The sequence below is a fragment of the Triticum urartu genome, chromosome 5A, assembly GCF_056163025.1.
Source record: "Triticum urartu cultivar PI428250 chromosome 5A, HENAU_Tu73, whole genome shotgun sequence".
Lineage (NCBI taxonomy): Eukaryota > Viridiplantae > Streptophyta > Magnoliopsida > Poales > Poaceae > Triticum > Triticum urartu.
Window position 1 is genome coordinate 457,367,794 of NC_141877.1, and position 144,179 is coordinate 457,511,972.

Consider the following 144,179-nt stretch of genomic DNA (forward strand, 5'->3'; position numbering starts at 1 on the left):
GAAAGCATCCCCGATGCCGGTCCTCGTCCATAGCACCTCGGCGCCGCCGCGCCCCGTTTTCGACCCGATCTGGCCGAGATGGGTCCGGCCTGCGTTAGATCCCGGCGTCCCCAGCTTACCAGCTGCGCCGCCAAGCCCTCCCGCCGGCCTCCCATGTTTCTGTGTGCGGGGACGACGACCAGAGACAAGCCCCTCGTCCCGCCTCTGCTCGCGTTGACCGCGCCAAGTTCCATGACCGACCGCACGCACCTGGGCTGCCTCACCTTCGCCTGTTGACCGCGTCGAACGAGCTCGATCCACCAGCGCCCGCGCCTGGGCCACCTCTGCTCCGGCCCAGAGGCTCCCCTCCGTCACGCGAGGCCCGGCGCCAGATCGCAACACGGCCTGTCAGCGCCCAGGCCCACTCCCCCCGGCCTACCTCTCCAGCCGCAGCGCCTAAGGCCCGACCTGCTCCCTTCCAGATCCAGCACGGCCCATGGGTGAGCCGCCCCCTCTCCTGTGCACCTTGGGCCCAGAAATTTTGGCCTGCTTCTGTTTTTTTCCTTTCAGCGTTTTTCTTTTTTTCCAGAGGAGAGCAGTTTTGCAGAAAACCCCCTGTTGTTCATGCATTTAATAACTCTCAAACCATGCATCCAAATTAAACAAACTTAATATGAAACTTGCTTAGAATTTCATCTAGTTTAATAATATGCAACTTTCATCCATGTTAAAAATGTTTAAACTGCTGTTTGTGTAATTTTGCCCCTATGCCATGCTAAAATGCTTTATTTCATAACTAAATAACCGTAACTCGGAATTTAATAATCTTTATATGTAAATGGGGTGGAAAAATGCCTAGTTTAACATGGTGGCCTTACTTTGCATGTTTAACAACTCTAAAATTATGTTTAGGGAAGAACAGTACCAAACCTAATATATGCATATGGGGATTTACCGAAATTGTTGTTCGTTGCTTCCGGCCTCATTTAAACTTGACTAGATAGGTAGTTTTATTTTGCTTCACCCTCTTGCCATGTTAATCAACATTTAATATTGTTGGGTACATAAACAAGATCGAACTAAATACGTTATGTGGTGTTTTGGCAATATGCACCCCGATGCATATTGAGCTCCACTTAATTTGTAGGATTGTTTGTGCATGTTGCCATGCCATGCTTCATTAAACCGGACATGCATCATACTTGATTGTGCATCATGCCATGTTCATGTGGTGGTTGTTTACTATGTTGTTTGCTCCTTTTCCGGTGTTGCTTCTTCGGGTTGGTTCCGATAACGTCGTGTTGTGAGGATCCGTTCATCTACGTCCGTTTATCTTCTTCGTGGACTCATTCTTCTTCCTTGCGGGATATCAGGCAAGATGATCATACCCTCGAAATCACTTCTATCTTTGCTTGCTTAGATGCTCGCTCTTTTGCTATGCCTATGCTGCGATACCTACCACTTGCTTATCATGCCTCCTATATTGTTGAACCAAGCCTCTAACCCACCTTGTCCTAGCAAACTGTTGTTTGGCTATGTTACCGCTTTGCTCAGCCCCTCTTATAGCGTTGTTAGTTGCAGGTGAAGATTGAAGTTTGTTCCTTGTTGGAACATGGAGATGTTGTTCCTTGTTGGAACATGTTTTACTTGTTGGGATATCACAATATATCTTGTTTAATTAATGCATCTATATACTTGGTAAAGGGTGGAAGGCTCGGCCTTATGCCTGGTGTTTTGTTCCACTCTTGCCGCCCTAGTTTCCGTCATATCGGTGTTATGTTCCCGGATTTTGCGTTCCTTACGTGGTTGGGTTATAATGGGAACCCCTTGACAGTTCGCTTTGAATAAAACTCCTCCAGCAATGCCCAACATTGGTTTTACCATTTGCCACCTAGCCTCTTTTTCCCTTGGGAGTCGCGCTCCTGAGGGTCATCATTATTTTAACCCCCCCGGGCCAGTGCTCCTCTAAGTGTTGGTCCAAACTAGAGCCCCTTGCAGCGCCACCTCGGGGAAACTCGAGGGCTGGTTTTAGTTGTACGGACTGCTCATCTGAGTGTGCCCTGAGAACGAGATATGTGCAGCTCCTATCGGGATTTGTCGGCACATTCGGGCGGTGTTGTTGGACTTGTTTTACCATTGTCGAGGATGTCTTGTAGAACCGGGATACCAATTCTGATCGGAATGTCTCGGGAGGAAGTCCATTCCTTCGTTGACCGTGAGAGCTTGTCATGGGCTAAGTTGGGACACCCCTGTAGGGATTTGAACTTTCGAAAGCCGTGCCCGCGGTTATGGGCAGATAGGAATTTGTTAATGTCCGATTGTAGAAAACCTGAAGTTGACCTTAATTAAAATACATCAACCGCGTGTGTAACCATGATGGTCTCTTCTCGGCGGAGTCCGGGAAGTGAACACGGTGTTGGAGTTATGTTTGACGTAGGTTGTTCTAGGATCACTTCTTGATCATAGTTTATCGACCGTGCCATGCCTCCTCTTCTCGCTCTCATTTGCGTATGTTAGCCACCTTATATGCTAGTCACTTGCTGCAGCTCCACCTCATACCTTTACCTTACCCATAAGCTTAAATAGTCTTGATCGCGAGGGTGTGAGATTGCTGAGTCCCCGTGACTCACAGATACTTCCAAAACCAGCTCACAGGTGCCGATGAGACCGTGCAGATGACGCAACCAAGCTCAGGAGGAGCTCGATGAAGATCTTGTCCTTTGTGTTGTTTCATTCTAGTTGATCAGTAGTGGAGCCCAGTTGGGGTCAATCGGGGACCTTGTCGTATTTGGGGTTCTTCTTTCATTTTGGTTCCGTAGTCGGACCTTGACTGTATTTGGATGATGTAATGCTTTATTCATGTATTTGTGTGAAGTGGCGATTGTAAGCCAACTATGTATATTTTCCCTTATTGTATTACATGGGTTGTTTGCGAAGATTACCTCACTTGCGACATTGCTTTCAATGCGTTTATGCCTCTAAGTCATGCTTCGACACGTGGGAGATATAGCCGCATCGAGGGCGTTACACGAGGCCCATGTATCCCTCTCCCACTTACCCCTTCATGGACCTAGACTATATATACTCCTCCACCTCCTCCTAGTTAGGGTTAGCATTGTGTTAGCTCATTTGTGAGATAGAGCTTCGCTCATCCATATCGGATCTACTCCTTAAGAGAGACCGCGGCCCCTCTTCGGAGAAGATCCACCTTGGATTCAAGACCTCCTTGCGGAGAAGATCCCCCCCCCCCCCCCCCCGTGGATTCAAGACCTCCTCACGGAGAAGAACCGGTTACCTCTTGTATCGTCCGTTGTTGACTTTGGATCTTGTATCTCCCTTTGTGTTCATGGATCTAGCACATGTGTGATCGTACTTGTTGGTTTGAGTGTTCTCTTGTGTTCCCCTCGTGATTTTCCCCTCGTTTCCCTCCTCGTGTTCTTCGCGTTCTTCGCGGGATCCGCCCATTTCGTGAAAGATCGGGCCACTAGGGTTCTACCCTACATCATCTTGGTATCATGAGCCACGTTGATCACGATTTCGGAGCCTCCCCCACCGTTTTCTAGCCTTCTTTTGCTTGATTTCGTCCTAAATTCGAAAATCCCCACCAAAAATAGCCCCAAAACTTTTTGTGATTTGTTGGTTTGATGATGTTTTGTTGATTTTGATCCATGGATTTGCTTGGTTTCGAGTGGATCTAGCATTTCCCCAAGTTTCCCCATCTTTCATCCATGAAATCCCATCAATTTTGACCCCAAAATCCTCAAATTCCGCCCAAAATCGCGTCCCGAATCTCGGATCTCGAGTTGACCCCGATACACCGGACGACCGGCCCTTTACCGGACGTCCGGAGACCCAGGAAGCACCGGACTTCCGACCTTACCGGACGACCGGAACCCCTAACCCGAGCTGCAATTAGCGGATTTCCGACCCCGACCGAACGTCCGGCGACCGGACATCCGCTACCTGTAGATATCAACTTCGGCGGATTTTTGTTTCGACCATAACTAATTCATCCGGAGTCCGATTTTCGCGTTCTTTAGCTCGTTTTGAAGCTCTTGACATCCCCATTCCCACAAAAATACAACCAACATCTTTTGACTACATCAAATTTTGACAATTTTGGCATCTTTGCCTAGGGCTTCCACCACATCATCCGCTACACCACCACTGACTTCCGCAACCTAACCAATTTTGTTCGCCATCGCATTAGTGGTTGCTTGAGGAGTGATTTGAGTATCCTAAGGTGTCTAGGCTACTTAGGGATGGTTTCTTCTTCTTCAACCACCACCACCATTCCGCATAGGCTTGACCACTATACACTTCCGCCACCCCAACTTAACCCAATTTTGTTTGTGTTGTGAGTTGTGTCTCCTAAGGTGTTTCGGCTACTTAGGGACCGTGCTTTCAACTCCGACACCGTGTATAGTCCACCACCATAACCTCCACTTCCGCATTGCCTAGTGCAACCACCACCGCATCCCGCTACCACCATTTGCATTTGAGATTTTGAGTTCGCGGTTTTTCCGTTTTCTAAGGTGTTTCGGCTACTTAGGGACGAGTCTCCATCATCTTGGTATCTTCATCAAGATCACCGCCACTCATCATCGACACGGACGGTAACCTCCATATCATCTCGGTATCGTGGTATCCCTCCATTGTATATTCCCTTGCCATTGCATTGTTAACCCCTAGCCCATTTTGCATTCCTTGCCTATCGAGACTAGCCATTTGAGTATTGCCGGCAACGTTACTTGTGCACATTAGTGATCTACACCATACATTGCATACATACCATATCATATTGATATCATATCATCTCGTGTGCCTCAAGTTTGTTCCCGCATATATACAATTGCTGCCTTGGTTTGTGCATTTCGCAAAGTGGCCTTACAGAAAAAAGAATAAGCTTTTAAGCAAAAGAGAAAGAGCAAAGAAGCTTGCAAGCAATAGCCATAGCATCCACCACATTGCATAAGATTGTCATATGCGATCATCTTGGATCAAACACCGGGAACCATACATACATAGCATACTTGGGATAGAAAAGTTATCCATTTTGCATCTTATAGGTTGTGCACAAGTGTCGTATCCGCCTAGTGAGCAATCGTGCTAGCGTCTCTCTTGAGTTGTGCAACACGAGCGTTTTCCGTGGATCCACATTTTGTGCTCATCCTTGGTTGCACGACCCCATTTATCTATCCGAGTGTGTGTTTCCATGTGCCACATATTGCTATTGGTCTACTTGTTACACTTGCGAATTTGTGAATCTCTTTCAACATTATTGACTCTTGCTAACATTTTACATCAAATTTTTGTGCCACTATCCTCACCGAGCTCCACCATAAGCCTTATTTGTGTAGGTGTGAGAAACCAACAAGAATTGGTACCAATTGTGCTATTTCCTTGTCCACATTGGAGTGATCCTTGATCCACTTTCAACTTCGGTCAAGGTACATTTGGTATTCGTTCTTCTCCTTCTCCACTCATATTGGCTCGAATCTTGTGATGGATAGGCAAGGCATTTCATCTCCGGTCTTCCACAACAACGACGGCGTGAACAACTACATCAACAACAAGCTTAACGCACAAAAGAAGGAGCAAGATGCAAGGATGGAGGAGATTCGGACCTTGTTGATCAACCGTTCTTCCCCTTCATCATCCTCAAGGCGGCGACGTTCAAGTCACAAGTCTTCGGAGCGCAAAAATGATGCAAGGGCAAGTCGTCCTCGTCCACATCTCCATGGCGACCACCATCACGTTTGTGATCCACCTCGTCATGAAGGGCAAGTCACCTCCAAGCAACATGTGCACGACGATGACGAACGACATCTACATCAAGCTCAAGCACGACAACGACAACATCATCATGATGATGCTCCACAAGCGCCTACCTACAAGTCGCAACAAGCCCTACTTCATGCCAAGTCCAAACTTCATGACCACGAGAGAAGACCGCGAGACAAGCACCACCAAGACGGAGCTACGGCTACACCAACCACTTTGGCATCTTCGCCAAGCGACTTCAAGGCATCTTCCCCTACGAATATATGGCATCTTCGCCAACAAGCACCTCAAGACTACGCTAAAGAGAATCTCCCCAAGCTCAAGTCCGTGACTTCCACGCGCTACTATGACCTCGACATCGACCACACGATTCCTTTCTATGGGACTCAAGAACCCGAGGAGTATCTCGAGTGGGAGCGTTTGATGGACGACTACCTCAAGCTACATCAAGTCCCTCCCAAAGATCAAGTGAAGTGTGCCACAAGTAACTTCCACGACTACGCGTCCACATGGTGGCTTCACACACCTTCGGAGAGCTACGACATGAGTTGGCCCAAGACGAAGAGAGCTTTGCGGCGAGAGTTTGTGCCTCCAACCTACACGGAACAACTTCAACGCCAATTGGAGAACACCATCCAAGGATCCAAGTCCATCGACGAGTACTTCAAGGAGATGAAGATTGCCTTGCGACGAGCCGGCATGGACGACCCCATTTCAATGAAGTTCCACTTCATGATGGGATTGCACAACGAGATATCCAAGACGATCTTCTTCGAGAACTACAATTCCCTCAATGACAACTACATTGGTGCTCTCAAGGCGGAACAAGGACTCATGAAGGCCAAAGTTTCTCCACCCCAAGCTCACTTCGCGACGACCAAGCTCCATGAGAACGAGCATGAGGATAGTACCACCAAGATGTCCAAGCCCGACGAGCTCCAAGACGATACTCCCAAGTCCGACGCCATCCCTCTTTGTGGCATTGACGATGCCGAGTCCTCCATGACTCTTTTTCAAGACGGTACGACGATGAGTACGACTACGGAGACCCTCAAGGACCAAGCTTTGGAGGCGAGCGACACGGTGGCGAGCAAGGATGATGCTTCCATCTTAGGAGGCGAGTGTGATGATGTGCCATCTTCGGCCTTCATCCACGGCGAGAGTGATGGTGTGCCATCTTCGGCCTTCATACACGGTGACGACAACGAGATGGTTGAGCATGGGATTTTCCCTTCGACCATGGCGACATGTGATGACTTGAGTGACTTTTGCCACCATATTGAGAGTGAGAGTGATTTCACCACTAGCCCCATATATGATGTGTTTCCACTATTCCCATGTGAGGAGAGCCACAACCCCCACCACTTGAGTGAGATGAGTGACTCCACCATACGTGAGATTGAGTGCACCTATTTTGAGGGAGTGTGTGAACCACCACATAGAGAGAGTGAGATAGTTGATAGGTCATGTGAGGCCACTTTTAACACTAATGACTTGACCTCTACCTCTATTGTGTCTTCTCATTTGGTGCTAGGTCCCTTATATGATGACGCGCCGATTCTCGACGACTTCGTCCTACCTTTGGACAAGACGATGGCCATGGTGGAATATGATGCACCCCCCACATGGTTCCATCACAATGATGATCTTGACCACCATTCGGTCTTACCCACCTCACCTGCACCACATGAGTGGAATGAAAACGGTAACATAGGTGAAGGTGATGCTCTAGTCCCACTAGTGGACTATCATGACATTGATTGCTTGCATGATGTTGATCAACCTATTTCCATGCTTCATGCTAGTGTGACTTCCCCTTGGGATGATTTACCCATTTATGATGAGTATGATGATTGCCATGTGGAGTCTATTAGTTGTGATGACATGTTACATAGGATTTCTTGTGCTAATTCTCTCGGTCACATCATGTTTGCCAATCCGCTTGACTTGTCATATGCTATGCATGAGATCGACCACATGTCATATTTGCAATCTCTTCATAGTGACTATGCATATGCCATTAAGATTAACCCAATTTGCACTTATGGCATATATGACAAGCCTATGGTTATTGGCATTTGTTTCTCTTGTGATGATATTGACATGCTAACTTTGCATCATTTATCTCATATGCCATGCCATAACCACCTAGCTTCGGATATGCATTGTTTTGGATGTTGTCCATTTTCTCCATATGATGTTTCCAACATTGCTCATGAGGAGACCCCCATAGTTTACTCATCCATTTTAGGAGATTTTGATCACTCCCATCCATTTCATGATCCTCATACTTATGTGCACAATATGCTTCCCATGAATAAACATGCTATTGATGTGCCATATACTTGTATGCTCAATTTGCATCCCCATCATGTTATACACAATAACTATTCTTTCATGATGGATGACATGTTCTTATACCATGCTTAAAATTTCTTTGAGTGATGCTTATCTTGTGCTAACTCTCACGTGCACATACACATCATGATGGATGATGTGCACATTTACCACACACATAATTTCTTCCATTTGTGTCTCTTTTGTGTAGGTACCCATGAATTCTTGTCAACCTCGCAATCCCACGAGTTGACAAAACGAGCTCTAGAGAGCAATGATGACTTGGGATCCCATGGAGTGTCTTTCCCACCGCTCTCTTCACGCAAATACTTCGCGCATTTCTTCTACATGGCCCTCACTTGGCTATGGGTTGTTGTCCATTATATATCCTTTGCCCATCTTGCCATGTTCACTTTGCATGATTTGCTCATTCATATGCTTTTGCCATGCATTCGTGACCCATGCTTTGCATTACACATGATGATTGATTCTCATACTTGTATGTGTATTTGCAAGATTGGTGGAGATATTGCTTGTTATTGCCATGTTTGCTTTGTGACCCATGCCTATGATTATACTATGATCTTTCTTTGTGTTCGTGCTTGCGATATGTCATGTGCATTGCCTATTCCTATTATTTACTCACATGACATCATTGCCATGATTTCCTCTAGTGTGTTGCATCTTCGCTCCACTAGTTTGCACGACATGATTGTTATTGCTTCTTGTCATATCTCTCCATATGTTGCCTCTCTCATGCTAGATGATTTGCCATGTATTGAGTGCAATTATGCATTTAGTATTGATAATGAGTTTGCCCCCATAGCATTCTCACATATATTTGGAGATTTTGACATATTCCTTATGAAGCATGCTTGTCTTACCTCTTTGCACCATATACCTAGTGCCATGAATATTGCCATTTTTGCATCATATTCTTCACGCACTTGTGCTTCTAATGGTTATGTGCAAGAGAAGAGAACCATCATGATGGATGATGTGTTTATCTACCATGCACATACATTCTTTCTTTTGTTGTGTGCATGTGTAGGATACTTGGACTTCATGTCAACTTCCACGTCACTGAGTTGACAATCCGAGCTCTTGAGAGCGAACCACCTTCTACCACGACGATTCTACATCGCACTTGCTTGTACTTCGGCATTGTGAAGGACGCACAAGAACATGCTTTCACGGTGATATCCTTCTCTTTTGAGAACCCCCAAACCATGAGCATGCATATTGTGGATCATACTACTTGTGTTGCTTGCACCATGCGACTTATTTTTCATCTTGGACCCCTTTCATGCGCACATGTTAGAGATCTTGCTTCCACTTGTCATTTTCACAATTCCATGCATCATGATATATATTCCTTGTGTGTTGCATCCAATTCTTGGATTCCTTGCTCCTATCACATGTTTGGTTGCAACAATGTCATCACTTCACATATGCCATGTCCCATTGACTGCTACATGCTTGCCTTGATTGCCTCACACATGATGAACAATTGCTCTTTCCATTGTGTTGGGTGCCACACGATATTCACTACACCCAATGCACATTATGCTTGGATTGTCTTGCACCTGACCCATGTGTTTAGACACTTCATTTTATTTGGTGTTGTGAATGATTCCTATGCCTACCATAGACCTTTCATTGAGAAATTTGCCCATGCTTGCTATGATCTTGAGGTAGATGCTTATTCTCTTGTTACACATATTTGCATCACTACCTCACATTTACATGCTTGTCCCCATGATATCCTTGATTATGCTCAATTTATGTGCTTACATGCCATGTCACAATCCATTGTCACACCATATGCTATGCTTGATGACAACACTTGTTGGGTGAATCACCTCTTGAATGCTTGGTTTTGCACTAACGCTAACCGCATTTGTTTTTCCAAGTGTTTGTTCTCCTTGCTCCTTTTGAAGGACTCACAAGACGGTGCGACATTGGAGAGTGCCCATTTCGAGCTTCAAGATGACGAGAACTTGGTGATCGACCACTCCTACATGGCGACGCCATCTCTTTCCCATGGTGATTTGGATTTTGATCCATGGTCGGATCTTCCCCAAGGGAGGGGAGATGATGCGGAGCATCCTACGGACATCACCATGTCAAGAGTCCATTTGGCAAGTGACACGTTCGACATCCACTTCACATACACAAAGGTGAATCATCTCCTTTACGCGTGTTCACTTGACCCCTTCGAGGATGGTATACTACTTGACACTCCACTCGTGTGCATGCATAGGTATTGTCGGAACGCTATGGACGACGAGGAGGAGTGCGAGCGCAAGTATACAACTACACCATCCGCGACGGAAGCTTGGAAACGAAGACACAAGAAGAAGAGTTGCCAAAGAAGCTCCAGCGAGCGGACGTCCGGACGACACCGGACGACCCCCCCCCCCTCTCAGCGTGCGGACGTCCGCCCCCCACCAGACGACCGGCACATCTACACCCGAGCCAAATCAGCGGAAGACCGGCGACACCAGACGACCGGCGACCGGACGACCGCCAGCTACCGGACGTCCGGTGCCACCTCAACCGAGCCAAAGTGAGCAGAAGTCCGGCGACTACCAGACGTCCGGAAGCCCACGAGCCACCGGACGACCAGTCCCCAGCGGACGTTCGGTACCTGTCTGCGTACAGAGATCGGGCCCGAGGCCCATGTATCCCTCTCCCACTTACCCCTTCGTGGACCTAGACTATATATACTCCTCCACCTCCTCCTAGTTAGGGTTAGCGTTGTGTTAGCTCATTTGTGAGATAGAGCTTCGCTCATCCATATCGGATCTACTCCTTAAGAGAGACAGTGGCCCCTCTTTGGAGAAGATCCACCTTGGATTCAAGACCTCCTTGCGGAGAAGATCCCCCCGTGGATTCAAGACCTCCTCACGGAGAAGAACCGGTTACCTCTTGTATCGTCCGTTGTTGACTTTGGATCTTGTATCTCCCTTTGTGTTCATGGATCTAGCACATGTGTGATCGTACTTGTTGGTTTGAGTGTTCTCTTGTGTTCCCCTCGTGATTTTCCCCTCGTTTCCCTCCTCGTGTTCTTCACGTTCTTCGCGGGATCCGCTCCTTTCGTGAAAGATCGGGCCACTAGGGTTCTACCCTACATCATAGTACCACTTTCTTGTGGCACTGCCGCTTAGGTCATATTGGCGTAAGATGCATGAAGAAACTCCATGTCGATGGATGTTTGGAGTCACTTGATTTTGAATTGCTTGACACATGCGAGCCATGCCTCATGGGCAGGATGACTAAGACCCCGTTTTCAGGTACAATGAAGCGGGCAAGTGACTTGTTGGAAATCATACATGCTGATGCGTGTGATCCAATGAGAATTGAAGTGTGCGGTGGATATCGCTATTTTCTCATCTTCACTGACGATTTGAGTAGATATAGGTATATTTACTTAATGAAGCACAAGTATGAAACGTTTGAAAAGTTCAAGCGATTTCAGAGTGAAGTTAAGAATCATCATAACAATAAGATCATGTTCCTACGATCTGATCGAAAGGGGATTTTCTGAGTTATGAGTTTGGCAAATCACTTAAGACATTGTGGAATTGTTTCACAGTTGAAGCCACCTGGAACACCACAGTTGTAATGGTGTGTCCGGATGTCGTAATCGAACCTTATGAGATATGGTGCGATCTATGATGTCTCTTACCGATCTACCGTTTTCATTTTGAGGTTATGCATTAGAGACAGCTGCATTCACTTTAGATAGGACACCATCTAAGTCCGTTGAGACGATGTTGTATGAACATGGGTTTGGCAAGAAACCAAAGTTTTCGTTTCTTAATGTTTGGGGCTGCGATGCTTAAGGCTTCAGCCAGAGAAGCTCGAACCCAAAGCGGACAAACACATCTTCATAGGATACCCAAAGGTGACAGTAGGGTATACCTTCTATCTCAGATCCGAGGGCAAATTGTTTGTCGCTAAGAACGGGTCCTTTCTCGAGAAGAAGTTTCTCTTGAAATAATTGAGTGGGAGGAAGATAGAACTTGATGAGGTTGTCGAACCTTTATTTCAACCAGAGAATGATGCAACACAGAAAGATGTTTTCTGTGGCACCTACGTCTGTTGAATAGGAAGTTAATGATCATGAAGCTTCGGATCAAGTTGCTATCGAACCTCGTAGGTCGACAAGGATATGTACTACTCCTAAGTGGTACGGTAATCCAGTCTTAGATATCATGATGTTAGACAACAATGAACCTACGAGCTATGGAGAAGCAATGGTGGGCCCATATTCCGACAAATGGTTAGAAGCCATGAAATCCGAGATAGGATCCATATATCAGAACAAAGTATGGACTTTGGTGGACTTGCCCGATGATCGGCAAGCCATTGAGATAAATGGATCTTTAAGAAGAAGACGGACGTGGGCGGTAATGTTACCGTCTATGAAGCTCGACTTGTGGGAAAGAGTCTTTTCACAAGTTCAAGGAGTTGACTACGATGAGAATTTCTCACCCATAGCGATGCTTAAGTCCGTCGGAATCATGTTAGCGTTAGCTGTATTTTTCGATTATGAAATCTAACAGATGGATGTCAAAGCAAGTTTTCTTACCAGTTTTCGTAAGAAAAAGTTGTATGTGATACAATAAAAGGTTTTGTTGATCCTAAGGATGCTAAAAGGTATGCTGGCTCCAGCGATCCTTCTATGGACTAGAGCAAGCATCTCGGAATCGGAATATATGCTTTGATGGAGTGATCAAAGCTTTTAGGTTTATACAATGTTTGCTAGAAACTTGTATTTACAAGAAAGTGAGTGGGAGCACTACAACATTTCTGATAAGTATATGTGGATGACATATTGTTGATCAGAAATAATGTAGAATTTCTGGAAAGTATAAATGGTTGTTTGAAGAGTATTTTTCAAAGGAAGACCTGGATAAAGCTTCTTACATACTGGGCATCAAGATCTATAGAGATAGATCAAGACGCCTGATGATACTTTCAAAGAACGCACACCTTGACATGTTTTTGAAGGAGTTCAAAATAGATCAGTCAAAGAAGGGGTTCTTACCTGAGTTGTAAGGTGTGAAGTTGAGTAAGACTCAAAGATTGACCACGACAGAAGAAAGAGGAAGGACGAAGGTCGTCCCCTATGCTTTTGTCATAGGCTCTATACGGTATGCCATGCTGAGTACCGCACCTGATGTGTGCCTTGCCACATGTCTGGCAAGAGGGTACAAAGGTGATCTAGGACTGGATCACCAGATAGCGGTCAATATTGTCCTTAGAGGAATAATGAAATGTTTCTCGGTTATGGAGGTGATAAAGAGTTCGACGTAAAGAGTTACGTCGATGCAAGCTTAACACCTATCCGGATAGCTCTGAGCAGAGATACCGGATACGTATAATGGAGCAATAATTTGGAATAGCTCCAAGTGGAACATGGTAGCAGCATCTACGATATGACATAAAGTTTTGCGAAATACATAGGGATCTGAATATGGCAAGACCCGTTGACTACAACCTCTCTCACACGCATAACATGATCAAATCCAGAACTCTTTGAGTGTTTATCACATAGTGATGTGAACTAGATCATTGAGTCTAGTAGACTCTTGGATGTTGGTCACATGGCGATGTGACCTGTGAGTGTTAATCACATGGTGATGTGAACTAGATTTTTGACTCTAGTGCAAGTGGGAGACTATTGGAAATATGCCCTAGAGGCAATAATAAATTAGTTATTATTATTATATTTCATTGTTCATGATGATCGTTTATTATCCATGCTAGAATTGTATTGATAGGAAACTCAGATACATGTTTGGATACATAGACAACACCATGTCGCTAGTAAGCCTCTAGTTGACTAGCTCGTTGATCAATAGATGGTTACGGTTTCCTAACCATGGACATTGGATGTCGTTGATAACGGGATCACATCATTAGGAGAATGATGTGATGGACAAGACCCAATCCTAAGCCTAGCACAAGATCATATAGTTCGTTTGCTAAAGCTTTTCTAATGTCAAGTATCATTTCCTTAGACCATGAGATTGTGCAACTCCCGGATACCGTAGGAGTGCTTTGGGTGTGCCAAACGTCACAACGTAACTGGGTGGCTATAAAGGTACACTACAGGTATCTCTGAAAGTGTCTGTTGGGTTGGCACGAATCGAGGCTGGGATTTGTCACTCCGTGTAAACGGAGAGGTATCTCTGGGCCCACTCGGTAGGACATCATCATAATGTGCACAATGTGATCAAGGAATTGATCACGGGATGATGTGTTATGGAACGAGTAAAGAGACTTGCCGGTAACGAGATTGAACAAGGTATCGGGATACCGACGATCGAATCTCGGGCAAGTATCGTACCGCTAGACAAAGGGAATTGTATACGGGATTGATTAAGTCCTTGACATCGTGGTTCATCCAATGAGATCATCGTGGAGCATGTGGGAGCCAACATGGGTATCCAGATCCCGCTGTTGGTTATTGACCGGAGAGTTGTCTCGGCCATGTCTGCATGACTCCCGAACCCGTAGCGTCTACACACTTAAGGTTCGATGACGCTAGGGTTATAGGGAAAGTATGTACGCGGTTACCGAATGTTGTTCGGAGTCCCGGATGAGATCCCGGACGTCACGAGGAGTTCCGGAATGGTCCGGAGGTAAAGATTTATATATAGGAAGTATGGTTTTGGCCACCGGAAGTGTTCCGAGCATCACCGGTAGTGTACCGGGACCACCGGAGGGGTCCGGGGGTCCACCAGGTGGGGCCACCAGCCCCGGAGGCCTACATGGGCCAATAGTGGGAAGGGACCAGCCCCTAGGTGGGCTGGGGCGCCTCCCACCAAGGCCCAAGGCGCCTCCAAGAGGGGAAGGGGGCAAACCCTAGGGCAGATGGGCCCTAAGGCCCACCCTAGGTGCACCTCCCCCTCTCCCCCTTGTGGCCGCCACCCTAGATGGGATCTAGGGCTGCCGCACCCCTTGGGGTGGGAACCCTAGGTGGGGGCGCAGCCCTCCCTCTCCCCCTATATATACTGGAGGCAAAGGGGCAGCCCAACACACGATTCAATCTCCCTGTTGGCGCAGCCCTACCCCTCTTCCTCCTCGTCTCTCGTAGTGCTTGGCAAAGCCCTGCTGGAGTCCCGCGCTCCTCCACCACCACCATGCCGTCATGCTGCTGCTGGATGGAGTCTTCCCCAACCTCTCCTTCTCCCCTTGCTGGATCAAGGCGTAGGAGACGTCACCGGGTTGTACGTGTGTTGAACGCGGAGGTGCCGTCCGTTCGGCACTAGGATCATCGGTGATTTGGATCACGACGAGTACGACTCCATCAACCCCGTTCACTTGAACGCTTCCGCTTAGCGATCTACAAGGGTATGTAGATGCACTCTCCTTCCCTCGTTGCTAGACTTCTCCATAGATTGATCTTGGTGATGCGTAGAAAATTTTGAATTTCTGCTACGTTCCCCAACAAAACGGTTGTTTGAAGAGTGTTTTTCAAAGGAAGACCTGGATAAAGCTGCTTACATATTGGGCATCGAGATCTATATAGATAGATCAAGACGCCTGATGATACTTTCGAAGAACGCACACCTTGACATGATTTTGAAGGAGTTCAAAATAGATCAGTCAAAGAAGGGATTCTTACCTGAGTTGTAAGGTGTGAAGTTGAGTAAGACTCAAAGCTTGACCGTGGCAGAAGAAAGAGGAAGGACGAAGGTCGTCCCCTATGCTTTTGTCATAGGCTCTATACGGTATGCCATGTTGAGTACCGCACCTGATGTGTGCCTTGCCACATGTCTGGCAAGAGGGTGCAAAGGTGATCTAGGAGTGGATCACCAGATAGCGGACAAAATTATCCTTAGAGGAATAAGGAAATGTTTCTCGGTTATGGAGGTGATAAAGAGTTCGATGTAAAGAGTTACGTCGATGCAAGCTTGACACCTATCCGGATAGCTCTGAGTAGAGATACCGGATACGTATAATGGAGCAACAATTTGGAATAGCTCCAAGTGGAACGTGGTAGCAGCATCTACGATATGACATAAAGTTTTGTGAAATACATAGGGATCTGAATATTGCAGACCCGTTGACTACAACCTCTCTCACAAGCATAACATGATCAAACCCAGAACTCATTGAGTGTTAATCACATAGTGATGTGAACTAGATTATTGAGTCTAGTAAACTCTTTGGATGTTGGTCACATGGTGATGTGACCTGTGAGTGTTAATCACATGGCGATGTGAACTAGATTATTGACTCTAGTGCAAGTGGGAGACTGTTGGAAATATGCCCTAGAGGCAATAATAAATTGGTTGTTATTATATTTCCTTGTTCATGATAATCGTTTATTATCCATGCTAGAATTGTATTGATAGGAAACTCAGATACATGTGTGGATACATAGACAACACCATGTCCCTAGTAAGCCTCTAGTTGACTAGCTCGTTGATCAATAGATGGTTACGGTTTCCTGACCATGGACATTGGATGTCGTTGATAACGGGATCACATCATTAGGATAATGATGTGATGGACAAGACCCAATCCTAAGCCTAGCACAAGATCGTGTAGTTCGTATGCTAAAGCTTTTCTAATGTCAAGTATCATTTCCTTAGACCATGAGATTGTGCAACTCCCGGATACCGTAGGAGTGCTTTGGGTGTGCCAAACGTCACAACGTAACTGGGTGGCTATAAAGGTGCACTACGGGTATCTCCGAAAGTGTCTGTTGGGTTGGCACGAATCGAGACTGGGATTTGTCACTCGGTGTAACGGAGAGGTATCTCTGAGCCCACTCGGTAGGACATCATCATAATGTGCACAATGTGACCAAGGAGTTGATCATGGGATGATGTGTTGCGGAACGAGTAAAGAGATTTGCCGGTAACGAGATTGAACAAGGTATCGGGATACCGACGATCGAATCTCGGGCAAGTATCATACCGATAGACAAAGGGAATTGTATACGGGATTGATTGAATCCTTGACATCGTGGTTCATCCGATGAGATCATCGTGGAGCATGTGGGAGCCAACATGGGTATCTAGATCCCGCTGTTGGTTATTGACCAGAGAGTTGTCTCGGCCATGTCTGCATGACTCCCGAGCCCGTAGGGTCTACACACTTAAGGTTCGATGACGCTAGGGTTATAGGGAATAGATGTACGTGGTTACCGAATGTTGTTCGGAGTCCCAGATGAGATCCCGGACGTCACGAGGAGTTCCGGAATGGTCCGGAGGTAAAGATTTATATATGGTAAGTCATCATACGTTCACCGGAATAATTCGGGGGTTACCGGTATTGTAACGGGATCACCAAAGGGGTTCCGGGGGTCCACCGGGAGGGTCCATCTGCCCCGGAGGGCCCTATGGGCTGTGTGTGGAGAGGGACCAGCCCCTTAGTGGGCTGGGCGCCTCCACCCCTAGGGCCCATGCGCCTAGGGTTTAGGGGGAATCCTAAAGGGGGGCGCCCCCTTGCCTTGGGGGGCAAGGCAACCCCCCTGGCCGCCGCCCCCTCCTCAGATTGGATCTGAGGGGGCCGGCCCCCCTCTCCCTTGCCCCTATATATATGTGGGGGTGGGAGGGCAGCCGCACCCAAGTTCTGGTGCAGCCCTTCCCCTCTCCCAAGTCCTCCTCCTCCTCTCCCGCGGTACTTGGCCAAGCCCTGCAGGATTGCAACGCTCCTCCTTCACCACCACGCCGTCGTGCTGCTGCTGGATGGAGTCTTCCCCAACCTCTCCTTCTCCCCTTGCTGGATCAAGGCGTGGGAGACGTCACCGGGCTGCACGTGTGTCGAACGTGGAGGCGCCGTTGTTAGGCGCTTAGATCGGAATCAACCGCGATCTGAATCGCTGCGAGTACGACTCCTTCATTCGTGTTCTTGCAACGCTTCCGCTTAGCGATCTACAAGGGTATGTAGATGCACTCCCCTTCCCTTCGTTGCTAGATTACTCCATAGATTGATCTTGGTGATGCGTAGAAAATTTTAAATTTCTGCTACGATCCCCAACATCAAGATCTATAGAGATATATTAAGATGCTTAATTGGACTTTCACAAAGCACATACCTTGATAAAGTTTTGAAGAAGTTCAAAATGGATCAAGCAAAGAAAGGGTTCTTGCCTGTGTTATAAGGTTTGAAGTTGAGTCAAACTCAATGCCTAACCACTGCAGAAGGTAGAGAGAAAATGAAAGTCATTCCCTATGCTTCGGCCATAGGTTCTATCATGTATGCAATGTTGGGTACCAGACCTGATGTGTGCCTTGCTATTAGTTTAGCAGGGAGGTACCAAAGTAATCCAGGAGTGGATCATTGAACAGCGGTCAAGAACATCCTGAAATACCTGAAAAGGATTAAGGATATGTTTCTCGTTTATGGAGGTGACAAAGAGCTCGTCGTAAACGGTTACGTCGATGCAAGCTTTGACACTGATCCGGATGACTCTAAGTCACAAACCGGATACATAATTTTATTAAATGGTGGAGCTGTCAGTTGGTGCAGTTCCAAGCAGAGCATCGTGGCGGGATCTACATGTGAAGCGGAGTACATAGCTACTTCGAAAGCAGCAAATGAAGGAGTCTGGATGAAGGAGTTCAAATCTGATCTAGGTGTCATACCTAGTGCATCGGGTCCAATGGAAATCTTTTGTGAAAATATTGATGCAATTGCCTCGGCAAAGGAATCCAGATTTCACAAGAGAATCAAGCACATCAAGAGACGCTTCAATTCCATTCGCGATCAAGTCAAGGAGGGAGACATAGAGATTTGCAAGATAGATACGGATCTGAATGTTGTAGACCCGTTGACTAAGCCTCTCTCATGAGCAAAACATGATCAGTGATAACCCACAAGTATAGGGGATCGCAACAGCTTTCGAGGGTAGAGTATTCAACCCAAATTTATTGATTCGACACAAGGGGAGCCAAAGAATATTCTCAAGTATTAGCAGCTGAGTTGTCAATTCAACCACACCTGGAAACTTAGTATCTGCAGCAAAGTGTTTAGTAGCAAAGTAATATGATAGTGGCGGTAGCGGCAACAAAAGTAAAGACAGCAAAAGTAATATTTTTGGTATTTTGTAGTGATTGTAACAGTAGCAGCGGGAAAGTAAATAAGCGTAAACCAGTATATGGAAAACTCGTAGGCACCGGATCAGTGATGGATAATTATGCCGGATGCGGTTCATCATGTAAAAGTCATAACATAGGGTGACACAGAACTAGCTCCAATTCATCAATGTAATGTAGGCATGTATTCCGTATATAGTCATACGTGCTTATGGAAAAGAACTTGCATGACATCTTTTGTCCTACCCTCCCGTGGCAGCGGGGTCCTATTGGAAACTAAGGGATATTAAGGCCTCCTTTTAATAGAGAACCGGAACAAAGCATTAGCACATAGTGAATACATGAACTCCTCAAACTATGGTCATCACCGGGAGTTGTCCCGATTATTGTCACTTCGGGGTTGCCGGATTATAACACATAGTAGGTGACTATAGACTTGCAAGATAGGATCAAGAAATCACATATATTCATGAAAACATAATAGGTTCAGATCTGAAATCATGGCACTCGGGCCCTAGTGACAAGCATTAAGCATAGCAAAGTCATAGCAACATCAATCTCAGAACATAATGGATACTAGGGATCAAACCCTAACAAAACTAAATCGATTACATGATAAATCTCATCCAACCCATCACCGTCCAGCAAGCCTACGATGCAATTACTCACGCACGGCGGTGAGCATCATGAAATTGGTGATGGAGGATGGTTGATGATGACGACGGTGACGAATCCCCCTCTCCGGAGCCCCAAACGGACTCCAGATCAGCCCTCTCGAGAGGTTTTAGGGCTTGGCGACGGCTCCGTATCGTAAAACGCGATGCTTTCTTCTCTCCTATTTTTTTCTCTCCGAAAGCAAATATATAGAGTTGGAGTTGGCGTCGGAGGGTTTCCAGGGGGCCCACAAGGTAGGGGGGCGCGCCCTAGGAGGGGCGCCCCCCACCCTCGTGAGAAGGGTGTGGGCCCCCTGGTCTTCATCTTTGGTGAGGATTTTTTATTGTTTTTTCTAAGATGTTCCGTGAAGTTTTAGGTCATTCCGAGAATATTTGTTTTCTGCACATAAAACAACACCATGGCAATTCTGCTGAAAACAACGTCAGTAGGGGTTAGTTCCATTCAAATCATACAAGTTAGAGTCCAAAACAAGGGCAAAAGTGTTTGGAAAAGTAGATACGACGGAGACGTATCAATCAGCACCAAGACTCCATGGGTATTAGAATCATTACAATGTAATCTAGATTATTGACTCTAGTGCAAGTGGGAGACTGAAGGAAATATGCCCTAGAGGCAATAATAAAGTTGTTATTTTTATTTCCTTGTATCATGATAAATGTTTATTATTCATGCTAGAATTGTATTAATCGGAAACTTAGTATATGTGTGAATACATAGACAAACAGAGTGTCACTAGTATGCCTCTACTTGACTAGCTCGTTGGTCAAAGATGGTTAAGTTTCCTAGCCATGGACAAAGAGTTTTCATTTGATAAACGGGATCACATCATTAGAGAATGATGTGATTAACTTGACCCATCCATTAGCTTAGCATGATGATCGTTTATTTTACTGCTATTACTTTCTCCATAACTTATACATGTTCCTATGACTATGAGATTATGCAACTCCCGAATTCCGGAGGAACACTTAGTGTGCTATCAAACATCACAACGTAATTGGGTGACTATAAAGATGCTCTACATGTGTCTCCGATGGTGTTTGTTGAGTTGGCATAGATCGAGATTAGGATTTGTCACTCCGTGTATCGGAGAGGTATCTCTGGGCCCTCTCGGTAATGCACATCACTATAAGCCTTGCAAGCAATGTGACTAATGAGTTAGTTACGGGATGTAGCATTACAGAACGAGTAAGAGACTTACCGTTAACGAGATTGAACTAGGTATGATGATACCGACGATCGAATCTCGGGCAAGTAACATACCGATGACAAAGGGAACAACGTATGTTGTTATGCGGTTTGACCGATAAAGATCTTCATAGAATATGTACGAACCAATATGAGCATCCAGGTTTCACTATTGGTTATTGACCAAAGATGAGTCTCGGTCATGTCTACATAGTTCTCGAACCCGTAGTGTCCGCACGCTTAACGTTCGGTGACGATCAGTATTATGAGTTTATGTGTTTTGATGTACCGAAGGTTGTTCGGATTCCCGGATGTGATCATGGGCATGACGAGGAGTCTCGAAATGGTCGAGACGTAAAGATCAATGTATTGGATGACTATGTTTGGACATCGGAATGGTTCCGGGTGAGTTCGGGCATTTACCGGAGTACCGGGAGGTTACCGGAACCCCCCCCCCCCCGGAAGTATATGGGCCATAGTGGGAGAGAGGAGAAGGAAGCCTAGGAGGGGGCGCCCCCCCCCCTTCCTTCCTCCTTCCTTCCTCCTTCCTTCCCCTTCCTTCCTCTCCTAGTCCAACTAGGGAAAGGGGGAATCCTACTCCCGGTGAGAGTAGGACTCCTCCCGGGCGCGCCATAGAGGGCCGACCCTCCCCCGTCCTCCACTCCTTTATATACAGGGGAGGGGGCACCCCATAGACACACAAGTTGAAAATTGTCTTAGCCGTGTGCGGTGCCCCCCTCCACCATAATCCACCTCGGTCATATGGTAGCAGTGCTTAGGCGAAGCCCTGTTCCGGTAGCTTCATCATCACCGTCATCACGCCGTCGTGCTGACAAAACTCTCCCTCGACACTCAGCTGGATCTAGAGTTCATGGGCCGTCACCGAGCTGAATGTGTGCAGGTCGCGGAGGTGTTGTACCTTCGGTGCTAGGATCGTTCGGATTGTGAAGACGTTCGACTACATCAACTGCATTGTCATAACGCTTCCGCTTACGGTCTACGAGGGTACGTGGACAACACTCTTCCCCTCTCGTTGCTATGCATCACCATGATAGATCTTGCGTGTGCATATGAATTTTTTTGAAATTACTGCGTTCCCCAACAAGAACTTCTTCAAAATCTTGTCAAGGTATGTGCTTTTGTGAAAGTCCTATTTAGCGTCTCAATCTATCCCTATAAATCTTGATGCCCAATATATAAGTAGCTTCACCGAGATCTTTCATTGAAAAAACTCTTATTCAAGTATCCTTTTATGTTATTTAGAAATTCTATATCATTCCCGATCAACAATATGTCATCCACATATAATATTAGAAATGCTACAGAGCTCCCAGACACTTTTGTAAATATAGGCTTCACCATAAGTCTGTATAAACCCATATGCTTTGATCACCTCATCAAAGTGTATATTCCAACTCCGAGATGCTTGCACCAGTCCATAGATGGATCGCTGGAGTTTGCACACTTTGTTAGCACATTTAGGATCGACAAAAACCTTTTGGTTGCATCATATACAACTCTTCTTTAAGAAATCCATTAAGGAATGCAGTTTTGACATCCATTTGCCAGATTTCATAAAATGTGGCAATTGCTAACATGATTTAGATAGACTTAAGCATCGCTATGGGTGAGAAGGTCTCATCGTTGTCAACTCCTTGAAATTGTCAAAAAACATTACCATCAGCGTCGGTCTTATTCTTGAAGATCCATTTATTCTCTATGGCTTGTCGATCATCGGACAAGTCAACCAAAGTCCATACTTTGTTCTCATACATGGATCCTATCTCAGATTTCATGGCCTCAAGCCATTTTGCATAATCTTGGCTCATCATCGCTTCCTCGTAGTTCGTAGGTTCGTCATGGTCAAGTAACATGACCTCCGGAACAGGAGTACCGTACTACTCTGGTGCGGAACGTGCTCTGGTTGACCTACGAGGTTTGGTAGTAACTTGATCCGAAGTTTCCTGATCATTATCATTAGCTTCCTCTCTAGTTGGTGTAGGCATCGATGGGACTAATATCTGTGATGAGCTACTTTCCAATTCAAGAGAAGGTACAATTACCTCATCAGGTTCTACTTTCCTCCCACTCACTTCTTTCGAAAGAAACTCCTTCTCTAGAAAGAATCCATTCTTAGCAACAAAGATCTTGCATTCCGATCTGTGATAGAAGGTGTACCCAACAGTTTCTTCTGGGTATCCTATGAAGACGCACTTCTACAATTTCGGTTCGATCTTATCAGACTGAAGCTTTTTCACATAAGCATCGTAACCCCAAATTTTAATAAATGACGGCTTAGGTTTCTTGCCAAACCATAGTTCATACGATGTTGTCTCAACGGATTTAGATGGTGCCCTATTTAAAGTGAATGCAGTTGTCTCTAATGCATAACCCCAAAATGATAGTGGTAAATCGGTAAGAGACATCAGAGATCGCACCATATCTAATAAAGTACGGTTATCATGTTCGGACACACCATTTCGCTGTGGTGTTCCAGGTGGCGTGAGTTGTGAAACTATTCCACATTGTTTTAAATGAAGGCCAAACTCGTAACTCAAATATTCGCCTCCGCGATCAGACCATAGAAACTTTATTTTGTTGTTACGATGATTCTCCACTTCACTCCGAAGTTCTTTGAACTTTTCAATGTTTCAGACTTGTGTTTCATTAAGTAGTTGTAACCATATCTGCTCAAATCATCTGTGAAGATTAGAAAATAACGATACCCGCTGCGAGCCTCAACACTCTTCGGACTACATACATCGGTATGTATTATTTCCGATAAGTCATTGGCTCGCTCCATAGTTCCGGAGAATGAAGTTTTAGTCATCTTGCTCATGAGGCATGGTTCGCAACTATCAAATGATTCCTAATCAAGTGATTCCAAAAGCCCATCTGCTTGGAGTTTCTTCATGCGCTTTACACCAATATGACCTAAACGGCAGTGCCACAAATATGTTGCACTATCATTATCAACTTTGCATCTTTTGGCATCAACATTATGAATATGTGTATCACTATGATCGAGATTCAATAAACCATTTACATTGGGTGTATGACCATAGAAGGTTTCATTCATGTAAACAGAACAACAATTATTCTCTGACTTAAATGAATAACCGTATTGCAATAAACATGATCCAATCATATTTATGCTCAACGCAAACACCAAATAACATTTATTTAGGTCCAACACTAATCCCGAAGGTAGAGGTAGTGTGCGATGGTGATCTTATCAACCTTGGGATCACTTCCAACACACATCGTCACCTCGCCCTTAACTAGTCTTTGTTTATTTCGTGACTTCTGTTTGGAGTTACTAATCTTTGCAACTGAACCGGTATCAAATACCCTGGGGTTACTATAAACACTAGTAAAATACACATCAATAACATGTATATATCAAATATACCTTTGTTCACTTTGCTATCCTTCTTATCCTCCAAGTATTTGGGGTAGTTTCGCTTCAGTGACCATTCCCTTTGCAGTAGAAGCACTCAGTTTCAGGCTTGGGTCTAGCTTTGGGCTTCTTCACGGGAGTGGCAACTTGCTTGTCATTCTTCTTGAAGTTCCCTTTCGTTTCCTTTGCCCTTTTTCTTGAAACTAGTGGTGTTGTCAAGCATCAACACTTGATGCTTTTTCTTGATTTCTATCTTCGCCGACTTCAGCATCGCGAAGAGCTCTGGAATTGTTTTCGTCATCCCTTCATATTATAGTTTATCACGAAGTTCTAGTAGCTTGGTGATAGTGACTAGAGAACTCTGCCAATCACTATCTTATCTAGAAGATTAACTCCCACTTGATTCAAGCGATTGTACTGCCCAAACATTCTGAGTGCATGCTCACTGGCTGAGCCATTCTCCTCCATCTTGTAGGCAAAGTACTTATCAGAGGTATCATACATCTCGACATGGGCATGGGTTTGAAATACCAATTTCAACTCTTGGAACATCTTATATGCTCCATAGCGTTCAAAACATTTTTGAAGTCCCGGTTCTAAGCCGTAAAGCATGGTGCACTAAACTATCAAGTAGTCATCATACCGAGCTTGTCAAACGTTCATAACATCTGCATCTACTCCTGCAATAGGTATGTCACCTAGCGGTGCATCAAGGACATAATTCTTCTGTGCAGCAACGAGGGTAGTTCTCAGATCGCGGACCTAGTCCGCATCATTGCTTCTATCATCTATCAACTTAGTTTTCTCTAGGAACATATCAAAAACATAGGGGAGCTACAGCGCGAGGTATTGATCTACAACATAGATATGCAAATACTATCAGGACTAAGTTCATGGTAAATTAAGTTCAATTAATCAAATTACTTAAGAACTCCCACTTAGATAGACATCCCTTGAGTTATCTAAATGATTATGTGATCCAAATCAACTAAACCATGTCTGATCATCACGTGAGATGGATTAGTCTTCAATGGTGAACATCTCCATGTTGATCATATCTACTATATGATTCATGTTCGACCTTTCGGTCTCCAGTGTTCTGAGGCCATGTCTATAGATGCTAGGCTTGTCAAGTTTAACCCGAGTATTCCGCATGTGCAAAACTGTCTTGCACCCGTTGTATGTGAACGTAGAGCCTATCACACCCAATCATCACATGGTGTCTCAGCTCGACGAACTGTCGCAACAGTGCATACTCAGGGAGAACACTTATACCTTGAAATTTTAGTAAGGGGTCATCTTATAATGCTACCGCCGTACTAAGCAAAATAAGATGCATAAAAGAGAAACATCACATGCAATCAAAATATATGACATGATATGGCCATCATCATCTTGTGCCTTTGATCTCCATCTCCAAAGCACCGTCATGATCTTCATCGTCACCGGCTTGACACCTTGATCTTCATCATAACGTCGTGGTCGTCTCGCCAACTATTGCTTCCACAACTATCGCTAATGCATAGTGATAAAGTAAAGCAATTACATGGCGTTTGTATTTCATACAATAAAGCGACAACCGGCTCCTGCCAGTTGCCGATAACTTTTAGAAAACATGATCATCTCATATAATAACCTATATCACATCATGTCTTGACCATATCACATCACAACATGCCCTACAAAAACAAGTTTGACATCCTCTACTTTGTTGTTGCAAGTTTTACGTGGCTGCTACGGGCTTCTAGCAAGAACCATTCTTACGTACGAATCAAAACCACAACGGTGATTTATCAAGTTTGCTGTTTTAACCTTCAACAAGGACCGGCCACAGTCAAATTCGATTCAACTAAAGTTGGACAAACAGACACCTGCCAGCCACCTTTATGCAAAACTAGTTGCATGTCTGTCGGTGGAACCGGTCTCATGAACATGGTCATGTAAGGTTGGTCTGGGCCGCTTCATCCAACAATACCGATGAATCAAAATAAGACATTGGTGGTAAGCAGTATGACGATCACCGCCCACAACTCATTGTGTTCTACTCGTGCATATCATTTATGCATAGACCTGGCTCGGATGCCACTGTTGGGGAACGTTGAAGGAAATATGCCCTAGAGGCAATAATAAAGTTATTATTTATTTCCTTATATCATGATAAAAGTTTATTATTCATGCTAGAATTGTATTAACCGGAAACATAATACATGTGTGAATACATAGACAAACAGAGTGTCACTAATATGCCTCTACTTGACTAGCTCGTTAATCAAAGATGGTTATGTTTCCTAACCATGGACAAAGAGTTGTTATTTGATTAACGGGATCACATCATTAGTTGAATGATCTGATTGACATGACCCATTCCATTAGCTTAGCACCCGGTCGTTTAGTATGTTGCTATTGCTTTCTTCATGACTTATACATGTTCCTATGACTATGAGATTATGCAACTCCCGTTTGCCAGAGGAACACTTTGTGTGCTACCAAACGTCACAACGTAACTGGGTGATTATAAAGGAGCTCTACAGGTGTCTCCAAAGGTACATGTTGGGTTGGCATATTTCGAGATTAGGATTTGTCACTCCAATTGTCGGAGAGGTATCTCTGGGCCCTCTCGGTAATGCACATCACTTAAGCCTTGCAAGCATTGCAACTAATGAGTTAGTTGCGGGATGATGTATTACAGAACGAGTAAAGAGACTTGCCGGTAACGAGATTGAACTAGGTATGGGATACCGACGATCGAATCTCGGGCAAGTAACATACCGATGACAAAGGGAACAACGTATGTTGTTATGCGGTCTGACCGATAAAAGATCTTCGTAGAATATGTAGGAGCCAATATGAGCATACAGGTTCCGCTATTGGTTATTGACCGGAGACGTGTCTCGGTCATGTCTACATTGTTCTCAAACCCGTAGGGTCCGCACGCTTAAGGTTACGATGACAGTTATATTATGAGTTTATGCATTTTGATGTACCGAAGGTTGTTCGGAGTCCCGGATGTGATCACGGACATGACGAGGAGTCTTGAAATGGTTGAGACATAAAGATTGATATATTGGAAGCCTATGTTTGGATATCGGAAGTGTTCCGGGTGAAATCGGGATTTTACCGGAGTACCGGGAGGTTACTGGAACCCCCCGGGAGGTATATGGGCCTTAGTGGGCCTTAGTGGAAGAGAGGAGAGGTGGCCAGAGATGGGCCGCGCGCCCCTCCCCCCCTTGGTCCGAATTGGACAAGGAGAGGGGGCCGGCCCCCCTTCCTCCTCTCTCTCCTCTCCCCCCCCCCCCCCTCCATGAATCCTATTCCAACTAGAAAAGGGGGGAGTCCTACTCCCAGAGGGAGTAGGACTCCTCCTGGCGCGCCTCTCCTGGTCGGCCGGCCCCCTCCCTTGAACCTTTATATATGGAGGTAGGGGCACCCCTAGAGACATAAGTTGGTCCACGTGATCATATTCTTAGCCGTGTGCGGTGCCCCCTTCCACCATAGTCCTCGATAATATTGTAGCGGTGCTTAGGCGAAGCCCTGCGACAGTAGTACATCAAGATCGTCACCACGCCGTCGTGCTGACGAAACTCTTCCCCAACACTTTGCTGGATCGGAGTCCGGGGATCGTCATCGAGCTGAACGTGTGCTAGAACTCGGAGGTGCCGTAGTTTCGGTGCTTGATCGGTCGGGCCGTGAAGACGTACGACTACATCAACCAAGTTAACGCTTCCGTTGTCAATCTACAAGGGTACGTAGATCACACTCTCCCCCTCTCGTTGCTATGCATCACCATGATCTTGCGTGTGCGTAGGAAATATTTTGAAATTACTACGAAACCCAACAGTGGTATCAGAGCCTAGGTTTTATATGTTGATGTTATATGCACGAGTAGAACACAGGTGAGTTGTGGGCGATATAAGTCATACTGCTTACCAGCATGTCATACTTTGGTTCGGCGGTATTGTTGGACGAAGCGGCCCGGACCGACATTACGCGTACGCTTACGCGAGACCGGTTCTCCCGACGTGCTTTGCACATAGGTGGCTTGCGGGTGACAGTTTCTCCAACTTTAGTTGAACCAAGTGTGGCTACGCCCAGTCCTTGTGAAGGTTAAAACAGCACCAACTTGACAAACTATCGTTGTGGTTTTAATGCGTAGGTAAGATTGGTTCTTGCTTAAGCCCGTAGCAGCCACGTAAAACATGCAACAACAAAGTAGAGGACGTCTAACTTGTTTTTGCAGGGCATGTTGTGATGTGATATGGTCAAGACATGATGCTAAATTTTATTGTATGAGATGATCATGTTTTGTAACCGAGTTATCGGCAACTGGCAGGAGCCATATGGTTGTCGCTTTATTGTATGCAATGCAATCGCGTTGTAATGCTTTACTTTATCACTAAGCGGTAGCGATAGTCGTGGAAGCATAAGATTGGCGAGATGACAACGATGCTACGATGGAGATCAAGGTGTCGCGCCGGTGACGATAGTGATCATGACGGTGCTTCGGAGATGGAGATCACAAGCACAAGATGATGATGGCCATACCATATCACTTATATTGATTGCATGTGATGTTTATCTTTTATGCATCTTATCTTGCTTTGATTGACGGTAGCATTATAAGATGATCTCTCACTAAATTGTCAAGAAGTGTTCTCCCTGAGTATGCACCGTTGCGAAAGTTCTTCGTGCTGAGACACCACGTGATGATCGGGTGTGATAGGCTCTACGTTCAAATACAACGGGTGCAAAACAGTTGCACACGCAGAATACTCAGGTTATACTTGACGAGCCAAGCATATACATATATGGCCTCGGAACACGGAGACCGAAAGGTCGAGCGTGAATCATATAGTAGATATGATCAACACAGTGATGTTCACCAATGAAACTACTCCATCTCATGTGATGATCGGACATGGTTTAGTTGATTTGGATCACGTAATCACTTAGAGGATTAGAGGGATGTCTATCTAACTGGGAGTTCTTTAAGTAATATGATTAATTGAACCTAAATTTATCATGAACTTAGTACCTGATAGTATCTTGCTTGTTTATGTATGATTGTAGATAAATGGCCCGTGCTGTTGTTCCGTTGAATTTTAATGCGTTCCTTGAGAAAGCAAAGTTGAAAGATGATGGTAGCAATTACACGGACTGGGTCCGTAACTTGAGGATTATCCTCATTGCTGCAAAGAAGAATTACGTCCTGGAAGCACCGCTGGGTGCCAGGCCTGCTGCTGGAGCAACACCAGATGTTGTGAACGTCTGGCAGAGCAAAGCTGATGACTACTCGATAGTTCAGTGTGCCATGCTTTATGGCTTAGAACCGGGACTTCAACGATGTTTTGAACGTCATGGAGCATATGAGATGTTCCAGGAGTTGAAGTTAATATTTCAAGCAAATGCCCGGATTGAGAGATATGAAGTCTCCAATAAGTTCTATAGCTGCAAGATGGAGGAGAACAGTTCTGTCAGTGAGCATATACTCAAAATGTCTGGGTATAATAATCACTTGATTCAAATGGGAGTTAATCTTCCAGATGATTGCGTCATTGACAGAATTCTCCAATCACTGCCACCAAGCTACAAGAGCTTCGTGATGAACTATAATATGCAAGGGATGAATAAGACTATTCCCGAGCTCTTCGCAATGCTGAAAGCTGCGGAGGTAGAAATCAAAAAGGAGCATCAAGTGTTGATGGTCAACAAGACCACTAGTTTCAAGAAAAAGGGCAAAGGGAAGAAGAAAGGGAACTTCAAGAAGAACATCAAGCAAGTTGCTGCTCAAGAGAAGAAACCCAAGTCTGGACCTAAGCCTAAAACTGAGTGCTTCTACTGCAAGCAGACTGGTCACTGGAAGCGAAACTGCCCCAAGTATTTGGCGGATAAGAAGGATGGCAAGGTGAACAAAGGTATATGTGATATACATGTTATTGATGTGTACCTTACTAATGCTCGCAGTAGCACCTGGGTATTTGATACTGGTTCTGTTGCTAATATTTGCAACTCGAAACAGGGACTATGGATTAAGCGAAGATTAGCTAAGGACGAGGTGACGATGCGCGTGGGAAACGGTTCCAAAGTCGATGTGATCGCAGTCGGCACGCTACCTCTACATCTACCTTCGGGATTAATATTAGACCTAAATAATTGTTATTTGGTGCCAGCGTTAAGCATGAACATTATATCTGGATCTTGTTTGATGCGAGACGGTTATTCATTTAAATCAGAGAATAATGGTTGTTCTATTTATATGAGTAATATCTTTTATGGTCATGCACCCTTGAAGAGTGGTCTATTCTTATTGAATCTCGATAGTAGTAACACACATATTCATAATGTTGAAGCCAAAAGATGCAGAGTTGATAATGATAGTGCAACCTATTTTTGGCACTGCCGTTTAGGTCATATCGGTGTAAAGCGCATGAAGAAACTCCATACTGATGGACTTTTGGAACCACTTGATTATGAATCACTTGGTACTTGCGAACCGTGCCTCATGGGCAAGATGACTAAAACGCCGTTCTCCGGTACTATGGAGAGAGCAACAGATTTGTTGGAAATCATACATACAGATGTATGTGGTCCGATGAATATTGAGGCTCGTGGCGGATATCGTTATTTTCTCACCTTCACAGATGACTTAAGCAGATATGGGTATATCTACTTAATGAAACATAAGTCTGAAACGTTTGAAAAGTTCAAAGAATTTCAGAGTGAAGTTGAAAATCATCGTAACAAGAAAATAAAGTTTCTACGATCTGATCGTGGAGGAGAATATTTGAGTTACGAGTTTGGTGTACATTTGAAACAATGTGGAATAGTTTCGCAACTCACGCCACCCGGAACACCACAGCGTAATGGTGTGTCCGAACGTCGTAATCGTACTTCACTAGATATGGTGCGATCTATGATGTCTCTTACTGATTTACCGCTATCATTTTGGGGTTATGCTTTGGAGACGGCCGCATTCACGTTAAATAGGGCACCATCAAAATCCGTTGAGACGACGCCTTATGAACTATGGTTTGGCAAGAAACCAAAGTTGTCGTTTCTGAAAGTTTGGGGCTGCGATGCTTATGTGAAAAAGCTTCAACCTGATAAGCCCGAACCCAAATCGGAGAAATGTGTCTTCATAGGATATCCAAAGGAGACTATTGGATACACCTTCTATCACAGATCCGAAGGCAAGACTTTTGTTGCTAAGTTCGGAAACATTCTAGAGAAGGAGTTTCTCTCGAAAGAAGTGAGTGGGAGGAAAGTAGAACTTGACGAGGTAACTGTACCTGCTCCCTTATTAGAAAGTGGTGCATCACAGAAAACTGTTTCTCTGGCACCTACACCAATTAGTGAGGAAGCTAATGATAATGATCATGAAACTTCAGAACAAGATACTACTGAACCTCGTAGATCAACCAGAGTGAGATCCGCACCAGAGTGGTACGGTAATCCTGTTCTGGAAGTCATGCTACTAGATCATGATGAACCTACGAACTATGAAGAAGCGATGGTGAGCCCAGATTCCGCAAAATGGCTTGAAGCCATGAAATCTGAGATGGGATCCATGTATGAGAACAAAGTATGGACTTTGGTTGACTTGCCTAATGATCGGCAAGCAATTGAGAATAAATGGATCTTTAAGAAGAAGACTGACGCCGACGGTAATATTACTGTCTACAAAGCTTGACTTGTCGCAAAAGGTTTTCGGCAAGTTCAAGGGATTGACTACGATGAGACCTTCTCACCCGTAGCGATGCTTAAGTATGTCCGAATCATGTTAGCAATTGCCGCATTTTATGATTATGAAATTTGGCAGATGGATGTCAAAACTGCATTCCTGAATGGATTTCTGGAAGAAGAGTTGTATATGATGCAACCGGAAGGTTTTGTCGATCCAAAGGGAGCTAACAAAGTGTGCAAGCTCCAGCGATCCATTTATGGACTGGTGCAAGCCTCTTGGAGTTGGAATAAACGCTTTGATAGTGTGATCAAAGCATTTGGTTTTATACAGACTTTTGGAGAAGCCTGTATTTACAAGAAAGTGAGTGGGAGCTCTATAGTATTTCTGATATTATATGTGGATGACATATTACTGATTGGAAATGATATAGAATTTCTGGATAGCATAAAGGGATACTTGAATAAGAGTTTTTCAATAAAAGACCTCGGTGAAGCTACTTACATATTAGGCATAAAGATCTATAGAGATAGATCAAGACGTTTAATTGGACTTTCACAAAGCACATACCTTGACAAGATTTTGAAGAAGTTCAAAATGGATCAAGCAAAGAAAGGGTTCTTGCCTGTGTTACAAGGTGTGAAGTTGAGTCAGACTCAATGCTCGACCACTGCAGAAGATAGAGAGAAAATGAAAGATGTTCCCTATGCTTCAGCCATAGGCTCTATCATGTATGCAATGCTGTGTACCAGACCTGATGTGTGCCTTGCTATAAGTCTAGCAGGGAGGTACCAAAGTAATCCAGGAGTGGATCACTGGACAGCGGTCAAGAACATCCTGAATTACCTGAAAAGGACTAAGGATATGTTTCTCGTATATGGAGGTGACAAAGAGCTAATCGTAAACGGTTACGTTGATGCAAGCTTTGACACTGATCCGGACGATTCTAAATCGCAAACCGGATACGTGTTTACATTAAACGGTGGAGCTGTCAGTTGGTGCAGTTCTAAACAGAGCGTCGTGGCGGGATCTACATGTGAAGCGGAATACATAGCTGCTTCGGAAGCAGCGAATGAAGGAGTCTGGATGAAGGAGTTCATATCCGATCTAGGTGTCATACCTAGTGCATCGGGTCCAATGAAAATCTTTTGTGACAATACTGGTGCAATTGCCTTGGCGAAGGAATCCAGATTTCACAAAAGAACCAAGCACATCAAGAGACGCTTCAATTCCATCCGGGATCTAGTCCAGGTGGGAGACATAGAGATTTGCAAGATACATACGGATCTGAATGTTGCAGACCCGTTGACTAAGCCCCTTTCACGAGCAAAACATGATCAGCAGCAAGGCTCCATGGGTGTTAGAATCATTACTGTGTAATCTAGATTATTGACTCTAGTGCAAGTGGGAGACTGAAGGAAATATTCCCTAGAGGCAATAATAAAGTTATTATTTATTTCCTTATATCATGATAAAAGTTTATTATTCATGCTAGAATTGTATTAACCGGAAACATAATACATGTGTGAATACATAGACAAACAGAGTGTCACTAGTATGCCTCTACTTGACTAGCTCGTTAATCGAAGATGGTTATGTTTCCTAACCATAAACAAAAGGGTTGTTATTCGATTAACGGGATCACATCACTAGTTGAATGATGTGATTGACATGACCCATTCCATTAGCTTAGCACCCGATCGTTTAGTATGCTGCTATTGCTTTCTTCATGACTTATACATGTTCCTATGACTATGAGATTATGCAACTCCCGTTTGCCGGAGGAACACTTTGTGTGCTACCAAACGTCACAACGTAACTGGGTGATTATAAAGGAGCTCTATAGGTGTCTCCAAAGGTACATGTTGGGTTAGCATATTTCGAGATTAGGATTTGTCACTCCGATTGTCGGAGAGGTATCTCTGGGCCCTCTCGGTAATGCACATCACTGAAGCCTTGCAAGCATTGCAACTAATGAGTTAGTTGTGGGATGATGTATTACGGAACGAGTAAAGAGACTTGCCAGTAACGAGATTGAACTAGGTATTGGATACCGATGATCGAATCTCGGGCAAGTAACATACCGATGACAAAGGGAACAACGTATGTTGTTATGCGGTCTGACCGATAAAGATCTTCGTAGAATATGTAGGAGCCAATATGGGCATCCAGGTCCCGCTATTGGTTATTGACCGGAGACGTGTCTCGGTCATGTCTACATTGTTCTCGAACCGTAGGGTCCGCACGCTTAAGGTTTCGATGACAGTTATATTATGAGTTTATGAGTTTTGATGTACCGAAGGAGTGCGGAGTCCCGGATGAGATCGGGGACATGACGAGGAGTCTCGAAATGGTTGAGACGTAAAGATCGATATATTGGACGACTATATTCGGACATCGGAAAGGTTCCGAGTGATTCGGGTATTTTTCGGAGTACCGGAGAGTTACGGGAATTCGCCGGGGAGTATATGGGCCTTATTGGGCCATACGGGAATAGAGGAGAGAGGCCAAAAGGAAGGAGGCCTGCGCCCCCCCTCTGGTCCGAATTAGACAAGGGGTGCAGCCCCCTTTTCCTTCTTCCTCTCCCCCTCTTTCCCCTTCTCCTACTCCAACAAGGAAGGAAGGAGTCCTACTCCCGGTGGGAGTAGGACTCCCCTTGGCGCGCCCCCTCCTAGGCCGGCCGCCCCCTCCCCCTTGCTCCTTTATATACGGGGGCAGGGGGGCACCTCTAGACACACAAGTTGATCTTCGTGATCGTTCCTTAGCCGTGTGCGGTGCCCCCCTCCACCATATTCCACCTCGGTCATATTGTAGCGGTGCTTAGGTGAAGCCCTGCGACGGTAGAACATCAAGATCGTCACCACGTCGTCGTGCTGACGGAACTCCTCCCCGACGCTTTGTTGGATCGGAGCACGGGGATCGTCATCGAGCTGAACGTGTGCCAAGAACTCGGAGGTGCCGGAGTAACGGTGCTTGGATCGGTCGGATCATGAAGACGTACGACTACATCAACCGCGTTGTCACAATGCTTCCGCTGTCGGTCTACAAGGGTACGTAGATCACACTCTCCCCTCTCGTTGCTATGCATCACCATGATCTTGCGTGTGCGTAGGAAATTTTTTGAAATTACTACGAAACCCAACAGTGGCATCCGAGCCTAGGTTTTATATGTTGATGTTATATGCACGAGTAGAACACAAGTGAGTTGTGGGCGATATAAGTCATACTGCTTACCAGCATGTCATACTTTGGTTCGGCGGTATTGTTGGACGAAGCGGCCCGGACCGACATTACGCGTACGCTTACGCGAGACCGGTTCTCCCGACGTGCTTTGCACATAGGTGGCTTGAGGGTGACAGTTTCTCCAACTTTAGTTGAACCGAGTGTGGCTACGCCCGGTCCTTGTGAAGGTTAAAACAGCACCAACTTGACAAACTATCGATGTGGTTTTGATGCGTAGGTAAGATTGGTTCTTGCTTAAGCCCGTAGAAGCCACGTAAAACATGCAACAACAAAGTAGAGGACGTCTAACTTGTTTTTACAGGGCATGTTGTGATGTGATATGGTCAAGACATGATGCTAAATTTTATTGCATGAGATGATCATGTTTTGTAACCGAGTTATCGGCAACTGGCAGGAGCCATATGGTTGTCGCTTTATTGTATGCAATGCAATCGCGCTGTAATGCTTTACTTTATCACTAAGCGGTAGCGATAGTCGTGGAAGCATAAGATTGGCGAGACGACAACGATGCTACGATGGAGATCAAGGTGTCGCGCCGGTGACGATAGTGATCATGACGGTGCTTCGGAGATGGAGATCACAAGCACAAGATGATGATGGCCATATCATATCACTTATATTGATTGCATGTGATGTTTATCTTTTATGCATCTTATCTTGCTTTGATTGACGGTAGCATTATGAGATGTTCTCTCACTAATTATCAAGAAGTGTTCTCCCTGAGTATGCACCGTTGCGAAAGTTCTTCGTGCTGAGACACCACGTGATGATCGGGTGTGATAGGCTCTACGTTCAAATACAACGGGTGCAAAACAGTTGCACACGCAAAATACTCAGGTTATACTTGACGAGCCAAGCATATACAGATATGGCCTCGGAACACGGAGACCGAAAGGTCGAGCGTGAATCATATAGTAGATATGATCAACATAGTGATGTTCACCAATGAAACTACTCCATCTCACGTGATGATCGGACATGGTTTAGTTGATTTGGATCACGTAATCACTTAGAGGATTAGAGGGATGTCTATCTAAGTGGGAGTTCTTAAGTAATATGATTAATTGAACTTAAATTTATCATGAACTTAGTCCTGGTAGTATTTTGCAAATTATGTTGTAGATCAATAGCTCGCGTTGTTGCTTCCCTGTGTTTATTTTGATATGTTCCTAGAGAAAATTGTGTTGAAAGATGTTAGTAGCAATGATGCGGATTGGATCCGTGATCTGAGGTTTATCCTCATTGCTGCACGGAAGAATTATGTCCTTGATGCACCGCTAGGTGACGGACCTATTGCAGGAGCAGATGCAGACGTTATGAACGTTTGGCTAGCTCAATATGATGACTACTTGATAGTTTAGTGCACCATGCTTAATGGCTTAGAATCGGGACTTCAAAGACGTTTTGAACGTCATGGAGCATATGAGATGTTCCAAGAGTTAAAGTTAATATTTCAAGCAAATACCCGAGTTGAGAGATATGAAGTCTCCAACAAGTTCTATAGCTAAAAGATGGAGGAGAATTGGTCAACTAGTGAGCATGTGCCCAGATTGTCTGAGTACTACAATCGCTTGAATCAAGTGGGAGTTAATCTTCCAGATAAGATAGTGATTGACAGAATTCTCTAGTCACCATCACCAAGTTAGTAGAACTTCGTGATGAACTATGATATGCAAGGGATAATGGAAACGATTCCCAAGCTCTTCGTAATGCGGAAATTGACGAAGGTAGAAATCGAGAAAAACATCAAGTGTTGATGGTAGACAAGACCACTAGTTTCAAGAAAAGGGCAGAGGGAAGAAGGGGAACTTCAAGAAGAACAGCAAGCAAGTTGCTGCTCAAGTGAAGAAGCCCAAGTCTGGTCCTAAGCCTGAGACTAAGTGCTTCTACTGCAAAGGGACTGGTCACTGGAAGCGGAACTACCCCAAGTGATTGGCGGATAAGAAGGATGGCAAAGTGAACATAAGTATATTTGATATACATGTTATTGATGTGTACTTTACTAGTGTTTATAGCAACCCCTCAGTATTTGATACTAGTTCAGTTGCTAAGATTAGTAACTCGAAATGGGAGTTGCAGAATAAACAGAGACTAGTTAAGGGTGAAGTGACGATGTGTGTTGAAAGTGGTTCCAAGATTGATATGATCATCATCGCACACTCCCTATACTTTCGGGATTAGTGTTGAACCTGAATAAGTGTTATTTGGTGTTTGCGTTGAGCATGAATATGATTTGATCATGTTTATTGTAATACGGTTATTCATTTAAGTGAGAGAATAAATTGTTGTTCTGTTTACATGAATAAAACCTTATATGGTTACAGACCCAATGAAAATAGTTCGTTGGATCTCGATCGTAGTGATACACATAATCATAAATTTGAAACCAAAAGATGCAAAGTTAATAATGATAGTGCAACTTATTTGTAGCACTGCCGTTTAGGTCATATTGGTGTAAAGCGCATGAAGAAACTCCATGCTGATGAGATTTTGGAATCACTTGATTATGAATCACTTGATGCTTGGGAACCATGCCTCATGGGCAAGATGATTAAGACTCCGTTCTCCGGAGCGAGCAACTGACTTATTGGAAATAATACATACTGATGTATGCGGTCCAATGAGTGTTAAGGCTCACGGCAAGTATCGTTATTTTCTGAACTTCACAGATGATTTGAGCAGATATGGGTATATCTACTTGATGAAACATAAGTCTGAAACATTTGAAAAGTTCAAAGAATTTCAGAGTGAAGTTGAAAATCATCGTAACAAGAAAATAAAGTTTCTACGATCTGATCGTGGAGGAGAATATTTGAGTTACGAGTTTGGTGTACATTTGAAACAATGCAGAATAGTTTCGCAACTCATGCCACCCGGAACACCACAGCGTAATGGTGTGTCCGAACGTCGTAATCGTACTTTACTAGATATGGTGCGATCTATGATGTCTCTTACTGATTTACCGCTATCGTTTTGGGGTTATGCTTTGGAGACGGCCGCATTCACGTTAAATAGGGCACCATCAAAATCCGTTGAGACGACGCCTTATGAACTATGGTTTGGCAAGAAACCAAAGTTGTCATTTCTGAAAGTTTTGGGCTGCGATGCTTATGTGAAAAAGCTTCAACCTGATAAGCTCGAACCCAAATCGGAGAAATGTGTCTTCATAGGATATCCAAAGGAGACTATTGGATACACCTTCTATCACAGATCCGAAGGCAAGACTTTTGTTGCTAAGTTCGGAAACTTTCTGGAGAAGGAGTTTCTCTCGAAAGAAGTGAGTGGGAGGAAAGTAGAACTTGATGAGGTAACTGTACCTGCTCCCTTATTGGAAAGTAGTTCATCACAGAAATCCGTTCCTGTGACTACTACACCAATTAGTGAGGAAGCTAATGATGATGATCATGTAACTTCAGATCAAGTTACTACCGAATCTCGTAGGTAAACCAGAGTGAGATCCGCACCAGAGTGGTACAGCAATCCTATTCTGGAAGTCATGTTACTAGACTATGACAAACATGCGAACTATGAGGAAGCGATGATGAGCCCAGATTCCGCGAAATGGTTTGAGGCCATAAAATCTGAGATATGATCCATGTATGAGAACAAAGTATGGACTTTGATGGATTTGCCCGATGATCGGCAAGCCATAGAAAATAAATGGATCTTCAAGAGGAAGACGGACGCTGATAGTAGTGTTACTATCTACAAAGCTAGAATTGTCGCAAAAGGTTTTCGACAAGTTCAAGGGGTTGACTACAATGAGACCTTCTCACCCGTAGCGATGCTTAAGTCTGTCCGAATCATGTTAGCAATTGCCGCATTTTATGATTATGAAATTTGGCAAATGGATGTCAAAACTGCATTCCTGAATGGATTTCTGGAAGAAGAGTTGTATATGATGCAACCGGAAGGTTTTGTCGATCCAAAGGGAGCTAACAAAGTGTGCAAGCTCCAGCGATCCATTTATGGACTGGTGCAAGCCTCTCGGAGTTGGAATAAACGCTTTGATAGTGTGATCAAAGCATTTGGTTTTATACAGACTTTTGGAGAAGCCTGTATTTACAAGAAAGTGAGTGGGAGCTCTATAGCATTTCTGATATTATATGTGGATGACATATTACTGATTGGAAATGATATAGAATTTCTGGATAGCATAAAGGGATACTTGAATAAGAGTTTTTCAATGAAAGACCTCGGTGAAGCTGCTTACATATTAGGCATAAAGATCTATAGAGATAGATCAAGACGTTTAATTGGACTTCACAAAGCACATACCTTGACAAGATTTTGAAGAAGTTCAAAATGGATCAAGCAAAGAAAGGGTTCTTGCCTGTGTTACAAGGTGTGAAGTTGAGTCAGACTCAATGCCCGACCACTGCAGAAGATAGAGAGAAAATGAAAGATGTTCCCTATGCTTCAGCCATAGGCTCTATAATGTATGCAATGCTGTGTACCAGACCTGATGTGTGCCTTACTATAAGTCTAGCAGGGAGGTACCAAAGTAATCTAAGAGTAGATCACTGGACAGCGGTCAAAATTATCCTTAGTGGAATAAGGAAATATTTCTCAATTATGGAGGTGACAAAAAGGTTCGTCGTAAAAAGTTACGTCGATGCAAGTTTTGACACAGATCTGGATGACTCTAAGTCTCGATCTAGATACATATTGAAAGTGGGAGCAATAAGCTAGAGTAGCTTCGTGCAGAGCATTGTTGACATAGAAATTCGCAAAATACTTACGGATCTGAATGTGACAGACCCGTTGACTAAAATTATCTCACAAGCAAAACATGATCACACCTTAGTACTCTTTGGGTGTTAATCACATAGCGATGTGAACTAGATTACTGACTCTAGTAAACCCTTTGGGTGTTGATCATATATCGATGTGAACTATGGGTGTTAATCACATGGTGATGTGAACTATTGCTGTTAAATCACATGGCGATGTGAACTAGATTATTGACTCTAGTGCAAGTGGGAGACTGAAGGAAATATGCCCTAGAGGCAATAATAAAGTTATTATTTATTTCCTTATATCATGATAAATGTTTATTATTCATGCTAGAATTGTATTAACCGGAAACATAATACTTGTGTGAATACATAGACAAACAAAGTGTCACTAGTATGCCTCTACTTGACTAGCTCGTTAATCGAAGATGGTTATGTTTCCTAACCATAAACAAAAGGGTTGTTATTCGATTAACGGGATCACATCATTAGGAGAATGATGTGATTGACATGACCCATTCCATTAGCTTAGCACCCGATCATTTAGTATGTTGCTATTGCTTTCTTCATGACTTATACATGTTCCTATGACTATGAGATTATGCAACTCCTGTTTGCCGGAGGAACACTTTGTGTGCTACCAAATGTCACAACATAACTAGGTGATTATAAAGGAGCTCTACAGGTGTCTTCAAAGGTACATGTTGGGTTGGCGTATTTCGAGATTAGGATTTGTCACTCCGATTGTCGGAGAGGTATCTCTGGGCCCTCTCGGTAATGCACATCACTGAAGCCTTGCAAGCATTGCAACTAATGAGTTAGTTGCGGGATGATGTATTGCGGAACGAGTAAAGAGACTTGCTGGTAACGAGATTGAACTAGGTATTGGATACCGACGATCGAATCTTGGGCAAGTAACATACCGATGACAAAGGGAACAACGTATGTTGTTATGCGGTCTGACCGATAAAGATCTTCGTAGAATATGTAGGAGCCAATATGGGCATCCAGGTCCCGCTATTGGTTATTGACCGGAGACGTGTCTCGGTCATGTCTACATTGTTCTCGAACCGTAGGGTCCGCACGCTTAAGGTTTCGATGATAGTTATATTATGAGTTTATGAGTTTTGATGTACCGAAGGAGTTCGGAGTCCCGGATGAGATCGGGGACATGACGAGGAGTCTCGAAATGGTCAAGATGTAAAGATCGATTTATTGGACGACTATATTCGGACATCGGAAAGGTTCCGAGTGATTCGGGTATTTTTCGGAGTACCGGAGAGTTACGGGAATTCGCCGGGGAGTATATGGGCCTTATTGGGCCATACGGGAATAGAGGAGAGAGGCCAAAAGGAAGGAGGCCTGCGCCCCCCCTCTGGTCCGAATTGGACAAGGGGCGCAGCCCCCTTTTCCTTCTTCCTCTCCCCCTCTTTTCCCTTCTCCTACTCCAACAAGGAAGGAAGGAGTCCTACTCCCGGTGGGAGTAGGACTCCCCTTGGCGCGCCCCCTCCTAGGCCGGCCGCCCCCTCCCCCTTGCTCCTTTATATACGGGGGCAGGGGGCACCTCTAGACACACAAGTTAATCTTCGTGATCGTTCCTTAGCCGTGTGCGGTGCCCCCCTCCACCATATTCCACCTCGGTCATATTGTAGCGGTGCTTAGGCGAAGCCCTGCGACGGTAGAACATCAAGATCGTCACCACGCCGTCGTGCTGACGGAACTCCTCCCCGACGCTTTGCTGGATCGGAGCCCGGGGATCGTCATCGAGCTGAACGTGTGCCAAGAACTCGGAGGTGCTGGAGTAACGGTGCTTGGATCGGTCGGATCGTGAAGACGTACGACTACATCAACCGCGTTGTCACAATGCTTCCGCTGTCGGTCTACAAGGGTACGTAGATCACACTCTCCCCTCTCGTTGCTATGCATCACCATGATCTTGCGTGTGCGTAGGAATTTTTTTGAAATTACTACGAAACCCAACAGTTTGGATATCGGAAGTGTTCCGGGTGAAATCGGGATTTTACCGGTGTACCGGGAGGTTACCGGAACCCCCCGGGAGGTATATGGGCCTTAGTGGGCCTTAGTGGAAGAGAGGAGAGGTGGCCAAAGATGGGCCGCGCGCCCCTCCCCCCCCCTTGGTCCGAATTGGACAAGGAGAGGGGGCTGGCCCCCCTTCCTCCTCTCTCTCCTCTTCCCCCCCCCCCCTCCACGAATCCTATTCCAACTAGTAAAGGGGGGAGTCCTACTCCCAGAGGGAGTAGGACTCCTCCTGGTGCGCCTCTCCTGGTCGGCCGGCCCCCCTCCCTTGAACCTTTATATATGGAGGTAGGGGCACCCCTAGAGACATAAGTTGGTCCACGTGATCATATTCTTAGCCGTGTGCGGTGCCCCCTTCCACCATAGTCCTCGATAATATTGTAGCGGTGCTTAGGCGAAGCCCTGCGACAGTAGTACATCAAGATCGTCACCACGCCGTCGTGCTGATGAAACTCTTCCCCAACACTTTGCCGGATCGGAGTCCGGGGATCGTCATCGAGCTGAATGTGTGCTAGAACTCGGAGGTGCCGTAGTTTCGGTGCTTGATCGGTCGGGCCGTGAAGACGTACGACTACATCAACCAAGTTAACGCTTCCGTTGTCAATCTACAAGGGTACGTAGATCACACTCTCCCCCTCTCATTGCTATGCATCACCATGATCTTGCGTGTGCGTAGGAAATTTTTTGAAATTACTACGAAACCCAACAAACGTAGCATGCAATTTCAAAAAAATTCCTACGCTCACGCAAGATCTATCTAGGAGATGCATAGCAACGAGAGGGGGAGAGTGTGTCCATGTACCCTCATACACCGTAAGCGGAAGCGTTTGACAACGTGGTTGATGTAGTCGAACTTCTTCTCGTTCCAACCGATCAAGAACCGAATGTACGACACCTCTGAGTTCTGCACACGTTCTGCTCGATGATGTCCATCGAACTCTTGATCCAACAAAGTGTCAAGGGAGAGTTTCTTCAGCATGACGGCGTGGTGACGGTGATGGTGAAGTGATCCGCGCAGGGCTTCGCCTAAGCACTATGTGAATATGACTGGAGGCGTAAACAATGGAGGGGGCGCCGCACACGGCTAACAGATGTTTGTGTGTCCTCTAGGCGCCCCCCTCCCCACATATATATAGGTTGGAGGGGGGAAGAGGCAGCCAGGGGGTGCCCAAGTAGGCCAAGTCCTACTTGGGCTCCCACCCCAATTCGCCCCCTTCCTTGTTTTCCGGTGGAAGAAGGACAAAGGAGGGGGAGAGAAGGAAGGGGGAGGCCGAATCCCTCCCCTTCCTTTCTCTCTTCCCCCTTTTCCTTCCTCTTCCTGTTCGGCCTACATGGGGGGCACAGCAGCCCATGCTGGCTGCTGCGTTACCCCTCTTGGCCCAATAGGCCCAAATCTTTGTCGGGGGGCGGGGTGCCCGGAACCCCTTCCAATGACCCAATATGTACCCGGTATCCTCGAAACACTTCCGGTGTCCGAATATCATCGTCCTATATATGAATCTTTACCTCTCGACCATTTTGAGACTCCTCGTCATGTCCGAGATCTCATCCGGGACTCCGAACAACATTCAGTCACCAAATCACATAACTGATATAATACAAAATCATCATCGAACGTTAAGCGTGCGGACCCTACGGGTTCGAGAACTATGTAGACATGATCAAGACACCTCTCAGGTCAATAACCAACAGCGGAACCTGGATGCTCATATTGGTTCCCACATATTCTATGAAGATCTTTATCGATCGTACCGTAATGACAACATACGTTATTCCCTTTGTCATAGGTATGTTACTTGCCCGAGATTCGATCGTCGGTATCTTCATACCTAGTTCAATCTCGTTACCGGCAAGTCTCTTTACTCATTCTGTAATGCATCATTCCGCAACTAACTCATTAGTCACATTGCTTGCAAGGCTTATCATGATGTGCATTACCGAGAGGGCCCAGAGAAACCTCTCCGATACTCGGAGTGACAAATCCTAATCTCGATCTATGCCAACCCAACAATCACCTTCGGAGATACCTGTAGAGCATCTTTATAATCACCCAGTTATGTTGTGATGTTTGATAGCACACAAGGTATTCCTCCGGTATTCGGGAGTTGTATAATCTCATAGTCGCAGGAATATGTATTTGACATGAAGAAAGCAATATCAATAAAACTTAATAATCATTGTGCTAAGCTAACAGATGGGTCTTGTCCATCACATCATTTTCCTAATAATGTGATCCCGTTCATCAAATGACAACACATGTCTATGGTTAGGAAACTTAACCATCTTTGATCAACGAGCTAGTCTAGTAGAGGCTTACTAAGGACATTGTGTTTTGTCTATGTATCCACACATGTATCAAGTTCCCGGTTAATACAATTCTAGCATGAATAATAAACATTTATCATGATATAAGGAAATATAAATAACAACTTTATTATTGCCTCTAAGGCATATTTCCTTCTGTTTCCTGGGTTTGAGGCGCAGCACATTATCACAGAAGAGTTGGATCACCAGGCTCTTGTCATTCGCGTCTCGTCGGCACTGGCCACAAACGAGCAACGAGTACACAGACCTTTCCAATTTGAGGCTGCATGGACTAAGCATGAACAATACGAGGAAATGGTCACTATTGCATGGGAAAAGGTATATGAAGTGAATCAACAGGGGACGGGCCTTGGTGCGGCATGCCACAAGTTAGCTCAGATGTCTAGAGCCATGCAAGTATGGAGCGGAATAGTTTTTGGATCAATAAAGAAGTAAATTGCTCACCCCAAGAGCAAATTTAGGGATGTAAAGGAAAGAGCGGCCTGCACCGGTTATAGGCAGGAAATAAAGGACAATGAGGACCAGTTGCACGAGGTATATGAAAGAGAAGAGGTGTAGCAAAAACAGAGGTCCCGTGTAGACTGGCTTCTCGAAGGGGATCATAATACCAAGTATTTCCGAAATAGAGCATCTCATCAAAAGCGTAAGAACACTGTCAAGGTTTTGCAGCGTGAGGATGGATCAAATGCACTGATGATGATGGTATGCGGAAGATGGTGGCAGAGTTTTATGAAAAATTATTCATGTTAGAAGGACCCCAAGAGGGGGGAGATTATGAAGCTCTTTGATCAAGTGGTTACACAAGAGATGAACGACAAGTTAACAGAGGCAATAACTAATGAGGAAATTGAGAAAGCATTATTCCAGATGGGGCCAACGAAGTCGCCGGGGCTGGATGGTTGTCCGGCGCTATTTTACCAATGACAATGGTCGTTGGTTAAGGAAGATGTTTGGATGGCAGTAAAAGATTTTCTCAGAGGGAAGGAGGCGCCAAGTGATTTTAATGATACCATCATTGTCATGATTCTGAAAGTTAAATCACCGGAGTTAGTTTCAAAGTTCTGGCCTATAAGCCTATGCAACGTCTTGTACAAGATTGTGGCAAAGGTGTTGGCCAATAGAACAAAGGTGGTTCTGCCTTTTCTGATTTCTGAAGAACAAAGCGCTTTCGTACCCGGGAGGCTGTTAACTGATAATGTGTTGGTGGCGTATGAGTGTGTTCATGCTATTAGGAGAAGGAAACGTAAAAAATCCATTGTGCGTTGTGAAGCTTGATATTATGAAGGTGTACGACTGAGTGGAATGGGTATTCCTAAAACAAATGTTGGAGAGGATTGGTTTCGCAGCACAGTGGGTTCGGATGGTCATGCGGTGTGTTACTTCAACTAGATTGCAGGTTAAGCTGAATGGTGGACTATCACACCGCTTTGTGTCATCTAGAGGACTCCGGCAAGGTGATCCATTATCGCCATATCTATTACTGTTCTGCGTAGAAGAATTTTCTACTCTACTGAGGCATGCGCGGGAAGAAAAGAATATCAAAGGTGTTTCGTTCGGGAGCATTGGCCCCGTTGTAACTCACCTTATTTTTGCGACGATAGTGTGGTATTTTTGGAGGGCTCCAAAGAGAGTTTTGATGTGCTCCGGGCTATCTTACAGGACTATGAGGTTGCTTTTGGCCAGAAAGTGAACTTGCAAAAATCGGCTATCTTCTTTGGTAAGGGGACATCTGATGAGGACAAAGCATTGCTAAAACAAATGGTGGGTATTTCTTCAAAAGCATTGGGCGAGAGGTATTTGGGGCTGCCCACGGTGGTAGGCAAGTATAAAGAGGGGACGTTTAAGTACGTTAGAGAGAGCACGGGCAAGAAAGTTGTAGGATGGAAGGGTCGAGGTCTCTCTAAGAAAGCAAGGTAAGTGCTAGTGAAGTTTGGTCTTCAGTCCACCCCAACATGCACCATGAGATGTTTTCAACTCACAAAGAAAATATGCCGGAACCTGTCATAGATCTCTTCTAACTTCTAGTGGGGCACAGTTAATGGTGTAACGAAGGTGCACTGGATTGCCTGGGATAAGATGTGCATTAGGAAGCATGAAGGAGGACTTGGGTTTAGAGATCTAGAGGCTTTCAACCAAGCTATGCTCGCGAAACAGGCCTGGCGCATGTCACAGAACCCCATGTCATTGTGTGCGAGGGTGCTAAAAGCAAGGTACTTCTTAGAAGGCTCTATTATTAATGCTACTTGCCCTGGAGGCGGTTCTTATACATTCAGAAGTATTATTCATGGCCGAAACCTATTGCTGGACGGACTCATATGGAGGATAGGAGATGGAAGTAAGATTAGAATCCACCACGATAATTGGGTTCCCCGAAAGGGTAGTTTGACGCCACTGGGCCAGAACTATATTCATGGGGTAAACCGGGTTAGTGACTTGCTGAATGCGCATGGCACAACCTGGGGTCCTCTTAAGGTACAGGAGATGTTTCCCGCGGATGAAGCACAAGAAATAATGCAAATACAGATAGAGGGACCAGGTGTGGAGGATTACCTAGCTTGGAATTCCACAAAGAACGGGGTGTTCACGGTCAGGTCAGCATATCATCTTAGGATGGCGCAGAAAAAACTCAAATCCGAACGGCCGGAGAACTTGTCGACGGTGGCCAATCACAAAGCCTAAGTCTTTGGGATACTGTAGCTCCTCAAAAGGTTTATATACATGTATGGTGGCTGATAAGGAATGGACTTGTTGTAGGTTCTGAACTTCAGAGACGGAAAATCAAAGCGGGGGTATTCTGTGTGGGCTGAGGACGCGAACTGACGAATTATCACAGGTTCTGGGGTTGTTTTCATTCAGCAAAGTTTTGGAAGGTGTTACACTGGGAATTGGGAGTTCCGGTGGCGATCCCACTAGTCACAGCTTGCTCCCAGGGTGACCTCTCGAACTAGATCTTGTCCTGGATCGCAGATGCTTCAGATGATGAGAAGGCGAGCATGGTACAGGGGCTGTACGGGCTTTGGCTCGCTAGAAATAATGCAAGGGAAGGGAAGAAGATAGAAGAAGCGGCAGATATAGCTCGCTCAGTCATTCGGGCCATGGAAGTATCGCAGGCTGTAAATGGGAGAGTCGGTAAGGCCGCGAATGTTACACCTGTGCAGAAGTGGGAAACACCAGAAGTGAACTGGGTGAAAGCGAATGTTGACGGTGCAACGTCCAAGATGGGAGATAGAGGGCGAGGAGGCATTGTCCTTAGGAACCATGAAGGAGCGTTTCTTGCTCGTGCCTGTCAATATATGCCTCACTGTACTGATCCAGCAACGATGGAGCTACAAGCCTGTCGAAGGGCAGTGCTGGTTGCGGACGAGCTGAATGTAAATAATCTGCACATTGAAATGGATTGCAAAGAAGTGGTGAGTAAGATTCAGAGCAAGGAGAAAAATCTAACAGTGTTGGGGCCTGTGATTGAAGAGGTTAAGATGCTTCTGGAGGCGCGTCAGCAATGAAGGATTAGCTGGTTTCGACGCTTGGCGAATGGTGTGTCGCATGCATTAGCTAAGCTAGGCGTTTCATAGAACTTATGTAAAGTCTGGTTGCATGAGCCTTCGGAAATCCTAAAATAAATTCAGGAATAATGCGAGTACTTGAACCCTGGTGGGTCGGGGATACCACAATCCCTCGAACCATCTAACCATAGAAATGACTTTTGAGGATAGACTAAAAACATGGTTTTTCTCTCAAGTAAAAAAACATGCATTCCATTTATAAAGAAAAAACATGGATGGGGTTGCAGCGCAAGGGGCGAAAAAGCATAACAAAAAGGTACCTTGGCCGTGACGACAAGGAGCCGATGGAGGGACGCCCAAGATTGGCGGCATGTGCCATGGGCGATGCGGACGCAGCCAAGTGGGGCCACGTTGATAAGCACGTATCCGTAATCCATGTGACCCGCCCCCGCCCGCATAAACAATCCGCTGCCGTTGCCGTGCCTTTCAGCGCCTTGTCTCCCCTGCCTAATTGCTCCGGGGATACCCGCAACGCCACCCCCCAAAAACAATCGATCACTCAACCAACAACCCCACTGGTTTTATACTCCTGATTAGTGCAGATTCCCTCGCCGTTTGTTTGGAGCCTCGGAGAATTTACCCGAATTGTAGTGCTGGTTTCTTCATCTGGTTTATTTAACTCTAGAAATTACCCGATTGAATAGTAGTGGTTTCTTGATCCGGATTAATAAACACCAGTAGCGATTGCTTTTTAGTGGTTTCTTCATCTGGTTTAATGAACACTTTGTAAAAATTGGTAGTAGTACTAGTTGTTTCTTGATCTGATTTGATAAACGCCACCAGAAAGTACCCGAATAGCACCGGCTTATTGATCATTGATCAGGTTTAATAACTATCGTGTTTTAATAATTGGTGGATTCTTGCTCCGATTTCAGAAACACTTGTTGAGATTAGCTAGTACAACGGCATACATGGAAAGAGTAAAATAAGAAAAAAAAAATAGTAACTTTCTCCACAAATATCTGGAGAGAGAAGCTAGGGGCATCCAAGAGGCAAGCAAGAACACCGGCCCTCTGGTGTTCATAAGACACACAATCCTTGTTCCATCAATTTTCCGTTTCTCGTAAAAAAAGCCGAGGGCCGTACACAGATTTCTCATCACACAAAGCGCTACACCCGGTGGGAGCGCTCTCTGCTGAAAAATATTTACACGGTACAGCGATGGCACGAGGCGTACAGAAAACGAAACCAAAAGGCAAATGCGAAAGGCGAGGGGCATAAGAGCCCTCTGCTAGGATCCATCTAAATTCCTACGCGCACACGGAGAGGCCACACACGGAGCTAGCACATAGCCGGGGGCGACGCGACGGGGCGAATCTCTCTCTTCTCTTCCCTCCACTCGTCCCTAAATCCAGGCCGTCAGGGTGGGGGCCGGCGGCGACCACGACTCGTCGGCGGCGGTGGTGGCGGCCGGGAGGAGCCGGGAGCGGCAGAGCGGGCAGGTGGCGTGGTCGTAGTCCAGCCAGGTCTCGAGGCAGGCGCGGTGGAAGAGGTGGCCACAGGGCAGGCGGTTCACCACGGCGTCCGCCTCGAAGCGAACAAGGCAGACGCGGCAGTCGGGCGTCGCCGAGGCCGCCGCGCCCCGCCTCCGGCCGAACCGCGCGGGGCGGAACCTGCTCCTGAACCTCTCGGCCAGGCTGGGGCCCGCCGGGGTGGCGGCCGTGAGCTGGTCGGCGCCGTCGGCGTCCTCCCCGGCCAGCAGCGAGGGCGGCGCGGGCAGGCCGAGGAAGACGAGCGCGGCGCGGAGGAGGCCCGCCAGGGCGGCGATCGAGACGACGGCGTGGTAGAGCAGGTAGATCAGGAGGCTCTCCTTGGGCGCCGGCATGCTGGAGATGCCCATCGCGGCGGCCTGGAGGAGGAATGGGGATCGATCCGGGGACCCGTCTGCAATTTGCGCCTTCTTTCGGGGTGGTCTGGGCGAGGGAGCGGTGCGGTGTGGGTGTGGTGGGATGGATACAGTGAGGGAGGGAGGGGGAGTCGGGGTGGGCGCATTTATAGCCGGCCCGGGGGCTGCTGGTGTCACCTCCCTATCCATCCCATCTCGTTCGGGTGGTGCACCGCGACCCGTGTTCGGCAGCCCGCCGCCGTCGGATCCGCGCGACGGACGCCCGATCTCATCCCAGAGGGGGAGGAGGGGGGGACACCCCACATGCGGTGCGGTGCGGTTCGATCGTGGGCGCCCAATAATTCCCCGCTCTGGTTCGGTTCGTGGCGCCCAATAATGCGTGCATGGTTCCTGAGGCCAATTATTTGGGCCGGCCGATCCAAGACCCGGTGGACGCATTTGTAGTAGTACGTGCAGTGCACCGCACCGGCGACGAGACGGTACAACGTCGAGCGACCGATCTCACTGTCACGGGACAGTGCGCCCTCCCGGAAGAAAATCGTCGGGCGCGATTGGCGAGGCCGATTGGCTCCGACAGATCCATATCAGAAAGGTGAGGGCGAAAGGGAATTCAATTCGGCCTACCGAACGTAAGCGGCTCAGCACGATTCCTGCCATTTATCCGCTCCGAACCGTGACGTGCTTGACTCGGAAGACATTATCGCAGCCTCATTTCAGTTGAAAAGACACGGGATTTTTTCCCCCGAATCTTTTCTTTTGGAAGCAGGACTAGTATTTCCTTCCGATTCTGCAGGAATGGTTCGGATCAGCTCGCCGATCGGGTTGCCGTGCCTGCACGACTGCGGCCGGCCGGTCGAACCGACGCCCGGCCGGTCACGGTCAGCCCGTGCACCGAGCGGGAATCGATCTCCTGGTACGTACGCCACTGCACTAGCACCACGTCCCCTCCCCTTCGACGCAGTTACGGGCGCGACCAGTCTTGGACGCGCGAGACAGAGACGCGAGAGACGGCGACCGGCGCGGCCACGGGCGCTGCGGCTCGGCCGTTCAGGCTCGGCGGACAGACGCGCGGCCGCCAGGTCCAGTGCCCCGCCCTCCAGGGTGCCTCCGGCGACCCGTGTACTGCCCGTGGGTGCCGGCCGGCCGCGATGGACGCGGAGGTTCTTGTCTTGACCACTAGGCACACCAGTGGGCAGCGGCTGCTTTGCGTAATTGCTTGCCATGGGGAAAAGTCTCGGTGGAACGCACCTAATCATTTTTCGTTGGGGTGCCGCCGGTCCGTCGATGAAAGTTGCCTGGCAAGCTACCGACTACAGTACTGTACTGGGAGTACTTGTTTGTGTTACGTGCCCGTCGACAGTAATCCATCCATCGGACTAATCAACGGAGCTCGGCGTTTCTCTCGCAAAAATTAAAAACTGAAGACGGTCCGGTTGGGCTAGCTTGACTGCTACTAGTAGTAGTACGTAGTACGTGCAGCTCAAGTTTTTTCTTTTTTTTTTGACGGGTACGTGCAGCTCAAGTATTTGTGTTGCGTCTGAACTTGACCACGAACGGCCTGTTGACCTGCGCGGCTAACTAGCTAAGCCGTTGGAGTTTTCAAATGGCGCGTTGCTCTGTCGGTTCATATACAAAGGCTTCACCGAAAGTTTAATGGGGAATTCTGTTCACACGCGCACCGTCCTCGCCCAAACTGAGATCGACCGATATCTTCATTTACTACTCCACCGATGGCGACACCCAAGCACAGCCATTAGCGACAGGCACGCATGTCAGAGAAAATCGAATTTTTCGGATCCTTAGCGAGGTTTTCTATTGCCGAAAACAATTTAAAAAATCTGCTCACACGCGCACCGTCCAGAGACCACGGCACGGAAGCACAACCAAAACGTGTGGGGTGCATGTTTACGTAGCGAATTGACGACTACAATGCATGATCATGCCTCGTAACAGTAACATTTCGCTCGACCGGCGACAGCGAAGGGCAGGAGGATTCCTGTGGCCGGGGCGCGCCCCCTACGGCGAGAGGCGTGCCGCGTAGCATCGCACTCGCACTCGCACTCGCACGGCACGGCTCGATCCACGGCCTAAACAATGCGGCTGCTTGCGTTAAGCGTCCGGTCTGGCATCGTCCCTACTGCGCCGGCACATGCAGCTGCAGTGGCCACCAATGGACGGACGGACGGACACGCGTGGCCTCAGGAGGGGAGGGGAGAGGAGCGGAGGTCGATCGAGCCAAGCAAACGAGAGGTGAGTAGTAGTAGTAGTAGTTTATCTAGCGCATTAGGATAGTGTTTCGGCGCTTCTGGCTACTTAATGACTGGGACGAGCGGGATTTCGCGGCAGATTTGGCGCGCGTGGACTAGTCAGGACGGGGGGGAGGAGTAGTATACGGCGGGGGTGATGTGGGCGCCGGTGATCCACATCTGGAATCCGGTGGACGGCTCCGCCCTTTCCGCCAACCTGCCGGTGCGGTCGATTACTCTATTCAGGCCAGGAGTAAAAGATTCCACGGTGGGTTTTTTAAGTAAATTCCGTGGTGACGGTGCGCTTCAGATAACTTGCGTGGCTTAGCTTAGGCTTAGGCTTAGGCTAAGGCTTAGCCCGCGATGGCGTGGCTTAACCGCGAGGCCGGCCGGCGAGCAGGCGCGGGCGTGCGTCCACAGGAAGCAAGCGAGGAAGGAAGGAAGGAAGCAGAGGAAAGCGCGTGGGCGGGGTGCTGGGTAGTACCGACGAGGCGAGACCACCGGGGTCGCCGCTGACGTCCGTCGTTGCTTTCCGGCGCCGTCCGAGCGCTGCGGTGCGCCCAGCGCGGCACGCGGGGGCGCGTCCCCATCCCGCGCGCCCGGGTCACGTGGCCGCCGCGTGGCCCGCGCTCGGGGCGACAGCGAGGCGCGCGGAAAGCAACGTGGCGGTGTCTCGAACCGGCGAGGGGGGAGGGAGGCGTGGCGGGGCCGCGCGCCCACGCCGCGCCGCTAGCCGCCGTGCGCCCGCCCGTCCGAGCTGTCGACGGGGCGCCCTCGCCCTCGTCACGCGCCGCGATCGCGATCGCGCGCCCGGGTGGTGCGTGCGTGCGCGCGTGCGCGCGGCTTGACCGCTTGTCCTGTCACCCATACGTGCTGCGTTGGACCGTGGTGACAAGTGTCTGCCACCATGTTGACAACTAGTCCCGTCGTGAGTGAGACCCGTACGTGTGTCTGAGAGATCGAGAAGCGTGATCGGATTTCTCTCTCTCTCTCGTTCGCCCCATCGCCGGCGTGTGCTGCTTGGAATTCCAAGCATCTTTGTGCGCTGCTGCTGCTGGTATGTCTCTCGTCGTTGTGTCCTGTGTGTGCGTGTGTTTGGTGTCATGTCAGGCGAGGATCTTCGTCCGGCGACCCCTGGAACCGTCTAGAAGCAAGCACGTACGCCACAGGGTTACTGTATTTGTTTTTCTGATAAGACCCCACTCACATTGGATGTATTTGAAATTGACGCGCCGCTTTTACGGTACCAAAATGACTCACAGGCAGCAGTAACTAACTCCATCAGTGAAATGATAAAGCACAACAACTAGAAAACAAACTCGGATATATTGAAGCGGATAACTAGCTTGATTCATAAGGACGCAATCCAGACCATGAACTTGCGAACCTAGATAGAATCACAAGACGAAACCACAAGGGTCCTTATGGATTAAGGGCAAGCCCTTCAATCCACACACGGGTTAACACTCAAAGAACTAGTGCTCACAACACAACACCTACAACGCCACGACCATCTTAACTTTTTTGGCTTCTTCATATCTAGGAATTGCTCGCCCTTCATTGTCTTATCCATTATAGGCTTCAAGACATGGTTCACTCCATAATGCATGAAAGAATACTTGTTAGACCTCACATGGTGAGTAGCATTGTGATCAAACTGGCACAACCTTCTCAAAAGGAGATGACAAGCTTGCATCACCACCTTGTTCACATGACTTCCCACTGAAAATTGCACCCTAGCATGATGTGTAATCTCCAGCTTACCAAAACCATTCAACTACTTCACACAATAAAGAAACACTAAGGATCTGTGTAGAAATGGTACACATGTTGTCTTTGCTTTGATCTTTTTGTAATATGGGCATGCTTTTGATTTTTTTCTTGTTTTTTGATAGAATTAATACTCCATGTGTTTCTAAATATAAGTCCTTTTAGAGATTTCCCTAAGGACTACATATACTAAAATCTCTAAAAGGACTTATATTTAGGAACGGAGGGAATACAATTTAATGGAGGACATGCTGGATTTTGTCTTACAAGGCACGACATCCTCACTTTGTCCGATCGGGCTCAATGGATTTAGTAATTATAGGAGAAAAAAACACTAAGGATGAATAAGAGAAAGTGGACAGAAATGACTAGCGACGACGATGATAACCAATAAAACTCCTTGAAATCAATGGATTGGTTGCTTAACAACGGTGTTAGCCACGAGCACAACAATCAATAGGTGGTGCCAACAAGTTGGGTCGACGCCACCAAGGTGGTTAGAATCATGATCCTACCTTCCAATTGTACGAATTTACACGATGGCTGGACTAGTTACACAATTCTAGCTAGTACAATCTATGATTTCTAGACTTTGCTAGATATATTCCTTCGATTTGCATTGTTATCATCCGCATTGATTATGGAATTGTGTTTTCCAACAAACTTGGGCACAGTTGGTATTGAATATTGATTGCAGACTTGTCGTGATGGTAATGGCCACAAATGGAAATTTCTAGGAACCAATAGAGGAAGAGACGAAATTCTGATGACTATGTCATTAGGTGGCGATGGTGAAACATCGGGGGAGAGGAGAGTAGAACTGTACGAGCATGATACTGGGATGCACCTGACAAAGTGATGAAACTTTTTTTAACATTTGTATTACTCTCGTAGCAAAACTACCATAATTCTAACAAAGTCTGATGGCGTCTTCAGGGCCAGATCCGAGCCACACAACAGTGCACCCAGAGGTTCTACCATAATTTGCCATAAAATGGCTTACATCATTCTGAGTGCGAAGAATATGAGTAATACAAGATTTTCATTGTTCCATATAAGCAAACTAATCTCACAAACAATAAAGTATTAACGAGATCTGGCCAAATTCCTTTTCTTCAGCATATTCACAACTTGTAGGCAATAATGTTCCAATGGCCATTGGGAGCTGACTCCATTGAAGATCAAGCGTCGAACCTTCCATAATCACTAGAAATTCAGCCTCGAGGGGGTCACTGCAATTCAGCAATTACATGCATGCAGAGAAAACTATGGAGCCCGGCTGACCTTAGACCATGCCGCTCCCCGCAGCGACAATATCTTCAGCAGATGACCCATTCAGTGTTGAAACTTGATCGTATAGTCGTCCGAAAATTGCCGCGAGTTAGTCCCAAATGAAAATCAGTCAACATCATCATTAGTAACCCCTTTGTAAATTAATATAAGATCTTTTAGATCACTACTTTAGTTTACAGAGGGGGTATCAGTGTACCATTTAAGCTGCACCAACCCAAATAATGCCGAACCATTTGCTTAAAAAGTACATATTCAACATCAAATATTGCAAGTGTACATGTTGCCCCCACGACGGATATGAGTAATACAAGGTTTTCATTGTTCCATGAGCAAACTAATATCACGAACAATAACGCAGTAACGAGATCTGTCCAAGTTTCTTCTCTTCTGCATATTCACAGCTTGAAGGCAATATGTTTCAATGGCCATTGGGAGCTGACTCCATTGAAGATCAAGCATCAAATCTTCCTTAATCACTAGAAGTTGAGCCTCGAGGGGGTCACTGCAATTCAGCAAGTAGCCCGACTGACCTCGGAGGACCATGCCGCTCACAGCAGCGCCAATATCTTCAGCAAATAACCCATTCAGGGTTGAAACTTGATCATATGGTTGTGCGGAAATAGCCACGAGTTAGTCCCAAATGAAAATTAGTCATTGATATTATTACTCGCTTTGATTAACGTCATCATTAGTAGGAGTACCATTTAAGCTACACCAACCCGAATAATGCCGAACCATTTGCTAGAAAATAGATATTCAGCATCAAATACTGCAAGTGTGCATGTTGCCCCCACGACGTATATGCTTATTGAAAGTTTCGAAAGATTTTTCAGATCTCCTGATGAATAGATTATCGCTCGCACAGAGTGTGGACGCTTTGTACTTTTGTAGGGAGCCATGCTATTGTACGAGTACGGTATACTGTCCACCGTTTGAATACTCGGGCCTTCGCTGCTTGCTGGGCCTATGCCCTTGATATTTTTCTGTTTTTGGATTCTACGGGCGGTTGAAGAAGCCGTCACGCAATCAGAGAGAGGATAACGGTAACGCTGGACTCCTGGAGACTTGGTGGAGTGCGATGCTTGCGTCCACGAAGGCTAGTTACTGCCAGAGAGGAGGCCGATAAGTAGTAGCACTCTCCGAGGATAACGGTGGGCTTAAGCCTGTGGCCGCGGGCTTCTTCTTCTTCTTCTTCTTCTTCGCCTGGGGAAGATAGATCCCGCCGGGAGTTGGAGAGAAGATTCCGCTGTAAGTTTTCTTCAGATTCCTGCAGTCTTTTGCCTAGTGTCGGATTCGGCCGCCATGTCAGCTAGGTAGTTTTCAAGTCGAGGATCGATGAACTGGAATCTGGAATGAACTTGGTCTAGAACCTTGTAGAACGTGTGAGTGATGGGTTCGTATCCATACGTACGCGTGTTAGTGGCTTTGTTGGATGCGCCCTGAAGGCGTGCTGCTGTTCCAGTTCATGGTCCTTTGTTGCTGCTGCAGCTACTAGAAAAAGTTAGCCATGCACTCGTTTCATTTGCAGCCTTGCAGTGCAGGGCTATTCTGACCAATTCAAGTTGAAAATCAGAGCTAGTAGATGCTAGACTAGTGACTGATAATAGCAGAGTGCCTTCTTTTCCGAGGGCACGACCAAAGCAAAGCCGGTTCTCTTGGAAGGAATTTTGTTCTAGAAGCACATATTATGTTGAACACAAACAAATACACTGAAAACTTAGTCAGCATAACCAAATACTTCTACTACTTGTTTGGCAGAATATGAATACTCCCTCCGTGCGAGAATAGATGACTCAACTTTATATTAACTTTGGGTCAGATAAGCCGTTCCCATAGAAAAATGGCTGTTTCTGTCAAAAGTTCCAAATGATCGCATGATCCTAGAACTGAATCGATCTTGATAGATTATAGATATACTAGCACCTCCATTTCTGAAAGCAACGCACCATATGTATGTTCCTAAGCTTCCAATTTTATGGCATATTACAGGACTTGTCAGGCACAACTTTCTTAGGGGAAAAGGTGCTTGGAAATGGCCAGTGACATAAACGACGCAGAGCACGAGCAGGCAACCGAAAATCAGTTGGCAAGCATCAGCCGCCTCACACCAGACGTCCTGCACGAGATACTTCTCCGGCTTCCGGTGAGCACTCTGCAGAGGCTCCGCGGGACGTGCCACCAATGGCGCGGCGTGATCAGCGACCCCTGCTTCATCATGGACCATGCCAACCGTGCACCGGAGCACCTCCTCCTCTTCCTGCCCAGGCTGGAGGCCTCGGTGAGCCTCAAGACCGCCATGCCTGGCCGCATGAAGCTCTTCGATGAGAAATGGTCCGTGTCAACGTGGGCGGCGGCGTCCATGGACCCGGACGACCACCTCTTCGCGTCCTGCAATGGCCTGCTCTGCTTCTACAGGAAGTACACGCTGAAGATCGTCAACCCCGCGACCGGCCAGCGGCTGCACCTCTCGAAGCCCGACGGGAGATCGCTCCGCGACCTGTACTATCTCTACAGCTTCGGGTTCCACCCGGCGACGGGGGAGTACAAGCTCGTCTACTTCCTCCGCGAGCCCCGGCACGGCCGGCCGTCGGGGCAGCCGTTCCGCTTCGACGCCGTCCAGGTGCACACCCTCGGCGGGGACGGGTGGCGGGACGTCAGGGCGCCGAGGGAGAGCTGCCTGGTGAACCTCGGCGTCGTCAACGTGGACGGCGCCATGTACTGGCTCGCGGAGGAGGAAGGGGCGTGCTGCGGCGTGGCGGTCATGGCGTTTGATCTGAAGGAAGAGACCTTTGTGACGTTGAGGCCTCCGCCGCTGAGAGCGTGCGGCGGGGCGACGGACGGGCGGCCCTGCGGCGCTCCCGCGCTGTCCTACTACGTGACGGAGGTGGGGAAGAAGACGTGCCTGGTGACCGCCCCTTTCAGCAGCAGCGCCCCCCGGTGGCGCCGCTACAACGCCGAGGTCTCCGGGAGGATGGACGTCTGGACGCTGGAGAGCCGGGGCGAGGACCGGTGGTCGCTCAAGTACAGCGTCGACCTGTCGCCGTCGGCGCCGCGGTGCGTCCCGCAGCCGTGCTTCGTCCGCGGGGGGAAGGTCCTGCTGCACGGCCGCGACGGCGACGCGTTCTGCCGGGACCTGCGGGGCGACGAGGACGACGGCGGGGAGGTGAGGCTGCTGAACTTCCGGCCTTACAGGTACTACGAGACGCAGGCGTACCTGTACAGGGCGACGCTCGTCCCGTTGGACGTGTACGCGGGGGCGGCCATTGCTCGCGCGCCGCACTGGCCTCTCCCGCAACCAGGTTCCTGAATTTCTGATTACGACTCTGCGTTGGCCTTCTGTGGTCATGGTCCGGTATAGGTGTAGGTAACAGAGATGTATTTTGTACAAACTTTCGAACATGTTTACTTGTGAAACATGAATGAATTATGGTGTAATTCTCGGCGGAGATTTAAGCTACTGGTTATTGTAACATATTGTAAGCTAATAAGGATTTTGTGCCCCCGCGAAAAAGTAAGTATTTTGTGCAGTAAGCTTTTCTGTTATTTTTTTTGAGGGGATAAGCTTTTCTGTTCACTCGTGTAGAATAGCGCAAATTCTACCCATGATATATCAAAATGGAAAACGGCAAAGCTTTCGTCCAGAAAACAGGACAGCCTCGAATTTTTAGATCCACCAAAGTTCCTTTTTTTCTGTGAAAAAAAAAGGTTCTGAACACAGAATTTTACCCGAGTCCAGTGGAGAATGGACAGTGTTGGGCTAATTGGGCCGAACCTGGCCTGCGCAGCATAAAACACTCGTTCCTCTTCCGCCACGCTAAAAAAAATAGAACTTGTTCCTCTTGGGCGAAGCCCCGGAGCCGGCACAAAGGGGTCGAAGAGCCAGCCGACGAGGGGGAAGCGGCGGGAAATCATTTCGCCGTCAAGCGGAGAGCTCTCCCATCCCAATCCCATGGCGGCGACCGCGGAGCTCGTCTGATCCTAATCGTGCTTGTGAGTCCTCGATACCTTCTTTTGCTTGCGGAATGCATTCTCCCCCGATTTCCTTCTTGTCCGCGCTCCTCCATCTGTAACGGCGGCTAGGGTTTGTAGTTACTTGCCGTGGTTGAGGTGCTGGCTACTTGCTGTAATGGCGCCCGAGGGCGTCTAGGGTTTGTAGTTACTTGCTGTAGTTGAGGGATTGAGGCACCGAGGGACGGCGCGCACGAGTGTTCGCTGGATTTGACAGTAATCTGCACTTTTGGTGCATGAGAGATTTTTTTTTTTTTGACCGTGGGTTCACTTTGGGTAACTAGAGATTGTTACTTTTTTTAGCCTGGAGTGGTCAAAATTTCGGAGCAGAAATTTGGAGATGCTATCAGTATCTTCCTGCACATTGGTTGGTAAATTACCTTGAAAGCGAGATAAAAAAAATTAAAAATGCATGAATGTTACCTTCTTTCTTTGCCCATGAAATTACTTAAATGTCAGTTTCTATGTAGCTATCATTAATTGAAATGTGTGTTCGCAGAAGGGTTTGGTATTTCAGCTGCTTCGGCATTGGGTGCTCACTATGGTCACTGAAGAAACCAAATCAATGAAGCAAATAAATGAGGAATGCATCATAAACCACCTCCCAGGGGACCTCATTGAGCGGGTCTTTTTGAGGCTTCCAGTGAGCACTCTGTTGACGTGCGTCGGAGTCTGCAAGCATTGGCACAACATCATCCGGGATCCACAGTTTGTTGCATTGCACCTCCAGTGTGCGCCAAGTTATGCCCTTGTGTTCTTCCCGCCAGGTTTGGTTTCAGGGAAGCACTACCCTAGCGATGCTGTCCTAATTGATGAAGCCTGGTCGCCATCGACATATACAGTGCCAGTGATTGGGCCTGGTGATTTCCTTTTTGGTTCATGCAATGGCCTTCTTGGCTTATACACAAAGACATCAATGATCAAGATAGCTAACCTTGCAACTGGTGAATGTCTACATCTTGGGAAACCTGTGAAGAATCTGAAAGGTGATCATTTCTGTTTCTATAGCTTTGGATTTCACCCCGTGACAAAAGAATACAAGATTACACACTTCCTTGGTGATTGCATTAATGGTCGTCCCCATAATAAAGACAAGTTCAACATCATTCAAGTTTACACGCTTGGTGATGAGAAATGGAAAGATATCCAAACTCCAGAAGCTCTTAGCTTGATCAGTGTGAGAAACTCTGGAGTTGTCAATGTTGATGGGAAAATGTATTGGTTAACTGAAGACATGTCAGCTAGCTGGCAGCATGCAGTTATGTCCTTTGATATCAGGGAAGAAAGTTTTGCAATGATACAACTGCCAGCAGCACGCGAAGATCATGATTACTATGGTTCTCGTAAGTTCTTGATCAGAGATATAGATGGGAAAATATGTATAGTGACTGCTCAAACTAGTCGTTATGATGCCCGAACTCTTGTCGGTGAGCTGCAGATCTGGGCACTTGACAACATGGTAGAGCAAAGGTGGAGCCAGAAGTACAACATTAAGTACCCACCAGATTACATTCTGGGTCCACGTTTTGTTCACAGGGATAGAATCCTCACACAACGTGGCCACAATAATGTATGTTCGTACGAGTTGCTTGGTGAGAACTTCGAGATTGATTCAAGTAAGATGGTGAAGCTGTTAGATTTCAGTCCCTGCAGGCACAACTTGCAATCTCACAACTGTGTGAAGTCACTTGTACGTTTAGATGTATACAAGAATGCTAAGATTGTGTGTAGGCCAAAACAGCGGGAAGGCTGGGAATTGAACAAGTGGGAGGCGTGGGAGCGTGGGCTCTCTGAGAATGAAAAATTGCGGAGTGTCATTCACCAAGTTGAGCTTAATGGAATTGTATGTCGACTGCATTCAAATTGAGTTTAGCAGACATTCATTATTCTGGAAATTTTAACAATAGCTGAGTTGCAGAAATTTAACGGAAATTCATTATTTGACAGGCATGTGCACAACAAAATGGCATATGGTTCAATGATATACTGCAACATATATTGGATGATGCGATTCGACGGGAAATAGGCATGAAAATCGATCAAATATTTCCAAACTTTCCAGACCAGGTAATTCTTTACCTAAATGGACGTCAGCATACCTTTATTTTTCACATTTAAATTTGAATAGGCATTAATCATTTGAAAAGCAGAAGGCATATGAATGTTTGAGTGCACCCTTATCGTTGTTGTAACACATGCCTTGCATGAGACTCCAGCAGACAAGACCCCTCCGGCATCTTAATTGTGTGGCACAGAAGCTGGATCAGGACAATTTAATTGCTCGTATTAATAATAGTGAGACTATTATAAAGGTATAGTGTTTTAAATTTACAAGCCAGATCATTGACGACTTTTCGTTGAAACATGTCAAATGAATAAAGTTAAACTTGTCTACAGGCTATGATTCAGACAACAAATAGTATCTTTGACATGATTGATAGTGCTGTAGATGACCAGGTAAAAGTTTACATTTGATCTAATTTTTTCATGTTTTCCCTTTCTGCTATAGCTCGCTAGTTCTTGTCTCCAATATCTGTTTTAATCTCTTCCGGAATAAAAGAAATAGTTTCTTATGAAATATAAGCAAAGTAATTGGATTATCTCATGTCATACAAATGAATGACCCCCTTGTAATAATGCAATTATTTTCCATCCCATATTTTAATTTATGCATACACCTGTACTTTAGTTCTTTTTGCTAAGTGTGCAAGTTGTCTAGTTGTCGTGTTCATTGATTTGTTAGGTAGGTAGCCCGTACCCCACAATCAACAAATTTTGCATCAGTAAGAAATATTTTTTTCATCAAGGTTTGTGTAAGTGCCCTAAATTTGGGAACTGGGTTGGTTGCAAAACACTTTACATGTTGATTCCTTTCTTAACTTGTATTTTCAGACTTACAGACATAGATATAGGTTCTGCCAAGTTTTATCGTCTTTTAATGGCATGGTATTGCTTTCAGTCCCATTCTTATACATTTGCTGGCAGACTTAGTGAATAATGGTTAATTGAGCATAGCTGTGCAGCTGTGTTTGGAACTAAAAGTTACTTTGGTTGCTGTCAAGTAATGTAAGAGGTACTTAAAGTTGTTCTACATCGTACAGCTTTATATAGCAGACAAATTAACATATAAGACTTGAGGAACATTCAGAGTAGGAAGCATGGATTGATTGGTAAATGTTAAATTTTCATTTCCCGTTTTCTCGTTTGAGCTTCAAGTTCAAAATCTGGCGACATGATTATTATGCTGTCTGTGCACCTTTTCTTTTTAAAGGAACTGAAAACATTTTGTTATCTTTCCTGTAATGGGAATTCTAGACTTTTGCCTGATGTGTGATGAAAGTACCATTGTCTTGTGTTTGAACCTTACTCATGTTTCAGATTGGTGCTTCGAGTACAAATGCTGGCATTTCTTCTCAGAATCACAGCGAGGGCGATGACGCGAAGACTTGATACTTGAGAGCTTATCGTCATTCTTCTCAGCCTACTAAGGCTGTTATTCAACTCTTGCTTCTTTTTACCGTCGAGGGACTTGTTAGCTCTTTCGCCTGTAGAGCAGTTATTTCTGCAGTACCACCGTTATGTTTTCTCCATTTCAATTTGTTGCACTTGGACCTGATTAAAAATATTGGTCTGTTTGAGACACTGAAGAATTTGCGTACTGAAAGACCTTTGATCAGAAGATCCAAACCAGGTTCCTGACACGCCCTATATTCTGAATCTCTGTTACAATTCTGCGTTTGCCTTTTGGGGTCATGGTCCAGTAGAGTAGCAAGGTATCTTACGTATCTTTAGAACATGATCATGCCGGAAATATGAATTGTGGTGTGATTCCGGTCAGAGTTGTAAGCAAGTGGCTAAATATGTAAATTTTCATTACTGTTTTGCGCAGTTAGCGTTGTTTGTTAATTTGTGAACTGCAACGCCTCCAATTTGCACGCCCTGAACACAGCGACCATGATCTTGATCCCGAAACACGAGGGCGCTACGCAGCTCACTGACTTGAGGCCTGTTAGCCTGATCCACAGCGTCGCCAAATGACGTTGTGCTCTTCATCAGCCCATCCCGGACTGAGATGCATGCCGATGCCGTTGTCACTCTTGTGGAGTTGTTCCACTCCATCTCGGGGCTGCGGACCAACTGGAGCAAGAAGAGTGCAGCAACTCCGATCAAATGCTGCCACGACCACGAGACGGCCCTGTTGGCTGCCGTTGTCTGATGCAAGGCTAAGAAGAGAAGATCTACAACCAATCCTTGACGCACTGGCCAAGAGACTCCCTGGCTGGACATGTAAGCTCATTGCACTACCAGCAAGAATCCCATTTGCTCTCTCTGCCACCCACACCGACCCCGAGACGGCGTTACATCTCATCGCTGGCTACCCCTTCTCCCGGCAAGTTTGGGCACAAACGGCCTTCTACTTAGGGAGGCCTTTCTCTGACCTGGACATGTCCATGGCAGGCAGCCTACGCTCTCGGTTCGGACGGCCGATCTCCAGAGCCACCGCGAAGGCTGCCTGCCCCTGCCTGCTTGTTTCTTGCTGCCTTTGGAAGGAACGAAACGACAGGATCTTCAACGCTAAATTCAGCTCTGTTGCACACGTTCATCATTGACGATAGGCAGTCTGATGGATGTAGACCTGGCCATGGGCAGCCCGGCCCGAAAATCCTGGGCCGGGCTGAGCCCGTGTGTGCCATCGGGCCTGGCTTGGGCCTGGGAAATGAGCCTGACAGGTAAATCAGGCCGGGCTCAGGCCTGCAAAAAACGTGATTTTAGCCGTAGCCGGGCCGGGCTCAGGCCTGCAAAAAACGTGATTTTAGCCGTAGCCGGGCCGGGCCGACTGGGCTCGGGCCGGAATTAGTAGGCCCGATTACTGGGCCGGGCCTGGCTTTTTAGCATCAGGCTTTTTTAGGCCTGGCCCGAAGACCGGCCTGGCCCGAGATATGCCCAGGTATAGATGGATGTGCTGCACTTTATTCTATGAATGGATGGTGCTAGGCCGGTGTTTGTAGGCAGGGTCTCCGGCGCCCTGCTCTGTCTCCTTTTCTCGTTTTTTTGCACCTGTACTGTACTTTGTACTCTCCTTCATCAATGAAAATCAGCACCCTGCTGCTTTTTCGTCAAAAAAAATTCTACCCCTGAGATCAATGAAAAATGACAAGCTTTGCCATTTCCTCCAGAAAATAATGAATCGGGGAATTGTTTCTTCTTTTAAAGGTACAAAATTAAGATTTAACCGAAGTTCTAAAATATTTTTGAACAATGCTGTACTCGAGTGTAATGGAGAATGGCAGTAGCGTTTTGTTAATTAGGCCGAAGACACAACAGTCGATACCGAATCTTTCTAAGAGCCATTTTTGTCGGGTTCGATCCTACGTGGCACGCGCGAGCGAGCGCCCTTGATGCATACATTAATGTTTGGGAAACGTTTGCTGCCGGTGCGCCGGTCGAAGCGTTGCGCCGCGCGCTTCGTTGGATCGAAGGCAATCCTACAGCCCTTGTGTGTTGTCTTCCACTCGTCCCTTTTCTTCAGATCCCGTCACGATGCAAACTGCATCTCCCGCTCACGACCATAACCCATCCCCTCCATCCCGCGAGCGGAAGTTGTTGTGAGAGCATCGGTCTCCGGCCACCGCCCTGCACCACCGGGCGTGAAACCGAGGCCGTCATCTATTTGTCCTACTCCAGCGAACTGGCGGCCACCCCCACACTTCCTCCTCGGCTTTTTTCCCCTCTCCAGCCATGGGACAAGAGATGGGTGGCCCTCTATGTTGCAACCAGGCGGCCGAGGTGTCGCCGTAGACGAAAGCCAACCAATGTTTGCGGACCGTAGGGGACGCATGCTGGGACCAGCCCCACAGATGCTACAACCAATTTATTTTTTGCTCGAACCACCATCAGAGATGCTGGGAAGCTGCTACCGCGTGCAATCGAGCTGCAACCAGCAGCTCAAAAAGCTACATCCGGCGACTTTGTTTGCTGGAACCAGAGAAAGCGGCGGGGTTGTGTCAGGCGACGACGTACGACCGACGTACTGCGGAGCTGCAACCTGCAACAACATTTGTTACAACCGTTGACCATTTTTGCTGGAACCAGAGAAAGCGACGGGGTTGCGTCAGGCAACGGCGGAGCTGCTACATGCGGCGAAATGCTACGACCACCGTGATGCGGAGCTGCAATCGGCAACACCATTTATTACAAACATAGTCCATTTTTGCTGGAACCAGAGAAGATCGAGGCTACTAATGGTGCACGGCGAGCTTCAACCAGCGACATGAGATGCTACAACCAGCACAATTTTTTGCTGGAACCACATATTGTGATTTTTGCGAGTTACTTCATCGTCTCCATCGTTCCATCCATGCTGGGGCGGCACCGGTAGGGGCACAATGTTCCAACCACTTACTTGTTTTGCTGGAACCAGCGAGGGACGAGGAAGCGTCGTACTATTGCCGGCGAGCAGCGGTGCCGCGGCCAACGACGGCAACCCATGGCCACAAAGGGCGAGGGAGAAGTGTAGGGGAGGTGCTGCCGGCGTGCAGCAGAGCGGGTAAAAAAGGCGACCGGTGACGGCGGCGCGCGTCGACGGCGAGGCAAGCCGGCGGGGGCGGAGGCAACGGCTGTCTGGGAACGGGGTGGAGCTGCGTGGCGAGGTGAGGAAGACAACACAGAGGAGAGACACACGAGGGGGGAAGGGATGAAGCAGCTTTTTGGATAAGGAACTGATGGCCTAGATGAATTGGATCGGATGGCTAGGGCGCGACCGGCCCAAATTTGGGCCGGCGCACCGGCGCCTAGCGCTGGCCTTAATGTTTTGGATAAGGATTTTATGCCCCCGCAAAAAAATAAGTATTTTGTGCAATAAGCTTTTCTGTTCACTCGTGTAGTGAATTGCACAAATTCTACCCATGATATATCAATGGAAAATGGCAAAGCTTTCGTCCAGAAAACAGGACAGGCTCGAATTTTTAGATCCACCAAAGTTCTTTTTTTTTTGAAAAAAAAAGTTATGAGTCCAATGGAGAATGAACAGTGTTGGGCTAATTGGGCCGAACCTGGCCTGCGCAGCATAAAACACTCGTTCCTCTCTTCGGCCACGCTAGAAAAAATATAACTTGTTCCTCTTGGGCGATACCCGGAGCCGCCGGAAGGGGTCGAGGAGCCGACGAGGGGGGAGCGGCGGGAAATCATTTCACCGTCAAGCGGAGAGCCCTCCCATCCCAATCCCATGGCGGCGACCGCGGAGCTCGTCTGATCTGAAATTCTGAATCGTGGTCGTGAGCCCTCGATGCCCCCTTTTGCTCGCGGAATGCATTCTCCCCCGATTTCCTTCTTGTCCGCGCTCCTCCATCTGTAACGGCGGCTAGGGTTTGTAGTTACTTGCCGTGGTCGAGGTGCTGACTACTTGCTGTAATGGCGTCTAGGGTTTGTAGTTACTGGCTGTAGTTGAGGGATTGAGGCGCTGGTGGGAGGCGCGCACGAGTGTTCGACAGTAATCTGCACTTTTGGTACATGAGAGAAAATATATTTTGTTGACCGTGGGTTCACTTTGGGTAACTGGAGATTGTTGACCTTTTCTTAGCCTGGCGAAGCGAGTATTTTTAGTGAAAATTTCGGAGCAGAGATTTTGAGATGCTATCAGTATCTTCCTTGGCACATTGGTTGGTGAATAACCTTGAAAGCGAGATATGAATGCATAAATTTCACATTCTTTCTTTGCCCATAAAATTATTTCAAAGTCAGATCTATCTAGCTATCATTAATTGAAAATGTGTGTTTGGCTGTTTGCAGAAGGGTCTGGTAGTTCAGCTGCTTCAGCATTGGCTACTCACTATGGTTACTGAAGAAACCAAATCAAAGAAGCAAATAAATGAGGAATGCATCATAAACCGCCTCCCGGTAGACATCATTGAGCGGATATTTTTGGGGCTTCCAGTGAGCACTCTGTTGACGTGCGTCGGAGTCTGCAAGCACTGGCACAACATCATCCGGGATCCACAGTTTGTTGCATTGCACCTCCAGTGTGCGCCAAATTATGCCCTTCTGTTCTTCCCGCGAGGTTTGGTTTCAGGCGAGCCCTACCCTAGTGATGCTGTCCTAATTGATGAAGCCTGGGCGCCATCGAGATATGCAGTGCCAGTGATTGGGCCTGATGATTTCCTTTTCGGTTCATGCAATGGCCTTCTTGGCTTATACACAAAGACATCAATGATTAAGATAGCTAACCTTGCAACTGGTGAATGTCTACATCTTCAGAAACCTGCGAAGAATGTGAAAGGTGATCTGTTTCTACAGCTTTGGATTTCATCCCGTGACAAAAGAATACAAGATTACACACTTCCTCGGTGATTGCGTTAATGGTCGCCCCCACAATAAAGACAGGTTCAACATCATCCAAGTTTACACACTCGGCGATGAGAAATGGAAAGATATCCAAACTCCAAAAGCTCTTAGCTTGATCAGTGTGAGAAACTCTGGAGTTGTCAATGTTGATGGCAAAATGTATTGGTTAACTGAAGACATGTCAGCTAACTGGCAGCATTCAGTTTTGTCCTTTGATCTATTGGAAGAAAGTTTTGCAATGATACAACTGCCTGCAGCATATGAAGATCATGATTATTATGGTCCTCGTAAGTTCTGGATCAGAGATATAGATGGGAAGATATGCATAGTAACTGCTCAAACCAGTCACTATGATGCCAGAACTGTTCTTGGTGAGCTGCAGATCTGGACACTTGACAACACGGCAGAGCAACAAAGGTGGAGCCGGAAGTACAACATTAAGAACCCACCTAATTACATTCTGGGTCCACATTTTGTTCACAGGGATAGGATCTTCACACAACTTGGCAGCGATGATGTATGTTCGTATGAGTTGCTTAGTGAGAACTTCAAGATTGATTTGAGCAAGATGGTGAAGCTGTTAGATTTCAGTCCCCACGGGCAGAACTTGCAATCTCACAAGTGTGTGAAGTCACTTGTACGTTTAGAAGTATTCAGTAAGGCTGGCATCGTGCGCAGACCAAAGCAGCGGGATGGGTGGGAACTGAAAAAATGGGAAGCTTGGGAGCAGAATCTTGCCAAGAAGGAAACAATGTGGTCCAGACTTTATGAAGACTAGTAAGATGCCCGTGCGTTGCACGGAATAACTATGCATGTGTTTAGATTGACGTATGTCGGGTCATCCCATGTATGTTATCAATATGCTTTTCCAAATATTCAATTATGTTCCCGAGCTTACATACATCCAAATGAATAGTAAATGCAAACAATATAGAATTTTTCAGTATTACACACACCATACGGGCTGGGCATTAGCCACCCAAACCCAATACACACACGCACATACACACACCATACGGGCTGAGCATTAGCCACCCAAACCCAACACGCGTAAACAACTACTCCCTACATCATCCTTGGTAACATGAACAAGAGCATCGTCAACCAGTAACCTGACAAACTGCAGTTAACTCTCATACAGAAAAAAAAAGATATTGTACACAGAATCCCAAAATAGACCAACACAGGAGAGCACAAAAAGGACGACGACGACTACATCGCTAGTCTCATGACCATGGGGTTTGGGGTTCCAGCCATGTCGACGCCCATACACTTCCTGCACCACCATCACCAGCTTGCTGGATCTATGTCACAACAGTCCTCAAAGAGCTCCTTTCTGCAAGGTTGCTCAAGATGTTAGGAACTGACAAACACACAAAACTACATTGTTTGGATCCCCAGGACCTTCTTTTAGTCGTTTGCTCAAAACCATCTATGCTAACAATGTTGGCCCTCGAGCTCTGGCTTCATCCATCTTCTCACCTAAAAGGAAATCAGGTAATCAGTACTGCATATATATAATGGTCTAGTATATTTAGAGAAACGAAAAAACAAGGAGCTTGTAGAGGGTATGTACTCTGTAGTATATTTAGGCAAAGGAAAAAACATTGAACAACACTTGTACATTTTGTACAGAAGCAAAGAAACAAATTGTTAAGTAAAAGATGTTTTTGAATCATATGTATTTAGAAGGGGTGAGTGCACATGCATGTAGATACAAAAATATTAGTATTGGACTACTTGTAACTTTCTTACATCAACCAGGTTTCTGCGAAGAAAAACAAAATGCCAATAACAGACAGAAAGGAAACAAATATTCAGGGTGTGCCCTGAAAATTGGATGTGGAGCTACCAACCAAATGAAATGCGTTGATGACAAAGCAACCTGCTGTCGGCATTGTTTGAATTAATTTTTTTTAACAAAGGGAGTAAAAAAGGAAACTACTAAAAACAATTCAAACACACATATAATTGTTGTTACAAAAAATCATGAACACTAAAGCAAGTATCTAAGTTGTCTTTCCGTAAATCCTCCACATGACCCTAGTTAGATAGATATAATTTTTACGGCAACCAAATTGTACTTGAGTGATTTATACCTTGGACTACATGCTGAGAACTTCTTTGTAGACTATGTTCTTTGTAATATTTGCAGTGGAGTTGGACTGGCCTTCCTTTTTTTTATCCGGTACAGTAAGAATCTTCATATTACTTCTAGATGTAGCTCTAGAAAGAGCAACATAGAGCTGCCCGTGTGAAAATACCGGTTCAGGGAGGTATACACCAACATTTGGTATAGTTTGTCCTTGTGCCTTGTTAATGGTCATAGCAAAGCTAAGTCTAACTGGAAATTGCTTCCTCTTGAACCTAAATGGAAACATCTCATCGTCTGATGGGCAAAGAGGAATTCGAGGAAGGAACACCCTCTTACCAGCATGCTGGCCCAACACAATCTCAGCATCTATTGCATTCCTCATGAATCCTCGGACAATCAACCTCGTCCCATTGCACAAACCACTCGCTGGGTCAATGTTGCGTAACAATATAATAGGGCAATTAATTTTCAGCTTTAGGATATGGGGAGGTAGCCCATTAGGTGTTAATGAATTCAAGAATAGTAGTTGTGTGGATCATCCTCCGCGTGATCAAAACTGTAGTATATCATTTCCTCCCCAGGAAACCTCTCAATCATTTTCATGTTAATCTTGTCAACATACTCATTCCGAGTTGACAAAATTGCTCGGGACGTTATGTAATTTGGATCCAAGAGGTTTTCTTCTAGGGTCATCTGGAAAACACTTTCAATAAGCTTATCAATATCAGTGGCGTCGCTGGTGTATGGTACACAAATCTCATCTGGAAGCCGTATGTAATCATCATCCACAGTATCTTCAGTGCCATTCCCAACACGAAGAAGGTAATCAGCAAACCATGGATCGCTCTGAGCCCTCATATTACGGACAAGTCTTAGTTGTCTCATATTCTCCCAAAGGTAAGACTTACGCAGTGTCGCGTCAGTTATTTGGGACCTTGTTCCCTTACGAACAACAGGAAGCACTTGTCTGAAGTCTCCCCCAAACACAATTGTCTTTCCACCAAACGGCAGGTCAGGTCGAGCCATGATGTCCCTCATGCTATTGTCAAGGGCCTCGACCGCCTGCCGCTTTGTCATGGAGGCCTCGTCCCAAATTATGAGGGACACCCTCATAAGAAGCTTAGCTGTCCCACTTTGCTTGGTGAAACTGCAGACCCCACCGTCTTCGGTGTTCAATGGTATTTTAAACCTTGAGTGTGCAGTCCTCCCTCCAGGCAAGATGGATGCAGCAATGCCTGATGTCGCTGTTGCAACAGCTATTTTACCCTCGGGCACGTACTTTTGCAAGTAGTGATTTGTACAGATAAGTCTTTCCCGTGCCTCCGGGTCCATCAACAAAGAACACACCTCCTTGGCCACTATTGATGGTCGCAAGTATCTCATCATATGCATATCTCTGTTTTGGGTTTAGGAAAGATGACAAGCCAAGGTGTTCTGGGTCCACCTCTATCGTGGACTCCTCTATGATCTCCCTAGCCTCATTATCTGAGGCATCATATGACTTGTCAATTTCTGGGAGAGGGAATGATGATATGTCCTTACCCATCGATTCAAGCATATTCTTTATATCTAATAACGCCATCTGCTCAACTGCATGGGCGCACATTTGTGTTAGTCGATAGTCTTCTGTCATAGCTTCCATGTGTCTGTCCCATAGGCCACACACATTGCTGGGTTCACAAAAGACCAATATAGTGGCAAATAGCTTCCGAAGGGAAGATAGCATATGAAAAACCTTAGCCTCATCAAGACACTCGTTGATAGTATTATCTGACTCGATAAGACCCCTCCTTTCAGCAGCTTCACGGAATGTCGAGTAAACAATACCATTCACTGTTCTAAGGTCTTGGAAGGATGTAGCACCTGTGACATGGTTTAGAAGCACTCTAAGATAATACCTCTCCCCTTCAGCTGGATGTGCAGACACAATTCTCCCAATCTGTGTGCGTTCATCCCTCCTTTTCCAATACTTTCCACCTGACATCCAAACAAAATAAGATGGGAAATCCTTATATAAAATTCCTCGAGCCAACTCATATTTCTTGTTTGCCTCAAAATACTCAGTTAGCATGGTCTTGGAAGCTCCTTCTTGAGAGAGGACATCATTCAGATTTGCACCCGCTGGAAACGACACCATGTGCATATTAGGGAGGTGGAGTTGGAGTTGTCTAACAGATGGAAATATCTGACTAAGGTCAAAACCATATATCCTACATAATGCTTCTGGTGGAGTAACCCACCTGGAATCTCGGTATTGCTTTATCTCATCAATGTTCCTATCACTATCCACCTCATCGATAGAAACAGATGCTCAATCATGCCCCTTATATATGTATTTAAAGAGGTACTTTACAGCTTTTATGCTTGAGCAAACCTCGACATTGATGTGGCAATTATACCTTCTTAGTAGGTAAGGATTATATGGAACAACCCACCTATTGTCTAACTCTTGGCCACGTACCTTTGCACGGCGTCCATCATCTCTCCTCCTATATATGGGATATGAGTCCTTTCCCTGAAGGGTTGACACATTAAATGGTCGTGGATAATAGTTCTTGCAGCTACCTTTCTGCATGCACACGTTCTTGGGGTTTAGGACTCCACACGGACCATGCATCATGTGCTTCACGACCATTTTGTACAACTCAGGTTGGATTTGTCTGGCAATTCAGCAGATATGAGACAGTCATATTGCTCTGGGCATGTTAGCTTGTACCTCCCCTCCATGATTAGGAGGAAATGAGCATGTGGTAGACCTCTTTTCTGGAACTCAACTACATACACATATGCTGCTACCTTACCAAGAATGTGCCTTTTAAAAAGTTGTATCTTGAGGTCTTCCAACTTTGCTCGAAATACTCGTACAATAAGATCAGGACGATCCTGTTGGGTTTATCCAGGCTCTAGCTCACTAATTATTTCATCCCAATTAGGGTTGCAAGTCATGGTTAAAAAAATATCTGGCTTCCCATACTTTTGCACCAAGGCCATGGCATCAATGTATCTTCGTCTCCTATCTCTTCTTCCCCCAATAAATGATGAAGGAACTATAGTCCGTTTGCCCACTTCATCCGCACGGTTTTCCCCAGCTTGAAGGCTATCGACAACACCTTGGTATAGATCAACACGTATTTGTTTCTGGTGTTTTTTTATTGTAACATCCCAAAATTCTAAATTTTGGAATGTTATAATAAATAGATAGATTGATTGATTGTTTGATTGTTGTGTGATTGATTCAGTGAAATTCAAAACTTTTTGAAAGTTAAATGAGAGGGAATAAAAGGACTTTCCCAAACTTTCACCCTTTTGCATTTTGATCTTCGTGAATTCAAATTCTTTTCAAATACAAAACCCTAGAGAGAAGATGACATGACTTCTTCTATTTAAATAAATGAAAAGGGTGTTTGAAAAATATTTGAATTTCATTGGGAAATATTTTCCAATTCAGAAACTTTATGCAACTCAATGATTTTCATGAGAGAAGATAAAATGACTTCTTCAAATTATATGAAATATGAGTTGGGAGTTTCAAAGAATTAAAATTCAAAGTTCTTTTGAATTTATTTTCAATTTAGAGTTATTTGAGTTTTTATTCAAATTATTTTTCTCCAAAAATAAAATATATGGAAATTAGGGTAACATGATTCCCTACATTAGAAAATTAGAGAAAAATTAATTTAAAATCATTTTGGTATATTTAAAATGATTTTTTTTGGATTTAATAGACCAGTAGCACTCTTTGATTTATATGAATTTGTGTGGATTTTATTTGAAGTTATAAAAATGCCATGTCGTAGAAAATATTTTTCTGAAAATTTTGATATATTATATGCCTATATAATATTTTTATTTTGTTTTATCCTTTTTATTTTTGTTTGTTTGAGAATATGTTAAAAAAAATTTCTTCTCTCCTCCGCCGCCGAACTGGGCCGGCCCAATAGGCCACGGCCCAGCCCAGCCAGCGCGCCGCGGCCTTCCTCCTCGCGTGCCTCAGCAGGACTCGCCGGAGTCCGGCTTCCCCATGCCGCCGGACGCCCCCTCACCCAAGGAAGGCCTCGGCCTCGTGCCTTTAAAAGGCGGGCCCCCGACGCCCCTCCCTCTCTCTCCTCTCCCCACATCCGCCGCCTCTGCCGCTGTTTGCTGCTCGTCACCGCCGCCGCAGCGCCTTGCCACGCCGCCGCCCGCTGCTGCTGCACCGTGCGTCGCCCGCGCCACCGCTCCCCGCTGCCGCGCCGCGCATTGCTGCTGCTCGCGCCGCTCGCCTTGCCCGCACGCCGCCGTGGCCGCTCGCCGTCGCCTCGCCTCGCCTCGCCGGAAACCGCCGCCGTCGCAGTTGCCGTCCGATCCGGTTTTATTTTAAGTTCGGTGTTTAAAAAAAAACCCTAGACTAGATCTGTTTTTTTAGGTTTTATTAAACAGCGAACGTCCACGGTTTAGACCTTATAAGCGATCGTTCGCCTTTTAGTCTTTTTCTTTTTATGTAATTTTGGCCAGGGACCTAGATGTGAATACTTTATTTACAGTTTAGTCCCTGAACTTCAAACGATCATTACTTTTTACTCGTTAGTCCAAATCCAACGAAACCAACGCCCACGTCTTCGTTACGATCTCCTCTATCCAGTAAAACAACTTAAACATGTTTTTGAAAAGTTTAAAATTTGAATTAGAACTGATTTGTATTCAAACTTCTTTTGATCATATCTTTTTATCCGTAACTCCGTTTGAGTTGATTCTTTTTGCAAATTAAAGCTCTTGACCTAAACTTTCTGATAAGGCCAAATTCACATAATTTTGGTACTGTTAGAAATTGTTTTATGTTGCAAGAGCTATTTGCTTGGTTTTGATATTTTCCGAATCGACTTCTTCGTTCTTTCCAATCTTTTGAGTGATTGCTTATGTGTGGTTACTATTATTTGCTTACGATAGATTGACCAGAGTGTGACGAGTAGAGCTATCAAGAGTTTTGAGTGCGAATCATCTTCATCAACATTGCAGGCAAGTTCACACTTTGATCATATCCCCTTTCATACCCAGTTTTTATGCATTAGTTCCAATCCTTAAACATTGCATGATTAGGATGTCATTAACATGTGGGTATTGGGAAGTAGATGATCAGGTAGAACCTATTGCCATTTTATTATCAAACCCCTGGGAGTTACTTCTACATTATGCTTATATCGCTATGCTATGCACGTAGACATGGATTGGTTTGAGAGAATTCATGAAAGATGTGAGAGATTATTGTTAACTAAGGTTTAACTTAAGGTGGCTACTATAATACACATCTGGGTGGATTGGTTGGGGCACCCTGGGGATATACCAGTGGACTTGCCCGGACACCTGGGGATATACCAGTGTTGTCCTAGGAGATCTCGGGGTTACCGTGTGATCATCCTATGGTTCGCCACCCAGGCTCAAAGGGATCATAAGATTATTCATGCTAGAAATTTCCGTATGCAGCCACAAGCTATTATGGGCTCTAGCATAGTTGACTAAGTCGTGCAAACTCTTATAGTGGTAGACTAGCAGATGTAGGGGATGTAGGTGGTACGGTCTACCCGATCGTAAGGTGCTAGCGCTTCTGAAAGACTATGTCTCGGTCATCCGTCTTCTCAAACACCATGTAGTGCGAGAAACCAAACGGAGGCGATCGTGTCTTGTGGGGAAAAGTGCGCAAACCTCTGCAGAATGTATAAACTAATCATGATTAGCCGTGTCCCCGATTATGGACATCTTAAGTATCTAGTACCTCGTGTTGGGGAACGTAGCAGAAAACAAAAATTTTCCTACGGTTTCACCAAGATCCATCTATGAGTTCATCTAGCAACGAGTGATTGGATTGCATCTACATACCTTTGTAGATCACGCGCGGAAGCGTTCAAAGAACGGGGATGAGGAAGTCGTACACGACGTGATCCAAATAACCGGAGATCCTAGCGCCGAACGGACGGCACCTCCGCGTTCAACACACGTACGGTCAGCATAACGTCTCCTCCTTCTTGATCCAGCAAGGGGAGAGGAGAGGTTGAGGAAGATGGCTCCAGCAGCAGCACGACGGCGTGGTGGTGATGGAGCTGCAGTACTCCGACAGGGCTTCGCCGAGCTCTACGGAGGAGGAGGGGGTGTTGGAGAGGGAGAGGGAGGCACCAAAGGCGTGGGGGTAAGAAGTCCTCCATCTCCCCACTATATATAGGAGGGCCAAGGGGGGGCGCCGGCCCTAGGAGATCCAATCTCCTAGGGGGGTGCGGCCAAGGGGAGGAATCCCTCCTCCCCAAGGCACCTAGGAGGTGCCTTCCCCCTTCGGGACTCTTCCCTTCTTGAACCCTAGGCGCATGGGCCTCTTGGGGCTGGTGCCCTTGGCCCATATAGGCCAAGGCGCACCCCCTACAGCCCATGTGCCCCCCCAGGGCAGGTGGCCCCACCCGGTGGACCCCCGGGACCCTTCCGGTGGTCCCGGTACAATACCGGTGACCCCGAAACTTGTCCCGATGCCCGAAATAGTACTTCCTATATATAATTCTTTACCTCCGGACCATTCCGGAACTCCTCGTGACGTCCGGGATCTCATCCGGGACTCCGAACAACATTCGGGTTACTGCATATACATATCCCTACAACCCTAGCGTCACCGAACCTTAAGTGTGTAGACCCTACGGGTTCGGGAGACATGTAGACATGACCGAGATCGCTCTCCGGTCAATAACCAACAGCGGGATCTGGATACCCATGTTGGCTCCCACATGCTCCTCGATGATCTCATTGGATGAACCACGATGTCGAGGATTCAATCAATCCTGTATACAATTCCCTTTGTCAATCGGTATGCTACTTGCCCGAGATTCGATCGTCGGTATCCCAATACCTCGTTCAATCTCGTTATCGGCAAGTCACTTTACTCGTACCGTAATGCATGATCCCGTGACCAGACACTTGGTCACTTTGAGCTCATTATGATGATGCATTACCGAGTGGGCCCAGTGATACCTCTCCGTCATACGGAGTGACAAATCCCAGTCTTGATCCGTGTCAACCCAACAGACACTTTCGGAGATACCCGTAGTATACCTTTATAGTCACCCAGTTACGTTGTGACGTTTGGCACACCCAAAGCACTCCTACGGTATCCGGGAGTTACACGATCTCATGGTCTAAGGAAAAGATACTTGACATTGGAAAACTCTAGCAAACAAACTATACGATCTTATGCTATGTTTAGGATTGGGTCTTGTCCATCACATCATTCTCCTAATGATGTGATCCCGTTATCAATGACATCCAATGTCCATAGTCAGGAAGCCATGACTATCTGTTGATCAACGAGCTAGTCAACTAGAGGATTACTAGGGACATGTTGGTGTCTATTATTCACACATGTATTACGATTTCCGGATAACACAATTATAGCATGAATAAAGACAATTATCATGAACAAGGAAATATAATAATAATGCTTTTATTATTGCCTCTAGGGCATATTTCCAACAGTCTCCCACTTGCACTAGAGTCAATAATCTAGTTACATTGTGATGAATCGAACACCCATGGAATTCTGGTGTTGATCATGTTTTGCTCTAGGGAGAGGTTTAGTCAACGGATCTGCTACATTTAGGTCCGTATGTACTTTACAAATATCTATGTCTCCATCTTGAACATTTTCACGAATGGAGTTGAAGCGACGCTTGATGTGCCTTGTCTTCTTGTGAAACCTGGGCTCCTTTGCAAGAGCAATAGCTCCAGTGTTGTCACAAAAGAGCTTGATCGGCCCCGACGCATTGGGTATGACTCCTAGGTCGGTGATGAACTCCTTCACCCAAATTGCTTCATGCGCTGCCTCCGAGGCTGCCATGTACTCCGCTTCACATGTAGATCCCGCCACGACGCTCTGCTTGCAACTGCACCAGCTTACTGCCCCACCATTCAAAATATACACGTATCCGGTTTGTGACTTAGAGTCATCCAGATCTGTGTCGAAGCTAGCGTCGACGTAACCTTTTAGGATGAGCTCTTCGTCACCTCCATAAATGAGAAACATTTCCTTAGTCCTTTTCAGGTACTTCAGGATATTCTTGACCGCTGTCCAGTGTTCCTTGCTGGGATTACTTTGGTACCTTCCTACCAAACTTACGGCAAGGTTTACATCAGGTCTGGTACACAGCATGGCATACATAATAGAACCTATGGCTGATGCATAGGGGATGACGCTCATCTCTTCTATATCTTCTGCCATGGTCGGACATTGAGCTGAGCTCAATTTCATACCTTGTAACATAGGCAAGAACCCCTTCTTAGATTGATCCATATTGAACTTCTTCAATATCTTATCAAGGTATGTACTTTGTGAAAGACCTATGAGGCGTCTCGATCTATCTCTATAGATTTTGATGCCTAATATATAAGCAGCTTCTCCAAGGTCCTTCATTGAAAAACTTTTATTCAAGTAGGCCTTAATGCTGTCCAAGAGTTATATATCATTTCCCATCAAAAGTATGTCATCTACATATAATATGAGAAATGCTACAGAGCTCCCACTCACTTTCTTGTAAACGCAGGCTTCTCCATAAGTCTGCGTAAACCCAAACGCTTTGATCATCTCATCAAAGCGAATGTTCCAACTCCGAGATGCTTGCACCAGCCCATAAATCGAGCGTTGGAGCTTGCACACCTTGTCAGCATTCTTAGGATCGACAAAACCTTCCGGCTGCATCATATACAATTCTTCCTTAAGGAAACCATTAAGGAATGCCGTTTTGACGTCCATTTGCCATATTTCATAATCGTAGAATGCGGCAATTGCTAACATGATTCGGACGGACTTCAGCTTCGCTACCGGTGAGAAAGTCTCATCGTAGTCAACCCCTTGAACTTGTCGATAACCCTTAGCGACAAGCCGAGCTTTATAGATGGTCACATTACCATCCGCGTCTGTCTTCTTCTTAAAGATCCATTTATTTTCTATGGCTCGCCGTTCAACGGGCAAGTCAGTCAAAGTCCATACTTCGTTTTCATACATGGATCCTATCTCGGATTTCATGGCTTCTAGCCATTTGTCGGAATCCGGGCCCGCCATCGCTTCTTCATAGTTCGAAGGTTCACCGTTGTCTAACAGCATGATTTCCAAGACAGGGTTGCCGTACCACTCTGGTGCGGAACGTGTCCTTGTAGACCTTCGAATTTCAATAGGGGCTTGATCAGAAGTATCTTGATCATTATCATTAACTTCCTCTCTAGTTGGTGCAGGCACCTCAGAAACATTTTTTTGAGTTGCGCCATTTTCCGGTTCAAGAGGTAATACTTCATCAAGCTCTACTTTCCTCCCACTTACTTCTTTCGAGAGAAACTCTTTCTCTAGAAAGGACCCATTCTTGGCAACAAAGATCTTGCCTTCGGATCTGAGGTAGAAGGTATACCCAATAGTTTCTTTTGGGTATCCTATGAAGACGCATTTTTCCGACTTGGGTTCGAGCTTTTCAGGTTGAAGTTTCTTGACATAAGCATCGCATCCCCAAACTTTTAGAAACGACAGCTTAGGTCTCTTCCCAAACCATAATTCATACGGTGTCATCTCAACGGATTTCGACGGAGCCCTATTTAAAGTGAATGCGGCAGTCTCTAAAGCATAGCCCCAAAAAGATAGCGGTAAATCGGCAAGAGACATCATAGATCGCACCATATCTAATAGAGTGCGATTACGACGTTCGGACACACCATTACGCTGAGGTGTTCCAGGCGGCGTGAGTTGTGAAACTATTCCACATTTTCTTAAGTGTGTGCCAAACTCGTGACTCAAGTATTCTCCTCCACGATCTGATCGCAGGAACTTGATTTTCCTGTCACGTTGATTCTCAACCTCACTCTGAAATTCCTTGAACTTTTCAAAGGTTTCAGACTTGTGTTTCATTAAGTAGATATACCCATATCTACTCAAGTCATCAGTGAGGGTGAGAACATAACGATAGCCACCGCGAGCCTCAACACTCATTGGACCGCACACATCAATATGTATGATTTCCAATAAGTTGGTTGCTCGCTCCATTGTTCCTGAGAACGGAGTCTTGGTCATTTTACCCATGAGGCATGGTTCGCACGTGTCAAATGATTCATAATCAAGAGACTCTAAAAGTCCATCAGCATGGAGCTTCTTCATGCGTTTGACACCTATGTGACCAAGGCGGCAGTGCCACAAGTATGTGGGACTATCATTATCAATCTTACATCTTTTGGTACTCACACTATGAACATGTGTAGCATTACGCTCGAGATTCATTAAGAATAAACCATTCACCATCGGAGCATGACCATAAAACATATCTCTCATATAAATAGAACAACCATTATTCTCGGATTTAAATGAGTAGCCATCTCGAATTAAACGAGATCCTGATACAATGTTCATGCTCAAACTTGGCACCAAATAACAATTATTGAGGTTCAAAACTAATCCCGTAGGTAAATGTAGAGGTAGCGTGCCGACGGCGATCACATCGACCTTGGAACCATTCCTGACGCGCATCGTCACCTCGTCCTTCGCCAGTCTCCGCTTATTCCGCAGCTCCTATTTTGAGTTACAAATGTGAGCAACCGCACCGGTATCAAATACCCAGGAGCTACTACGAGTACTGGTAAGGTACACATCAATTACATGTATATCACATATACCTTTCGTTTTACCGGCCTTCTTGTCCGCTAAGTATTTGGGGCAGTTCCGCTTCCAGTGACCACTTTCCTTGCAATAAAAGCACTCAGTCTCGGGCTTGGGTCCATTCTTTGGCTTCTTCCCGGTAGCTTGCTTACCGGGCGCGGCAACTCCCTTGCCGTCCTTCTTGAAGTTCTTCTTACCCTTGCCTTTCTTGAACTTAGTGGTTTTATTCACCATCAACACTTGTTGTTCCTTTTTGACTTCTACCTCTGCTGATTTCAGCATTGCAAATACCTCAGGAATGGTCTTTTCCATCCCCTGCATATTGAAGTTCATCAAAAAGCCCTTGTAGCTTGGTGGAAGCGACTGGAGGATTCTGTCAATGACCGCGTCATCCGGGAGATTAACTCCCAGCTGAGTCAAGCGGTTATGTAACCCAGACATTGTGAGTATGTGCTCACTGACAGAACTATTTTCCTCCATCTTACAGCTGAAGAATTTTTCGGAGACTTCATATCTCTCGACCCGGGCATGAGCTTGAAAAACCATTTTCAGCTCTTCGAACATCTCATATGCTCCATGTCTCTCAAAACGCTTTTGGAGCCCCGGCTCTAAGCTGTAAAGCATGCCGCACTGAACGAGGGAGTAGTCATCAGCACGTGTCTGCCAAGCATTCATAACGTCTTGGTTATGTGGGACAGGTGGGTCACCTAGCGGTGCTTGTAGGACATAATCTTTCTTGGCAGCTATGAGGATGATCCTCAGGTTCCGGACCCAGTCCGTATAGTTGCTGCCATCGTCTTTCAGCTTGGTTTTCTCTAGGAACGCGTTGAAGTTGAGGACTACGTTGGCCATTTGATCTACAAGACATATTGTAAACATTTTAGACTAAGTTCATGATAATTAAGTTCATCTAATCAATTTATTCAATGAACTCCCACTTAGATAGACATCCCTCTTCTAGTCATCTAAGTATAACATGATCCGAGTCAACTAGGCCGTGTCCGATCATCACGTGAGACAGACTAGTCAACATCGGTGAACATCTTCATGTTGATCGTATCTTCTATACGACTCATGCTCGACCTTTCGGTCTTCTGTGTTCCGAGGCCATGTCTGTACATGCTAGGCTCGTCAAGTCAACCTAAGTGTTTGCATGTGTAAATCTGTCTTACACCCGTTGTATGTGAACGTTAGAATCTAACACCCGATCATCACGTGGTGCTTCGAAACAACGTACTGTCGCAACGGTGCACAGTTAGGGGGAACACTTTCTTAAAATTATTATGAGGGATCATCTTATTTACTACCGTCGTTCTAAGCAAACAAGATGCAAAACATGATAAACATTGCATGCAATCAAATAATAATAGTGACATGATATGGCCAATATCACATAGCTCCTTTGATCTCCATCTTGGGGCTCCATGATCATCTTGTCACCGGCATGACACCATGATCTCCATCATCATGATCTCCATCATCGTGTCTCCATGAAGTTTCTCGCCAACTATTACTTCTACTACTATGGCTAACGTGTTTAGCAATAAAGTAAAGTAATTTACATGGCGTTTCTCAATGACACGCAGGTCATACAAAAAATAAAGACAACTCCTATGGCTCCTGCCGGTTGTCATACTCATCGACATGCAAGTCGTGATTCCTATTACAATAGCATGAACATCTCATACATCACATATATATCATTCATCATTCATTACAACTTTGGCCATATCATGTCACAAAGCACTTGCTGCAAAAACAAGTTAGACGTCTTCTAATTGTTGTTGCAAGTTTTACGTGGCTGAAGTAGGGTTCTAGCAAGAACGTTTTCTTACCTACATGAAAGCCACAACGTGATTTGTCAACTTCTATTTACCCTTCATAAGGACCCTGTTCATCGAATCCGCTCCAACTAAAGTGGGAGAGACAGACACCCGCCAGCCACCTTATGCAACTAGTGCATGTCAATCGGTGTAACCGGTCTCACGTAAGCGTACGTGTAAGGTTGGTCCGGGCCACTTCATCCCACAATACCGTTGAAGCAAGATAAGGCTAGTAGCGGCAAGAAAGTTGACAACATCTACGCCCACAACAAATTCTGTTCTACTCGCGCAAGAAGAACTACGCATAGACCTAGCTCATGATGCCATTGTTGGGGAACGTAGCAAAAAACAAAAATTTTCCTACGGTTTCACCAAGATCCATCTATGAGTTCATCTAGCAACGAGTGATTGGATTGCATCTACATACCTTTGTAGATCACGCGCGGAAGCGTTCAAAGAACGGGGATGAGGAAGTCGTACACGACGTGATCCAAATCACCGGAGATCCTAGCGACGAACGGACGGCACCTCCGCGTTCAACACACGTACGGTCAGCGTAACGTCTCCTCCTTCTTGATCCAGCAAGGGGAGAGGAGAGGTTGAGGAAGATGGCTCCAGCAGCAGCACGACGGCGTGGTGGTGATGGAGCTGCAGTACTCCGACAGGGCTTCGCCGAGCTCTACGGAGGAGGAGGGGGTGTTGGAGAGGGAGAGGGAGGCACCAAAGGCGTGGGGGTAAGAAGTCCTCCATCTCCCCACTATATATAGGAGGGCCAAGGGGGGGGGGCGCCGGCCCTAGGAGATCCAATCTCCTAGGGGGGTGCGGCCAAGGGGAGGAATCCCTCCTCCCCAAGGCACCTAGGAGGTGCCTTCCCCCTTCGGGACTCTTCCCTTCTTGAACCCTAGGCGCATGGGCCTCTTGGGGCTGGTGCCCTTGGCCCATATAGGCCAAGGCGCACCCCCTACAGCCCATGTGCCCCCCCAGGGCAGGTGGCCCCACCCGGTGGACCCCCGGGACCCTTCCGGTGGTCCCGGTACAATACCGGTGACCCCGAAACTTGTCCCGATGCCCGAAATAGTACTTCCTATATATAATTCTTTACCTCCGGACCATTCCGGAACTCCTCGTGACGTCCGGGATCTCATCCGGGACTCCGAACAACATTCGGGTTATTGCATATACATATCCCTACAACCCTAGCGTCACCGAACCTTAAGTGTGTAGACCCTACGGGTTCGGGAGACATGTAGACATGACCGAGATCGCTCTCCGGTCAATAACCAACAGCGGGATCTGGATACCCATGTTGGCTCCCACATGCTCCTCGATGATCTCATTGGATGAACCACGATGTCGAGGATTCAATCAATCCTGTATACAATTCCCTTTGTCAATCGGTATGCTACTTGCCCGAGATTCGATCGTCGGTATCCCAATACCTCGTTCAATCTCGTTATCGGCAAGTCACTTTACTCGTACCGTAATGCATGATCCCGTGACCAGACACTTGGTCACTTTGAGCTCATTATGATGATGCATTACCGAGTGGGCCCAGTGATACCTCTCCGTCATACGGAGTGACAAATCCCAGTCTTGATCCGTGTCAACCCAACAGACACTTTCGGAGATACCCGTAGTATACCTTTATAGTCACCCAGTTACGTTGTGACGTTTGGCACACCCAAAGCACTCCTACGGTATCCGGGAGTTACACGATCTCATGGTCTAAGGAAAAGATACTTGACATTGGAAAACTCTAGCAAACAAACTATACGATCTTATGCTATGTTTAGGATTGGGTCTTGTCCATCACATCATTCTCCTAATGATGTGATCCCGTTATCAATGACATCCAATGTCCATAGTCAGGAAGCCATGACTATCTGTTGATCAACGAGCTAGTCAACTAGAGGATTACTAGGGACATGTTGGTGTCTATTATTCACACATGTATTACGATTTCCGGATAACACAATTATAGCATGAATAAAGACAATTATCATGAACAAGGAAATATAATAATAATGCTTTTATTATTGCCTCTAGGGCATATTTCCAACACCTGGATTATCATGTGAATCTCATCATGTTACCTTGAATTAAGTTTGTTGGGTTTAATGATGATATTTAATTGGGATTGAGAATGCTGTCAACCATTCTCAATGTTCTAGAACCACCATGATAGTTAAATAAAAATTTATTCCTTTGCAGTAGGGAAAAATTGGTTTTTCGCAAAAACCTTATAACCATAGAGCTTTTCCACCAGCCTTAAATGCATGTAGTGATAGCCTTTATTCATCATTATCCTTTGGTGTGAATTTGCCAGTACATTCAATGTACTAACCCTTTGTGGCTGCAACGTCTCATGTTGCAGGAGTATTTTACGACGAGTAAGTGATACGTTAGGGTTACGATTTCTACACTCAACTTTGCCGTTGGTGTTGATGGGAATCCACAACCTTGTTACTTCCGCTATTTTGGATTGAGGTAATAGTATTTTACGTTACCTATACATGTGATTTACCTCTGTTATAAATCCTCGAGTACTATGTGTGTCAGCATACCGATCCAGGGATGACACATAAGCACAGAGACTTGATCCATTCGGATCGGTTCGCTACATTTTATATAGTCCAATCTTGAGCTTTCAACCTTGATGTACATATCAACCACATATTGTTGGAATAGTCGTTTACCGTATAGCATGGTGTTAAATACACCACGACGCATTTGAAACTTGTAGCAATAGTAGTCTCTAACGGAGACGCATAATCGACTATTTGTATATGAACCTATAAATGAGAGATAACAAAAGGACAATATTGGGAATCAGAAAAAGTAAGTATAATGAGGATAAACAACATTAACACATGTTATTTTTGTTATATGAATTACCTAGACTCTGTCGACCACTGCGACGGGACTGAAGCATCTCATTCAAGCTGACACCATTCTTTGGGATTTCAGGATGCCAACCAATCTCCCCTCTTGGGAAGAATAAAGGGTAAGACAACGGATCATAACATCCATAATATGGTTGGATGCTATATCTCTTGTTGTCGTTGCCGAACAATACTATGCTACGCTCAAAGTACTTACAGAGTTCACTACCCTCAACCCAAATAGCTGCAACCTCTGATGATATAGGCACATTATACCTCCGTTGGTCCAACCTCATGTCGGTGTTCAGTTCAATACGGTATTCCTCAAGGTCATCGACTCCACCTAGATTCCTGAACGTTTCAGAATAAGGATTATCCTTCAGGATGTCAACAAGCCTTCGAATGACATCTCGGTCTAGGTTCGGGGAGCGCCGAAACCTATGTTGTAAACCGGGATCGTCATCATAGAAGTAGAGTTCCAAATGCTTTGGCCCATCTTGAGTTGGACCAAATGAGAAGATGTTGTGGTAAATCTGACCGTGAGCTCGAAACGTATAGACTCCTGACTTCATGTTTGTGTATCTGTTGTCCAGACTGACTCCAAGGGTAGTGAATGAAAAGTGTCCATTGAAGTATCAAATGTTATCCCTAAAATGCACGGCATTGGTATCTGAACTTGTGTATAGCATTTTAAGTTCCAAGGGTGGTTCTAAGTGTGCCAACTTAACTTTTCCAGACCGGCAACAAAATCCATTTGTCTCATACTGGAACCTCTTTGCACCACAATGCTTGCAATCAGGTTTAGGTGCCAGCGTGTGAGTACTTACAGGTATATTCTCGTAGACACGATCATATGGATCAGGAACTGCTGTAAATGCATCCATCATGTCATCACAGTCTTCATCATCGCCTACATATACATGAGATGAATAGTGTTATATAGGTCTTGCAGTTTTTGTGCAATACATGTAGGGAAGTAAGGCATCCATGACAATGGCAATACCTCTGCCAGCAAATATGAAGTACTCATCATCTTCTTCTTCAGACTGATTATCGTCCGCAACAAAGCTTTCTGTTGGGGAACCTAGACATATGAAGCCATTGGGAGCCAATAATGAATTGTCCATTCTAAGTTATAAGGATGGTTCTGAATGTGTGTTATAATATAATCAGTAATGAAAAGAAGGCATCCACACCATAAGCATACCTGTGTTAGTGAAAACTCTGTGATCCTCTTCCACCGCTTCAGGTATGCTTTCAAGATTACCTGTTATTTCAATGATAGTGTAAAATACCGGCTCAACCTTTGAAAAAATTATAATATAATCAGTAATGAAAAGAAGGCATCCACACCATAAGCATACCTGTGTTAGTGAAAACTATGTGATCCTCTTCCACCGCTTCAGGTATGCTTTCAAGATTACCTGTTATTTCAATGATAGTGTAAAGTACCGGCTCAACCTTTGAAAAAATTGGTGAGATAAACGAATGTGTATGTGAGAATTACCTTGAACCGTAGCAGAAGTTTGCGCCAGCGTACTTGGGCAGCTAAAGACATAAGAGCTTGATGATAGATGTCCCACCAACGAACCTTTAGGGTACTGCATTGCGACAGAATCCTTATAGAGGGTATCTCGTTTGGCTGCGTAGCTTGCTTTACGCTGAGCTAGGAGTGCTTGCCGCTCTTCGGGTGGTAGGCTTTTCCTACGTGCTCGCTGGCGTGCATTTCTTTCTTGCCTCTCATCTAGCGTCAAACTTTGCCTACGTGCTCGCTGGCTTGCATTCCTCTCATCAAGTGTCATGCGTTGTCTTTTCTCTCTTCTCTGTGCATTAATCCTTTCCTTCTCATTTGGTGTTAAATTTTGCCGACGTGCTCTCACACGTTCTCGCCTTGCTTGGATTTGTTCAGGGGTACGGCTAGCATATCTTAGTGCTTCGCGTGCACGCTTTTGCCCTACAGTATTTTACGATGAATTAATTAAGTGGGTAAACAAAATTACATAAGCACACACTTTCGCCTTATAGACTTACCTTTGGAACTTTCTCCTCGCTCCAAGTACTCAATTGATGTCAGCATACCATTATTAGTAGGAAAAATCACAGCTGATTGGTTTGTCACTTCATCATCCGAAGAAGACGAGTAACTCAAATGCGTCACACATGTCGGCTCGCGTATAAATAGACCCGTCTGAGTCGGTGGCATGCCATTGGGCCCAGTTCTGTGGGACTTATTATTGTCATCGACCACTGGGTTATTTAAAGTTGAACCAATAGTCAGATTATACAAATATATGCAAAAAGATTGTTCCGCCAAGCGATAAGGGACAAGATAGCAACCTTTTTGTTTCCCTTTATTGCTTTGTTGGCACGAGGATTGTAACATTTGGGCGCAAGACCTGATTATTTCTCCCCAAATCAGAAGAGTATGAGGTTAGCCAAATGAATTAAAAGCTCAAAACACAAAAGCCAATAGGAATGTTATATGTAATCTAACAAGAATACTATTCTTTGCCAAAAGACAACATGATATTTTGTTTTAAGCCAACGACATGTATGATAAATTTAGAGCAATTTATATTTAGATCTGAAATTGCACATATGATAAATTTCATCATCATCAAGTAACAATATGAATAAAACAAATGATATGCACATGTATGGTAGCCAAAAACTACAAATCAGAACATAGTAGTATACAGAAGTGATCAAGTATGAATTTTTCACAACATTTCCATAGAACCTATCACAATAGTTTCCAAGCATGTCTAATAATAGGCTTCACAACTTCCAGTCAACACTGGGAGTATGAAGCATGATGCACTCACACATACTGAATATTCAGCCTAACTCACCCAGTATGTCCTGACCTTGTGATTATTCAGTTTAACACCTAAATCCAAGGGTTTCTCCTGGAGACTTCTAATTTCTGAGCTTGATGAGTATCTTTTGGACCTGCCATGTGGATCGTCATTTTAACAATCAGTGATTCGGTGAGAAAAAAATTCCATTTGTAGTTGGAGCTGCCACTGAGTATTTATGTGCATACTTAGTATCAATGCATATTTACTATTTGGTTAACTTAAGCAACTATACTTCAAGATTTCAATTGTAAGCAATATCGCAATACAAATATAATGTGGTACTACAAAAGTATAACATCAATTGACAAGGATGTGGCTATCCGTGGTCCAGCAATCTATGCCAATAGATGAATAAAAAATCAAATTGCTATTATATTCGCTAATTATCAGTGCTAGCATTTATTGTGTAAAAATCATATTAGAATAGAAGTGGGCTAGCATAGCAATCTAAGCATAGTAAACCATTCCTCTAGTACTGGTGCTTGATCTCCTAATCAGATCAGTCATTTCTGTCATTGCACATCTACAATTGCACAAGTAAGAAGATCCACCCATACCTTGGTCCTTCACGAAGTAGAACAGAAGACGAAGTCCTCACAATCCGTTCAATCTGAAGAATGCCGTGACCAGCGTTTGGCTTCTTTGGGTGCAGCAGCGAGAGTCCCATTTGCTTTATATTGGTCTTCAATAGTAGTTTCTAGACAGCTCCACATTGGCGCGTGGATTTGAACTCAGAGTGCTAGAAAATTTGATATATATATATATATATATATATATATATATATATATATATATATATATATGGGCCTGCAAGGATGGTTTCTAGACAGTTCCGCCTGGGCGCGCGGGTTTGGCAGAAAATTTGAATTTGGGAGGCGGCATGGGTGGACAGGGTGACAGTAGCCAAGAATAGCGCGCCGGTGGGGAAGGGCAAGGAGTAGTATGTGGCGGCGCCGCCGCCGCTGTGAATGAGCAGCTCATAGCCGGCGGCGTACTTGGGGCAGTTAGCGTTGGAGGAGAGGGTGAAGGGGGCGGATGAGACATCGAGGAGGGGGAGGTGGTGGCGATGGTGGGCGGAGGTCGGTGGGAACACTACCGCAGAGGAAGAGGCAGAAGATCCGTCGGCGGCGGACCAGCGGCGACCAGCGGCGGAGGAGACGGGTGAGACGGCGGAGGGGACGGCAAGGGGGACAGAGGTGCAGTGATGATCTACGCTAAGCCTGCAGCAGCAGAGGAGGAGGCAGTACAGGCGTCGTTAGGCGGACGGCGGCGGCGGCCTGCTTGCCGAGGTTGGCATCGCACGGGGAAGGGGGCAGAACCACGGAGGAGACGGCGAGGAGGATGGGGTCGTCGCGGTGGTGAGAGGTGGAGCTGGTAGAAGGCATAAGGCGGGGAGAGGGGGTGGGGAGGGGGGCAGGGGTTGAACGGCGCCAGCAGCTGCCACATCGCCGGATCGATTCCAGCGCTGCCGGCGGCGGTTCGTACGGTGCCTCCCGTTCTGGAGAGGAGATGGATAAGGTCGATAGTTGTTTTTTTTTACCTGGTGGGGGTGGGGCAGAGACTCGAACAGGAAAGATGGACTGAGGGGGCTTATCTGTAAATGTGTGATGCAGCGGGCGTTTTTTTGCAAAATGTACCACAGATTGATTACAGTGCGTTGGATGCAGATCCGATGGTTGAAATTGAAGCAAGGCAGGCACACCATCATCACCAACTCATATTTTTATAGGAGTAGGGATGAGCATAAGGAAACTGTATGTTGGCTGAAATCTAATTTACGTCAAAGATGTAACAAATTGTTGAATTACCATTTTGTAGGCATCCACACAATCTTTGCACCCTCGACTTAATCATCTACTGCCTCAAATCTTGGATGATGTGATGCGACAAAAGATATGCATGAAAAACAATCAAATATGTGCACACTTTGCAGATCAGGTAATTCCTTATCGAGATGGAAGTTACCATACCTTTTATTTTCATATTTTTAGTTTGAATAGATAATCGTCTGAAGAGCAAAGACATTGTGTGCACCCTTATATTTGTAACAATTGTCTTGCATGAGACTCCAGCTACCAAGGTCCCTCCGGCGGCTTAACTGGGTGGAGCAAAAGCGGGATGAGGAAACATTATTTGCTTGTATGGAAAAGTTTATGGATATTACCATGGTATAGTTACCTGCATTCACTAGCCAGATCACTTAGAAGTAGAACTGTTCCTTGAAACAGACTTGGCTCATAAAGTTGACTTGACTACAGGCTACTACTCAGGCGATTGAAAGCGTCAATGATATGATCGGAAGAGTTACACAGGATCTTGATGTAATGTTTTTTCCCTTTCCGCTCTAGCTTGCTAGTTTTGGTTACCTGTATCAATTCTAGTTTCCTCTACCATATTTAAATAAGCAAATTAGCATATCTTGAAATGTAAGGGTACTGATTGTATTAACTCCATATATGAATGATTTCCACTATGCTACAATTATGTGCATTTACATATTTGAATCTATGCATATCTATGTACCTATTTTTTTTTGCTAACAGTGGTGTTTTATTTGATTAGTTGCCTAGTTACTGGGTTAACAGTGCTTTCTTTTCTAATGGGTATTCTAGGTTTTCCCTGACAAGTACTGTATTTGACTTGCTTATGTTTCAGAAGCGTACTTCAACTTCGAAAGCTGGCAGTGCTTCACAGAATCACAGTGACGACGGTGATACGGACTTGGGACTTTAGAGCTTATCGTGACATTCTTCTTGGCTTGCTCAGGCTGAGCCTGTTGTTCGACTCTTGCGTCTTCTTTTAGTCTCGAATGATTGGTTAGCGTTTCCGGTAAACCGGCGGTTTGTACATCAGCACCTATCTGGTGTTATGTTTGAGCATCCGAACCAACTATTGCCGCTATGAATATCTATTTAAGTTTTAGAGAACATTTTGCGGTGCAAATCCTTGTGTGTAGATTATATATAAGCTTGTCCATGGTAGGAAGCACACATTTCAAGCAGCTTCTGGTTACAAAAAAGAGCAAGTTCAGAGCTTCTTAATCCTGAACTGACAAACTGTCACTTGGCATTCAGGTACCAAATTTCAACAGCAACAGCAACAAAAATGCTTCCTTGCTCCCTCGTTATCTTAATGCATGCACAAAGTTGGATGTGTAGGCGGGGCGGCCGCGCTGGCCCCTCGCTCCATCAGGTTGCAGCAGCAGGATCCTGCGCTGGCGTCCTTGTGTTCTGAATCTGCGATTACAGTTCTGCAATTGCCTTGGTCATGGGTCCAGTCTCCAGTGGGTAGGTAACAAGAAATCATATGTATCTTCAGAACATGGCCATGCCTGAAACATGGATTATCGTGTAATTCTTGGTGGAATCTTAAGCAACCGGGCACTGTAACATATTCAAAACTATTTTGCGCAGTATGCCTTGTTCGTTCAGTCATGGAGTGGATTTTGTAGGTTTTACCCCTGGCATCAATCAATAAAGAAAATGGCAAGCTCTGCGGCCTTGTCTTCTCGTCCAGAAAGTTAAACATAGTCGAGTGGATAATTTTCCTTCTTTAAGATGTACAAAGTCTTGTGTGTAATCAAGGTGCCGAAGAAAAGTTATGCACAACAAAAAAACAAAAGGGGGACATTTCGGAGTACATGGTCTACCACCACGCGTTGCCTTGAGCCCTTGACATACGGAAGTGCATAGGCTAAGAGATCTACAGCCGGACTTGACAAATTCGGTCTTTTATACGCCTGCCGCACATTCACACACCTCAAATATGAATCCTTAAATCTATGCAATCCATGCACATCGATCATACGATACAAATCATCTGAATTCAATAGTTCAAAACAAATACAACAAAGCAAATAGTTCAGCAATCCAGACATGTCAAAATGAAATCAATGTCCAAGCATGACGGATCATTCGCTGGCTGGCCGGATCACTTGCTAGACGCCATCCATGCAGCCTGCTCCTCCGCCATCCTTGCCCCCCGATCCGCATGCTCCTCCTGCATCCTTGCCTCATGCTCCGCCTACATCTTTGTCGCATGCTCCGTTGCTGCTATAGCCGCCCTCGCCGCCTCATAGTCCCTACGCTCCTTGTTCTCTTTTTTCTTCCCCGCAAGCCACTTCTTCGCATACTCATCCAAGAAACTTTTGTCGCCAATATGATCTTCAAATCTGATGTCGTGTGCGATTTGCAACCTCTCCTTCTCATGCTCTATCTCTCAAAATTTCTTGGCCTTCTCGAGCTCTCGTTTGATTGCCGCCTCTTGCTTCTCCAACTCAATCTTCTCCATCTTAATTTCTAGCTTCTTCTCTGCCCTATTTCAGTCCCAATCCAACATCTCCTTTTGCATATCCAACATGAGCTTGTACCTATCCTCTTCTTGTTCTCCCTCACCGAAAAAATGCCCGTCCATGTAGAGGACAATTTTGTAGCCGCGGCATCACGGGAGGCCCTTGCCTTCTCCCACTTGTTTCCCATGACTTGCCGGTTATCCTTTTGCACGATGTCTCTTCCATTCTCCACGACAACATCTTTCTCTTCTTCGTCCAATCCAATTGATTGGTGGGAATTTGAGCCATCATTCCTCTTTTTGTCGGCCTTGAGATCGGCCACAAGTTGTGTCCCCTTTGATTTTTCATTCAGTATGATCCAACAATGGCTAAACGCAAATGGCCGCTTCTCCATTTCGTGATACATAGCGGTCGCCACTGCCATCTAGCAAACAAAATATGTATGAGCATGAGAATGCAAAAAAGCAAGCATAGCAAATGATGACAAGATGAAGTAGTGATACGTCTCCAACGTATCTACTTTTCCTAATGCTTTTCCTCTTGTTTTGAACTCTAATTTGCATGATTTGAATGAAACTAACCCCAGACTGACGCTGTTTTCAGCACAACTACCATGGTGCTGTTGTTGTGCAGAAATAAAAGTTCTCGGAATGGAACGAAACTTTGCGAGGATTTTTTATATTAATAAAGAGAATTTCTGGAACCAAGATCCACCGGAGGGGGGCACATGGGTGGGAACAACCCACTAGGAGCCCCCTCCTGGCGCGCCCAGGTTGGTTGTCCCCACCTGGTGGCCCCGCAGACCCTGAAACCGACGCTATAAAATCCTATTTTTCTCGAAAAAATCAGGGAGAAAGAATTATCGTGATCCACGAGACAGAGCTGCCGTCACCTCCTGTTCTTCATCGGGAGGCCAGATCTGGAGTCCGTTTGGGGCTCCGGAGAGGGGGGTCTTCGTTCTTCGTCTTCACCAACCCTTCTCCATCGCCAATTCCATGATGCTCCCCACCGGGAGTGAGTAATTCCTTTGTAGGCTCGCTGGTCGGTGAGGAGTTGGATGAGATTCATCATGTAATCTAGTTAGTTTTGTTAGGGCTTGATCCCTAGTATTGATGACCCACAAGTATAGGGGATCTATCGTGGTCGTTTTGATAAGTCAGAGTGTCGAACCCAACGAGGAGCAGAAGGAAATGATAAGCAGTTTTTAGTAAGGTATTCTCTGCAAGCACTGAAATTATCGGTAACAGATAGTTTTGTGATAAGGTAATTTGTAACGGGTAACAAGTAATGAAAGTAAATAAGGTGCAACAAGATGGCCCAATCCTTTTTGTAGCAAAGGACAAGTCTGGACAAACTCTTATATAAAGGAAAACGCTCCCGAGGACACATGGGAATTATCGTCAAGCTAGTTTTCATCACGTTCATATGGTTCGCGTTCGGTACTTTGGTAATTTGATATGTGGGTAGACCGGTGCTTGGGTACTGTCCTTCCTTGGACAAGCATCCCACTTATGATTAACCCCTATTGCAAGCATCCGCAACTACAAAAGAAGTATTAAGGTAAACCTAACCATAGCATGAAACATATGGATCCAAATCAACCCCTTACGAAGCAACTCATAAACTAGGGTTTAAACTTCTGTCACTCTAGCAACCCATCATCTACTTATTACTTCCCAATGCCTTCCTCTAGGCCCAAATAATGGTGAAGTGTCATGTAGTCGACGTTCACATGACACCACTAGAGGAAAGACAACATACATCTCATCAAAACATTGAACGAATACCAAATTCACATGACTACTTATAGCAAGACTTCTCCCATGTCCCCAGGAACAAACGTAACTACTCACAAATCATATTCATGTTCATAATCAGAGGGGTATTAATATGCATAAAGGATCTGAACATATGATCTTCCACCGAATAAACCAACTAGCATCAACTACAAGGAGTAACCAACACTACTAGCAACCCACAGGTACCAATTTGAGGCTTTGGGACAAAGATTGGATACAAGAGATGAACTAGGGTTTGAGATGAGATGGTGCTGGTGAAGATGTTGATGGAGATTGACCCCCTCCCGATGAGAGGATCGATGATGATGACGGTGGTGATGATTTCCCCCTCCCGGAGGGAAGTTTCCCCGGCAGAACAGCTCCGCCGGAGCCCTAGATTGGTTCCGCCAAGGTTCCGCCTCATGGCGGTGGAGTTTCGTCCCGTGAGTTAGCTTATGATTTTTTCCTCGATGAAAGACTCCATATAGCCAAAGATGGGCATCAAATGGCTGCTAGGGGGCCCACGAGGCAGGGGGCGCGCCCCCACCCTCATGGACGGTGTGTGTCCCCCCTCTGGTACTTCTTTCGCCCAATATTTTTTATATATTCTGAAACGTGCTCCCGTGAAGTTTCAGGACTTTTGGAGATGTGAAGAATAGATCTCTAATATTTGCTCCTTTTCCAGCCCAGAATTCCAGCTGCCGGCATTCCCCCTCTTCATGTAAAACCTTGTAAAATAAGAGAGAATAGGCATAAGTATTGTGACATAATATGTAATAACAGCCCATAATGCAATAAATATCGATATAAAAGCATGATGCAAAATGGACGTATCAACTCCCCCAAGCTTAGACCTCGCTTGTCCTCAAGCGAAAGCCGAAATCGAAAAATATGTCCACATGTTTAGAGATACAGGTGTCGATAAAATACAATACGGACATGAGGGCATCATGATCATTCTTAGAACAACAACGTATACATATATTGGCATATGATCTCTTATGCTAAAGTAACAATTCAATCACAATTTCAAGTATGAATCAGAAACTTCATTGAGAACCAATAACCTATAATCTCAGTCATTGAAGCAATTGCAATTTATCATAACATATGAAAGAGTCAATATAAGAGCTTTTCATCAAGTCCACATACTCAACCATCATTTAGTTGTTCACAATTGCTAACACTCACGCAATATTTATGGGTATGAAGTTTTATTTGGACACAGAGAAAGATAGGGGCTTATAGTTTTGCCTCCCAACCTTTTACCTCAAGGGTAATGTCAACAATAATAGTTCATGAAAACTCACATCCAATTAGCTATATATATATGTATCTTTCCAACACATTGTGCTTGCCAAAGGATAAAATGTAAAAAGGAAAGGTGAAGATCAGCATGACTCTTGTATGAAGTATAAGACAAGAATAAAAGGTAGGCCCTTCGCAGAGGGAAGCAGAGGTTGTCATGTGCTTTTATGGTTGGATGCACAAAATCTTAATGCGAAAGAACGTCACTTTATATTGCCACTTGTGATATGGACATTTATTATGAAATCCGTCGCTTTTATTCCTTCCACATCACAAGATCGTATAAAGCTTATTTTCTCCACACTAATAAGTCATACATATTTAGAGAGCAATTTTTATTGCTTGCAACCATGACAACTTACTTGAAGGATCTTCATAACCCACAAGTATAGGGGATCGCAACAGTTTTCGAGGGTAAAGTATTCAACCCAAATTTATTGATTTGACACAAGGGGAGCCAAAGAATACTCTCAAGTATTAGCAGCTGAGTTGTCAATTCAACCACACCTGGAAACTTAATATCTGCAGCAAAGTATTTAGTAGCAAAGTAATATGATAGTAGTGGTAGCGGTAGCAAAAGGTAACAGTAGTAAAAGTGATATTTTTGGTATTTTGTAGTGATGATAGCAATAGCAACGGGAAAGTAAATAAGCGAAGAACAATATATGGAAAGCTCGTAGGCAATGGATCAGTGATGGAGAATTATGCCGGATGCGGTTCATCATGTAACAGTCATAACCTAGGGTGACACAGAACTAGCTCCAGTTCATCAATGTAATGTAGGCATGTATTCCGAATATAGTCATACGTGCTTATGGAAAAGAACTTGCATGGCATCTTTTGTCCTACCCTCCCGTGGCAGCGGGGTCCTTACGGAAACTAAGGGATATTAAGGCCTCCTTTTAATAGAGTACCGGAACAAAGCATTAACACATAGTGAATACATGAACTCCTCAAACTACGGTCATCACCTGTAAGTATCCCGATTATTGTCACTTCGGGGTTAACGGATCATAACACATAATAGGTGACTATAGACTTGCAAGATAGGATCAAGAACACTCATATATTGATGAAAACATAATAGGTTCAGATCCGAAATCATGGCACTCGGGCCCTAGTGACAAGCATTAAGCATAGCAAAGTCATAGCAACATCAATCTCAGAACATAATGGATACTAGGGATCAAACCCTAACAAAACTAACTCGATTACATGATAGATCTCATCCAACCCATCACCGTCCAGCAAGCCTACGATGGAATTACTCACGCACGGCGGTGAGCATCATGAAATTGGTGATGGAGGATGGTTGATGATGACGATGGCAGCGGATTCCCCTCCCCGGAGCCCCGAATGTACTCCGGATCAGCCCTCCCGAAAGGTTTTAGGGCTTGGCGGCGGCTCTGTATCGTAAAACGCGATGAATTCTTCTCTCTGATTTTTTTCTCCCCGAAACACAATATATAGAGTTGGAGTTGGAGTCGGAGGAGCTCCAGGGGGCCCACGAGGTAGGGGGCGCGCCCTAGGGGGGCAGGCGCGCCCGCACCCACGTGGACAGGTGTTGGGCCCCCTGGCCTTCATCTTTTGCAGGTATTTTTTATATTTTCCAAAAGTTGCTCCATGAAGTTTTAGGTCATTCCGAGAACGTTTGTTTCTGCACATAAATAACACCATGGTAATTCTGCTAAAAATAGCGTCAGTCCGGGTTAGTTCCATTCAAATCATGCGAGTTAGAGTCCAAAACAAGGGCATGAGTGTTTGGAAAAGTAGATACGACGGAGACGTATCAACTCCCCCAAGTTTAAACCTTTGCTTGTCCTCAAGCAATTCAGTTGACAAACTGAAAGTGATAAAGAAAAACTTTTGCAAACTCTGTTTGCTCTTGTTGTTGTAAATATGTAAAGCCAGCATTCAAGTTTTCAGCAAAGATTATGACTAACCACATTCACAATAACGCTTAGGTCTCAAGTTTACTCATATCAATGGCATAATCAACTAGCGAGCAATAATAATAAATCTCGGATGACAACACTTTCTCAAAACAATCATAATATGATATAACAAGATGGTATCTCGCTAGCCCTTTGTGAGACCGCAAAACATAAATGTAGAGCGCCTTTAAAGATCAAGGACCGACTAGACATTGTAATTCATGGTAAAAGAGATCCAGTCAAGTCATAGTCAATGTAAACTAACAATAATGAATGAAAATGATAGCGGTGCTCTCCAACTGGTGCTTTTTAATAAGAGGATGATGACTCAGCATAAAAGTAAATAGATAGGCCCTTCATAGAGGGAAGCAGGGATTTGTAGAGGTGCCAGAGCTCGGTTTTGAAACAGAGGTGAATAATATTTTGAGCGGTATACTTTCATTGTCAACATAACAACCAAGAGATGGCAATATCTTCCATGCTACACACATTATAGGCGGTTCCCAAACAGAATGGTAAAGTTTATACTCCCCCTTCCACCAACAAGCATCAATCCATGGCTTGCTCGAAACAACGAGTGCCTCCAACTAACAAGAGTCCCAGGGGGAGTTTTGTTTGCAATTATTTTGATTTAGTTTGCATAAAGCATGGGACTGGGCATCCCGGTGACCAGCCATTTATCTCGTGAGTGAGGAGCGGAGTCCACTCCTCTTGAGAATAACCCGCCTAACATGGAAGATATGGACAGCCCTAGTTGATACATGAGCTATTCGAGCATACAAAACAGGATATTTATTTGAAGGTTTAGAGTTTGGCACATACAAATTTACTTGGAACGGCAGGTAAATATCGTATATAGGTAGGTATAGTGGACTCATGTGGAATAACTTTGGGGTTTAAGGGATTGGATGCACAAGCAGTATTCCCGCTTAGTACAGGTGAAGGCTAGCAAAAGACTGGGAAGCGACCAGCTAGAGAGCGACAACAGTCATGAACAAGCATTAAAATTAATCAACACCGAATGCAAGCATGAGTAGGATATAATCCACCATGAACATAAATATCGTGAAGGCTATGTTGATTTTGTTTCAACTACATGCGTGAAAATGTGCCAAGTCAAGTCACTTAAATCATTCAGAGGAGGATACCACCCTATCATACCACATCATAACCATTTCAATAGCATGTTGGCACGCAAGTTAAACCATTATAACTCATAGCTAATCAAGCGTGGCACAAGAACTATGATCTCTAGTTGTCATTGCAAACATGTTTATTCATAATAGGCCGAATCAGGAACGATGAACTAATCATATTTACAAAAACAAAAGAGGTCGAGTTCATACCAGCCTTTCTCATCTCAGTCAGTCCATCATATATCGTCATAATTGCCTTTCACTTGCACGACCGAATGATGTGAATAATAATAATAGTGCACGTGCATTGGACTAAGCTGGAATCTGCAAGCATTCAATAAACAGGAGAAGACAAAGCAATATGGGCTCTTTTGTCAGATCAACAATAATGCATATAAGAGGCACTTCAACAATTTAATCATGGTCTTCTCCTATCGACCTCCAAAGAAAAGAAAAGAAATAAAACTATTTACACGGGAGAGCTCCTAACAAGTAAAAGAAGATCAGGAAATCTTTTTGGGTTTTCTTTTTAATTACTACTATAGGCATGGAAAGTAAACTAATTAAAAGCTACATCTATTTTTTTTGTTTTTCTTAAGGTTTATTAAACACACAAGAAGAAAGCATAAAAAGGAAATTAAACTAGCATGGATGATACAATGAAAAAGTATGAGCACTGACATCTAGCAATAAGTGTGTGAACATAAATGTAATGTCGGTGAGAAATACGTACTCCCCCAAGCTTAGGCTTTTGGCCTAAGTTGGTCTATGGCCATGGCTGGCCTGGTGAATATCCATAATAATAGTTGGGGTCGTACTGCGATGAAGAAGAAGATTCCGATTGCCATTGGCTGGCAATCATCTCCGGATTCCACTGGTAATTAGACTGTCGTGAAGGATCAACTTGTGGTTCCGGCTCTGGCTCCATGGCTGGTGCAGGGTTCTGGTAGGCGTGAATAGCCTCTAACAGAACAAGGTACTGGCCTGCAGATAAATCAAACAAAGAAGGAGCAGGCAAGGTAATAGTCTCAGGATGATGTTTATCAAAGAACAATTTGTATTTAAGCTCTCTTTCCCTGTTCTTAACAATAAAATCATGTGCCACCATACTTTTATAATCTAAATAAATACGAGGCAACACTTTTTCTTCCTTCTCATAATGCCTAATAGGTATGTTAAAATGTGCAGCTAGGCGTGAAGCATAGATGCCTCCAAAGATGGGGCCCTCGGTACGGTTCAGACTTAACCGTTTAGCGATAATGCCGCCCATACTAACAGAGTTATCACCGTATAAATCATGGAGCAAAATAATAATATCAGGGACACTAAGGTTTCCACAGTTTCCTCGACCAATTAAACAACGACTAGCAAATAGTGCAAAATAGCGTAAAACAGGAAAAATGTATGCTAGTGATTCGTGCATCGGAAACCTTCCTTGTTTCCCCTACAGTGATAGTATCAATAAACCCATCCACGCAGACTAAGGCATAGCCTAGTGGTGGGAAGGGGCTGATGCCTTCCCACCCACCCAGGTTCAAGGCTTGGTACTTGCAATTTGGGTTTGTTGCACCAATTATGCTGTAGGGGGTTCCCTTACAGTCTTTCTATCAAAAAAAACCCATCCACATCCTCGCGATGTGGTTCCTCTATCTTGCCCTCAAAAGGGACTAAACAAACCCGACAAAAAATCATAAAGTGACATCTCCTTATGCTCATCATATAAATGAAACTCCACCGTAGGTGGTGAGCTCCTAGAATGGAAACAAAAAATTTGCACAAAGGTATTTGTGAGTAAGAGATACTGAACGCGTTGGTCGTGGAGGAAAGCGGTGAGGCCGACATTCTTAGCCAATTCATAAAAATCTTCATAAATCCTGGATGCTCTCAAGAAATCATCGGAAGGCCATTCACACGACCGAACCTCCGCGGTGCGAGGCAGATTATATTTAGGCTTCGGTGCCTTTTCCTTCGAGCTTCGGCTCGATGAGCCCCTCAAAAGTCTCTTCATCATTTTCTAAAAAATTCTGAAATTTTTTAGTGACTTCAAAATAAAAGTAAACAAAACTCAATAATATTGATAGCAACTACTCCTACAAGTGCCTAGGGCCTATATCATGCATCAAAACTACTTTTGACCATATAAATTTGACATGCAAGCTCAAGAACAGGGTCACCTAAGCAGCAAAAATTTGCAATGAATAAAGCACTAGAACAAAAACTAATTGGACCAATGGAGGAGTCACATACCAAGGAACAATCTCCCCAAGCAGTTTTGTGAGAGGTGCTTTGAGCAAGGAGATCAAAAATGGCAGCAAAACGAGCTTGGACTCGGGTTTGAGCTGGTTATTCGTGTTTGGGGGAGGAAGAATGAGTGTGTGGGTGAAAGGATAAGTGGAGGAGGGCCACCGTGGGCCCACGAGGTAGGGGGGCGCGCCCTCCACCCTCGTGGGCAGGTGGTTGACCCCCCTGATGTGTTCTCAGTGCCAAATATTCTCAAATATTCTAGAAAAAAAATCATATTTAAATTTCAGGGCATTTGGAGAACTTTTATTTTCGAGGTATTTTTATATTGCATGGACAATCAGATAATAGACAGAAAAATACTATTTTTTATTTTATTTAATATAAATAACAGAAAGTAAAAGGAGGGTACAACAGGTTGTGCCTTCTAGTTTCATCCATCTCATGATCATCAAAAGGAATCCACTAACAAGGTTGATCAAGTCTTGTTAACGAAGTCATTCCGAATAACATGGAACCAGAGAAATTTTGAATAACACTATGTTACCTTAACGGGGATATGCACATCCCCAATAACAAGAATATCATATTTCTTCTTGACAGTAGGAAGAGGAAATTCAAAACCTCCAAATATAATCGATGGAATTTTTCCAATAGAGTTGATACTACGAACTTGAGGTTGTTTCCTCGAAAAGTGTATCGTATGCTCATTACCATTAACATGAAAAGTGAAATTGCCTTTAGTGCAATCAATAACAGCCCCTGTAGTATTCAAAAAGGGTCTTCCAAGAATAATAGACATATTATCATCCTCGGGAATATCAAGAATAACAAAATCCGTTAAAATAGTAACGTTTGCAACTACAACAGGCACATCCTCAAATATACCGACATGTATAGCAGTTGATTTATCAGCCATTTGCAAAGATATTTCAGTAGGTGTCAACTTATTCAAATCAAGTCTACGATATAAAGAGAGAGGCATAACACTAACACCGGCTCCAAGATCACATAAAGCAGTTTTAACATAGTTTCTTTTAATGGAGCATGGTATAGTGGGTACTCCTGGATCTCCAAGTTTCTTTGGTATTCCACCCTTAAAAGTATAATTAGCAAGCATGGTGGAAATTTCAGCTTCCGGTATCTTTTTTTTATTTGTAACAATATCTTTCATATACTTAGCATAAGGATTCATTTTGAGCATATCAGTTAATCGCATATGCAAAAAGATAGGTCTAATCATTTCAGCAAAGCGCTCAAAATCCTCATCATCCTTTTTCTTGGATGGTTTGGGAGGAAAAGGCATGGGTTTCTGAACCCATGGTTCTCTTTCTTTACCGTGTTTCCTAGCAACAAAGTCTTTCTTATCATAACGTTGATTCTTTGATTGTGGGTTATCAAGATCAACAGCAGGTTCAATTGCTATATCATTATCATTACTAGGTTGAGCATCATCATGAACATTATTATTAATATTATCGCTAGTTTCAGGTTCATTACCAGATTGAGTTTTAGCATCAGAAATAGAAATATCATTTGGATTCTCAGGTGGTTCAATAACAGGTTCACTAGAAGCATGCAAAGTCCTATCATTTTTCTTTTTCTTCTTTTTATAAGGACTAGGTGCATCTATATTATTTCTCTGAGAATCTTGCTCAATTCTCTTAGGGTGCCCTTCAGGATACAAAGGTTCATGGGTCATTTTACCAGTTCTAGTAGCCACTCTAACAGCATTATCATTATTCTTACTATTCAATTCATTGAGCAAATCATTTTGAGCTTTAAGTACTTGTTCTACTTGAGTGGTAACCATAGAAGCATTTTTACTAATAAGTTTAAGTTCACCTTTGACATTAGCCATATAATCACCCAAGTGTTCAAGCATATTTGAATTGTATTTCAATTGTCTACCAAAATAAGCATTAAAGTCTTCTTGCTTAGCCATAAATTTATCGAACTCATCTAAGCATGGGCTAGCAAACTTAGTAAATAGGATTTCAGCTTTATCATATCTATAGAGAGAATTTACCTTTACTACCTGTGTCGGGTTATCAAGACCATGAGTTTCTTCAATAGGTAAGGGATTAAGATCATATGTTTCTTCAACAGGCGGTAAATTAAGACCATGTATTTCTTCAATATGAGGTAAATTCTTAACATCTTCAGCTTTAATACCTTTTTCTTTCATAGATTTCTTTGCCTCTTGCATATCTTCAGGACTGAGAAATAGAATACCCTCTTCTTTGGATTTGGTTTAGGAATAGGCTCAAGAATTGGCTCCGGAGGTGTCCAATTATTTTCATTTGTCAACATATTATTCAATAGAATTTTAGCTTCATCCGGTGTTCTTTCCCTGAAAACAGAACCAGCACAACTATCCAGGTAATCTCTGGAGGCATCGGTTAGTCCATTATAAAAGATATCAAGTATTTCATTTTTCTTAAGAGGGTGATCAGGCAAAGCATTAAGTAATTGAATAAGCCTCCCCCAAGCTTGTGGGAGACTCTCTTCTTCAATTTGCACAAAATTATATATATCCCTTAAAGCAGCTTGTTTCTTATGAGCAAGGAAATATTTAGCAGAGAAGTAATAAATCATATCCTGGGGACTACGCACACAACCAGGATCAAGAGAATTAAACCATATCTTAGCATCATCCTTTAATGAGAACGGGAATATTTTAAGGATATAAAAGTAATGAGTTCTCTCATCAGTAGTGAACCGGGTGGCTATATCATTCAATTTAGTAAGATGTGCCACAACAGTTTCAGATTCATAGCCATGAAAATGATCAGATTCAACCAAAGTAATTATATCAGGATCAACAGAGAATTCATAATCCTTATCGGTAACACAGATAGGTGAAGTAGCAAAAGCAGGGTCAGGTTTCATCCTAGCATTTAGAGATTGCTTATTCCATTTAGCTAATAACCTTCGTGTCTATCCTTGCAAGCTAAAATAGCTAAAGAAGCTTCTTTATCAAAAACATAACCCTCAGGAATAACAGGCAAGTCTTCATCATCAATTTCATCAGTATTATCAGATTCAACATTTTCAATCTCTCTAGCCCTAGCAAGTTGTTCATCAAGAAATTCACCAAGTGGCACGGTAGTATCAAGCATAGAAGTAGTTTCAACATAAGTATCATGTATAGCAGAAGTGACATCATCAATAACATGCGACATATTAGAACGAATAGCAGAAGCAGGTTTAGGTGTCGCAAGCTTACTTAAAATAGAAGGTGAATCAAGTGCAGAGCTAGATGGCAGTTCCTTACCTCCCCTCGTAGTTGAGGGATAAATCTTGGTTCTTAGATCTTTCAAATTCTTCATAATGATAAGCTGATATAAATCCCAAGTGACTCAAGGAATAGAGCTATGCTCCCCTACAACGGTGCCAGAAAATAGTCTTGATAACCCACAAGTATAGGGGATCGCAACAGTTTTCGAGGGTAAAGTATTCAACCCAAATTTATTGATTCGACACAAGGGGAGCCAAAGAGTACTCTCAAGTATTAGCAGCTGAGTTGTCAATTCAACCACACCTGGAAACTTAATATCTGCAGCAAAGTATTTAGTAGCAAAGTAATATGATAGTAGTGGTAGCGGTAGCAAAAGGTAACAGTAGTAAAAGTGATGTTTTTGGTATTTTGTAGTGATGATAGCAATAGCAACGGGAAAGTAAATAAGCGAAGAACAATATATGGAAAGCTCGTAGGCAATGGATCAGTGATGGAGAATTATGCCGGATGCGGTTCATCATGTAACAGTCATAACCTAGGGTGACACAGAACTAGCTCCAGTTCATCAATGTAATGTAGGCATGTATTCCGAATATAGTCATACGTGCTTATGGAAAAGAACTTGCATGACATCTTTTGTCCTACCCTCCCGTGGCAGCGGGGTCCTTACGGAAACTAAGGGATATTAAGGCCTCCTTTTAATAGAGTACCGGAACAAAGCATTAACACATAGTGAATACATGAACTCCTCAAACTACGGTCATCACCGGTAAGTATCCCGATTATTGTCACTTCGGGGTTAACGGATCATAACACATAATAGGTGACTATAGACTTGCAAGATAGGATCAAGAACACTCATATATTGATGAAAACATAATAGGTTCAGATCTGAAATCATGGCACTCGAGCCCTAGTGACAAGCATTAAGCATAGCAAAGTCATAGCAACATCAATCTCAGAACATAGTGGATACTAGGGATCAAACCCTAACAAAACTAACTCGATTACATGATAGATCTCATCCAACCCATCACCGTCCAGCAAGCCTACGATGGAATTACTCACGCACGGCGGTGAGCATCATGAAATTGGTGATGGAGGATGGTTGATGATGACGATGGCGACGGATTCCCCTCTCCGAAGCCCCGAACGGACTCCAGATCAGCCCTCCCGAGAGGTTTTAGGGCTTGGCGACGGCTCTGTATCGTAAAACGCGATGAATTCTTCTCTCTGATTTTTTTCTCCCCGAAACACAATATATAGAGTTGGAGTTGGAGTTGGAGTCGGAGGAGCTCTAGGGGGCCCATGAGGTAGGGGGCGCACCCCCACCCTCGTGGACAGGTGGTGGGCCCCTGGCCTTCATCTTTTGCAGGTATTTTTTATATTTTCCAAAAAGTTGCTCCGTGAAGTTTCAGGTCATTCCGAGAACGTTTGTTTCTGCACATAAATAACACCATGGTAATTCTGCTGAAAACAGCGTCAGTCCGGGTTAGTTCCATTCAAATCATGCAAGTTAGAGTCCAAAATAAGGCAAAAGTGTTTGGAAAAGTAGATACGACGGAGACGTATCAGATCTTACTCAATCCATTGGTAGATATGGTGGACTCTCATGGAAAAACTGGGTTTAAGGATATTTGGAAGCACAAGTAGTATCTCTACTTGGTGCAAAGAATTTGGCTAGCATGAGAGGGAAAGGCAAGCTTAACATGTTGGATGATCCATGAAAATATAATTTATCTCATATGTAAGAAAACATAACTCATTACGTTGTCTTCCTTGTCCAACATCAACTCTTTAGCATGTCATATTTTAATAAGTGCTCACAATCATAAAAGATGTCCAAGATAGTATATTTATATGTGAAAACTTCTCTTTCTTTATTACTTCCTATTAATTGCAACGATGACCAAAACTATGCTTGTCAACTCTCAACAATTTTTATTCATCATACTCTTTATATGTTAAGTCATTACTCTCCATAAGGTCCATATGATCTCTTTATTTCTTTTTATATTTTCTTTTATTCCTTCAAGATCATATAAAGATAACCAAGCCCTTGACTCAACACTAATCTTTATTATATATAGCTCACAGACTCGATTACATAGAAGGATCATAAAGTAAAACTCAAAACTAGATCATACTAAAATTTTATTCTACTAGATCAAGATATTACCAAAAGGATTGAACTAAGAAAAACGGTAAAGATAAAAGTGTGATGGTGATACGATACCAGGGCACTCCCCCAAGCTTGGCAGTTGCCAAGCAAAGTGTGCATACCCGATACTCAGTTCTTCTTTGTTGGTGAAGAAGGTGTTGGTGATGATGGATAGTCGCACATCGAGCGTAGGAGGTCCTCCAATTTGCGGATAATGCCCTTGAGTGTGATGATATGCTCCTTCAACAAAATATTTTCACTCGTGAGATACTTGTTTTGAATGTGAGCTAACTCAATCTTATTGAAAGCTTCAATCTCCGTTGGGGTAAAGAGATTATGATGAGGTTGAAGGATGTCTTCTTCTACTACTGCCGGAACTTGATCCCCCACGGCCTTCTTGATCCCATCATCCTTGTTGATCTCTTCGAGCTCTTCTCTCTTCAGCTCTATCTTCATTAGCCAAGCATCGTTGCCCTCATTGTTGGAGGAGGAGGGAGACAACATGATGCCTGGCCTTGACAACCCTGGCAGAAAATAGCTCGAAACAGAAACAAGAGATTTTTGCGTGGTACGATGGTCAAAACCTTTGGGAGATTATATAATGAATTTTTACCGGCCAAAAGAAGTATCGTGCAAGAAAACAGAGTCCGGAGAGCGCACGAGGTGCCCACGAGGCAGGGGGTGCGCCCAGGGGGGTAGGGCATGCCCTCCACCCTCGTAGACGCCTCGTGTCCTTCCCGGACTGCTTCTTATTTTCCTATTTTCTTCAATATTCCAAAACGGAGAAAAAATGGTATTAGAAATGTTTTGGAGTCGGTTTACTTACCGTGCCACATACCTATTCCTTTTTGGAATCTGAGACGTTGTGGAAAGTGTCCCTTATGTATTCCTCCGGGGTTACGGTTTCAATAACATTAGTTTTAACATTTATGGGATTACTTGAGATATAATGTTTGATTCTTTGACCGTTCATGACCCTCTGATTTGTGCCTTCGAAGTTGTTGGTTTTTATAGCACCGGAACGATAGACCTCCTCGATGACGTAAGGACCTTCCCATTTAGAGAGGAGTTTTCCTGCAAAAAATCTTAAACGAGAGTTGTATAACAATACATAATCACCTACATTAAACTCACGTTTTTGTATCCTTTTGTCATGCCATCTTTTAACTTTTTCTTTACACAGTTTGGCATTCTCATAGGCCTGGGTTCTCCATTCATCAAGTGAGCTAATGTCAAAAGGCCTCTTCTCACCGGCATGTTTGAAGTCATAGTTGAGCTCTTTAATGGCCCAATATGCCTTATGTTCTAGTTCAAGAGGTAAGTGACATGCTTTTCCATAAACCATCTTATACGGAGACATACCCATAGGATTCTTATATGCAGTTCTATAGGCCCATAATGCATCATCAAGTTTCTTGGACCAATTCTTCCTAGATCTATTAACAATCTTTTGCAAAATTAATTTAAGCTCTCTATTACTCAATTCTACTTGACCACTAGACTGTGGATGATATGGAGATGCAATTCTATGATTAACATCATACTTAGCAAGCATCTTATGAAAAGCACCATGAATAAAATGTGAACCACTATCAGTCATTAAATATCTAGGGACTCCAAACCTTGGAAAAACTTCTTTAAGCATCTTAATAGATGTGTTATGATCAACACTACTAGTTGGACTAGCTTCTACCCACTTAGTAACGTAATCAACATCAACTAAAATATATGTCAAAGGAAACGGTCCCATATAGTCAAAGCCCCAAACATCAAATGGCTCAATAACAAGTGAATAATTCATAGGCATTTCTTGACGTCTACTAATATTACTAATTCTTTGACATTCATCACAAGACAAGACAAAATTACGGGCATCCTTGAAGAGAGTAGGCCAATAAAAACCGGATTGCAATACCTTATGTGCAGTTCTGTCTCCAGCATGGTGTCAGGACCGGATTTTCGGGATATTAATTTTCCTAAAAGCGGCCCTTGTGCTCACCAGCCCCAAGATTACTGTTAGCTGATGAGACACCAACTTGTTACAGAAACTCCAAGCAAAACACAAAATATGAAGTACAAGACCATTCTGGCCTATGGGTACAACAATTTGTTTCTAGAGGTTGATGGCGGAAGCGGTTTGCGGATCATCAGCGTCTATGGGACTCCATTTCCCACAGGAACAGCTGACCAGGATAACTTCTATCTTCGCGAGGCTGCTATCACCATTACGTAGGTTCCGGGGCTGTCATCGCAACGCTCTTCTCCACGCAAGAAATCTGGCCAAGACAATAGCCAGGGACAAGCCAGTGAGTACGTTGAATGTACTCGCAAACATTAAGAACAAAGGTATAATATAGCCACTGATAATCATGCTTTAAAATATTCTATGATCACTTCGTCAGTTATGAAATAAGGTTCATGATGCACGCAAGTAGATCATTTAAATAAATCACGAGTAAAACAATCAGGGTGTAGAAATATAGAGCACCGATCGGGTGTCTGAAGCGACGCCTCGAAAGGATAATAATATGAAGCATGCCTCAGTCAGGCGTCTGAGCGACACCACAAAAAGGGCTTATATATAAAAGGAATAACAAGCATGCCACAATCGGGCGTCGGTGCGACACCACATAAAGGGCTTATAAGTAAATGAAATAACGGACATGCCACAGTCGGGCGTCTGGGCGACACCACATAAAGGGCTTATATAAGAATAATCACGGTGAATATCCAGGAGGTAGAACCGTCCCAGGGATACTCAATAATTCAAATAACATAAATGATTAGTCCATAAAAATAATAATCATAATCATCATACGTCACAAGTTATGATCCATATTCTGGTTTAGTAGTTTCTCCTCCGAAGACCGGCACTAAGATCGACGCTTGACCCATCCTAGACTGTAGTCCTTAACCATGGACACGGCTATTCGAATAGGTTCAATATCTCTACAGAGGGTGTACTCTTTACCCACGAGTAACGGATTTCTTTAGTCCATCGGAACTAATTTCATCTACAGTCTTTTAGTCGAAAACACGCCTGACTTGCACACACCAGCTTAACTTTACTCGTGTCTGGAATCACCCAGACACCTGTTAAGCAAAACTCTAAGTGGGGAGGCTACAACCTCGCGTAGCATGGGATCAAATTTTTATCGCGCGCTCTAAGGGGTGGCCTCCCCTCTTGGTCCCAACCGGAAACACCCATGCCCCCGGACCAGGTGGCATGCCTACCAGCTACAACCGGTATCTTCCACCATGGCCTCTCTGTACGGTGTGTGCTAGGACAGGGGTTGACAACTTACTGAACCGTACCCTACCTACGGCAGGGGCAAGTGGCAGCACGAAACAAGTATAGGGGTTACTGGAACAAGACTCGATCTACGGCCGACTCAGGAGGCTTAAGTATTTCCTGCATGGTTAGCTCAAGAATTATATTTCACAGCCATCAGACACAACCACCACTTATCATACCTCCCCCTACCCTACCGGTCATAATCGTCTCGACGAGGGACAAGCTCGTGTCTACAGAAGACAGAGACTTTCCCGGGTCCTTCCCGGTAGACATGAGAGGCATATGAGGGTGATTGCTATCACAAGTATGTCCATTTCCAACAGCAAGAATTTTCATTTATGCACTCAAGGTGTATGATCATATCGTCATATAAAAATAACCAACGCTCATGTCGAGGTGGTGTTATAACCGTATCGAACAACCCACAAAACATTATGCCAGGGTTCAGAATGCTTGCCTTTAAGTTGTGGAGAGGCAGGGTGCATTCCAACACCTTGAAAGTTTTCTTCTCTCTCCAACAAATCCTATTTTTGGAAATATTTAAATTATCACCTAATTTAAAAATAGTACAAAAATGTTTCCTGGAAAATTTTGAAATAAATATTAAAATAAACTAGACAATATTTGAGGAACAACAGAAAAAGAATAAAGTCATTTGGATTTATATTTTAAAAGTTATAGCCAGTCAAAGTTTAGTCAAAATCTGTTTTTAAAATAAAATAGAAAAAAGAAAAAACCTTCGATGAGAATATGCTTTCGAGTAGAGGAGACGTACTCTAGGGTGATGCGCTTTCACTTAAACACGTGGACCGGTGCGGGGTCACTGACAGTGGGTCCACGGGGCCCACTGGTCAGGTTTGATCGGTCTCCTTTCCCTCTTCTTCCTCTGCCCGAGAGGGGGCGGGACTCCGGCGATCGTCGCTGGCGATTGGCGTCTCCTCGCGGGGCCCTGAGGGCGGGGATGGATCCGCCACTCCAGGGCGGTCCTCCCGGTGGTCGCCAGGCCGGAGGGGACGGAGGGAGCTGCCGGTGGCGAGCTCCTCGGCGGAGGTGGCTCGGGAGCTTTTGGGGGCCGGGGCTATAGTGGTTCCCGAGCTGGATTGAGGTGTTGGGAAGCTCCGCGGGATCACGAGGATTCGAATGGTGGCGCTAGTTTGACGGGAGGGGCTCGGGTTGTGACCGAATGGACTGGAGGGCGGCGGCGGCTGATCCTGCCGAAGCTGGGGAAGATGACCTCTTCTCTTCGATTGTTGGCTACGGGGGAACTAGGGGAGTGGACTGAGATCGCATGGGTGCTCAGATGAGCTCGGGGTCTCTCTTTATAGTGCAACGAGGTCGGTTCCGCGGCGGCAGTGGATAAGGTCGCCGGTGAACCGCCTCTCTGTTGCTGCAGGGGGTCGTGGCGGCGACAAGCGCTAGGGGACACGCTTGTGGATGAGCTCGCGCTGCTCCAGGGGGCAGGTGGCGAGCCGGGGTGGCTCGGGCGGCGCCGACCGGGGCAGGAGCCACTGTGGCCGGCCGCTTGCCGCCGTGGCCGACCTGACGGCGGCCCTGTAGGGCGCCAGGGGAGGGCTTGGCTGGTTCCTGCGAGCAGATGAGGTCGGGGGGTGCGGCTCTGCAGGCGAGCAAGGGCCGGGGCACGACGCGGCGACCCGAGCGCACGCACGTGCAAAACGTGCGCTCTGGGCGCGCCCAGAGCACGCGCGAGACGTGCTCGACATTATGCCAGGGTAGCCTAGAGTGCTTGAGAGGGGCTGGCAAATAACAGGACTAGTTTAGGGTTAGCAAGGGGATCAAAGGACATGGTGGTTTGGTCAGGGGCTCAAGTTCACAATGTAAACTTGAAATCATGCCAAATCTGGCCATGCACACAGGGTGTTTGACAAAATGCCAAAGGCATCTAGGAAATTCTTGCGGTGGCCCAAATCTGCAGATCAGAGTCTCTTTGAATGAATAAGAGAGTGGTGAGGTTAGTTTGCCAAAATCTCAAACTTGTTAGTGTAAGTTTTGCCAAACTTCAGTTCTGGGCAGAAGGAAAAAGGCATTGTTTCAGGAGCCAAAAATCATCCAATGGGTCCACTCTCCTGGACTTAAGGGTTTGGTATGGTGTACTACAAGCAGGAGAAAGCTCATGGCCACTAGAGCAAAATTTATTTGGGATGCAGTTGAAAACACCCAACTGGGCCAGAATGAAAAAGAGGTTGATTCACTCAAATTTTTCAAAGAACATCAATGGGTTTTTGCATGAAGTTGAATAATATACTCCTATTAACATCCCATAATTTTGGTGGAAGCTAGAAAGAAATATTTAAAGGGGTTGTAGTGCAAAATTGCTCTCTGGACCAGATTTGGAAACTTGGTGTAGAGCTCAAAATATTAAATGAATGAAATATATTTTTGCATAAAAGTGATTTAAAAACCTCTCATGACATCTCCAAATTTTGGTGAAAATTTTAAATAAATTTATCAAATGGTTGTAGTTCAAAAGAGCTCCAAAACTAAAGGAAGAATCATTTTAGGGAAAAAAACTCAGAGAGAAATAATTGTGCAAATCAATTCCACTGATAATAGAAATGTTTTCTTGAGAGGTTAAACAAGTCCAATAATATTTTTGGAAAGTTTTTCACTTGAGGTAAAAACTCCATAATAAGGAAAAGGATGGCTCTGAAATCAAAAGAAAATCCAGAAAATTAAAAGTTTAAATTTCCTGGAAAAAATTTTAATTAATAAAACAAGGTTAAAATTTTGGGGTGTCACAACACTACCCCCCTTAAGGAAAAATCTCGTCCTCGAGATTTGTTAAGAGCTGTTTTTAAAAACAAGATACTCCCATTAGATGAAACCGAGAGTTTACTCATATCACAAACTTAGGGTACAATCATAGGCTGCAACACACAAATAAACATAGCCATGACGTTTACAATGAAAAAGGTAAGAGGATAGGATCCCAGGAAAACGTTTCTAGTACTGGGGCGCACTCTTCTTCTATCGGGGGAAGCGGATTTATCAGTCGATGAACGCGTCTCTCCTGGTCGGGCCTCAGTGGTCTGCCGATGGCGATCCGAGGATTTAAATCAGCAAGGCTCTGGAGATAACCCATTACTCGCTGGGTCAAACGCTCTTGAGCGATGACATACTGGACAAGGTTGGCCAGTACTGGGTCTCTCTCAATTCGTCCACCGGGAAAAGATGTCACTTCCCCGGGTGCTGCACGGCTCGGAAAGTAATAATACCCTCGTTCGCTGGCATAGGATATCGCGAATCGAAGGCGAACAATCGCTTCGTGTGCAGCCGCTTCTATGGCCATCTGCGGAGTCGGCATAGATTTCCCTAGGAAGGAGACTTCCGTTGGGTCCTGATTTGAGTTTACAGGAGGGATGTGCAATACTGCCCAATATTTCGAGGTGGAAGAGGTGATCCTCGATTTGAGCAGCTCGTACTGGGGTGGCTGGGTAGAACCAATGGTACTGCAGGTAAAGTCCCACAATATTCTAACAAAACTACCCGGGGTTGCATCCGGGGTTCTCAGATAAATGCTAGGGCTCGGCATGGCAAGAAATGGTTGTGAGAGTTGCGCACAAGATGAGGGGTACTCAGCAAGGTCACTAGGTGTCCCTTTTATAAAGTAACTGGGCTGGGTTATTTACCGCGGTGAAGGGCACTAGTTTGCTGGTTCGGCCCTCATGGGGGGGGGGGGTCGGGGTGAAGGCCACAGATACACACATCTCACAAAGTGACGTGTTACTGTGGGTGTCGTCGGGGTTGGTTTTTGGTAGCTACACCCAGCATTAAAAATGCAACCGTACATCAACACACTTATGCACCGCTATCATAAAAATAGGGCGCACAGGCAGGCAACGTTGTGGTAATACAAGGTCACATAATTACAGGGTGTGGATAAGCCGAGACTCGGTACTACTCGAGTGACTTAGTCCATCTCATTCACATCTAAGCGGGCGTGCCTTGTGGACGCCGAGGCTTCTCCATTGGCTTCACCGTCGGGGTTAGCCGGAGGGGGTTGAGGAACTGCAGGGTCGGGGTAGCGATGGTGACCATCACGGGGATTGTTGGCCACAATCCCATTGGAGTGTGTTCCCAAAAGGCGACGAAGCACTTCTGGGGTCATCAAAGTACCTTGGTTGATGGCTGGGGCTGACCTCAAGGTCTCGATCGGTTGTCCGAACAGCACGACTGGGTTGTCGGCGTCGGGCTCATCTCCTATCCTTGCCGAGGCTAGGCGAACCAGTTCTCCACGAGCTGCGATCAGATCCAAAGTGATCTGGTCGAACAGTCCCTCCAGTGCACTTACATAGCGCACCAGATGCAACAATGCGGGGTCTTTCTCGTGATCTCCGTTGGCAACCTGGGGTGGTCTACCATACCCGTCACGGCTGGGGTAGTAGTAGAAGGAGCGACAGTTAACTCGGGGTGACAAGTGCCGGAGTTGAACTATAGCTTCTTGAGCAGCTAGTTGGATGGCTTGTGGCTCAAAGGAAGTTGTCCTTCCGGTGAACCTGTAGGGGCGTTCTGGTGATAAACCCCTACCATAGATGTGCACAGTGGCCCAGAACTGACGGCTTTCACCGCTCATGGGCCCTTGGTACACAACATATTCTGGGGGTTCTTCTAACGAGAAGGCACGGCGGGTGAGGTTTGCTAGCACGGTCACAAAACCTCCAAGGTTGGTTGCTGTGGTCTCATTGTGAACAATGGGGCCAGGCATTTTAGCTTGGTTTGGGGTTAGAGGCTGTGCTGTGCTGGGTCGAGGCTAGCGTGCCCTCTTTATAGAAAAAGGGTACGGAGTCTTCCTTCGCACGCTTGCGAAAAGGACTATTTGGGGGCTGGTCACTGGCGCGTGATCGACAGGCTAGGTTGATAGGTTGGGCACCGACTGCCAAAAGGTGTCGGTTCACTGTGAGGCTATCTTACACGAGAAGCTTGGCCAGGGTTTGGTTAAGGTCTGGTGGGTTGGTCTACCTAGGTTTTTGACCTGGCTAAGATAGGATTAGCCAATGGTCAGCCTGGCTCTGATACCAAGTTTGTCAGGACCGGATTTTCGGGATATTAATTTTCCCAAAAGCGGCCCTTGTGCTCACCAGCCCCAGGATTACTGTTAGCTGATGAGACACCAACTTGTTACAGAAACTCCAAGCAAAACACAAAATATGAAGTACAAGACCATTCTGGCCTATGGGTACAACAATTTGTTTCTAGAGGTTGATGGCGGAAGCGGTTTGCGGATCATCAGCGTCTATGGGACTCCATTTCCCACAGGAACAGCTGACCAGGATAACTCCTATCTTCACGAGGCTGCTATCACCATTACGTAGGTTCCGGGGCTGTCATCGCAACGCTCTTCTCCACACAAGAAATCTGGCCAAGACAATAGCCAGGGACAAGCCAGTGAGTACTTTGAATGTACTCGCAAACATTAAGAACAAAGGTATAATATAGCCACTGATAATCATGCTTTAAAATATTCTATGATCACTTCGTCAGTTATGAAATAAGGTTCATGATACACGCAAGTAGATCATTTAAATAAATCATGAGTAAAACAATCAGGGTGTAGAAATATAGAGCACCGATCGGGTGTCTGAAGCGACGCCTCGAAAGGATAATAATATGAAGCATGCCTCAGTCGGGCGTCTGAGCGACACCACAGAAAGGGCTTATATATAAAAGGAATAACAAGCATGCCACAATCGAGCGTCGGTGCGACACCACATAAAGGGCTTATAAGTAAATGAAATAACGGACATGCCACAGTCGGGCGTCTGGGCGACACCACATAAAGGGCTTATATAAGAATAATCACGGTGAATATCCAGGAGGTAGAACCGTCCCAGGGATACTCAATAATTCAAATAACATAAATGATTAGTCCATAAAAATAATAATCATAATCATCATACGTCACAAGTTATGATCCATATTCTGGTTTAGTAGTTTCTCCTCCGAAGACCGACACTAAGACCGACGCTTGACCCATCCTAGACTGTAGTCCTTAACCATGGACACGGCTATTCGAATAGGTTCAATATCTCTGCAGAGGGTGTACTCTTTACCCACGAGTAACAGATTTCTTTAGTCCATCGGAACTAATTCCGTCTACAGTCTTTTAGTCGAAAACACGCCTGACTTGCACACACCAGCTTAACTTTACTCATGTCTGGAATCACCCAGACACCTGTTAAGCAAAACTCTAAGTGGGGAGGCTACAACCTCGCGTAGCATGGGATCAAATTTTTATCGCGCGCTCTAAGGGGTGGCCTCCCCTCTCGGTCCTAACCGGAAACACCCATGCCCCCGGACCAGGTGGCATGCCTACCAGCTACAACCGGTATCTTCCACCATGGCCTCTCTGTACGGTGTGTGCTAGGACAGGGGTTGACAACTTACTGAACCGTACCCTACCTACGGCAGGGGCAAGTGGTAGCACGAAACAATTATGGGGGTTACTGGAACAAGACTCGATCTACCGCCGACTCAGGAGGCTTAAGTATTTCCTGCATGGTTAGCTCAAGAATTATATTTCACAGCCATCAGACACAACCACCACTTATCATACCTCCCCCTACCCTACCGGTCATAACCGTCTCGACGAGGGACAAGCTCGTGTCTACACAAGACAGAGACTTTCCCGGGTCCTTCCCGGTAGACATGAGAGGCATACGAGGGTGATTGCTATCACAAGTATGTCCATTTCCAACAGCAAGAATTTTCATTTATGCACTCAAGGTGTATGATCATATCGTCATATAAAAATAACCAACGCTTCATGTCGAGGTGGTGTTATAACCATATCGAACAACCCACAAAACATTATGCCAGGGTTCAGAATGCTTGCCTTTAAGTTGTGGAGAGGCAGGGTGCATTCCAACACCTTGAAAGTTTTCTTCTCTCTCCAACAAATCCTATTTTTGGAAATATTTAAATTATCACCTAATTTAAAAATAGTACAAAAATGTTGCTTGGAAAATTTTGAAATAAATATGAAAATAAACTAGACAATATTTGAGGAACAACAGAAAAAGAATAAAGGCATTTGGATTTATATTTTAAAAGTTATAGCCAGTCAAAGTTTAGTCAAAATCTGTTTTTAAAATAAAACAGAAAAAAGAAAAACGCTTCGATGAGAATACGCTTTCGAGTAGAGGAGACGTACTCTGGGGTGATGCGCTTTCACTTAAACACGTGGACCGGTGCGGGGTCACTGACAGTGGGTCCACGGGGCCCACTGGTCAGGTTTGACCGGTCTCCTTTCCCTCTTCTTCCTCTGCCCGAGAGGGGGCGGGACTTGAAATCATGCCAAATCTGGCCATGCACACAGGGTGTTTGACAAAATGCCAAAGGCATCTAGGCAATTCTTGGGGTGGCCCAAATCTCCAGATCAGAGTCTCTTTGAATGAATAAGATAGTGGTGAGGTTAGTTTGCTAAAAGCTCAAACTTGTTAGTGTAAGTTTTGCCAAACTTCAGTTCTGGGCAGAAGGAAAAAGGCATTGTTTCAGGAGCCAAAAATCTTCCAATGGGTCCACTCTCCTGGACTTAAGGGTTTGGTATGGTGTACTACAAGCAGGAGAAAGCTCATGGCCACTAGAGCAAAATTTATTTGGGATGCAGTTGAAAACACCCAACTGGGCTAGAATGAAAAAGAGGTTGATTCACTCAAATTTTTCAAAGAACATCAATGGGTTTTTGCATGAAGTTGAATAATATACTCCTATTAACATCCCATAATTTTGGTGGAAGCTAGAAAGAAATATTTAAAGGGGTTGTAGTGCAAAATTGCTCTCTAGACCAGATTTGGAAACTTGGTGTAGAGCTCAAAATATTAAATGAATGAAATATATTTTTGCATAAAAGTGATTTAAAAACCTCTCATGACATCTCCAAATTTTGGTGAAAATTTTAAATAAATTTATCAAGTGGTTGTAGTTTAAAAGAGCTCCAAAACTAAAGGAAGAATCATTTTAGGAAAAAAACTCAGAGAGAAATAATTGTGCAAATCAATTCCACTGATAATAGAAATGTTTTCTTGAGAGGTTAAACAAGTCCAATAATATTTTTGGAAAGTTTTTCACTTGAGGTAAAAACTCCATAATAAGGAAAAGGATGGCTCTGAAATCAAAAGAAAATCCAGAAAATTAAAAGTTTAAATTTCCTGGAAAAAATTTTAATTAATAAAACAAGGTTAAAATTTTGGGGTGTCACACATGGTGTCCTCCATAAGCCTCAGAGTGACACTTGCGTAGGATCTGTTCCTGTTCATGCTCAGGTACGCAACGTCTAATAACACCATCTACTCCTTCTTTATAAACATGTGGGTCATCCCAGAAGTAATGTCTTAAATCATAGAAAAACTTTTTCTTTTGCTGGTATGTGAAACTAGGTGGTATAAACTTAGCAACAATATAATTAGCATAATCAGCATACCATGGAGTAGTATGAGAAGCATTTATCACAGCTAATTGTTCATCAGGAAAGCTATCATCAATAGGTAGTGGGTCATCAAGAACATTCTCTAACCTAGACAAGTTGTCTTCAACGGGGTTCTCAGCTCCCTTTCTATCAATAATATGCAAATCAAATTCTTGTAGCAAGAGAACACATCTAATAAGTCTAGGTTTAGCATCTTTCTTTTCTATAAGATATTTAATAGCAGCATGATCAGTGTGAACAGTTACTTTAGAATCAACTATATAAGGTCTGAACTTATCACAAGCAAATAAAACTGCTAAAAATTCTTTTTCAGTAGTAGCATAATTTCTCTGGGCACTGTCTAGAGTTCTACTAGCATATTGGATAGCATTTAATTTCTTATCAACTCTTTGCCCTAGAACAGCCCCTACAGCATAATCACTAGCATCACACATAATTTCAAATGGTAAATTCCAATCAGGAGGCTGAGCAATAGGTGCAGAAATCAAAACTTTCTTAAGTATTTCAAATGCTTCTACACAATCATCATCAAAGACAAATGGAACATCTTTTTGTAAGAGATTAGTCAGAGGCCTAGAAATTTTAGAGAAGTCCTTAATGAACCTCCTATAAAAACCAGCATGACCAAGAATTCTTATACCTTTAATGTCCTTAGGACACAACATCTTTTCAATAGCATCAACTTTAGCTTTATCAACTTCAATACCTCTTTCAGAAATTTTATGCCCCAAGACAATGCCTTCATTAACCATAAAGTGGCACTTCTCCCAATTCAAGACAAGATTAGTTTCTTCACATCTCTGCAAAACTCGATCAAGGTTGCTGATGACCCACAAGTATAGGGGATCTATCGTAGTCCTTTCGATAAGTAAGAGTGTCGAACCCAATGAGGAGCAGAAGGAAATGATGAGCGATTTTCAGCAAGGTATTCTCTGCAAGTACTGAAATAAGTGGTAATAGATAGTTTGTGATAAGATAATTTATAACGAGAAACAAGTAACAAAAAGTAAATAAAGTGCAGCAAGGTGGCCCAATCCTTTTTCTAGCAAAGGACAAGCCTGGACAAACTCTTATATAAGGAAAATCGCTCTCGAGGACACATGGGAATATTGTCAAGCTAGTTTTCATCACGTTCATATGATTCGCGTTCGTTACTTTGATAATTTGACATGTGGGTGGACCAGTGCTTGGGTGGTGTTCTTACTTGAACAAGCATCCCACTTATGATTAACCTCTATTGCAAGCGTCCGCAACTACAACAAAAGTATTAAGGTAAACCTAACCATAGCATGAAACATATGGATCCAAATCAGCCCCTTACGGAGCAACGCATAAACTAGTGTTTAAGCTTCTGTCACTCTAGCAACCCATCATCTACTTATTACTTCCCAATGCCTTCCTCTAGGCCCAAATAATGGTGAAGTGTTATGTAGTCGACGTTCACATAACACCACTAGAGGCTAGACAACATACATCTCATCAAAATATTGAACGAATACCAAATTCACATGACTACTAATAGCAAGACTTCTCCCTTGTCCTCGGGAACAAACGTAACTACTCACAAAGCATATTCATGTTCATAATCAGAGGGGTAATAATATGCATAAAGGATCTGAACATATGATCTTCCACCAATTAAACCAACTAGCATCAACTACAAGGAGTAATTAACACTACTAGCAACCTAGTAGCACCAATCCCGGGCTTGGAGACAAGAATATGATACAAGAGATGAACTAGGGTTTTGAGATGAGATGGTGCTGATGAAGATGTTGATGGAGATTGCCCTCTCCCGATGAGAGGAGCGTTGATGATGACAATGGCGATGATTTCCCCCTCCGGGAGGGAAGTTTCCCCGGCAGAACAGCTCTGCCGGAGCTCTAGATTGGATCCGCCAAGGTTCCGCCTCGTGGCGGCAGAGTTTCGTCCCGAAAGGTTGCTTCTTATTTTTTTCTCGACGAAAGACTTCATATAGGAGAAGATGGTCATCGGAGAGCCACCAGGGGGGCTACGAGGTAGGGGGGCGCGCCCTAGGGGGGGCGCCCCCCACCCTCGTGGAAAGGGTGTGGGCCCCCTGGTCTTCATCTTTGGCAAGGATTTTTTATTATTTATTATAAGGTATTCCGTGGAGTTTCAGGACTTTTGGAGTTGTGCAGAATAGGTCTCTAATATTTGCTCCTTTTTCAGCCCAGAATTCCAACTGCCGGCACTCTCCCTCCTTATGTAAACCTTGTAAAATAAGAGAGAATAGCCATAAGTATTGTGACATAATGTGAAATAACAGCCCATAATGCAATAAATATCGATATAAAAGCATGATGCAAAATGGACGTATCAACTCCCTGAAGCTTAGACCTCGCTTGTCCTCAAGCGAAAGCCGATAACAATAAATATGTCCCCATGTTTAGAGGTAGAGGCGTCGGTAAAAATAAAATATGGACATGAGGGCATCATGATTATCCTCATAACAACAACATACATAGATATTGTCATATGATTACTTATGCTTATGTTCAAGTGATGATCTATTGACAATGCAAAAGTATGAATTAGAAACCTTATTGAGAACCAACAAACTATAACCTCAGTCATTGAAGCAATTGCAATTTATCATAACATCAGAAAGAGTCTATGTGAGAGCTAAAAATCAAGTCCACATAGTCAACTATCATCTAGACCTTCATAATTGCTAACACTCGCGCAATACTTGTGGTTACGGAGTTTTAATCGGACACAGAGAAAGATAGGGGCTTATAGTTTCGCCCCACAACCTTTTACCTCGAGGGTAATGTCAACAATAATAACTCATGCCTCCCTACTTCCAATTAGATATATATATATATATATATATATATATATATATATATATATAGGAGTAGGATTTTCTACAAGTGCTTGCCACAAAACTAGTTAAGGGTTTCAACGGTGCAAAAGTTCTCAAAAATTCTAAAAAAAATACTGAACCAACACACCTATAATATAACATGATCCAATGGAGGGATTAAAAAAAATACGACTGTATGTGTCCTGGACAAAAAAACAAATAGTTCAGTATATATTTATGTCGCAGTGAGCTGAAATGCTTATTATTTTTGGCTAGGACACATAAATGCATATTTTGACAATCCCTCTGTTGGATCATCTTATTACATTAGAGAGATGCTCCCATATTTATTTCATATTTTTTGATAACTTTTGAACTGTTAAAAGTTTAGGGACACTTAACTAGTTCTGTGGCAAGCTATGGTAGACACAGTTTTACCTATATATGTATATATATATATATCAGGTTCTTTCCAACATGATGTGCTTGCCAAAGGATAAAATGAAAAAGGAAAGGTGAAGATCACCATTACACTTGCATAAGGTAGAAGATAATAATAAAAGATAGGCCCTTCGCAAAGGGAAGCAGAGGTTGCCATGCGCTTTTATGGTCGGATGCACAAAATCTTAATGCGAAAGAACGTCACTTTATATTGCCCCTTGTGATATGAACCTTTATTATGCAGTCCGTCGCTTTTATTATTTCCACATCACAAGATCATATAAAGCTTATTTCTCCCACACTAATCATACATATTTAGAGCAATTTTTAGTGCTTTGCACCGATGACAACTTACTCGAAGGATCTTACTCAATCCATAGGTAGATATGGTGGACTCTCATGGCAAAACTGGTTTAAGGGTATTTGGAAGCACAAGTAGTATCTCTACTTGGTGCTGAGAATTTGGCTAGCATGAGGGGGAAAGGCAAGCTCAACATGTTGCATGATCCATGACAACATACTTTATCTCAGATATAAGAAAACATAACCCATTACGTTGTCTTCCTTGTCCAACATCAACTCTTTAGCATGTCATATTTTGATGAGTGCTCCCAATCATAAAAGATGTCAATAATAGTATATTTATATGTGAAACCTCTCTTTCCTTATTACTTCCTATTAATTGCAACGATGACCAAAGCTATGTCTGCCAACTCCCAACAACTTTTAATCATCACACTCTTTCTATGTGAAGTCATTACTATCAATAAGATCAATATGAACTTTTGTTTCTTCTTATTCTTTTTCTCTTTTCTTTTATTCACCCAAGATCATAGCAAGAAAATCAAGCCCTTGACTTAACACTAATCTTTATTATATAGCTCACGAACTCGATTACATAGAGAGATCATAAGGCAAAACTCAAAACTAGATCATGCCATAAACTTTATTCTACTAGATCAAAATACTACTAATAGGATCGAACTAAGGAAAACGGTAAAGATATGAGTTGTGATTGTGATACAATACCGGGGCACCTCCCCCAAGCTTGGCGGTTGCCAAGGGGAGTGCCCATACCCAGGTGATTATGTCTCCTTTGTTGGTGAATAAGGTGGAGTTGTTGATGACGGATAGTCGCACATCGAGCGTAGGAGGTCTTCTAACTTGCGGATAATGCCCTTGAGTGCGGTGATATGCTCCTTCAACAAAATATTTTCATGTGTGAGATACTTATTTTGTATACGAGCCAACTCAATCATCTTGAAAGCTTCGATTTCTGTAGGGATAAGAAGATTATGATCCAGTTGAAGGGTGTCTTCTGTTGCTGGAACTTGGTCCTCCATGGCCTTCTTGATCCCTTCATCCTTGTTGATCTCCATAGGTTCTTCTCTCTTCAGCTCTATCTTCATTAGCCAAGCATCGTTGCCCTCATGGTTGGAGGAGGAGGGAGACGACATAGTGCCTGGCCTTGACAACCCTGACAGAAAATAGCTCGAAACAAAGACAGGAGATTTTTGCGTGATACGGGAGTCAAAACCTCCGGGAGAATATATATAATGAATTTTTACCGACCAAAATACGTGTTCTGTAAGAAAACGGAGTCCGGAGAGCACACGAGGTGCCCACGAGGTAGGGGGCGCGCCTAGGGGGGTAGGGCGCGCCCTCCACCCTCATGGGGCCCTCGTGTCCTTCCCGGACTACTACTTAATTTTCTATTTTTCTAAATATTCCAAAACGGAGAAATATTGCCTTAAAAATTGTTTTGGAGTCGGTTTACTTACCGTACCACATACCTATTCCTTTTCAGAGTCTGAAACGTTCTAGAAAGTGTCCCTTGTGTATTGCTCCGGGGTTGCGGTTTCAATAATATTGGTTTCAACATTTATGGGATTACCTGAGATATAATGTTTGATTCTTTCACCGTTTACCACCTTCGGATTTGTGCCTTCGAAGTTGTTGATTTTTATGGCACCGGAACGATAGACCTCCTCGATAACATAGGGGCCTTCCCATTTAGAGAGAAGTTTCCCTGCAAAAAAATCTTAAATGAGAGTTGTATAGCAATACATAATCACCTACATTAAACTCATGCTTTTGTATCCTTTTGTCATGCCATCTTTTAACCTTTTCTTTAAACAAGTTGGCATTTTCATAAGCTTGGGTTCTCCATTCATCAAGTGAGCTAATATCAAATAACCTATTTTCACCGGCAAGTTTGAAATCATAGTTGAGCTCTTTAATAGCCCAATATGCCTTATGTTCTAGTTCGAGAGGTAAGTGACATGGTTTTCCATATACCATTTTATACGGAGACATAGCCATAGGATTTTATATGCAGTTCTATAGGCCCATAATGCATCATCAAGTTTCTTGGACCAATTCTGTCTAGATCTATTGACAGTCTTTTGCAAAATTAATTTGAGTTCTCTATTACTCAATTCTACTTGACCACTAGACTATGGGTGATACAGAGATGCAATTCTATGATTGATGTCATATTTAGCAAGCATTTTACGGAAAGCACCATGAATAAAATGTGAACCACCATCAGTCATTAAATATCTAGGGACTCTAAACCTCGGAAAAATAACTTCTTTAAGCATTTTAATAGAAGTTTTATGATCAGCACTACTAGTTGGAATAGCTTCTACCCACTTAGTAACGTAATCAACAACAACTAAAATATGTGTATATCCATTAGAGGCAGGAAAAGGTCCCATATAATCAAAGCCCCAAACATCGAACGGTTCAATAACAAGTGAATAATTCATAGGCATTTCTTGACGTCTACTAATATTACCAATTCTTTGACATTCATCACAAGATAGGACAAACTTATGGGCATCCTTGAAGAGAGTAGGCCAATAAAAACCGGATTGCAATACCTTATGTGCAGTTCTATCTCCCGCGTGGTGTCCTCCATAAGTTTTGGAGTGGCACTTGCGTAGGATCTGTTCCCGTTCATGCTCAGGTACACAACGTCTAATAACACGATCTACTCCTTCTTTATAAAGATGTGGGTCATCCCAAAAGTAATGTCTCAAATCATAGACACACTTTTTCTTTTGTTGGTATGTGAAGCTAGGTGGTATGAATTTAGCAACTATGTAATTAGCATAATCAGCATACCAAGGAGTACTTCGAGAAGTACTTATGACATTTAATTGTTCATCAGGAAAGCTATCATCAATAGGTAGTGGGTCATCAAGAACATTCTCTAACCTAGATAAGTTGTCTGCAACGGGGTTCTCAGCTCCTTTTCTATCAACAATATGCAAATCAAATTCTTGTAGCAAGAGAACCCATCTAATAAGTCTAGGTTTAGCATCTTTCTTCTCCATAATATATTTAATAGCAGCATGATCAGTGTGGATAGTTACTTTAGAATCAACAATATAAGGTCTAAACTTATCACAAGCTAATACAACTGCTAAAAGTTCTTTTTCAGTAGTAGCATAATTTCTTTGAGCATTGTCTAGAGTCTTACTAGCACAATGGATAACATTTAATTTCTTATCAACTCGTTGCCCTAAAACATCACCTACAGCATAATCGCTAGCATCACACATAATTTCAAAGGGTAAATTCCAATCAGGTGGCTGAACAATAGGTGCAGAGACTAATGCTTTCTTAAGTATTTCAAATGCTTCTACACAATCATCATCAAAGACAAATGGTATATCTTTTTGTAATAAATTAGTCAGAGGCCGAGAAATTTTTGAGAAGTCCTTAATGAACCTCCTATAAAATCTGGCGTGACCAAGGAAACTTCTTATACCTTTGATGTCCTTGGGACATGGCATCTTTTCAATAGCATCAACCTTGGCTTTATCAACTTCAATACCTCTTTCAGAAACTTTATGCCCCAATACAATACCCTCATTAACCATAAAGTGGCACTTTTCCAAATTCAAGACAAGATTAGTTTCTTCACATCTCTGCAAAACTCGATCAATATTGCTCAAGCAATTATCAAAAGAAGAACCATAGATGGAAAAGTTGTCCATGAAAACCTCACAAATCTTTTCACAAAAGTCAGAGAATATAGCCATCATGCATCTTTGAAAGGTAGCAGGTGCATTACATAAACCAAAAGGCATACGTCTATAAGCAAAAGTACCAAAAGGGCATGTAAAAGTAGTCTTTGACTGATCTTTAGCCGACACAGGTATTTGAGAGAAACCAGAATAACCATCTAGAAAGCAGTAATGTGTATGCTTGCATAATCTTTCTAGCATTTGATCGATAAAAGGTAAGGGGTAATGATCTTTCTTAGTATATTATTTAATTTGCGGAAATCAATTACCATCCTATAACCTGTAATAATTCTTTGTGGAATCAATTCATCTTTATCATTAGGAACAACAGTAATACCTCCCTTCTTAGGGACACAATGAACAGGACTTACCCACTGACTATCAGCAACGGGATAAATTATACCTGCCTCCAGAAGCTTTAGTATTTCTTTTCTTACCACTTCTTTCATTTTAGGATTCAGACGTCGTTGAGGATCACGAACTGGTTTGGCATATGCTTGCAAATTTATTTTATGTTGACATAGAGTGGGACTAATGCCCTTAAGATCATCAAGAGTATATCCAATAGCAGCACGATGCTTCTTCAGAGTTTTCAATAATCTTTCTTCTTCATGCTCTGAAAGGTTAGCACTAATAATAACTGGATATATCTTCTTTTCATCAAGATAAGCATATTTAAGATTATCAAGCAACGATTTAAGCTCAAACACGGGATCACCCTTAGGTGGAGGGGGATCCCCTAGGATTTCAACACGCAAATTGTGTTTCATAATAGGTTCCTGTTCAAAGAATACTTCAGCTATTTCCCTTCTTTCATTCATAAACATATCATTCTCATGGTCTAGCAAATATTGTTCTAAAGGATCACTAGGAGGTACGACAATAGAAGCAAGACCAATAATTTCATCCTTACTAGGCAATTCTTCTTCTCGGTGTTGTTTACTAAATTTAGAGAAATTAAATTCATGAGTCATATCATCCAAGCCAATAGTAACAACATTCTTTCTGCAGTCTATCTTAGCATTAACAATGTTCAAGAAGGGTCTACCAAATATAATGGGACAAAAGCTATCTTGTGGGGAACTAAGAACAAGAAAATCAGCAGGATATTTAGTTTTCCCGCACATGACTTCAACATCTCTAACAATTCCCACTGCTGAAATAGTATCTCTATTAGCAAGTTTAATGGTGACATCAATATCTTCTAAATCAGCAGGTACAATTTCATGCTTGATTTCTTTATACAAGTCATAAGGTATAACACTAGCACTAGCACCCATATCACATAAGCCATGATAACATTGTTCTCCTATCTTAACAGAAATAACAGGCACGCCTACCATAGGTCTATGTTTACCTTTAGCACAAGGTTTAGCAATTCTAGCAGTTTCACCGCTGAACTAAATAACATGCCCATCAATATTATTAGACAAGAGCTCTTTAACAATAGCAATATTAGGTTCCACTTTAACTTGCTCAGGAGGTGTATATGTTTTAATATTGCTTTTACGAACCACAGTTGAAGCTTTAGCATGATCCTTTATCCTAACAGGGAAAGGTGGTTTCTCAACATAACAAGTAGGAACAATAGGATCATTATAAGTGACAGTCTTTTCTTCAAATTTAATAGGTGCAACTACTTTTACTTCTATGGGAGGATGATATTTAAACCACTTCTCCTTAGGGAGATCAACATAAGTAGCAAAAGATTCACAGAAAGAAGCTACTATCTCAGAATCAAGTCCATATTTAGTGCTAAACTTACGGAAAATATCGGTATCCATAAAAGATTTAACACAATCAAACTTAGGTGTCATACCTGACTCCTTACCATTGTTGAGGTCCCAATCTTCAGAGTTGCGTTTAATTCTATCCAATAAATCCCATCTAAATCAAATAGTCGTCATCATAAAAGAGCCAGCACAAGAAGTATCAAGCATGGTGCGATTATTTTCAGAAAGCCGAGCATAAATTTTTTGAAGAATTGTTTCTCTTGGAAGCTCATGATTGGGGCATGAATATAACATTGATTTAAGCCTCCCCCAAGCTTGAGCGATGCTTTCTCCTTCGCGAGGCCAAAAATTATATATATATATATATATATAATTGCGATCACGATGAACAAGATGCATAGGGTAATACTTTTGATGAAATTCTAATTCCAGTCTTCTATAGTTCCATGATCTCGTATCATCACATAGCCTATACCATACCAATGCATCTCCCTTCAAAGATAAAGGGAAGACCTTCTTCTTAGCAACATCATCGGGTACACCTGCAAGCTTAAATAATCCACAAACTTCATCCACATATATTAGGTGTTCATCAGGATGCTTTGTTCCATCTCCTATACTAGGATTAGCTAGCAGTTTTTCTATCATACCCGAAGGATACTCATAAGGAATTTCATTTTCAATAGGTTCAGTACGTAGAGGAGCAACTCTTTGCTCTACTGGTCGGGGTGAAGATACCCCGAACAAGCCCCTCAGAGGATTACTTTCCATAGTAACAAGTGATAGTAAATTTCAGCACACTGTATAAATTTTTCCTTAGCAAATTCCACCTACCAAAGGCGCTTCACTCCCCGGCAACGGCGCCAGAAAAGAAACTTGATGACCCACAAGTATAGGGGATCTATCATAGTCCTTTCGATAAGTAAGAGTGTCGAACCCAACGAGGAGCAGAAGGAAATGATAAGCGGTTTTTAGCAAGGTATTCTCTGCAAGTACTGAAATAAGTGGTAACAGATAGTTTTGTGATAAGATAATTTGTAACGAGCAACAAGTAACAAAAGTAAATAAAGTGCAGCAAGGTGGTCCAATCCTTTTTGTAGCAAAGGACAAGCCTGGACAAACTCTTATATAAGGAAAAACGCTCCCGAGGACACATGGGAATATCGTCAAGCTAGTTTTCATCACGTTCATATGATTCGCGTTCGTTACTTTGATAATTTGACATGTGGGTGGACCGGTGCTTGGGTGCTATTCTTACTTGAACAAGCATCCCACTTATAATTAACCTCTATTGCAAGCATCCGCAACTACAACAAAAGTATTAAGGTAAACCTAACCATAGCATGAAACATATGGATCCAAATCAGCCCCTTACGAAGCAACGCATAAACTAGGGTTTAAGCTTCTGTCACTCTAGCAACCCATCATCTACTTATTACTTCCCAATGCCTTCCTCTAGGCCCAAATAATGGTGAAGTGTTATGTAGTCGACGTTCACATAACACCACTAGAGGCTAGACAACATACATCTCATCAAAATATCAAACGAATACCAAATTCACATGACTACTAATAGCAGGACTTCTCCCTTGTCCTCAGGAACAAACGTAACTACTCACAAAGAATATTCATGTTCATAATTAGAGGGGTAATAATATGCATAAAGGATCTGAACATATGATCTTCCACCAATTAAATCAACTAGCATCAACTACAAGGAGTAATTAACACTACTAGCAACCTACTAGCACCAATCCCGGGCTTGGAGACAAGAATTGGATACAAGAGATGAACTAGGGTTTTGAGATGAGATGGTGCTGATGAAGATGTTGATGGAGATTGCCCTCTCCCGATGAGAGGAGCGTTGGTGATGACGATGTCGATGATTTCCCCCTCTGGGAGGGAAGTTTCCTCGGCAGAACAGCTCTACCAGAGCTCTAGATTGGATCCACCAAGGTTCCGCCTCGTGGCGGCGGTGTTTCGTCCCGAAAGGTTGCTTCTTATTTTTTTCTCGACAAAAGACTTCATATAGGAGAAGATGGTCATCGGAGAGCCACCAGGGGGCCCACGAGGTAGGGGGCGCGCCCTAGGGGGGCGCCCCCCACCCTCGTGGAAAGGGTGTGGGCCCCCTGGTCTTCATCTTTGGCGAGGATTTTTCATTATTTATTATAAGGTATTCCGTGGAGTTTCAGGACTTTTGGAGTTGTGCAGAATAGGTCTCTAATATTTGCTCCTTTTCCAGCCCAGAATTCTAGCTGCCGGCATTCTCCCTCCTTATGTAAACCTTGTAAAATAAGAGAGAATAGCCATAAGTATTGTGACATAATGTGAAATAACAACCCATAATGCAATAAATATCGATATAAAAGCATGATGCAAAATGGATGTATAAGTTGCTTAAGCAATCATCAAAAGAAGTTCCATATACAGAAAAATCATCCATGAATACCTCAACAATCTTTTCACAAAAGTCAGAGAATATAGCAGTCATACATCTTTGAAAGGTAGCATGTGCATTGCGTAAACCAAAAGGCATACGTCTATAAGCAAAGGTACCGAAAGGGCAAGTAAAAGTTGTCTTTCCTTGATCCTCTTTTGACACAAGTATTTGAGAGAAACCAGAATAACCATCTAGAAAGCAAAAATGTGTATGTTTGGATAATCTTTCTAGCATTTGATCAATAAAAGGTAACGGGTAGTGATCCTTTTTAGTAGCTTTATTTAATTTGCGGAAATCAATTACCATTCTGTAACCTGTAACAATTCTTTGTGGGATCAATTCATCTTTATCATTAGGAACAACAGTAATACCTCCCTTCTTAGGGACACAATGGACAGGACTTACCCACTGACTATCAGCAACGGGGCAAATTATACCTGCCTCCAGAAGCTTTAGTATTTCTTTTCTTACCACTTCTTTCATCTTAGGATTTAACCATCGTTGGTGATCAACAACTGGTTTCGCATCTTTCTCCAATTTTATTTTGTGCTGGCAGAGAGTGGGACTAATGCCCTTAAGATCATCAAGAGTATATCCAATAGCAGCATGTTGCTTCTTCAGAGTTTTCAATAATTTCTTTTCTTCATGCTCTGAAAGGTTAGCACTAATAATAACAGGATATATCTCTTTCTCATCGAGATAAGCATATTTAAGAGTATCAGGTAAAGGTTTAAGCTCAAACACGGGATCACCCTTAGGTGGAGGAGGATCCCTAGGATTTCAATAGGCAAGTTGTGTTTCAAATTAAAATAGGCCCCTGTTTAAATAGTACTTCATCTATTTCCCTTCTTTCATTCATAAACATATCATTTCCATGGTCTAGAAAATATTGTTCTAAAGGATCACTAGGAGGCACAACAATAGAAGCAAGACCAATAATTTCATCTTTACTAGGCAATTCTTTATCATGGGGTTGTCTATGAAATTTAGCAAAATTAAATTCATGAGACATATCCCCTAAACCAACAGAAACAATATCCTTATTGCAGTCTATCTTAGCATTAACAGTATTCAAGAAGGGTCTACCAAATATAATGGGACAAAAGTTATCTTGTGGGGAACCAAGAACAAGAAAACCAGCAGGATATTTAAATTTCCCACACAAGACTTCAACATCTCTAACAATCCCAACCGGTGAAATAGTATCTCTATTGGCAAGCTTAATTGTAACATCAATTTCTTCTAACTCAGCAGGTGCAATATCATGCATAATTTCTTTATATAAGGAATGAGGTATTGCACTTGCACTAGCACCCATATCACATAAGCCATGATAACAATGATCTCCTATTTTAACAGAAATAACAGGCATGCATACAACAGGTCTATGTTTATTTTTAGTATCGGGTCTAGCAATTCTAGCAGCTTCATCACACAAGTAAATAACATGCCCATCAATATTATTGGCCAAGAGATCTTTGACCATAGCAACACTAGGTTCAACTTTAATTTGCTCAGGGGGAGTAGGTGTTATAGTATTACTCTTACAAACCACAGTTGAAGCTTTAGCATGATCCTTTATTCTAACAGGGAAAGGTGGTTTCTCAATATAAGCAGTGGGAACAACAGGATCATTATAAGTGATGGTCTTTTCTTCAACTTTAATAGGTTCAACTACTTTTACCTCAATGATAGGATTATATGTAAACCACTTCTCCTTAGGGAGATCAACATGAGTAGCAAAGGATTCATAGAAAGAAGCTACTATCTCAGAGTCAAGTCCATATTTAGTGCTAAATTCACGGAAAACATCGGTATCCATAAAAGATTTAACACAATCAAATTTAGGTGTTATACCTGACTCCTTACCTTCGTCGAGGTCCCGATCTTCAGAGTTGCGTTTAATTCTTTCCAACTAATACCATTTGAATTCAATAGTCTTCATCATAAAAGAACCAGTACAAGAAGTATCGAGCATGGAGCGATTATCGAGAGAAAGCCGAGCATAAAAATTTTGAATAATAATTTCTCTTGAGAGCTCATGATTGGGGCATGAATATAACATTGACTTAACCCACCACCAAGCTTGAGCGATGCTTTCTCCTTCGCGAAGCCAAAAATTATATATATAATTACGATCACGATGAACAAGATGCATAGGATAAAACTTCTGATGAAATTCCAATTTCAATCGGTTGTAGTTCCTTGATCCCATATCATCACATAGCCTAAACCATGTCAATGCCTTTCCCTTCAAAGATAAAGGGAAAAAATTATTCTTGATAACATCCTCGGGCATACCTACAAGCTTAAATAATCCACAAACTTCATCCACATAGATTAGGTGCAAATCGAGATGCAATGTTCCATCTCCTATAAAAGGATTAGCTAGCAGTTTCTCTATCGTACCCGAAGGAATTTCAAAGTAAATTTTTTTAGTAGGTTCTGTAGGTTGAGGAGAAAATCTTGGCTCTACTGTTCGGGGTGAAGATACCCCGAACAAGCCCCTCAAAGGATTATGTTCCATAGTAACAAGTGACAGTAAATTTCAGCACACTATATAAATTTTTCCTTACCAAATTCCACCTACCAAAGGCGCTTCATGTTGGGGAACGTAGCAGAAATTCAAAATTTTCCTACGTGTCACCAAGATCTATCTATGGAGAAACTAGCAACGAGGGGAAGGAGAGTGCATCTACATACCCTTGTAGATCGCTAAGCGGAAGCGTTCAAGTGAACGGGGTTGATGGAGTCGTACTCGTCGTGATTCAAATCACTGATGATCCTAGTGCCGAACGGACAGCACCTCCGCGTTCAACACACGTACAGCCCGGTGACGTCTCCCATGCCTTGATCCAGCAAGGAGGAGGGAGAGGTTGATGGAGATCCAGCAGCACGACGGCGTGGTGGAAGTAGCGGGATTCCAACAGGGCTTCGCTAAGCGCTGCGGGAGGAGGTAGATGTGTCACGGGAGGGAGAGGGAGGCGCCAGGCCTTAGATTGGTTTGCTCCTCCTTTTCCCCCACTATATATAGGGCCAAGGGAGAGGGGGAGGCGCAGCCCTTGCCCCTTCCTCCAAGGAAGGGTGCGGCCAGGGGTGGGGAGGAGTCCATCCTCCCCAAGGCACCTCGGAGGTGCCTTCCCCCTTTAGGACTCTCCCCTTTTTCCTCTCTCTTGGCGCATGGGCCTCTTGGGGCTGGTGCCCTTGGCCCATATAGGTCAAGGCACACCCCCTACAGCCCATGTGGCCCCCCGGGGCAGGTGGCCCCACCCGGTGGACCCCCGGGACCCTTCCGGTGGTCCCGGTACAATACCGATGACCCCGAAACTTGTCCCGATGGCCGAAATAGCACTTCCTATATATAATTCTTTACCTCCGGACCATTCCGGAACTCCTTGTGACGTCCGGGATCTCATCCGGGACTCCGAAAAACTTTCGGGTTACCGCATACTAATATCTCTATAACCCTAGCGTCACCGAACCTTAAGTGTGTAGACCCTACGGGTTCGGGAGACATGCAGACATGACCGAGACGTTCTCCGGTCAATAACCAACAGCGGGATCTGGATACCCATGATGGCTCCCACATGTTCCACGATGATCTCATCGGATGAACCACGATGTCAAGGACTTAATCAATCCCGTATACAATTCCCTTTGTCTAGCGGTATGTTACTTGCCCGAGATTCGATCGTCGGTATCCAATACCTAGTTCAATCTCGTTACCGGCAAGTCTCTTTACTCGTTCCGTAACACATCATCCCGTGATCAACTCCTTGGTCACATTGCGCATATGATGATGTCCTACCGAGTGGGCCCAGAGATACCTCTCCGCTTACACGGAGTGACAAATCCCAGTCTCGATTCGTGCCAACCCAACAGACACTTTCAGAGATACCTGTAATGCACCTTTATAGTCACCCAGTTACGTTGTGACGTTTGATACACCCAAAGCATTCCTACGGTATCCGGGAGTTGCACAATCTCATGGTCTAAGGAAATGATACTTGACATTAGAAAAGCTATAGCATATGAACTACACGATCTAGTGCTATGCTTAGGATTGGGTCTTGTCCATCACATGATTCTCCTAATGATGTGATCCCGTTATCAACGACATCCAATGTCCATGGTCAGGAAACCGTAACCATCTATTGATCAACGAGCTAGTCAACTAGAGGCTTACTAGGGACATGGTGTTGTCTATGTATCCACACATGTATCTGAGTTTCCTATCAATACAATTATAGCATGGATAATAAACGATTATCATGAACAAGGAAATATAATAATAACTAATTTATTATTGCCTCTAGGGCATATTTCCAACAGTCTCCCACTTGCACTAGAGTCAATAATCTAGTTCACATCGCCATGTGATTAACACTCACAGGTCACATCGCTATGTGACTAACACCCAAGAGTTTACTAGAGTCAGTAGTCCAGTTCACATCACTATGTGATTAACACTCAAAGAGTTTTAGGTTTGATCATGTTGCTTGTGAGAGAGGTTTTTGTCAACGGGTCTGAACCTTTCAGATCCGTGTGTGCTTTACAAATCTCTATGTCATCTCCTAGATGCAGCTATCACGCTCTATTTGGAGCTAATCCAAATAACTGTTCTACTTGGAGCTATTCTAAATTGTTGCTCCATTATATGCATCCGGTATCTCTACTCAGAGCTATCCGGATAGGTGTTAAGCTTGCATCGACGTAACCCTTTACGACGAACTCTTTTACCACCTCCATAATCGAGAAAAATTCCTTAGTCCACTAGTTACTAAGGATAACTTTGACCGCTGTACTGTGATCCATTCTTGGATCACACTTGTACCCCTTGACTGACTCATGGCAAGGCACACTTCAGGTGCGGTACACAGCATAGCATACTGTAGAGCCTATGTCTTAAGCATAGGGGACGACCTTCGTCCTTTCTCTCTATTCTGCCGTGGTCGAGCTTCAAGTCTTAACTTCATACCTTATAACTCAGGCAAGAACTCCTTCTTTGACTGATCCATCTTGAACACCTTCAAGATCATGTCAAGGTATGTGCTCATTTGAAAGTACCATTATGCGTTTTGATCTATCCTTATAGATCTTGATGCTCAATGTTCAAGTAGCTTAATCCAGGCTTTCCATTGAAAAACACTTTCCAAATAACCCTATATGCTTTCCAGAAATTCTACGTCATTTCTGATCAACAACATATATTCATCAGAAATTCTATAGTGCTCCCACTCACTTCTTTGGAAATACCAGTTTCTCATAAACATTGTATACACCCAAAATCTTTGATCATCTCATCAAAGCATACATTCCAACTCCGAGATGCTTACTCCAGTCCTCAGAAGGATTGCTGGAGCTTTGCATACTTATTAGCATCTTTCAGGATTGACAAAACCTTCCGGTTGTATCACATACAACCTTTCCTCAAGAAAATCGTCGAGGAAACAATGTTTTGACATCCTATCTGCAAGATTTCATAAATAATGCAGTAATCGCTAATATAATTCCAACAGACTCTTAGCATCGCTACGAGCGAGAAAGTCTCACCGTAGTCAACTCCTTGAACTTGTCGGAAAACATCTTAACGACAAGTCGAGCTTTCTTAATGGTGACATTTACCATCATTGTCCGTCTTCCTTTTAAAATCCATCTGTACTCAACAGCCTTATGACCATCAAGTAGTTCTTCCAAAGTCTACACTTTGTTTTCATATATGGATCCTCTCTCGGATTATATGGCCTCGAGCTATTTATCGGAATCCGGGCCCACCATCGCTTCTCCATAGCTCGTAGGTTCATTGTTGTCTAGCAACATGACTTCCAAGACAGGATCACATACCACTCTGAAGTAGTACGCATCCTTGTCATCCCACGAGGTAGTGACTTGATCTGAAGTTTCATGATCACTATCATAAGCTTCCACTTCAATTGGTGTAGGTGCCACAGGAACAACTTCCTGTGCCCTGCCACACACTAGTTGAAGAGACGGTTCAATAACCTCATCAAGTCTCCACCATCCTCCCACTCAATTCTTTCGAGAGAAACTTTTCCTCGAGAAAGGACCCGATTCTAGAAACAATCCCTTATTGCTTTAGGATCTGAGACAGGAGGTATACCCAACTGTTTTGGGTGTCCTATGAAGATGCATTTATCCGCTTTGGGTTCGAGCTTATCAGCCTGAAACCTTTTCACATAAGCGTCGCAGCCCCAAACTTTTCAAGAAATGACAGCTTAGGTTTCTCTAAACCATAGTTCATACGGTGTCATCTCATCGGAATTACGTGGTGCCCTCTTTAAAGTGAATGTGGTTGTCTCTAATGCCTAACCCATAAACTATCGTGGTAATTTGATAAGAGACATCATGGTATGCATCATATCCAATAGGGTGCAGTTATGATGTTCGGACACACCATCACACTATGATGTTCCAGGCTATATCAGTTGTGAAACAATTTCCACAATGTCTCAATTTTGTGCCAAACTCGTAATTCAGATATTCATCTCTATGATCATATCATAGATATTTTATCCTCTTGTCACGACGATCTTTCGACTTCACCCTGAAATTACTTGAACCTTTCAATAATTTAGACTCGTGATTCATCAAGTAAAGGTACTCAACATCTACTCAAACCATCTGTGAAGTAAGAACATAACAATGTCCACTACACGCCTCAGCACTCTTTGGACTGCACACATCAAAATGTATTACTTCCAACAAATTGCTTTCTAGTTCCATTTTACTGAAAACGAGGCTTTCAGTCATCTTGCCCATGTGGTATGATTTGCATGTCTCAAGTGATTCAAAATCAAGCGAGTACAAAACGGTCCATTTGCATGGAGTTTCTTCATGCATATATACCAATAGACATGGTTCGCATGTCCCAAACTTTTCAAAAACGAGTGAGCCCAAAGATCCATCAACATGGAGCTTCTTCATGCGTTTTGTACCGATATGACTTACGTGGCAGTGCCACAAGTAGGTGGTACTATCATTACTATCTTTTGGCATGAACATGTGTATCACTACGATCGAGATTCAATAAACCATTCATTTTAGGTGTAAGACCATTGAAGGTATTATTCAAATAAACAGAGTAACCATTATTCTCCTTAAATGAATAACCGTATTGCGATAGACATAATCCAATCATGTCTATGCTCAACGCAAACACCAATCTCGATGGTAGAGGGAGTGTGCGATGCTTGATCATATCAACATTGGAAACACTTCCAACACATATCGTCAGCTCACCTTTAGCTAGTCTCCGTTTATTTCGTAGATTTTATTTCGAGTTACTAACACTTAGCAACCGAACCGGTATCTAATACCCTGGTGCTACTAGGAGTACTAGTAAAGTACACATCAACACAATGTATATCCAATATACTTCTATCGACTTTGCCAGCCTTCTTATCTACCAAGTATCTAGGGTAATTCTGCTCCAGTGGCTGTTCCCTTTATTACAGAAGCACTTAGTCTCGGGTTTGGGTTCAACCTTGGGTTTCTTCACTAGAGCAGCAGCTGAATTGCCGTTTCATGAAGTATCCCTTCTTGCCCTTGCCCTTCTTGAAACTAGTGGTTTCACTAACCATCAACAATTGATGCTCCTTCTTGATTTCTACTTTCGCGGTGTCATACATCACGAACAACTCAAGGATCATCATATATGTCCCTGATATATTATAGTTCATCACGAAGCTCTAGCAGCTTGGTGGTAATGACTTCGGAGAAACATCACTATCTTATCTGGAAGATCAACTCCCACTTGATTCAAATGATTGTTGTACTCAGACAATCCGAGCACAAGCTCAACAATTGAGCTTTTCTCCTTAGTTTGCAGGTTAAGAAAATCGTCGGAGGTCTTATACCTCTTGACGTGGGCACGAGCCTGAAATTCCAATTTCAGCCTTCAAAACATCTCATATGTTTCGTGACGTTTCAAAACGTCTTTGGTGCCTCAACTCTAAACCGTTTAACTGAACTATCATGTAGTTATCAAAATGTGTATGTCAGATGTTCGCAACATCCACAGACAACGTTCGAGGTTCAGCACACTGAGCGGTGCATTAAGGACATAAGCCTTCTATAAAGCAATGAGGACAATCCTCAGTTTACGGACCTAGTCCGCATAATTGCTACTATCAACTATCAACTAATTTTTCTCTAGGATCATATCTAAACAGTAGAACTATAGCGTGAGCTACGACATAATTTGCAAAAATCCTTTTGACTATGTTCAGAATAATTAAGTTCATCTTATGAACTCCCACTTAGATAGACATCCCTCTAGTCATCTAAGTGATTACATGATCCGAGTGAACTAGGTCGTGTCCGATCATCACGTGAGACGGACTAGTCAACGTCGGTGAACATCTTCATGTTGATTGTATGTTCTATACGACTCATGCTCGACCTTTCGGTCTTCTGTGTTCCGAGGCCATGTCTATGCACATGCTAGGCTCGTCAAGTCAACCTAAGTGTATTGCGTGTGTAAATCTGTCTTACACCCGTTGTATGTGAATGTAAGGATCTATCACACCCGATCATCACGTGGTGCTTCGAAACGACGAACTGTAGCAACGGTGCACAGTTAGGGGAGAACACTTCTTGAAATTTTAATGAGGGATCATCTTATTTACTACCGTCGTTCTAAGCAAATAAGATGTATAAAAATGATAAACATCATATGCAATCAAATAATAGTGACATGATATGGCCAATATCATATAGCTCCTTTGATCTCCATCTTGGGGCTCCATGATCATCTTGTCACCGGTATGACACCATGATCTCCATCATCATGATCTCCATCATCGTGTCTTCTTGAAGTTGTCTCGTCATCGACATGCAAGTCGTGATTCCCTTGACAAGAACATGATCAATCTCATACATCACATATATCATTCATCACATCCTTTTGTCCATATCACATCACATAGCATACCCTGCAAAAACAAGTTAGACGTCCTCTAATTGTTGTTTGCATGTTTTACGTGGCTGCTATGGGTTTCTAGCAAGAACGTTTCTTACCTATGCAAAGACCACAACGTGATATGCCAATTGCTATTTACCCTTCATAAGGACCCTTTTCATCGAATCCGATCCGACTAAAGTGGGAGAGACAGACACCCGCTAGCCACCTTATGCAACTAGTGCATGTCAGTCGGTGGAACCTGTCTCACGTAAGAGTACGTGTAAGGTCGGTCCGGGCCTCTTCATCCCACGATGCCGCCGAATCAAGATAAGACTAGTAACGGCAAGCATATTGAACAAAATCAACGCCCACAACTACTTTGTGTTCTACTCGTGCATAGAATCTACGCAATAGACCTAGCTCATGATGCCACTGTTGGGGAACGTAGCAGAAATTCAAAATTTTCCTACGTGTCACCAAGATCTATCTATGGAGAAACTAGCAACGAGGGGAAGGAGAGTGCATCTACATACCCTTGTAGATCGCTAAGCGGAAGCGTTCAAGTGAACGGGGTTGATGGAGTCGTACTCGTCGTGATTCAAATCACCGATGATCCTAGTGCCGAACGGACAGCACCTCCGCGTTCAACACACGTACAGCCCAGTGACGTCTCCCATGCCTTGATCCAGCAAGGAGGAGGGAGAGGTTGATGGAGATCCAGCAGCACGACGGCGTGGTGGAAGTAGCGGGATTCCAACAGGGCTTCGCTAAGCGCTGCGGGAGGAGGTAGATGTGTCACGGGAGGGAGAGGGAGGCGCCAGGCCTTAGATTGGTTTGCTCCTCCTTTTCCCCCACTATATATAGGGCCAAGGGAGAGGGGGAGGCGCAGCCCTTGCCCCTTCCTCCAAGGAAGGGTGCGGCCAGGGGTGGGGAGGAGTCCATCCTCCCCAAGGCACCTCGGAGGTGCCTTCCCCCTTTAGGACTCTCCCCTTTTTCCTCTCTCTTGGCGCATGGGCCTCTTAGGGCTGGTGCCCTTGGCCCATATAGGTCAAGGCACACCCCCTACAGCCCATGTGGCCCCCCGGGGCAGGTGGCCCCACCCGGTGGACCCCCGGGACCCTTCCGGTGGTCCCGGTACAATACCGATGACCCCGAAACTTGTCCCGATGGCCGAAATAGCACTTCCTATATATAATTCTTTACCTCCGGACCATTCCGGAACTCCTCGTGACGTCCGGGATCTCATCCGGGACTCCGAACAACTTTCGGGTTACCGCATACTAATATCTCTATAACCCTAGCGTCACCGAACCTTAAGTGTGTAGACCCTACGGGTTCGGGAGACATGCAGACATGACCGAGACGTTCTCCGGTCAATAACCAACAGCGGGATCTGGATACCCATGATGGCTCCCACATGTTCCACGATGATCTCATCGGATGAACCACGATGTCAAGGACTTAATCAATCCCGTATACAATTCCCTTTGTCTAGCGGTATGTTACTTGCCCGAGATTCGATCGTCGGTATCCAATACCTAGTTCAATCTCGTTACCGGCAAGTCTCTTTACTCGTTCCGTAACACATCATCCCGTGATCAACTCCTTGGTCACATTGCGCATATGATGATGTCCTACCGAGTGGTCCCAGAGATACCTCTCCGCTTACACGGAGTGACAAATTCCAGTCTCGATTCGTGCCAACCCAACAGACACTTTCAGAGATACCTGTAATGCACCTTTATAGTCACCCAGTTACGTTGTGACGTTTGATACACCCAAAGCATTCCTACGGTATCCGGGAGTTGCACAATCTCATGGTCTAAGGAAATGATACTTGACATTAGAAAAGCTATAGCATATGAACTACACGATCTAGTGCTATGCTTAGGATTGGGTCTTGTCCATCACATGATTCTCCTAATGATGTGATCCCGTTATCAACGACATCCAATGTCCATGGTCAGGAAACCGTAACCATCTATTGATCAACGAGCTAGTCAACTAGAGGCTTACTAGGGACATGGTGTTGTCTATGTATCCACACATGTATCTGAGTTTCCTATCAATACAATTATAGCATGGATAATAAACGATTATCATGAACAAGGAAATATAATAATAACTAATTTATTATTGCCTCTAGGGCATATTTCCAACACTTCACTCCCCGGCAACGGCGCCAGAAAAGAGTCTTGATGACCCACAAGTATAGGGGATCTATCGTAGTCCTTTCGATAATTAAGAGTGACGAACCCAACGAGGAGCAGAAGGAAATGATAAGCAGTTTTCAGTAAGGTATTCTCTGCAAGCACTGAAATTATCGGTAACAGATAGTTTTGTGTTAAGGTAATTTGTAATGGGTAACAAGTAATGAAAGTAAATAAGGTGCATCAAGATGGCCCAATCCTTTTTGTAGCAAAGGACAAGCCTGGACAAACTCTTATATAAAGGAAAACACTCCCGAGGACACATGGGAATTATCGTCAAGCTAGTTTTCATCACGTTCATATGATTCGCGTTCAGTACTTTGATAATTTGATATGTGGGTGGACCGGTGCTTGGGTACTGCCCTTCCTTGGACAAGCATCACACTTATGATTAACCCCTATTGCAAGCATCTGCAACTACAAAAGAAGTATTAAGGTAAACCTAACCATAGCATGAAACATATGGATCCAAATCAGCCCCTTACGAAGCAACTCATAAACTAGGATTTAAGCTTCTGTCACTCTAGCAACCCATAATCTACTTATTACTTCCCAATGCCTTCCTCTAGGCCCAAATAATGGTGAAGTGTCATGTAGTCGATGTTCACATGACACCACTAGAGGAAAGACAACATACATCTCATCAAAATATCGAACGAATACCAAATTCACATGACTACTTATAGCAAGACTTCTCCCATGTCCTCAAGAACAAACGTAACTACTCACAAATCATATTCATGTTCATAATCAGAGGGGTATTAATATGCATAAAGGATCTGAACATATGATCTTCCACCGAATAAACCAACTAGCATCAACTACAAGGAGTAATCAACACTACTAGCAACCCACAGGTACCAATCTGAGGCTTTGGGACAAAGATTGGATACAAGAGATGAACTAGGGTTTGAGATGAGGTGGTGCTGGTGAAGATGTTGATGGAGATTGACCCCCTCCTGATGAGAGGATCGATGATGATGACGGTGGTGATGATTTCCCCCTCTCGGAGGGAAGTTTCCCTGGCAGAACAGCTCCGCCGGAGCCTTAGATTGGTTCCGCCAAGGTTCTGCCTCGTGGCGGTGGAGTTTCATCCCGTGAGTTAGCTTATGATTTTTTCCTCGACGAAAGACTCCATATAGCCAAAGATGGGCATCAGAGGGCTGCCAGGGGGCCCACGAGGCAGGGGGCATGCCCAGGGGGGTAGGGCGCGCCCCCACCCTCATGGACGGTGGGTGGCCCCCCTCTGGTACTTCTTTCACCCAATATTTTTTATATATTTTGAAACGTGCTCCCGTGAAGTTTCAGGACTTTTGGAGATGTGCAGAATAGGTCTCTAATATTTGCTCCTTTTCCAACCCAGAATTCCAGCTGCCGGCATTCCCCTCTTCATGTAAACCTTGTAAAATAAGAGAGAATAGGCATAAGTATTGTGACATAATATGTAATAGCAGCCCATAATGCAATAAATATTGATATGAAAGCATGATGCAAAATGGACATATCAAGTATCCACTATGTTCCGAGATTGATGTTGCTATGACTTTGCCATGCTTAATGCTTGTCACTTTGGGCTTGGGTGCCATGATTTCAGATCTGAACCGTTTATGTTATCACCATTATATCCATGTTCTAGATCCGATCTTGCAAGTTATAGTCACCTACTTCATGTTATGATCCGGCAACCCCAGAGTGACAATAGTCGGGACCACTCCCGGTGATGACCGTAGTTTGAGGAGTTCATGTATTCACCATGTGTTAATGCTTTGTTCTGGATCTCTATTAAAAGGAGGCCTTAATATCCCTTAGTTTCCAATTGGACCCCGCTGCCACGGGAGGGCCCAATTCTATATCTTCTCGCTCTATTCTTGTGTGTTTGAAAAACCTTAGAAAAACAAAAAATTAGTTGTAGTTAGTTTACTTTCTATGCATGCTTAGTTGTAATACTAAAAAGAAAAACCCAAAAAGATTTCCTTGTTCTTCTTTTGCTTGTTTGGAGTTTTTCTGTGTAAATAGTTTTTCTTGTTTTTTGCTTTTCCATTTTATTTGCTTATTCAAGAAAACCAAAAACTCCAAAAATATTTCAGTGTGTTTCTCTGAATTTATTTTCTTTTTATTCGAGTCGTACTGAGGAGAAGACCGCGATGAAAATGTTGAGTGGCTCTCATATGCATAACTGTTGATCTAACAAAGAGCCCATATTACCCTGTATTCTCCTGTTGAATAAAATGTTTGCAGATTCCAGCTTAGTCCACGACACTCTTGCACTTTTCTTATTTTCACATCGTTCGGTCGTGCAAGTGAAAAGCAATAATGACGATATTCGACGAACTGGCCGTGGCAGAGAGAAACTGGTATGAACTCGTCTTGTTCGCTTTTTTGTAAATATGTTTAACCTATTATCCATGCTTCAGTCCATTATGATTAAACATCTTTGCAATGACAATTAGAAATTATAGTTTTTCATTCCATGCATAAGTAGCTAGGAGTGGATAATGATTTATCTTGGATATCAACATTGCATTAAAATGATTGTGATGTAGTATGATGATATGTTATCCTTCTCTGAATGTTCGAGTGGCTTGAATTGGCACATGTTCTGTAACATCCCGGTGTAATGATGCTACAGTAACCCCTGGGGTGAAGTTAATAATTTTGCTAAACAAGTGTTTGATCATCATTGTCTCCTGTCTCTTTCAAATTCCAGTTGAATTCATTTTCAGATTATGAGTGAAATTCAAAATGCTCAAACATGAAAACTAAAATGTTCATCATGTGCCAAATATTCCACAACTAATATTGGTGGTGAACCAACATTTTTGCAAAGGGTTTAAGTGGCCTAAACTACTTAAAACAATGACCTAAGAAATAAATTAAATGCCCTTTTTAATTTATAAAATTGGCAACTAATCCAAAAGCCTCCCAACCTTTTAGTGGCAGTGCACTTTAATTCTAGGAATTTGTTTTTGCCAGTGGCATAATTTTGCAAAGTTATTTTTGGCTAAAAGGAAAATGCAAAAGCTGCTGAAAATAAAAAATAAAAAATAAAAGAAAAGGAAAAGCAGGGAGAGAGAGAGAACCCCCCCCCCCCAGCCCCTGGGCCTCAACATGCCTGGCAGGCCCAACCGGCCCAGCTCCCCGCACCGTGCCCCCCTTCCTGTTCCTCGGTCGCGCGCCGCTACAGGGGCTGGCTCCCGCCGAACCACCTCACCGGCGACGACGGCCGATAAGGCCCCCCGGGCCTCCCCGCCTCCTCAATCCCCTCTTCCACTCCCCTGTCTCGCCTCCCAGGTCCACCCCGCTATCCTCCCTTTCTCTCGCACGCTCGCTCCTCTCCCCCTCAGCCGAGCACCATCGCCGCCGTTCTCCGTCGACCATGCTGCCACCGGCCACCCCGCGCCTCGCCAGCACGTCCACAAGACGCGTCGTCGACCTCTACCTCGACTAGGCCTAGCCATCGAGCTTGGAGACGACCACACAGTCGGGATCGAGCTCGTCCCCACCTTCTCTGTCGCCGGTAACCGTCGTTGTCTCCGGCCACCTCTGCGCTCCTAAGTTGTCGCGGGCTTTTCGTAGCCGCTCGGCGATGTCCTCCCTTCCTCCATTCGTCTCATTGCGTCACGTGTTTCTCCCTAGCTAGCTCGCCGCCGTTGCCGTGAGCTCATCGTCGCCGATCACCTCACCGTCGTGGCCACCCTGGCCCGAGCTCACGTTTGAGCTCGTAGTCGAGCTCCTAGGGCTCGTAGGTGAAGGAAATATGCCCTAGAGGCAATAATAAAGTTATTATTTATTTCCTTATATCATGATAAATGTTTATTATTCATGCTAGAATTGTATTAACCAGAAACATAATACATGTGTGAATACATAGACAAACAGAGTGTCACTAGTATGCCTCTACTTGACTAGCTCGTTGATCAAAGATG

The 144,179-nt window shown here is 44.4% G+C and overlaps 4 protein-coding genes and 2 pseudogenes across 13 annotated transcripts; 3 read left to right on the forward strand and 3 right to left on the reverse strand.

Moving 5' to 3' along the window:
* Positions 1-49,049: 49,049 nt before the first annotated feature.
* On the reverse strand, positions 49,050-49,990 carry LOC125509667 (putative E3 ubiquitin-protein ligase XERICO). The gene has a single exon (XM_048674687.2). The coding sequence runs from the start codon at positions 49,849-49,851 to the stop codon at positions 49,357-49,359; it is 495 nt and encodes a 164-aa protein (XP_048530644.1). The 5' UTR covers positions 49,852-49,990; the 3' UTR covers positions 49,050-49,356.
* A 5,995-nt stretch (positions 49,991-55,985) lies between these two features.
* Positions 55,986-58,709, forward strand: LOC125509669 (putative F-box/kelch-repeat protein At3g22730). Its single transcript, XM_048674693.2, has 2 exons — positions 55,986-56,414; positions 57,156-58,709. Exon 2 carries the CDS (start codon positions 57,199-57,201, stop codon positions 58,471-58,473), a length of 1,275 nt encoding a protein of 424 aa, XP_048530650.1. The 5' UTR covers positions 55,986-56,414; positions 57,156-57,198; the 3' UTR covers positions 58,474-58,709.
* A 314-nt stretch (positions 58,710-59,023) lies between these two features.
* LOC125509668 (putative F-box protein At3g23960) lies at positions 59,024-62,882 on the forward strand. 5 transcript variants are annotated; one of them, XM_048674692.2, is made up of 7 exons: positions 59,024-59,156; positions 59,674-61,017; positions 61,122-61,241; positions 61,391-61,486; positions 61,572-61,631; positions 62,276-62,344; positions 62,553-62,882. In XM_048674692.2, exons 2-6 carry the CDS (start codon positions 59,716-59,718, stop codon positions 62,309-62,311), a joined length of 1,614 nt encoding a protein of 537 aa, XP_048530649.1. In that variant the 5' UTR covers positions 59,024-59,156; positions 59,674-59,715; the 3' UTR covers positions 62,312-62,344; positions 62,553-62,882. The 5 variants fall into 5 exon arrangements, with proteins under 5 accessions (XP_048530649.1, XP_048530648.1, XP_048530645.1 ...); XM_048674691.2 differs by having other exon boundaries at positions 62,276-62,882; XM_048674688.2 differs by lacking the exon at positions 62,276-62,344.
* A 3,409-nt stretch (positions 62,883-66,291) lies between these two features.
* On the forward strand, positions 66,292-68,393 carry LOC125556208 (F-box protein At3g07870-like; annotated as a pseudogene). The gene is made up of 2 exons (XR_015604897.1): positions 66,292-66,445; positions 66,963-68,393. The product of XR_015604897.1 is annotated as an F-box protein At3g07870-like (transcript).
* Positions 68,394-68,457: 64 nt separating this feature from the next.
* LOC125510668 (uncharacterized) lies at positions 68,458-89,344 on the reverse strand. Of its 5 annotated transcripts, none has more exons than XR_015604899.1 (10): positions 88,372-89,343; positions 87,806-87,905; positions 87,291-87,349; positions 86,985-87,200; positions 86,461-86,907; positions 86,318-86,377; positions 86,161-86,220; positions 85,957-86,037; positions 84,967-85,863; positions 68,458-68,996 (listed from the first exon to the last, which is right to left on the reverse strand). XR_015604899.1 is itself a non-coding variant. In XM_087526406.1 (10 exons), exons 3-10 carry the CDS (start codon positions 87,334-87,336, stop codon positions 85,284-85,286), a joined length of 1,014 nt encoding a protein of 337 aa, XP_087382532.1. In that variant the 5' UTR covers positions 87,337-87,349; positions 87,806-87,905; positions 88,372-89,344; the 3' UTR covers positions 84,898-85,283. The 5 variants fall into 5 exon arrangements, 3 of the variants coding, with proteins under 3 accessions (XP_087382532.1, XP_087382531.1, XP_087382530.1); XR_015604900.1 differs by lacking the exon at positions 68,458-68,996 and adding an exon at positions 83,157-84,863; XM_087526406.1 differs by lacking the exon at positions 68,458-68,996 and having other exon boundaries at positions 84,898-85,304; positions 85,781-85,863; positions 88,372-89,344.
* On the reverse strand, positions 69,620-70,582 carry LOC147971894 (uncharacterized; annotated as a pseudogene).
* Positions 89,345-144,179: the final 54,835 nt, after the last annotated feature.

Bases quoted from the DNA above. Each gene is read 5' to 3' on its own strand.
- LOC125509667 (XM_048674687.2), bottom strand. From the start codon at position 49,851: ATGGGCATCTCCAGCATGCCGGCGCCCAAGGAGAGCCTCCTGATCTAC.
- LOC125509669 (XM_048674693.2), top strand. From the start codon at position 57,199: ATGGCCAGTGACATAAACGACGCAGAGCACGAGCAGGCAACCGAAAAT.
- LOC125510668 (XM_087526405.1), bottom strand. From the start codon at position 87,336: ATGTTACAATCCTCGTGCCAACAAAGCAATAAAGGGAAACAAAAAG. The intron at 87,201-87,290 runs GTTGCTATCTTG...TAAATAACCCAG, and splicing joins CAATAAAGGGAAACAAAAAG to TGGTCGATGACAATAATAAG. The intron at 86,221-86,317 runs GTATGCTTATGG...TTGAAATAACAG, and splicing joins CATAGTTTTCACTAACACAG to GTAATCTTGAAAGCATACCT.
- LOC125509668 (XM_048674688.2), top strand. From the start codon at position 59,716: ATGGTCACTGAAGAAACCAAATCAATGAAGCAAATAAATGAGGAATGC. The intron at 61,242-61,390 runs GTAATTCTTTAC...ATGAGACTCCAG, and splicing joins TTCCAAACTTTCCAGACCAG to CAGACAAGACCCCTCCGGCA. The intron at 61,487-61,571 runs GTATAGTGTTTT...ACTTGTCTACAG, and splicing joins ATAGTGAGACTATTATAAAG to GCTATGATTCAGACAACAAA.